General features: G+C 47.1%; 12 protein-coding genes across 19 annotated transcripts; 3 read left to right on the top strand and 9 right to left on the bottom strand.

Moving 5' to 3' along the window:
* Positions 1-8,799: 8,799 nt before the first annotated feature.
* zfp36l1b (zinc finger protein 36, C3H type-like 1b) lies at positions 8,800-13,271 on the bottom strand. The gene is made up of 2 exons (XM_067242056.1): positions 13,111-13,271; positions 8,800-11,968 (listed from the first exon to the last, which is right to left on the bottom strand). Exons 1-2 carry the CDS (start codon positions 13,162-13,164, stop codon positions 10,958-10,960), a joined length of 1,065 nt encoding a protein of 354 aa, XP_067098157.1. The 5' UTR covers positions 13,165-13,271; the 3' UTR covers positions 8,800-10,957.
* Positions 13,272-29,081: 15,810 nt separating this feature from the next.
* LOC136947526 (nidogen-2-like) lies at positions 29,082-36,587 on the bottom strand. Its single transcript, XM_067241626.1, has 18 exons — positions 36,504-36,587; positions 36,095-36,315; positions 35,320-35,963; positions 34,848-35,093; positions 34,552-34,752; positions 34,183-34,410; positions 33,809-33,955; positions 32,471-32,599; positions 32,234-32,356; positions 31,903-32,058; positions 31,182-31,424; positions 30,574-30,743; positions 30,283-30,412; positions 29,999-30,170; positions 29,661-29,818; positions 29,421-29,547; positions 29,216-29,328; positions 29,082-29,129 (listed from the first exon to the last, which is right to left on the bottom strand). Exons 1-18 carry the CDS (start codon positions 36,585-36,587, stop codon positions 29,119-29,121), a joined length of 3,303 nt encoding a protein of 1,100 aa, XP_067097727.1. The 3' UTR covers positions 29,082-29,118.
* Positions 36,588-37,777: 1,190 nt separating this feature from the next.
* Positions 37,778-39,883, top strand: LOC136947874 (prostaglandin E2 receptor EP2 subtype-like; the record flags this gene model as incomplete). The annotated part of the gene is made up of 2 exons (XM_067242103.1): positions 37,778-38,575; positions 38,720-39,883. Coding segments are annotated over 2 exons (1,104 nt in total), but the record flags the coding sequence as incomplete, so codon positions are not given.
* Positions 39,884-43,274: 3,391 nt separating this feature from the next.
* Positions 43,275-70,604, bottom strand: LOC136947525 (dynein axonemal heavy chain 8-like). The gene is made up of 92 exons (XM_067241624.1): positions 70,452-70,604; positions 70,219-70,353; positions 70,040-70,124; positions 69,771-69,922; positions 69,474-69,663; positions 69,192-69,355; positions 68,893-69,069; positions 68,685-68,798; positions 68,495-68,602; positions 68,303-68,404; positions 68,047-68,193; positions 67,757-67,954; positions 67,326-67,402; positions 67,108-67,207; positions 66,892-67,011; positions 66,660-66,795; positions 65,790-65,977; positions 65,577-65,657; positions 65,343-65,459; positions 65,122-65,241; positions 64,888-65,029; positions 64,681-64,784; positions 64,502-64,608; positions 64,309-64,387; positions 64,025-64,209; positions 63,768-63,984; positions 63,522-63,648; positions 63,189-63,424; positions 62,997-63,101; positions 62,807-62,920; positions 62,558-62,620; positions 62,365-62,465; positions 62,110-62,247; positions 61,781-62,021; positions 61,475-61,674; positions 61,162-61,315; positions 60,887-61,050; positions 60,627-60,729; positions 60,442-60,546; positions 60,178-60,339; positions 59,816-60,040; positions 59,550-59,722; positions 59,284-59,462; positions 58,804-58,991; positions 58,435-58,521; positions 58,244-58,351; positions 57,977-58,111; positions 57,730-57,891; positions 57,372-57,618; positions 56,995-57,236; positions 56,763-56,903; positions 56,399-56,630; positions 56,140-56,282; positions 55,921-56,055; positions 55,709-55,831; positions 55,398-55,611; positions 54,486-54,595; positions 54,214-54,377; positions 53,931-54,123; positions 53,368-53,490; positions 53,149-53,279; positions 52,678-52,831; positions 52,429-52,593; positions 51,879-52,105; positions 51,643-51,761; positions 51,414-51,517; positions 51,165-51,341; positions 50,840-51,007; positions 50,523-50,738; positions 50,277-50,414; positions 50,073-50,200; positions 49,431-49,602; positions 49,162-49,317; positions 48,855-49,010; positions 48,602-48,784; positions 48,402-48,507; positions 47,848-48,100; positions 47,540-47,730; positions 47,351-47,472; positions 47,136-47,254; positions 46,523-46,725; positions 46,360-46,433; positions 46,126-46,278; positions 45,857-46,012; positions 45,646-45,762; positions 45,462-45,563; positions 45,161-45,321; positions 44,921-45,077; positions 44,662-44,814; positions 44,384-44,573; positions 43,776-43,897; positions 43,275-43,562 (listed from the first exon to the last, which is right to left on the bottom strand). The coding sequence occupies exons 1-92, from the start codon at positions 70,602-70,604 to the stop codon at positions 43,275-43,277; spliced, it is 13,896 nt and encodes a 4,631-aa protein (XP_067097725.1).
* Positions 70,605-71,533: 929 nt separating this feature from the next.
* On the top strand, positions 71,534-75,572 carry bpnt1 (bisphosphate nucleotidase 1). 3 transcript variants are annotated; one of them, XM_067240989.1, is made up of 9 exons: positions 71,534-71,624; positions 72,130-72,259; positions 72,359-72,463; positions 72,554-72,661; positions 72,759-72,807; positions 73,845-73,936; positions 74,015-74,212; positions 74,301-74,406; positions 74,517-75,572. In XM_067240989.1, exons 2-9 carry the CDS (start codon positions 72,140-72,142, stop codon positions 74,666-74,668), a joined length of 930 nt encoding a protein of 309 aa, XP_067097090.1. In that variant the 5' UTR covers positions 71,534-71,624; positions 72,130-72,139; the 3' UTR covers positions 74,669-75,572. The 3 variants fall into 3 exon arrangements, with proteins under 3 accessions (XP_067097090.1, XP_067097091.1, XP_067097092.1); XM_067240990.1 differs by lacking the exon at positions 71,534-71,624 and adding an exon at positions 71,932-72,053; XM_067240991.1 differs by lacking the exon at positions 71,534-71,624 and adding an exon at positions 71,938-71,946.
* LOC136947131 (serine/threonine-protein phosphatase PP1-beta catalytic subunit-like) lies at positions 74,886-80,610 on the bottom strand. Its single transcript, XM_067240987.1, has 9 exons — positions 80,559-80,610; positions 78,378-78,509; positions 77,608-77,838; positions 77,324-77,428; positions 77,158-77,229; positions 76,929-77,080; positions 76,651-76,785; positions 76,464-76,564; positions 74,886-75,323 (listed from the first exon to the last, which is right to left on the bottom strand). Exons 1-9 carry the CDS (start codon positions 80,608-80,610, stop codon positions 75,320-75,322), a joined length of 984 nt encoding a protein of 327 aa, XP_067097088.1. The 3' UTR covers positions 74,886-75,319.
* Positions 80,611-80,871: 261 nt separating this feature from the next.
* LOC136947130 (phospholipase B1, membrane-associated-like) lies at positions 80,872-91,360 on the bottom strand. Its single transcript, XM_067240986.1, has 39 exons — positions 91,329-91,360; positions 90,573-90,657; positions 90,435-90,483; positions 90,266-90,343; positions 90,017-90,082; positions 89,834-89,904; positions 89,655-89,730; positions 89,466-89,573; positions 89,251-89,322; positions 89,062-89,133; positions 88,748-88,825; positions 88,559-88,619; positions 88,309-88,367; positions 88,083-88,156; positions 87,928-87,971; positions 87,667-87,775; positions 87,505-87,556; positions 87,305-87,385; positions 87,141-87,206; positions 86,784-86,884; positions 86,591-86,672; positions 86,377-86,481; positions 85,982-86,077; positions 85,806-85,877; positions 85,619-85,696; positions 85,293-85,353; positions 84,834-84,892; positions 84,470-84,537; positions 84,249-84,292; positions 83,998-84,097; positions 83,858-83,909; positions 83,672-83,752; positions 83,497-83,562; positions 82,932-83,026; positions 82,668-82,749; positions 82,226-82,330; positions 82,022-82,117; positions 81,634-81,708; positions 80,872-81,476 (listed from the first exon to the last, which is right to left on the bottom strand). The coding sequence occupies exons 2-39, from the start codon at positions 90,650-90,652 to the stop codon at positions 81,192-81,194; spliced, it is 3,099 nt and encodes a 1,032-aa protein (XP_067097087.1). The 5' UTR covers positions 90,653-90,657; positions 91,329-91,360; the 3' UTR covers positions 80,872-81,191.
* Positions 91,361-94,498: 3,138 nt separating this feature from the next.
* On the top strand, positions 94,499-96,282 carry LOC136947465 (protein yippee-like 5). Of its 3 annotated transcripts, XM_067241559.1 has the most exons (4): positions 94,671-94,841; positions 95,055-95,214; positions 95,384-95,680; positions 96,100-96,282. In XM_067241559.1, exons 1-3 carry the CDS (start codon positions 94,771-94,773, stop codon positions 95,645-95,647), a joined length of 495 nt encoding a protein of 164 aa, XP_067097660.1. In that variant the 5' UTR covers positions 94,671-94,770; the 3' UTR covers positions 95,648-95,680; positions 96,100-96,282. The 3 variants fall into 3 exon arrangements, with proteins under 3 accessions (XP_067097661.1, XP_067097660.1, XP_067097658.1); XM_067241560.1 differs by lacking the exon at positions 94,671-94,841 and adding an exon at positions 94,499-94,638 and having other exon boundaries at positions 95,384-96,282; XM_067241557.1 differs by having other exon boundaries at positions 94,674-94,841; positions 95,384-96,282.
* A 79-nt stretch (positions 96,283-96,361) lies between these two features.
* Positions 96,362-103,509, bottom strand: LOC136947464 (AN1-type zinc finger protein 3-like). Of its 2 annotated transcripts, none has more exons than XM_067241555.1 (8): positions 103,442-103,509; positions 102,969-103,342; positions 100,801-100,841; positions 99,856-100,044; positions 98,825-98,890; positions 98,573-98,743; positions 97,442-98,149; positions 96,362-97,224 (listed from the first exon to the last, which is right to left on the bottom strand). In XM_067241555.1, the coding sequence occupies exons 2-7, from the start codon at positions 103,037-103,039 to the stop codon at positions 97,995-97,997; spliced, it is 693 nt and encodes a 230-aa protein (XP_067097656.1). In that variant the 5' UTR covers positions 103,040-103,342; positions 103,442-103,509; the 3' UTR covers positions 96,362-97,224; positions 97,442-97,994. The 2 variants fall into 2 exon arrangements, with proteins under 2 accessions (XP_067097656.1, XP_067097657.1); XM_067241556.1 differs by having other exon boundaries at positions 98,573-98,737.
* A 359-nt stretch (positions 103,510-103,868) lies between these two features.
* Positions 103,869-110,611, bottom strand: LOC136947239 (BTB/POZ domain-containing protein 9-like). The gene is made up of 11 exons (XM_067241176.1): positions 110,426-110,611; positions 109,295-109,503; positions 108,549-108,912; positions 108,099-108,366; positions 107,759-107,978; positions 107,425-107,544; positions 106,985-107,094; positions 106,594-106,783; positions 106,365-106,472; positions 106,103-106,181; positions 103,869-105,709 (listed from the first exon to the last, which is right to left on the bottom strand). The coding sequence occupies exons 2-11, from the start codon at positions 109,477-109,479 to the stop codon at positions 105,506-105,508; spliced, it is 1,848 nt and encodes a 615-aa protein (XP_067097277.1). The 5' UTR covers positions 109,480-109,503; positions 110,426-110,611; the 3' UTR covers positions 103,869-105,505.
* An 83-nt stretch (positions 110,612-110,694) lies between these two features.
* On the bottom strand, positions 110,695-112,699 carry LOC136947241 (lactoylglutathione lyase-like). Its single transcript, XM_067241181.1, has 6 exons — positions 112,522-112,699; positions 112,125-112,207; positions 111,872-112,012; positions 111,293-111,360; positions 111,093-111,182; positions 110,695-111,006 (listed from the first exon to the last, which is right to left on the bottom strand). The coding sequence occupies exons 1-6, from the start codon at positions 112,588-112,590 to the stop codon at positions 110,915-110,917; spliced, it is 543 nt and encodes a 180-aa protein (XP_067097282.1). The 5' UTR covers positions 112,591-112,699; the 3' UTR covers positions 110,695-110,914.
* Positions 112,700-114,406: 1,707 nt separating this feature from the next.
* LOC136947240 (cholesterol 24-hydroxylase-like) lies at positions 114,407-121,459 on the bottom strand. Of its 3 annotated transcripts, XM_067241178.1 has the most exons (15): positions 121,218-121,459; positions 119,860-119,937; positions 119,655-119,736; positions 119,399-119,472; positions 119,014-119,100; positions 118,774-118,912; positions 118,407-118,520; positions 117,901-118,063; positions 117,720-117,785; positions 117,532-117,604; positions 117,300-117,384; positions 117,061-117,171; positions 116,696-116,784; positions 116,528-116,594; positions 114,407-116,151 (listed from the first exon to the last, which is right to left on the bottom strand). In XM_067241178.1, exons 1-15 carry the CDS (start codon positions 121,364-121,366, stop codon positions 115,999-116,001), a joined length of 1,530 nt encoding a protein of 509 aa, XP_067097279.1. In that variant the 5' UTR covers positions 121,367-121,459; the 3' UTR covers positions 114,407-115,998. The 3 variants fall into 3 exon arrangements, with proteins under 3 accessions (XP_067097279.1, XP_067097280.1, XP_067097281.1); XM_067241179.1 differs by lacking the exon at positions 116,696-116,784; XM_067241180.1 differs by lacking the exon at positions 121,218-121,459 and having other exon boundaries at positions 119,655-119,728; positions 119,860-119,878.
* Between the last annotated feature and the right edge of the window lie 15,687 nt (positions 121,460-137,146).

Raw genomic sequence — 137,146 nt, 5'->3', positions numbered from 1 at the left:
CTCTGTGAAGATGACTCAGTCCTGGCTGCAAGCCTGACTGTCGGGGCCCAAAACAACATAAGTAAGGAACACTGTCTCCCATCCAATAAGAGGTTAAAGCAGACCCATGGAATGAGTGTTGTGACCCCTCTTGGCCTCTCTCTCTCTCTCTCTCTCTCTCTCTCTCTCTCTCTCTCTGTCTCTCTCTCTCTGTATCTCTCTGTCTCTCTCTCTCTGTCTCTCTCTCGCTCTCTTTCTCTCTGTCGCTATCTCTTTTTCTCTCTGTTGGAATGATAAATTGAGGACTGAGATTTTTGTAAGTTCAGGAGCGAGTGTCTTTGCACAAACTCACTCACAGGCAAACTGTCAAACAAAACTATATTGGTGATCTCTTCAGTGGCTTACATAAGCTGGGGGGGGGGGGAGGGTCTGGGGTCACAGGGGGTGGGTTACACAACCACTTTTGTTCTCTCCATATTTAGGCACAGTGTTAGGGCTGAGGAAATAGAGCATTTATGAATCAACCTAGTGTCGTTCCGGCTTCATCAGATGGACTCTAATTTGGATCAGATGTGCCCAGATACATCCAGACTCCCCCTGTCTTCATCGGCTTGGGAAGACAAGCTCATCAGCTCATCTCTGTTCCCCCAGCAACCTCGTGACCATACACCTCCCATCCAGGTCGCCTCGGTGTGTGTGTGCAGTGTGTGTGGGGGGTGTGTGTGCAGTGTGTGTGTGGGGTGGGTGTGGGGGGTTGTTTGGGGGGGTGTGGGGGGGGTGTGGGGGGTTGTGTGTGTGGGGGGGCGGGGGGCGGGTGTGGGGGGGGGGTCTGGGGGGGTGTGTGGGGGGGGGTGTGGGGGAGTGTGTGGGGGGGGGTGTGGGGGAGAGCAGTGGCTTGTTAGTATGCCAGACAGCAGGAGCACAGTCACACAGTTCTCCTGCTCTCGGTGTGTGTAACGGCTCCCTATTGAAAGCGCACAGATAAACATGAAACAAAAGGCCTTGGCTGACTCACTGTTTCCAGCCGGGCTGGGGTTCGAGAGTGGGCGGGGGGCGGGGGGGGCAGGGGGGCAGGAGGGGGGGGAGAAGCAGAAGAGAACATTGCAGGCCCGGAGTCGACCAGCCAAGTCTCTGGGATACCAGTGTACTCTGAGTCATTATTAGCAATCAGAGGCCTGGATCTGGAAGCCTTTAGCTGGCCTAGCCGGAGATCCACACGTCCAGGCTCCCATGACTGTGGAGCCGGGAAGCTGAACTGCGTGCAGAGTGGTAATAGCCCTCTGTAATTTGGCAGTTTGATTTGATTATTGGTGAGGTTTGTGTTGGGCTCGGGCCTGTGAGAGAAGGGGCTAATTAGGACCATTATGCAAGACTTCAAACACAGCCACGCTAGGCTTGGGTTGCTGCTGGTGTTTTTCTCTCTCTCTGTGCTAGAACGCCCTCTTCTCTCTCTCTCTCTCTCTGTGCTAGAAAGACCTCTTCTCTCTCTCTCTGTGTGCTAGAAATCCCTCTTCTCTGTCTCTCTCACCAGCTCAAGGTTCCAAGACCTCTTTTGTTTGATAAGCTTCCCTTGACCCGAGAGGGTAGGTGGGTAGGTAGGTATGTAGGCTGAAGGTAGGTAATTATGTAGGTCGGTATATGTGACCTCTTGTGCCCAGGTCCAGATGTTGACCAGATCAGTGACTGTCTTTTGGTTATACCTGGGAAGGGCAGATATATGATACTGTAGGTATGCATTTAGGTCGGTAGTGAAGCATTGTTACAGGTATGTAGATAGGCAGGTAGCTAGGTAGGTATGTATCTGGGTAACTGTAGTTATTTAAGGTGGGCTGCAGCCTGTGGGCTTGGCTTTTCTCCAGCCAGAGAGGGCCCCTGGTGTCATTCTATCCAGGGGCAGGTTTCATCAAGGTGTTCATTTCAAGACGGCCTTTATCTCCTTCTCAATCCCTGCTGTCTCCGTTTGAGGGGCGGAAATCAAAGTCAGGCAGGGCGCTCCCCCGATACAGGAGCCCCTCAGAGCCCCTGGCTCCTGTTGCCAGTCCCACTATCGCTGACATGGACCCCTGCTCACACTCACTATCTCTCATCTCCAAGCCCCTTCACTGCTCCAGCACACACACACACACACACGCTCACACACACCCCCACACACACATACCCACACAGACACACGTAGAGACACAGCCATCCACATTCTCTCATGTCAGCACCATGAATGTGTCTCTCTCCACTCCTGATGCCGCATGTCTGCCTCCTCTCAGGGCCCTGTCTGGGGGAAGAGAGGGTTCGTCTCCCTCCATCACGCTCCCACGGCCTCCGCCGGGAAACTCACTCAGCTAGCTTTGTTTTGCTTTTTAGGGAAGTGAGTCAGTCCACAGTCAGTAATGAGGCAAATCCACATGCCGTGAGCAAATCATAGCTGTAGTATTGACTGATCCCTAGCAAGTTTGGTTCAAGTAAGGTTCTGTAAAAACTGTGACAGTATGTCTCTGGCTATGTGGTGTAATAACAAGCCTTGCAGCCCACAGAGGCAATGAAAAGGAACATTAATTTCCCATGTAGCCCACTGCTGGAGAGCATGCTGCTGCTGCCTGGGCTCCAGGCCTGCTGGGGCCTGGGCTCCAGGCCTGCTGGGGCCTGGGCTCCAGGGCTGCTGGGGCCTGGAAGGTCAAGGGTCCAAATTCTGGTGACTTAAAGAAGGATCAGGCTGCGACGATGTCATGGAAACTCCAAGTTGTTTGACCAGGAAAGACTCTCCTCTTCACTTCCCTCTCATCCCTCCTCCTCCTCCTTCCCCTCCTTCCCCTTCCCTTCCTCCACTTCCTCCACCTCCTCCTCCACTTCCTCCACCTCCTTCCCCTCCTTCTTTGTTCCTCTGGGACCGCTTGTCTTCCTCTCCCCTGACTTGAGGCCTGGGGCGAGGGAGAGGAGGGCCATTCAGCCTCCTGCAGATAGGGGGCACTCATCCAGGACACATAGGGAACCACACCCCATCTAATGGACCTTACATAGCTCATCTGTAAACACATGGCATCTGAAAGCCTGAATAGTGAGGTGTGTGATTCAGTGTTTCTGTGGACGTGATGGAAACAGGTGGGGAGCGTCTCGGCTACGTCCAGGGCTCCTGCTCTCCTGGGCTTCTCATTGTACTGCTTCCCTTTAGACTTGAATAAACCCAATGGGCTTTTGTTCTGAAGACAATCGCATGTGATTTCTGCCCTACTCTGAAGGGAGATGTTCTTTGAGATAAAGAGGACAGTTTTATTGTTATCAAAAAACAAATGTGGGCCACGATAATCAGGCTCCTTTGTGGAGCCGTGCCTGTAACAACTTCTTCAAGAAATGGCAACTTAATCAGTGTGCAAGAATCTATGTCGTTTCACTGGTTTTAGAGTCAAAAAGTTCTTCTTTTGTTGTTGACAAAAACACAACTTCACTATTATTCAACAATAATATCACAAATATACAAGAACATAGTTCTTTTGAAAGCCCTTGGGGACATTATGGCCATTGTTGTGTTGATCATTGTCTGAATGGCATACAGTGACTCACTTGGTCAGTCCTTCACTCCGTCATGCAGACGCACGGCTGTGGGATCGCTACCTGTTACTGGGAGCTTCTCTACCTTCGAGGAAAGGTTACAGGTTATTGATTATGGCAAAACAAACAGCTGTTACAAAAATACCGCCGCAGACGTCACTAGGTATGGAAGTAATCCATCCCATATTTTTCCTTTTCAGGTTTTGCTCTGTGAAGTATGTTATGGGACAAACATTTCTGCTCGTGTTTACTTCAAACATGAGCCCACATAGGAAAGTACACAGATGGTAACTTCTGGAAACAAACCATTGGCGAGCAACTTCCTCCTGAACCAGGTGGAATAAGTGGATGGGTGTCTGTTTGTCACCTGGAATAAAACTCATAGTTGGAAAAGACTGATAGAAGTCAGTAAACATGATAACTGTTGTGCTGCTGCAAGGAGCCAGTTAAACATTCAAAAGCCTTTTTTGTTGTGATTTGTTTTCCAGGAAATAGAATCCAGGAAACAATGTATCAGACCACAGGCCAATCAGAGCCTTGATGGGACTCAGTTCACTCTTGAAACTGGCTAGCAGCTGCTTTGACTTTGGGAACTGTGTGTGTGTGTGTGTGTGTGTGTGAGTGCATGCAGAGAAGGATTTACTTCATTCTCATGTAAAGTGGGTCAACAGTCCCACTGTTGTCACTGTAAACAAAAATGTATCCCAATCAAATGTTTATGATGAGGATGAACCAGAATGGAGCAACAGAGTAAGCGACATCCCAGACAGACGGGCGTGTTGTATTAACCCCTTATCAGTTCCTGCGTGGGCAGCAGGTCTGTGATAGCTGCCCTGTTCCTCCGCTGCGGTCTGGGCTGTCACTGGGAGGTGAAGGACGGCGAAGCTGCCCAGTTCAGTGTGGGAGGCACTGATAGCAACACCAAGGCTTAAGAAGGTAACTTACTCAACGTCTGTTAAAAGCCCACACAAAGGAGCCCTCTTACACATACCCCTACTGGGTTTCACCTGCTGGGTGCAGGACACGTATGATGCAAGCAGATCTGTACAGGGCATACTGTACTGTTCTGCCCACATCAGTCCTCTCAGGTTTCCCACACAACTGCCAAGCCTGTATGTATGTACAGAGCTCTTCCCCAGTTGTGGCATGTGCAGCGTGGCGCTGCTGTGACCCGCTCTGTGGGTCTGGTATGTGCGGCTTCATGTTGTAGCGCCAGGTAAGGGAGGGAGTGCTGGAGTTAAACATTTCTGAGGTGTTTACATTTACATTTAGTCATTTAGCAGACGCTCTTATCCAGAGCGACTTACAGTAAGTACAGGGACATTCCCCCAAGGCAAGTAGGGTGAAGTGCCTTGCCCAAGGACACAACGTCAGTTTGCACGACCGGGAATCGAACTGGCAACCTTCGGATTACTAGCCCGACTACCTCACCGCTCAGCCACCTGACTCAGGTGTTGTGTGGCTCAGCAGGTTACAGACCTCAGGGTACTGGGAGAGAAGAGCTTGCTGGACAGGTTTCACACACACACACACACACACACACACACACACACCACACACACACACACACACACACACACACACACACACACACACACACAGTAGAGCAAAGTGAAGCAGAGCAGAGTGATCGTAGTGAAAGATTACCTAGAAGAATTTACAGGACAGACAGAAAAATGCAGACCTCGGTCAGCTACTGATTGACAAGAGGACTCATCAATATCAGCTGACACAAAATGGAACCTGACAGGCCGTTACCATGACTCCTGTTCCCATGACTTCTACAACTTCCCAAGGCTTCAGTGCCTGAAGGGAAGTTTGGCTGATTAGCTGAACAATGAGGTTATTTCGGGTGGTTCCTCCTTTTTCAGTAGTTTTTTACTCACTCACACAGACACATGATCAAGTCTACCAACATAACAGTAGAGGTAGCCCCTTGACCAGAGATGGAAAGTAACAAAGTACAAATACTTTGTCACTACACTTAAGTAGATTTTGTTTTAAAAAAGGATTAAAATAAAACTCATTTTGTGTCAATATAGTTCTTGGTCCTTTGAGGAAACTGGAATTAAGCCCCGACAGAAGACAATACTGGTGGAGCCGTTTCATGTTTGTGTTTTGTGTGTGTAAGGCCAGTGAGGAAAATTAATAGATATTCATAAGGATCTAAAGCTTGGGTGTTTGTCTTTCTGGTCACATGCAGTTTGTTCCATATCTGTTGGCACAGTCCCTCTAGTAGTGATCCTGCTGTTACAAACTGAGTGAACTCAACTCTTCACAGTACATGAGTTACCCCAGGACACATTTATGTAGTGCAAGTCTTTCCTCCGGAAAAATAACAGTCAATAAAGACACTACAGTGACACACATTCACAGACTGAAACACACTCACACACACTCACACAAACACACTCACACAAACACTCACACAAACACACTCAAACAAACACACTCACAGGCTGATACACACACACACACATCTTAGTGTCTCCTACAGTGTGCTTCACTAGTCCACCTCAGAAGTGCTGTTGCGAGGTGTGTGTGTGTGGGTTTGCATATTTGCGTAAACGTTATGGCGTGTGTGTGTGTGTGTGTGAGTACAGTGGGCCTCAGTGACAGATCCCCAGAAACTCAGCCTCTGGGCCAGTCACAGCTCTCCCTCAGGCAGCGTCAGATCCCCAGTAGCTCAGCCTCTGGGCCAGTCACAGCTCTCCCTCAGGCAGCGTCAGATCCCCAGTAGCTCAGCCTCTGGGCCAGTCACAGCTCTCCCTCAGGCAGCATCAGATCCCCAGTAGCTCAGCCTCTGGGCCAGTCACAGCTCTCCCTCAGGCAGCGTCAGATCCCCAGTAGCTCAGCCTCTGGGCCAGTCACAGCTCTCCCTCAGGCAGCATCAGATCCCCAGTAGCTCAGCCTCTGGGCCAGTCACAGCTCTCCCTCAGGCAGCATCAGATCCCCAGTAGCTCAGCCTCTGGGCCAGTCACAGCTCTCCCTCAGGCAGCGTCAGATCCCCAGTAGCTCAGCCTCTGGGCCAGTCACAGCTCTCCCTCAGACAGCGTCAGATCCCCAGTTTCTCCTGGCAGCCTGATGTTTGGAGAACAGGCCTGTTTACACAGGTGGCCTGGACTACCTGAAGCAGGAGCTCAGCACACTAACTCACCCCCTGGCTCTCACCTGCACCTGCTCTCTGTCCCATCCCAGCCAGTACAGAGTCAGGATGGATCTGCTGCTGGTGAACAGAGCCAGCTACAGACCAGGGACCTGGAAACAGTGTGCAGTAATGAGTGAGGAATTGGATCAGCGTGGCGGGGGGCCTTGTGTTGGATCAGCGTGGAGGGGGGCCTTGTGTTGGATCAGCATGGAGGGGGGCCTTGTGTTGGAGGAGGGAACCCTGTCCTCACATCTGTAGCACGCTCCGTCAGCCAGGATCAGCTTAGCTCTGTCGCTATGGAGACACACACACACACCACTACACACACACACAGATCAGTCTGTGAAGCGAACCAAGCTAACTGTCAAGCTATTATTTGTACACGTTTTTGTCAGTGTAGTTCTTTGTTGGCTGTGTGTTCCTTTTGAGGTGAGGAACATTCAAATACTGTCTCTGTCTCAGCACAATTATATTCTGCATCCGATCTGTCAATGATCAACAGATCATTGTTTCAACTCTGGAAGTTGTCTCACTAGAGTCCCAATCAGAAAAGTGGTTACCTTAGAGTCTTAACGTTTCATGCCTTTACCCCCTCCCTCTATCCTCACAGGATCTAACAACCTCTCCGTACTGTCTCCCATGGTGCTCGCCACAATTTGAAACATGGAAACAACTCTACTTTGTGTCCCTAATGGCTCTGAGGCCAGATGGGTCCGCTGGATGAACTCAGGGCTAGGGACTTCAGTCTGGGTGTGCTGCGTCTTCTCTAAACACAGGAACACAGGGGGAAAGCAGCTGATAGAGGACTTGTAAAGTCTGCAGAAGGAGCATTGCTCAACTACAGTGCTGGCTTCTTCCTCGTAACTGCCCTTAAAGGCACAGTGACCCACGCCTTCACTCGGCAAAGAGAAATCACTGATGCGTGTGAAAACAAGAGTTTCAGAACATTTTACACCCTGCCCCCCAGCATCACCCACCCGTTGCAACAAGTACTTCTCTCTACTCAGTCAGGTTTCACTGCCTGTTTTCTTTCATCCTAGTCACTCAAAGCAGGTGTGGGGTTCTCCTTTCGTAAAAGGGTGAAGGTTATGTGGGAGTGTAGAAAACTGAACTAACAAGGTGCTTAGCAGGATCATGGTAAGAGGGGGAAACGGGGCAGGTTCTTTTGTCTGAGTACAAAAATGAGAAGCTAAAAGTACAAGTTCCTTTCAGCTAGTATTTACTTAGCAGCAGCTCCATTTGTCTGCATCTCCGCAAGGAAATCAGAGATGTGTGAGGCTGAGAGAGACCAGGGGCCGCTTGGGTGGAATAATAAATGAACTGAACCTGCAATTCATCAGCAGCAGGCCAAACAGAGAATTTGGCCAAAATGACTCAAGCGTCAACACTATAAAGGCTCATGTCTCTGCCCTTACAGTAACCATGGTGACAGCCTGTGAAAGTGCCAGCGTGAGAGGAGGTGGGAGGGGGACTTAGGAGCCGTGACTCTCCCTGCCTGCGGTGGGAGGGGGACTTAGGAGCCGTGACTCTCCCTGCCTGCGGTGGGAGGGGGACTTAGGAGCCGTGACTCTCCCTGCCTGCGGTGGGAGGGGGACTTAGGAGCCGTGACTCTCCCTGCCTGCGGTGGGAGGGGGACTTAGGAGCCGTGACTCTCCCTGCCTGCGGTGGGAGGGGGACTTAGGAGCCGTGACTCTCCCTGCCTGCGGTGGGAGGGGGACTTAGGAGCCGTGACTCTCCCTGCCTGCGGTGGGAGGGGGACTTAGGAGCCGTGACTCTCCCTGCCTGCGGTGGGAGGGGGACTTAGGAGCCGTGACTCTCCCTGCCTGCGGTGGGCAACACATGACAGAAGACCAGGAACTTCCAACACAGAGAGAACAAGTTGGATTTCCTGTCTTGAAAACGTTGGCTCGAAGACAAATTATTACCCTCTGTTGAGAATACGGCTGAAGTTGCTCAACTTTGAGATAAATATGCAATCAACTGCAGTAGGATGACATATTTCATAACTACTTAATTGCTTTGTCCTACTTGTGAGCCAAAAGATGACAACTTCCTTGTGTTCAACATAGAAAAATGTTGTTTGTTCTCATTGGGAGTCCTGGTGTGAAGTCATCTTAAATAATAACTGCAGCTTTTCAAAAGAAGTTTGGGTTTATTGGTTTTAAACTGCAATCTGTCATTTACAAAAGGTACATGAACAAATAAATGCCTGTAGTAAACAGCACTGGCTGCTGAAAGAGAATACATTCAACAGTTGCTTTCATGTGTCAATCCTGTTAACCTTAATTCTCAGCTACAACACATTTTAGGCTTTCATCTGATCTGCTATATAAAAATATGATGGCACAACATTTTGGATACCTGGAATGTATTGATAGGCACTTCAAGGGAACAAGTGGTCCAACAACATCGAAACAAAAACTAACACAAATCACCTAATTTGGTAACTAAAAGTGCTAGTACATGTGTGCACATTATTGCGGATTAGGGAAACTTCCATGGTTCATTCAAATAAGAGCTTAAAATCTTTCAATTTTTCAATTTCAGCAAGGAGCTGATTCTAGTGACTTCTAAAATGAATGTTCATCCTGGTAAAGACACTGTCAGAACATGAACAGGACTGACACCCTACATTCTAGACGGTGAGAGTGGCTGCAGCCACAACTGGAAAAGGGATTAAGACAAAGAAAACCTTAAACCACAGTCCAACATCAGGTAGGAGGAAAACAATAAGAAATAAAAAGAATAAATAAAATGCAAAACCCTTTTTGCATTTTTTGTTTTAAATTAGGATTCACTTTCAAAATAAATCAAAGTGTAGTTACAAAAAATGTCATTGCAGTATAATATATTAACTGTGGAAAAAAAATAACAAAACAGGTCTTCACAATCTTGCGATTAATACGGAAGATCATAATTTAACATAAAAGAAAATATATTCTATTGTTTCATTATCCAGATAAATAAAAAATAAAAAAAATGCTTAAGATCAGCAATAAATACATTTTGATAAGTTAAATAAGCAGTGACAAGCAAAACCCTCCATACGAAGGTTCTTTAAAACAAACTAAACAATAATAATAATAATAATAATAATAATATATTGAACAAGGTGGAACCTACACAGGAGCACATTTTGCTCAGTTGATTTTCAGGCAGTGAACTGTGGGGTCATCTCAAAGAACTGAACTGGTCAGGCGGGGTTGAAAAAGGCCAAACTGAAGAAGTAAGTTTCTAAATCAAGGAGGACTGCACCTGCCACCTCCAAACACAACCAATGACAAACACAGCCAGCAGATCGCTCGACTTAGGTCAGCACAGGTTTGTGGAGGTGGTCGTCATAGACACAGAGGGTGCATAGCACCAAAGAAAATTTATTTCTTTCCAGTCTAATAAACTATAAACAAAACCTCCATCTGTGTCACCCTTATTAACATAACAAAAAACATTATTCCAAATAGAGAAGGAGCAGAAATTTAGACCATTATCAAACATGGAAATAACAATTACGGTCCACATATTCTTGGGCACACAAGGCATTAGAGCTTAACTTACTGTATAATGTTTTTGCTTATTGAATTTGAAAGGAAAACCCTTCGATGAGGCACTGATTACTCTAAAAGAGAGCCCTCTCGGAGCTAGGCCTGGGAGGGTGAAGGCACGGGAAGGCCACCTGAAGGTGCAGCACTGCTACACACCAGCCGACTGGGAGGGAGGGAGTCCAGGCAGCACTGCTACACACCAGCCGACTGGGAGGGAGGGAGTCCAGGCAGCACTGCTACACACCAGCCGACTGGGAGGGAGTGAGTCCAGGCCTCCAGACATGATCCCACCACCACATCCCCTCCATTACCAGGTTATACCACGGCACAACTCCCATTCTCATTTGTTAATTGCTCAAAGTGATTTAGGGAGAACACATTTGGGGAAACAAAGCACACTGCTGTCTGCTGCCTGATCAGATTCAACCCGGGTGGGGCGACAGGGTGGGGGGGGGGGGGGGGGGGGGGTGGTTCAGTGAGGACAGCTGGTGGGAAAGAGGGGAGGGTGGGTTGCTACGCTTCCTCTGCAGAGAGAAGGCACTCCCCTTTCTGATGTTACTCAGTGGCTACAACACTGCACAAAAACTGTCCACTCCTCTGTTGTAAACAAGGCCCAGAGTGGGGTGGGGGGGTGATGGGGTGAGAGGGCAGGCGGGGAAGCATTCACTCACTCATTCAGTCATTCATTCAGTCATTCACTCACTCAGGCTCAACTCTCCATCCCAGGACAGTGGGCGGGTGCAGCCTCCTAATCATCAGAGATGGACAGCCTGCTGAAGATTGGGAGGCGGCGAGAGGCCTCCAGACTGGGAGACTCACATCCACTCTGGCTCCCCAAGCTGCTCTGGTAGCCCTCCTGGTCAGACAGAGAGTCCAGGGGGGAAGGGGGCGACATGGGCCGAAAGAAGTAGGGGGTTGTGGGTGAGGGAGAGGGTTGGCCCATAGGCTCAGAGACAGGGGGCCCCCCGAGGCTGGGGCCGAAGGGGTTGGCAAGCTCCTGGCTGGAGTAGGTGAAGGGGTTGGTCTGCCACTCCCTCAGGTCCTCTGTGGAGAACATGGGTGGAGGGGTGACGGAGGTGGGGCTGTCCTGCAGACCTCCGGAGCTGGGGAAGCCAGCAAAGCTCAGGCTGTGCTGCAGCCGAGGACGCTCCAGCTTGTTGAAGCTGGACAGCGGAGGGGGGCCGCGGCGCTCCTCCGCGTTGTGGATGAAGTGGCAGCGGGGGCCGTAGGGGCAGAAGCCGATGGTGTGGAAGGTGCGGCAGAGCTCCGTCTTGTACTTGGGGTGTCGGCTCAGGCTGCGCAGCTCATGGATGCCGTGGGCGAACTGACACTTGTCTCCGTACTTGCAGGTGCCGTTCTCCTCGAAGGGCCGACACAGCTCTGTCTTGTAGCGGCTGGAGTTCACCTGACCGACTCCGCCGCCGAGGCACAAGGAGCCACCCGACTTCAGTCTCTCTCCCGTCTCCGAGAAGGAACGGTCCCGGAAGCGGTTCTCCTTGTTGTTGCCGCTGCCCATCAGGACCGACGGGTCCGTCTTGAGGCTGTTGATGAACTGGTTCTGATTGAATTTGGCGTTGGGGATGGTGACGGAATGGCGGCGCTGGAACAGCCCTCCTCCAGAGGGAACCCCCACCACCTTCCTGTCCAGCAGGGACCCAGTGGGGGTACAGGAGGAGGGGTTGGCACTAGGGCAGGGGCCAGTGGTTGAGTGGGACCCACCGAGAAGACTGTTGTTGTTGAAGTTCAACATTTTGTTATGCTGCAATAAAATAAAATAGGAAAGCCCATGGTAAGGTTAGGGTAACAAATAAATAAGCAACTCTTAACTGTAGGTATTCGCATGAACTTTACCCTTTTCAGTTATTATTATTCGTCACATTCTTACGAGTGTGCCATGAAAGGCATGCATCAGTGCATGTGTTAGCTAGACTACTAGACTGTTAGATTTGTTTCACTACACTGTCTCTGAAGAATTAAGTTCTAACTTTAGAGGTATAACTTTGTTTAAAGACATTGCTGATTAGTTGCTGAGTTTAGTATTACATTTCATCAGACTGTTAGATTGCGTTTGGTTTTTTATTCCATTTGCCGCATCTAATAGTACCATCGAAACAACCGTGTACTTGCCTAACAACAGCGGATCGACATGCTAGATAGATTATAGCCGCTTCTAGCCAGCGAAGTCAAGCCCGACATGGCTGACACTGCTACGGCGTGAACTCTACAGTTGTTTTGCTACTTGGGTACTTTGCAAGTTGCAACTTGCATGCAACATTCAAAGCGAGCGTATGCAGACCGCTGGCTAGTTTAATTAATAACTCAACGAAATTAAATAGCTTATTGGCGTTGCTTGATTACTTACTGACTATATGGTTAGCTATAGTCTACCTTTTAGCAGGTTAGCTAGCTAAGAAGCTAAACAGTTAGTCGATACAGACAGCTAGTGCTATCTTACTGGTAGTACCAAGCTAAGACAACAAAAACATGTGACAACTTGATAAATTGTATGTGGTTTAGCAAATCGTTAGTTGGTACTGAGTAGCTAACACACAGCAAGAGCTACCAATCTAACTTTCTAGTCCAACTTCTTCATCAACACCCACATCACGTTTGACTACGATCGTTGTCTTGCCACTTTTTAATTCTACTTTTGCCACGTTTCAAGTCAACGTAATGCTAGGTAAAAAACTTGTTATATCCATGATAAAGTTAAAGAGATGTTAGATCATTCGTTTATCTGGGGGGATAAAGAGAGCTAGGCAAACGTTAAGCAGTCTAGCAAGCAGCTCAGAAAGTTACATTGCACCTGTAGCGCTAGCTAATGTGTGTAAGCTAACTAACTAGAACTATACGTCGTGCACAGCTAGTCTAGATATCAAACTACTAAACAAGTTTGGTTACCTTGTTCGTCACTTCACTGTAATCGAAGAAAGAAGAAACGATGGTGGCTGTCATTGTTGCTGATAATATTGAGAAGAAATGGATCTTATTTACAGGGCTGGTGGTTAATAGTCCAGATTGAAAGGTTGTTTGTGCCCTGTAGAGCCCCAGTCCTCCTGCAACAGTTGTGTGCAGCGTTACTGCCTTTATAAAAACCACACATGCATGGTTATGCAAAACAGGAGGGGCCTGGATTTGATTGACGTGTGATGTAGCGGTTCTCTGTCTTCTTCTTCGGTGCAGAATATAAAACAGAAGCCGCAGAGTTCGCTGCTTTTGACTGCCTCTCCACCGCCGCTGTTTAGTTTGATGGGCAGTTGCTGAAATCAATCGAAATGTCTATTTTACCTCTAAGAAACATCTGAATGGGTTAGAAATAATTATTATAGCGTTATACATTTAGTATCATGTCACTCATGTAGCGGTCCCACCATTCCCTAAAATGAAATTTGTGGTTATAAGTAATGTTTCTCCAATGCTTTAAAACAAGTGTGTACTGTGAAATAACACGCACGCATGCACGCACACACGCGCGCGCGCACACACAGACACACAAAATAGAGAAAATGAGTAAGAAAGAGGTTTTCATATTGCATTGCTTTTCTTTGTTGTCTTTGAATTTGAATAGTTTCTAGTCGCTAATTTTTGGCCTCAGTTTTTGGGTGTTGTTGGTTGTGTCCCCATGAGAGGGCCATGTATGCTTCCATTTTCTCCCAAACTCCCTTTGACAAGCTGTAAAGTAACCATAACATTGTTTCCTCAGAATCACTGAAATATTTCACCCTATGTTTACCTCTGGGGAGGGGGAGCGCTTTTATTATGTCGAGAAATGGTAGATAATCTACCAGCAATGTCTGACTGAGTAGTTTTGAGGTGATCAGAAAGAAAGTAAAGTGGATGAAAAAAAACTGACAAAACAGAGGGATGTTTACATGCCCGACTCATGGAGGAAGCTGCGCATGGTGGTTTTCTTGGGGCCTGAGGAAATATCTCATGTAATATGCAACTTCCTTTTCCAGCGCCACTTCAATATCTCACCTGAGTCAGTCTGGAGTGAGAGGGCAGAGCACGGTGACTGGGGGCAGGGTCGAAAGACCAGAAGGAGAGGGATTCTCACACAGGTGATCCTTCCCTTCAAACACCTCGGATGTTAGGCTTAGCCTGAAGTGTCCTCTTGGAAGGTCAAGATCAGTTCAAATGAAATGGAAGGTGTGTTAAAAAAAAATCTGTCTTGCCACTGAAACAAAAATGGATCAGGATAGGGTGGGGGAAAATAAGTAATTAACTGATTTAGTTAATGATCAAGTTCAAGTGATGGCTGTTTGCTAAGTGGATGTTCAGTTCACTTGGTATGTCAATGTACCATTATAGGTCTGGTTTGACCAGTGAACAAGTCTAGGCGTAATAATAGGCTAAATAGGCAAGTAAGGAGAACTATTATGGTGTGTTAGTGTGTCAGTCTGTATGATTGATTAGCCAAATTATATTATTACATTAGAAGCACTCTAGAACTTTCCATCGTGAGAAGGGCTAGACTCTAGAAGCTTTACTGCATGCCATGGGGATTGGCCTTATCGTCCAAAAAAGTTAAATGCTGTAAAGAGGTAGAAAGAGATATGAGGTAGAACGTTTACACAACAGTGTCTGACCGCGCATCATCCATGTTTAGTTTCTTGAGAGACACATGACATGTACCTGCTTGGTCTTGGTTTTCAGTGTATAAACTAAAGACATGTATAGTGAAATACCCCTGATAAAAAACACCAACCTCTCTTTCCCCTCTCTCTCCCCCCCTTCTCTCTCTCCCCACTCCCCCCCCTCTCCCCCTCTCTCTCTCCCCTCCCCCCCCCTCCCCCTCTCTCTCCCCCTCTCTCTCCCCTCTCCCTCTATCTCTCTCTCCCCTCTCCCCCCCCTCTCCCCCCCCTCTCCCCCTCTCTCTCCCCTCTCTCCCCCCTCTCCCTCTATCTCTCTCTCCCCCTCTCCCCCCCCCTCTCCCCCCCCTCTCTCTCCCCCTCTCCCTCTATCTCTCTCTCCCCCTCTCCCCCCCCCCTCTCCCCCCTCTCTCTCCCCCTCTCCCTCTATCTCTCTCCCCCCCTCCCCCCCTCCTCTCCCCCCCCCTCTCCCCCTCCTCTCTCCCCCGCTCCCTCTATCTCTCTCCCCCTCCCCCCCCTCTCCCCTCTCTCTCCCCCTCTCTCTCTCTCCCTCCCTCCCTCCCTCCCCCTATCCTCCTCCTCTAACAGTCACCAATCTCCCATGGCAATCAATCCCACCAGCATGTTTTCTCCAGCATAACCTAGAAACCTTGGCGTGTTCGATTGCTAAACTCTGTGACATGGGGGTGTTTTGCAATACAAAGTGGACTGTGGTTTATATAAAAAAAAGTGCTTGCCTTGCTTGCTGCAACTCAAAAGATTCACCCCTCTTTAAATGTTATTGTTAAGGTGGATTTAAGTGTGTGCTTTTGATTTGAGAGAGAGAAAGAGAAGGAGATACAGGAAGTGGAGGGGAGGGGTGGGATGTGTGTTTGAAGAGCACATCTACAGTATTATTTATTGGAGTTCATACAGTGTGGTATGCTATTTCACAAGAGTAAGATAAGACCTCCCCATTCTAATACATGATTGATCGAGGCGTGGGGCTATGTTAACTGGATCGTGGTGCAGAGCATTAACTGGTCTCAGACAGTAAATAGCAACTTGTACAATCTGCATGCAGGGTATTTTCATTTCCCCACAACTTGAGTTGGGATGATTGAAAGGCCGGAAAGAGCCTGTTAAGTTATTATGCTCGGAAGTTTTTCTTGGTGTCAAGTCTTAATAAGGGGCTTGATTTCTCAAACGTCAGGCAATTGACATTGAATGCCGTACAAAAGCCGTGTTTTCACAGAGAGAGGCCCAACCACAGCTGGCTGGTCTGACAGCCCTCAGACGAACGGACACATCTGGAGATGTGTGGTCCGTCACTGCTGGTTGTGTTTGCTTAAGCCTAGACCCGCTCGACCCAAAAAAGCTTTCCTCAGAACAACAAGCGAGCAACACATTTTCTAAATAGAACTGATTGTATTTTCCTCCAGCTTAGTTCAGTTGGAGCGACACACATGTAGCATGTCTCTCATTGTAGCCCTCAGTCTAACTCTCATACTTCATCATACTCACACACACACAGAGTCCCCAGAGCTGGTGTGTGTGTAAGAGGCCAGAGCTAGTGTGTGTGTAAGAGGCCAGAGCTGGTGTGTGTGTAAGAGGCCAGAGCTGAGTGTGTGTGTGTAAGAGGCCAGAGCTGGTGTGTGTGTAAGAGGCCAGAGCTGGTGTGTGTGTAAGAGGCCAGAGCTGGTGTGTGTGTAAGAGGCCAGAGCTGGTGTGTGTGTAAGAGGCCAGAGCTGGTGTGTGTGTAAGAGGCCAGAGCTGGTGTGTGTGTAGAGGCCAGAGCTGGTGTGTGTGTAAGTCTAGAAGTGAAAGAACCTCCTGAAAGGAAAATAAAGAGAGGAGAAAGTGAAAGAGCGTTAAGCTCACGGAGGGAGAGGGAGGGAGAGGGAGAGAGACATAGAGAAACGATGAGATGAGTGGGGAGAAATTGCTCTGTCATGTCTCAGGAATGTTGCGGGGGTGCTTGTTGGTGTGACTAAACCATTTTTCACAGCTGTAATCTGAGGGAGCCGTCCCCGTGCTGGCTGTGTGCTGGCTGTACAGGGAAGAGGCAGAGGACGGAGGAAGGGGAAGGCGAGGAAGGGGAAGGCGAGGAAGGGTCACACGTACTGCAGACTCTAGTTCTTCATTGTCTCCCAGAAAGCAGCAGTAAACAAGCAGCCAGAGCGGCTGTGAGGATTTACTGAGCTGATGAAACTCTGACACGACCTCTGCATTCCACACAGCACTGCATTCTGGGAGACTGACTGGACTGTGGCTCCTTCTCTCCGCCTGAAACCCCTCCCTCTGCCTCAGTGTTCCCTCTGCCTCCCTCTGCCTCCCTCTGCCTCTGTGTTCCCTCTCCCTCCCTCTGCCTCGTGTTCCCTCTGCCTCCCTCTGCCTCCTCTGCCTCCCTCTGCCTCTGTGTTCCCTCTCCCTCCCTTTGCCCTCCGTGTTCCCTCTGCCTCCCTCTGCCTCTTTCTGCCTCCCTCTGCCTCCTTCTGCCTCTGTGTTCCGTGTCCCTCTCTCTGCTTCCTCTGCCTCTGTGTTCCGTGTCCCTCCATCTGCTCTCCCTCTGCCTCTGTGTTCCCCTCTGCCTCCCTCTGCCTTTGTGTTCCCTCTGCCTCCCTCAGCAGGTCGGGTTCAGGTCCACCTCCTCAGAGAGGTTAGCTTCTGTCCGTGGAAGCGAGACCACTTGCTCACCTGCAGGATGACGATTGTTGTTCATGATGGATCACCTCGACTCTGCGACCACATGGTAGGGCTGGGGTCAGGAGGTTTATATGAACCACACTATGATCTGTGTCTGAGCCAATACCTGCAACTTTCAGATCATCCTCTAACTGTGCATCTGGAAATGATAATTACCCAATATGATTACCACAAATGGGTTTACATAATAATTCATTCCTTTGCATACATACGTTTTATTTACAAAAACAGCCAAATGTATACCAGCTGATTGTTGAATTCCTGTTGTAAATATTTGTCTTTTGCTGTCTCAGGGTTTTGCTCGAATACTTTGAACTTCGTTCTTGCACATAGACTACTGTATGTTCAAACAAAGGATCATTATTGTGTGTTCATGCCATGTTGTAACCTTAGTAGTCAAACATTACAATCTGCAGCTGACGCAAGACAAACGTCCAAAACACACATGAGAAGAATATGAGAACGACAAAACAGGACCAAGTCCTCAGACTTCATGTGGAGGTTTGTTCTAATAAACGTCTATCAGCTCTTGGGAGGGGGACATGTCCAATAACCAGAAATAGCCTGCGGTTCATGCAGCCTTTCCCTCCCTCTCTGTTTCTTTCTCCTCCCTCCCTCTCTTTTCACTCTCTCCCTCTCTTTTCTCTCGTCCCTCTCTTTTCTCTCTCCCTCTCTTTTCTCTCTCCCTGCCTCATGTCTTAGTTCAGGAGGCCAAAGATTTCCATGAGTGACGTTCATGTAAAAAGTAGAACTTGCTTGTGTCCTACCAGACATCATGTTTATAGAACTGTTGAAAGGTGAATATTGCTGAGGGTCCTTTGCTAATGATTTCACACTGAAATTCAGCTCTGTGATGTGATTCCTGCAAAGTACTAACATTTAGGGTGTTTGAAGAGGTTTGGGACCTTGTGGTCTGTGATGTCAGTCTTGGCGCAGTTACTGGTTTCCTGACTTGAATGTTTATGTGATTGCAATTTTCTGATATGGGGGTTTTTGTTCCTATTTTACAGATGTTTTACTGTGACTTCGCTCCAGGTCCCTTACGGCGCAGTTAGAATTGTATACTTTTATGGGGGCAGATCGTGTCTCATGACGACCGGAAGTTTACCCTTCAAACAGTTTACGGCGATGCAGTGCCTCCTCTGACATTAGCTCAGGTCTTTTATAAAGTAGGGTCTCGTCAAACACTACAGACTGAGATGTCTCATCCTGCCCTCCAAGAACTCAAGGTCCCTGGTCCCTCATCGATGGACGCTGGACGGAAAGGTACCAGTCTGTGGAACCACAGCCTGAAGCTGGTACTCTCATCAAATGTAAGAAGTCACTTGTCTCGCCTGTTTATTTTAGTCTTTCACATCACACAAAGGAATGAGAAACCTATAGATCTCTAGTTACTCTTTTAGAGTATCCAGAGTCACTGAGATTGAAAAGTGGAAAGTGGAAGCACAGTATTCCACTTCCTGCATGTCGTCTCTGTTTTGTTCTGGGAAAGGAGACTTTTCTGTAAACCGGATTGTTTCCAAACAGTCCTAAGAAAGAAGGCCGATTTGTTCTCTTTGTAATGGGGCAGCCTGATTGGTGTAGAAACAGACCATCATTCATCCAGACAATTGAGACAGGGTTAGTATTCTCTCCGACTGGAGAAACACCAGGGATTTTCCCTACATGGACTCTCTCTCTCTCTCTCTCTCTCTCTCTCTCTCTCTCTCTCTCGCCACTTGTCTGTCTTCCTCTCTTGAGCCAGACAGTGGACTTTGCACTGTGGCCAGGGCTTGCCAAACTAAACTAAACACAGATTTCACAATACATGCCCTTTTACTTCAACTTGATAAACACATCAGGATTCCAATAGTCGTATCTGCAAACCTTCCAGGATGTGGGGTTAAAACAAAGCACCCCAGATGAACTATGACAAGCTTGTCTTCAGCTCTGCCTCTGTACTGGAGATGACAGAATGGTTGAGTTAGCTTTGGCCAGTCTTTCTTCAGTGTCTCATGACTTCTCACCCTTCAGACCTTGAAGTAGCAAAACTTGAGTCAACACTGCTACACACACACACACACACATTTTTCTGTCCTCTCAGCCAAGAGAGAGGTCATCAAAGTCACATCATAGTTATTGGGGCCGATGAGACCTGAGGTGTCAAATGAGTCTAAATTGAAGAGTGAAGACGAAAACAACCCTACTACTTTATTTTCTTCAACTGTAGCTGGACCCTGTTATCTCCGGAGATCGTGAGAACGCTGAAGCACCAAATCCTGTTTCAGACCATTTCATCTGTAGAACATTGAGACATATTTTTTTTCCATATGGACGATGACATGATTCCCACACACATGGTCCAACAGTAAATCATGGATTTCCTCATTTACAGTGATGAGAGAAATGTAATGCATTTTTTTCAGATGGTGTGCATGTGTGCACATGCGCGTGTGTGTGCTTGTGTAGCAACAGGAATGGGTGCGTATCTCCCTGCCCTATATCTGTGTCATCTGCTTTTACACACTTACACACACACACTGTACCTACCCACAAAGCTAAACTGGAAAACACACAGTGTCACATCATTGTATGGGGTCACACCACCCATGGTTCACAAGGTCACACAAGTGTCTGGAGATCGAGGGCTTGAAACCAACAATGGGAATATTTCCGATCCATCACCATGTCACCATACCTATGACAGCAGGCAGATTACAGAGAGCTGGAAATGATGGCAGGAGAGTCAGTCCCAAAGAGCAGGGCTGCTGTCAGACGGGTGTACCAGGCCTGTTGTTCCTCTCCTCCAGCCTGCCATGCTCCAATTAACCTCCTTACCTGCCTCACAAACACAGACGACCTCCATGAATCATTGACATGCTTTATGTCTCACCAAGATCAGGTTAAAGAAAAGAAGTATGATGTAGCCATAAAGATTTACTGCTGTGTAGAAGAAAACTTGCTTCAGAGATGCTGTGACATCCTTGTTGCTTTAGTCATTTCTTGTCCCGAGTATTTAAATATACCATGTACTAAATACTAGTGTTAGGGTTAAAAACTCTAAAAGTTAGGGTTAGGGTTAGGGGTTAAAAACTCTAAAAGTTAGGGTTAGGGTTAGGGTTAAAAACTCTAAAAGTTAGGGTTAGGGTTAAAAACTCTAAAAGTAAAAAACAAACTTCTTTCTGACTTTTTTTACCCGGAGAACTAAACTGCCCTAACCCTAACCCTAACCCTAACCCACAGGGTGTTTCCTCGTTATTACTGCCACACCTAACCCTAACCCTAACCCTAACTAAGTGACAACATCCTGTATGTATTCCTGTAGTTATTTCGATTCTTCCTGTTCATGCCATTTGACGTCAAGGAATACAATAGGTATTTTATATTAAATATTTGTCTATTTGTAAAATGTAATGGAGGAAATCCTATTGAGGATGTTTTGTGGATGTAAATGTGTACAGTGTATGTGTGTGTGTGTGTGTATGTGAAGGGGACGGCCAGAAAAGGGACCATTATTACTTGTGTATTATGCAAAATACACAACTCCACGTATGACCGAATAATGATTGTGTGAAGTTGTGTAGAAAGAGGCAAGGAAATCAGCCCAAACTGTGAGCCTGTATCTGTGACTGCTGAATAAGATTCCTGTGGATTTATGACCTGGTTCAGGATATTTCTCACTTCCTGAGAAAGGAGTTGCAGCCCACCACATGTAAGCCTGTCCCAAATACACCACTTTCTCCCTCCATCAGGCTACAGCTGGCAGAGACAGGAAGGACAAGGTTACGAGGGAGAAGAACAATATGTCCCATACAAACATGACACGAGACAACACAGTGTTCCTTCCCCAAACACGTCAACTTCAAGCCTGCCCTGCAACACAATTATATACAAATTGTCATTATTGGTCAGAATTCTTGAAGCAGGATTAGGCTTGCCCACCACTTTCTGTCTCAAAGGAATAGTTCTGCCTGTGTTTGTAACGTGTACACACACAAAAGGCCCAGTTTCTGAAGTGTGGGAGACCAGCGATGAGAAACCCCTGCATGCAAGCTGACGCTCTGGTCCTCTGGCTGTTTGTTAATCATAAACTTTTTGACGGTGCGGTTCCAGGAATCAGCTGTCGTTCCCAATCACCTAGTTTTAGTGGAGAGCAGGAATGGGGGGGGGGGGGGGGGGGGGGGGGTTCCTGTAAGAGTGGCCCCTTCAGTGAGCCTGTTGAGACAGCTTAGACCTGGAGATGGTGTGTGCAGTGCTGTGCACCCACCCACACACACACACGTACACACACAGATACACAGACACACACTCACATACACATACATATACACACCCACACACACAAAGACATTCAGTGCCAAAATACAAAAAAAACACACATTCACATCCTTATTCTCTCACACACCCTCACTGAACCAAGCTTGACACGCACACACGGCTGTTCCTCCTCAGACGGAGCACACACTGACGCCCTCGTTCCAACCTGGCTGAAGATGAACATGAGGTTCTGGCTCAGTGTAGGGAGCTGTGTGTCCCATCTGTCCAACCCTTCAGCCTCACAGCCCCACAGCCTCACAGCCCCACAGCCTCACAGCCTCACAGCCCCACAGCCTCACAGCCTCCAGGCTCCAGCCCCACAGCCTCACAGCCTCCAGGCTCCAGCCTCCAGCCCCACAGCCTCACAGCCCCACAGCCTCATAGCCTCACAGCCTCACAGCCCCACAGCCTCACAGCCTCTAGCCTCACAGCCTCATAGCCTCTGCCCTCCAGCCCCACAGCCTCCAGGCTCCAGGCCCAGGATGGCTTCCACATGTAGGGAGTATCCCAGGCAGAGTGGGGGGGCAGAGTGAGAGGCATGCCAGAGATCACATGTAACAACAGCAGGTTCATCATCTTGGTAAAGCCTGGCTGGCTTCTTCTCCAGCACGGTAACGTTTTGACAAACAGGTCACATTCACTGGGGATTCAGAACCGATGATCCCTGCAGTGAGTCAGAGCTGGGAGCAGGGCCAGTACAGACAGCACACTGGGGCTGGGGGGGTTGATGCAGTCCAAACTATACAAATCCAACACTCTTTCCATTTCTCTCACATGTTCAGTATGTTAATACAGAGTGAGATACACCCTCATTTCCTGTCGTACTCTTTCAGTCCTCATGTTACTGAACATGACTGGCACACAGGAAGTCATCACAGGAATGAATCAAAACTTAATTTCAAAACAATCCTATGACAAGACTATGTCAAGGACAGGATTCAATGATTAATTTCTTCATTGGATTTCTGGTCCCACCCAGGCCACACCCCCTGAAGCTGTCACATGACTGAGGAACTGACAAGATGTGCTGTTGTTAGTTGAGTGGGACATGGAGTGTGACAAGTTCATGTTTGGATGACCACATGTCTTACGGTCACAGGGTTTAGCAAACATCTTTAACCTTTGAAATCACCAGCCTCTCTCTCATTGTTTACTGTGGATTCCATGAGAAGCCATGACACTTTGACCTTTAGGAAGTGACATGTGACCACTGCTTCAACATAGTTAACAGTGAGGCCAGAGGATACATTGGAAAATAGAAAAAGAGCATGGACAACTGCTCATTAGTGAACACCTTTGCTAAATGTCTAATTACATTTTGATGGAGCTGATCAGGCGTCTATATAAAGGGTCTTGACACTACAGCAATGCAAGTTGGGTCCTTGTCTGGGTTAGCATTTCCACACTGGATTCTCTAACGGTTGTTCCCTTTCCTTCCTTCAGCCCCACTGTAACCAGCCAGGCCCACTGTAACCAGGCCCAGCCAGGACCCACTACTGGAGGGAATGGAGGATGTTAGGAGTGGAACTGTGGTCGGACCGAGGATAGATGGTTTGGAGGTTTGTGACGGTGAATGGGCTTGACAATGGTTGGTTTTCATCACAGAGAGAGAGAGAGAGGGGGGGGGGACAGATGGAGAGAGGAAGAGAGAGGGAGGGGAAGAGAGAGAAAGAGAGGGAGAGAAAGAGAGGGAGAGACAGAGAGGGAGAGAGAGTAGGCTGTGGTGGTGAAGAGATAAAGACCTGGGGGTCTAAGTGGGAGCCCTCTCATTTTCAGCGGTGGAGCAGAAACCAAGAGGGGGAGGGTGGTGATGGAGGGGGGTCTCTTAGCCATGTGAGCTCTCTCTCTCTCTCTCTCTCTCTCTCTCTCTCTCTCTCTCTCTCTCTCTCTGTGACAGTCTCTCTTATGTGGCTTCCTGACACAGAGATGCCTGGAGAGAGACACTGCAGGCCACAGGGTTTGGTTGCCTGGCTTTGTTGTTCTGAGGTGGAGGCTGGCTGAGGGGGTGGAGGCTGGCTGAGGGGATGGAGGCTGGCTGAGGGGGTGGAGGCTGGGGGGTCAGAGAGGGAGGTTTGGGGGTCTTGTGGAGAGTCTCAGAGGATAGGGGCTCCGTGGACAGATCATTTCCCCCAGCAGATAGCCAAAGCCTGGTTCCAATAAAAGAACTAAGGACAGAGATTCTGTTCCCACAATGTCTCCCACACACAACCTAGTCCCAACTTTAGAGTTGTTGTTAAGTGTGTCTGTAGAGTGGGATTGGCTCTGGATGTGGATAAGCAGACATGCGACAATCATTAGCACACTACTCTTATTAACAACTCATAGACTCCTAGAACTCTGTTCAACTTTAAGTCATTTCCTAAGAGTTTTATAAGCCCCATCTTAAATAATAAACACTCCCAGAGCCCTCGTAGTACTGGGGCAAAGTACACCACACAGGGTAGATGAATGCAAAAGAGCCGATGAACCCCATGCTGTAGTTTACAGTGTGTGATCAAAGGCTGCCGTAATCTGGGGATGAAAGTAAGGGAGAGGGAAAATACATCACCTCACCATTAAGATCTTTGTTGTTATGATCAGTGACCTATGCACTTTGTAAAGCTCTCTCTTGGAAGTCGCTTTGGATAAAAGCGTCTACTAAATGAATAAATGTAAATGTAAGATCCAGATTTACAGTAACACAGTGTCAACACAAGTAAATCAGTTGTCAGACACTGGGGAATGTACCAACTGCTGGAAGGAAGGTCGATCTGCACTATGCTTCTGTGACAGTGTGCAGGTGGGCTCTCTACGATGACATCATCACAACAGAATCTGTGCAGCCAGAGTGGAGTGGTGTAGGAGGGCCCTCTTAAGGATGCCTCCATCCCTCCTGGACATCTAATGAACCACGCAGAACAGGATCCCACCCCGTCTCTCCCACATGAGCCCAATCACTGATCCTGTCCAAAGTTCCCATACTGGAGAAGACTGATAATGCTGGTCTGATTACACAGATGAGAGTTTGGACTCAAACAAAATAGATTTGTGCCGGGTAATTCAGAGAACCAATAGAGTACTTATCTAGAACGTCACAGAGGTGTCTTCAACCCAGCCAGAGCAAACACATGATGAGGGACTGATAAACTACAGTGAGTTTACAAACCCTAGTATCGACTCTACAGGTTTCACAGAAGAGGCTGGTCAGTTCAGCTGTCAGTTTAAGCACTATCGGTGTACCTATCAGCGTAGGTGAGCACATCACCAGTAGACCTGGTGAGGCAGGTGGGCTGTTTCTTGATGGATTAACCCGTTGGCCTAATGTTCTTGAAAACCCATTACTCTTGCAAATGGTGTCCGATTCCCCTCCACACCTCTGTGTTTCGTAAGCTTGGCTCTCTGAGGAAGGGACCAAGACTGAACCCTGAGGGTGATCCAACATGGCCTCTTACAGAACGCAGCCGTCAGCCCTGACAGGAAGAAAGATACAGACCAGAGGGTTGTCTGTGGTGGGAGACTCCCTTCATTCTCTATAAATCTTCCAGCTTTTCACATATCAGCCAAACCCCATTAGTTCACTCACACCACTTCATCATAAAATACTGGCCTGACTTTGCATGGCAATGAGTGCGTGTGTGTGTGTGTGCGTGTGAGAGAGAGAGAGAGAGAGAGAGAGAGAGAGAGAGAGAGAGAGAGAGAGAGAGAGAGCAAAAGAGTCAGTGTGTGTGATTATGTCTGTGTTTGTGTTAAAGAGAGTCTGTGTGGGTGTGCCTGCAAGTTTTCTTTGTGGCCTGGCTGATTGCAGTAAATAATCCAGTTAATAAAAATATGTATCCAACATTATTTCAAAGATACACACCCACCCACCCACACTCACTCTCTCTCTCTCTCTGAGTACAGTTAGTAACTCCATGGCTGGAAAGAGTATTATGGTTTCACTTTAGGCAGTGAGCCAATATCTCACCCAGGTAAAAGTGGAATAAATCAAGGATGCCATTCATCCCCCGATGTTCTATTCTTCTTTCTCCTCCTTCCATTTCACTGCGTCTGCTGTAATGAACAGAAAGAGACAGGGTGGCTGGGGGGTGGCTGGGGGTGGCTGGGGGGGGCTGGGGGTGGCTGGGGGGTGGCTGGGGGGTGGCTGGGGGGTGGCTGGGGGGTGGCTGGGGGGGGCTGGGGGGTAGGGGGTGGCTGGGGGGTAGGGGGTGGCTGGGGGGTGGCTGGGGGTGGCTGGGGGGGGCTGGGGGGTAGGGGGTGGCTGGGGGGTAGGGGGTGGGCTGGGGGGTGGCTGGGGGGTGGCTGGGGGGTAGGGGGTGGCTGGGGGGTAGGGGGTGGCTGGGGGGTAGGGGGTGGCTGGGGGGTAGGGGGTGGCTGGGGGGTGGCTGGGGGGTGGCTGACCTAAAGAGGTAATGTTTTGTGGTTGTGAATACAGAGACTAGAAAAGGAGTGAGGGATACAGAGAGGGGAGAGAAACACCAGGGAGGGGATGTGGGGATGAAAGGAGGGAGGTGTGGGGAGAAGAGAGGACTGGAGGGTAGGAGGTGTAGTTGTGTTGAGAAGGGACTCCTGCTTTTCAAAACGGTGGCTCTGCTGTCCTGCACTGTGTTCTGGGTGACATGTGACATGTGACAGGTGACATGTGAGTCTTGTGGCTGCAGGGCCACAGGGAGGTGTCCTCTCTGACAGCCCTCCCTTCTTGACTCCGTCATGTCTCCATGGGGACGCTTGACTCCGTCATGTCTCCATGGGGACGCGCTTGTATTCCCTGCCGTCAGCACGCTCCGTCCTCTCACGCTTCCAGACGAGGGCTGTGGTCGCAGCTCCCGTTCACTCCAACGGAGCACAAGTGTTCGTTAACACACAAAAGACGTCTTTGTTTCAAACTTCCCCTGTGACAGAGCCCTTGAGCTTTGAAGCTTTGAGCTTAACAAACCCTTTACAGTAGCTACAGTAGTAGGATAGCCTTTATTTTCTAAACAAACACCCGTTCCCGTAACAGATCACGTTGCCTCTGTCCTGGTCTCCAGGATAAGAGTGGACCTGTGAGGCCAGAGGCAGAGGGTCAAAGGTCATCCATGTGAAGGGCCAGGGGTCAACCTCCTGTTGTCTTAGTAACTCGACACAACCCTGTTTCCTCATTACACAAAGGACTGTCTTAGTCATCTCCAGCTTCAGCAGTGGCACCAGGACGGTGTTCCACCCTCCTTCAGGTCGCTCCGACGAGGGAGCGCAAAACCAGAACCCATCTGAGCCCCCGTAAGGTCATCGTGACCAGTAAGTGTTGTGGTCCCTGAGGGTCCTATCGCCTCGGTAACCAGACCAGGGTTCAGGCCCGGCCCTGAGAATGACCGCTGTTGAGCAACGCTGGCCGAACTCCCTGAACTGCGGTCAGAAGGGGAGTTCTCCTCTATCGCTGTGGTGACAGCTCCAGATCAGCCAGGGCAGCAGGCGTATGCTCTCCCTCTCTGTGTCCCGGGGGAGGTCTCCTCCATCGCTGTGGTGACAGCTCCAGATCAGCCAGGGCAGCAGGCGTATGCTCTCCCTCTCTGTGTCCCGGGGGAGGTCTCCTCCATCGCTGTGGTGACAGCTCCAGATCAGCCAGGGGTGCTGGCCAATGCTTGGGCCCAGGGGAACAAGAGGGTGGGGAGGAAGGAGAGAGAGGTTGGGAGGTCTGGTCTCCTCTTGGTCAGAGGCTGGACCTGGCGGAGTCTTGGCAGTCATTGAGTCTTCAGAGAAGCCAATGTGTTTGTTTTAGGATATCAAGCTCCTGATTTACAGGAACAGAGCCTGTGGTCTGACTGCATCCCTCAAGCTCCAAACAACTGCGTGACACCAGCTAGTTCAACTGCCACTGAATACTTAAGAGTATACACAAATGAGGTTCTGTGCTGTGATTATAGCACTGTCAAATTTTCTTTATATCAGTGATGGTCATGAGGATAAATACAGACATTCTTCTCAAGGACAGTATAGTCTTACATGAGAAAGTAAACAGATATGAGAGTAATTGAACACTACCGTATTTCCACTCCGTGATGTGTTTACCGGTTGCCAGAAAACATGAGAAGTCTTGTTTTGTTTGAGTCTTATCCATTAAACATTGAAGATACTCCAGCCTACATAGAAAAGTGTCATACACAGATGTGGAGCCAATCCGTGTGGAAACTCATAGTTGAGGACATAGTATGTAAATTCAAGTTCGCCTGTGGCCTGAAAAAGCCCTAGTTTCCATTCACAGACTGGGCTTGCGGGCTATTCTCTACCCTATTTAGCATAGCACAGCGTAATTACATAACCACATGTAATTACTGAGATGGAACAACATGCCTATCCGCAATGCTGGAGACCGTTGCCTTGAACTAGCAAAGTACTACAGGAGGGGTCATTTTGGGTGTCTCTTTATCGTGGACATTATTATTGTGATATCAGTAGAGCATATACAAATATGTGTTATTAATTCAGTTTTTTTTGTTTCTTTATGGGTGATATCTTATCCTCTCGTTGAACAACTGATGTTTGGGTCCAAACTCTGAGTGCGGTTTATGTGAATATGGAATACTCCATGTTTTGTTTCATGGTTCTTAGATGATCCATGTTATTTCATGAATTCACATGAAGGTGCTGCCTGCCCAGCCTTTCACGACCCTGCTAATGGGGACTGATATGGAGCATCGGGTCACAGAGAAGGCCTTGTACTGGGATTACCCATAATAATGGGAGAACTGGTGAGAATGGGAGAGAGCCAGAGATAGAGTCAGATAGAGAGACACAGGGAGAGAGAGAGAGAGACATATAGAGAGAGCCAGATAGAGAGACACAGGGAGAGAGAGACAGATAGAGAGACACAGGGAGAGAGAGAGACATATAGAGAGAGCCAGATAGAGAGACACAGGGAGAGAGAGACAGATAGAGAGACACAGGGAGAGAGAGAGAGACAGATAGAGAGACACAGGGAGAGAGAGACAGATAGAGAGACACAGGGAGAGAGAGAGAGACAGATAGAGAGACACAGGGAGAGAGAGAGAGATAGAGACAGACAGATAGAGAGCCAGATAGAGAGAGAGAGACTGATAGAGAGAGCCAGACAAATTTCCATCCTTTCCACCTCCCTCTCCTTAACTGTCACCCCCCCCCCTTTCTTACGCAGAAGACAAAAACAAAATTGTGAGTTTGCCCATCACCTGGCCTACAGTGCCCTCTGTTGGAAACACTATGGAAGCACAGTCAAGTTATCCAAACTCTAGTAAACCATCATTTTTATTTAAAAAAGAGATATATCAGAGGATAATTAACTTTAGCAGTAGGCATCTCTCAGGACATCCCTGCAGCACTCCAAACACACTCCACAGTGGACTCCTCAAAGTTTCCCTGCATGACAGATCACACTGGGTCAAAGCTATCCACAGCTATCCTAGGACTACAACAACCACATAACATGTAAGGTGTACCTTTACCTGATGGACACTGAGATGTGACGACTGTGATTCCATACAGGTGAGATCTACGCAGGGGTAGATACTGGTCTGTCTGGTTGCTCTCCCCTTTGTCTACCATGACAACCCCGTCCCTGAAAGAGAGACCACATCAAACCAGGGCAGAGGTATAAAGAGCTCTATGCACAGAGATGTTGTTAAGATCATCCCTTCCCTGTCAGGTCACCTCTCCCAGTCTGTGTAGTAAAGGGTGTCGCCATGAAGAACAATACTGAACGGGTAGTCATCTTGACATCTGTAGATCTCTCTCCTCTCTGAACCATCGGGGGCTATGCACTCCACTTTCATGGAACCTCACGATGAAAAATAGAATATAAACGTATTTATTCGTATAGTATACTGTATGATTTCTTCAGTTTGGGTCAGTATTGCAGCAGATAGAAAAGCACGTCTGGGAGATCCGTACCTGCGTCCGCCCAGCACACCTGCTTCGTCTTGAGGTCAAGGGTCAGTCCAGTTAGTAGTGTGATCCCCTGTTGGACCAGCAGCCGTCGGTTCTGACCCGACACAGAGCAGCTCTCAATCCTCGGACCATCGCGGTTCCAGTCAGTCCAGAACAGGGTTCTGAAGTCAAGCACGACATGTTTTAAGTTACCACTCCCCTACCTCAAACAAAACACTTTTTTCAAAGAACTTTTGACACAACTGATGATGCTGTGATATACGTTTTAAAAGTATACGTAGTACAAAGTGCCAGCACACACACACACACACACACACATACACACGCACACACACACATACCCACTGGTAGAGTCCACAACGATGGCTCTGGGGTTGCTGAGGTCAGAGTTGACCAGGACGGCTCTGTCTCCACCAGCCAGAGAGGCCGCCTCTATCCTGAGAGAGCCACTGTCCACCCAGAACAGCCTTCTGGACCGCACACACACAGCCAAGCCCTCTGGACGGGTCACACCTGGACAGCAGGCAGGGCTCAGTGTTACCGTCTGTGTGTGTGTCTGTGTGTGTGTGTCTGTGTGTGTGTCTGTGTGTGTGTGTGAGTGAGTGTGTGTGTCCTGTTAGATGACCTGAGTGGATGATGCTCTCTGTCTCTGCTCCAGCCTCCAGTGTGACTCTGCTAATCGTCTGACTGGCCACATCTGACCAGTACAGCTGGTTTTCCTTGCAGTCATAGTCCATCCCGACCACAATGGCATCCTACCAGGTGCACAACAACAACAACAACCCATGGTCTCACCTCTGATCCTGGCTGATACAAACCTATATCGCCTCATAATTCATGTTAATTGAAACTGATTGCCGTTCAGGGGTAAATATATTTTCAGATTTGTGCCTTCCTGCAGTGGAGCTGAGCACACCTTCAGAGTCAGCAGCAGCGAAGCCTTCCTGCAGACTGCCTGCTGTCCATCCAGAGGAAGAGCTGTGATCTGGTGTCCCTGAGAGAACACCACTGCCGGCCTTGGGGGCTGGGACACCACACCTGGATGGACCAATGGCTGAGGGGCTTGCGAGGGCACGGTTGGCAGGCCTACCAATAAGAGAAGAAACGTATAAACACCAGAAGGGGCGGATTTGAAAGGCTGAAAAAAATATTTTCTACAAAATGTTTCTAAAAAAAGTTCTCAACCCTTCCCTGTCAGTCAGGGATGAGGTCACCCCCCCCCCCCCCCCTAAAAAAAAGGTAAGGTAAAGGTAAAAATACTGGGAGAGGTGACCTCATCCCTGACTGACAGGGAATGGTTGATCTTAACGACATCTCTGTGCATAGAGCTCTTTATACCTCTGCCCTGGTTTGGTGTGGTCGCTCTTTCAGGACTTGAGATAAAAGTTTCCAAAAAACTACAAACTTTTTTGTGTCGTTTTTTTTTTGTCTCCCCTAGCGACTCACAGGAGGGGTCTCCCCTAGCGACTCACAGGAGGGGTCTCCCCTAGCGACTCACAGGAGGGGTCTCCCCTAGCGACTCACAGGCAGGCTTGACAACGTGTCGCGAGCGTGTTCCCAGAACCTCTCTTCCATCTCGGTCAACACACCAGCAGAAGGTGCTGTCACCGTAGCACTGGGCAGGCAGGAAGTGTCCCTGAGGGGTACACTGGGGGATGTAGTCCTGAGGAGACGCCTGGCCTCCATACTGCTCCTCCAGATCGTGCCTCCAGCGCTCACACATGCTGTCTGCAACGTTCCCCAGGGGAGGGACGGGGGGGGGCAGGGCTGTGGGGGGAGGGACAGGGTGGGGGGGGACAGGGTGGGGGGGGACACCTGGGACATGTGATTATGGGGTGATTACATGTCCGATAGTGATGTCATCATAACACATTTGTAGTTAGGATCGGAAGAACTGTAAATATTCCCAAACGATCGTAATCATACACAACGTAGTAGTAGTTTGTTTGAACTGAGTATTTCCTCATCTCTTTGAGCCTCTGGATCTGCAAGCGAAAAAGGTGTTTTGTGGGTTACAGCGGAGAAAGCCATTGGAGTGACTGATTACAACTGTGCTTTCAGACTACGTAATTATCTTAAATTTAGAGATGGTGTGGTTTCCCTCAGCGCATGCCGTACCGAGTTGAAAAAAGGGATTTAAAACCATGCAGCCACTGGCAACAACATCTTGATTTAAAAACAGTTAAATCAAGAATAAGCAGTGATTAATACTAGTGACTTAATATCTTAAGCCCATTCATGCCACGGCACTGCAGGGGGAGGTACTGGCCGTCCTGGTCACACTGGGGCAGGGAGGCCTCCTCCGGGGGCAGGCCTCCCTGCCCCAGGCACCCCCCCTCCAGGCTGGCTCTGTGCTGCTCACACAGGCTCGGAGAGCGGCTCTCAGACTCCGTCACCAGAGCTAGGCGGAGCGATGAGTGTCAAAAAATAAGGAAGCTATCAGGAAGGTTATATAATGTTTTTGAATTATTATCTCAGTGTACCCTTTAGCCGTCATCCTGTGCATATGTCATATGTCTGTCATCGATAAGCGTATTTGACCAAGATAAGTTATATAGGTGTAAGATCATCCATACCTGATTGGCCACACACCAGTCCATCTCCATGGTACCCGGGCCAGCACTGGCAGTGGAAGGAGCCCTCAGAGTTGGAGCAGGAGGCAAACGGGTGGCACTGCTTCAGATAGCACTCATCAATGTCTGGCCCGGGGACAGAGACCGACACAGTAAAAGGTTGGAGCAGTCACAACGTTGGCCCTGAAACTCATCCTTGAATTTGCTCGACATCAACCCACCACAGTGGTCTGCTCTCACCCACACAGGATCGCCAATCAGGGTCGAACTCAAAGCCGGCGTTGCAGACACAGTGGTGGCTCCCTGGCATGTTGACACACTGGGAGTGAAGCCCACAGCTGTCCAAACCCTCAGAACACTCGTCCACATCTGCCCACCACAGACACACACAGACACACACAGACACACACAGACACACACAGACACACACAGACACACACAGACACACAGAGAACATCACAGACACACACAGACACACACAGACACACACAGACACACACAGACACACAGAGAACATCACAGACACACACAGACACACACAGACACACACAGACACACACAGACACACACAGACACACAGACACACACAGACACACACAGACACACACAGACACACACAGACACACACAGACACACAGAGAACATCACAGACACACACAGACACACACAGACACACACAGACACACACAGACACACAGAGACACACAGAGAACATCACAGACACACACAGACACACACAGACACACACAGACACACACAGACACACACAGACACACAGAGAACATCACAGACACACACAGACACACACAGACACACACAGACACACACAGACACACAGAGAACATCACAGACACACACAGACACACACAGACACACAGAGAACATCACAGACACACACAGACACACACAGACACACACAGACACACACAGACACAGACACACACAGACACACACAGACACACACAGACACACACAGACACACACAGAGAACATCACAGACACACACAGACACACACAGACACACACAGACACACACAGACACACACAGACACACAGAGAACATCACAGACACACACAGACACACACAGACACACACAGACACACACAGACACACACAGACACACAGAGAACATCACAGACACACACAGACACACACAGACACACACAGACACACACAGACACACACAGACACACAGAGAACATCACAGACACACACAGACACACACAGACACACACAGACACACACAGACACACACAGACACACAGAGAACATCACAGACACACACAGACACACACAGACACACACAGACACACACAGACACACACAGACACACAGAGAACATCACAGACACACACAGACACACACAGACACACACAGACACACAGAGAACATCACAGACACACACAGACACACACAGACACACACAGACACACAGAGAACATCACAGACACACACAGACACACACAGACACACAGAGAACATCACAGACACACACAGACACACACAGAACATCACAGAATGAATACAAACACATCTGCTCTGCCAGATCTTGCTCTCAAGATGTGAGTGAACGTCACCATAACAACTGCGTCCATCTCCTCTGTATCCAGACGCACACTGGCAGTAGTAGTCAGTTCCAGTCGCAGACACACAGATGGACATGGGGTCACAGTAGTGTGCCCCAGCAGAACATGGGTTCACCCAGTCTGGGTCTGGTAGCCCCCCTGACAACACACAACCACAGATACATCACTACAGACTGGCATCTTTGTTACAGTAAAACTCCCCCTCTTGCAAGTCAAGTAAAAACATAAATATATAATAAACTCTAATCCTGTACTGTACTATCTGTAGCATATGGTAGTATCATTCAAATGTAATGACAAATTAACTACTGTGATGTGTTTGTTAGGTTGGTAAAACCATATAATTTGCATGGTTGAAAGTTTACCTCCAACAGGACCAACAGTGTTGGAGATGGAATACATCAAACTTTGTGTTTCCTTGTTGTACATGACCAAGAGACGCTCAGTGTTGAGCTGCTGGAACTGGGTGTCAGGAAACGATCTGTGTGCGCAGCCCTTATATGTCACATCCTGATGCAGGAAGTAGGACAGCTTCTCAAACCCTCGGTTGTCAGACACCACTGAGAAGTCTCGCAGCGATGAAGAGGTCGCCACTGCCAGAACAGGACCATCCATCACTAACACACCAATTAATTATATTCTGAACTGTCTGCAATTGATAGCTTGATTTCAGTGCTGCTTACAGTGACATTCAGTTCAAGATACAAAGCAGTGCCTTGGGATTTCAGGTTTACCTGAGTGGTTGTATTGGTAGGTCTCCTTGTATGGCTCCAGCTGAAGCGTGGCACCAGCTGGGATGAGGGGCAGCTCTCCCTGGAGGAGGGTCTCCACCCAGGCAGGGTGGAGGGAGCCCAGACCCTGAGCTTTCTGGGTAACGGTCAGATTCTGTTTCCCGGGGTGGAACGTCACTCTTGCCTGATGTGTACACTCGCCACCTTGAAAACACAACACACCAAAACCTTCTCGTCGCAGAACAGTTCAGTTGAAAGGTTATAAGCCACAAACTGAAAGCTGACAGGCTTTGACATACCTGTGAGATGGAAGCCATTTTTGTAGTCCTGGAGCTCTTGGGCAAACAGCCAGCCGAACAGGCCAATGAGAGGGCTGACCGTCATTAGAGCCCAGCCCACCTTTTCTGGGACGGGGCTCACTGAGACATGGACCCGACCATCGGCCACCACAGCGTAACCATGGAGATCCACCCCCTTCAGCAAAACCTCAGTCCCGTCCAAAGTCAGCTTCCCGCTCACCTTGCCGTTCAGTCGCTGGGGGACACCTGTTAAGACACAGGTCTCTCACACTGTGTTCCTAACGCACACTTCAGTGACTCAGTGACACTTTGGTGACTCTAAAAAGAGCCGCGGGCGCCGTTAACGAATCACAAAAGCAAGTGGGGGGGGGGGGTCAGATGGCTGAGCTCTGGATAAGAGCGTCTGCTAAATGATTAAATGTAAACAAGTGCTTATCACCAGCCAACCACAGACAGAGACCGAACGACTCACCCTGGGGCAAGCACCGTCTCCCGTTGCCGTAGTAACCAGATCGGCAGCGGCAGCAGGGGCCTGTGGGGTGGTCTGCGCAGTAGCCGTCCTGGGAGCAGAGGTGCAGGATGCGGCCACATGCGCTTAAAGGCCCAGGAGGCACAGGGGGCCTTGTGGGGGGGGACGAGGAGCTCAGGGTGGGGGACGAGGGGCTCATGGTGGGGGGGGAGGGGCTCAGGGTGGGGGGGGAGGGGCTCAGGGTGAGGGGGGAGGAGCTCATGGTGTGGGTGGAGGGGCTCATGGTGGGGGGGGAGGGGCTCATGGTGGGGGTTCCCTGGAGGGGGGTTCCCTGGAGGGGGGGTCCCTGGAGGGGGGGTCCCTGGAGGGGGGGTCCCTGGAGGGGGGTGGGAGAGAGTTTGGGGGGCAGGACTGGAGGAGGTGGTTTGGTTGAAGGGGCATTACTGTCGGACAGGACGTAGAAATCGTCCACTAGATCTGCCACAACTGAGGCGACAGTGTCGGCTGCTGGTTCTCTGTGTCCGGCCCTGGCCCAGGGCTGAGCCGGGGGGAGGGAGGGACCTGGCCCGGGGCTGAGGATGTCCTCGAAGGCAGACCTGCTACCGATCTGGAACAGCCACAGCCCTCTCACACCCGCATTCCCCTCCCTGAACAGGGGAACAGAGAGATAATCGTCACAACATCATCAACAACAGTGAAAAATGTCATACAGCATTTGGTTCACGACGCGCAGAGAACACGGTTCTCCCATGTCTGTGCGCTGACTGTGCACACTGACTGGTCCAGGCTCCGGACACTCGGCACTGGGAGAGGGTAGCTCCGCTCTTCTGAGGTGGAGCTCTGCCAGCCACTGAAGCCTGCTCTGGCCAGGAGCTCCACACCCGGGTTGTGGAAGGTCTTGGCCATGGTCCCCAGGAACTGCAGCCCCTCGGCGGGGTACAAGAGCAGGGCATAGGAGTCCTGGGAGTCAGAGGCCAGCACAGCTTGAAAGGTGTTCATCTGAGGGACACAGAACAGCACCTGTGTCAAAACACAACCAGCAGCTAACTGGGCTTTTTTTCTGACGTTTTGGAGCCACCCTCACACATTCTAAATGTCACCGCATCTATAATGTAAGGCATGATCCTGACCAATCAGGGAATCCCGTGTTAGTATAAATCGGCCTTTAGACATGTCTGATGTGTCACCTTATCTGAGGACTCCAGCGAGAAGGGGAACTCCAGGTGGCTGCCGACCTTGTCCCAGGTTGTGATCACAGCCTGTTTTGGCATGAAATGAACGTTGGGAAAACTCCTCAGGATGAGCCCAGCCACGTGGTTAAGTATGTCCACCGACTCCTCCGTCCGGTAATACACAGACCCCCTCCCCCCGCTGGTGTCTATGTCCGCCAGAAAAGGTGCGATGGCAGGAAACCCCAGGGGAAATGCCCTATCAACATATACACTCTCTCTAGGGGGAGGCTGCAGGAAAATGATCCCATTGGTCGCTATCTGAGGAGAAAAAATATATAGATAGAAGCAGTCTTGTTAAAATCTGGTTAATAGGTATTTTCTTTAGTAGCTCAAGGCGCTGCTGTGTTTGCTGAATTAAATAAACGGACTAGTGCGCTAACGTGATTACCATGAGTAGCCTGATAACAAAAAAGCAGAATCTAACCAATATTTCAACATGCAGCCTACACCAACTAATAACATAACCGAATTATCTCTATTGTATATATATCGTTTAAATTATATTTCAGTCACAATGTTTGTCATCTGACATTCCCTACTTACGTAAAGATCGTAGTACTGAGCGTCATAGAAAAACAAAGGCTCTTTCAAGCGCAGAACTTCTGACACTTCATCATCGCCGTTGCCCAAAATGGAATCACCAACCCGCTCTCCATAAGGTAAAATAATTGCCTCACTTTGAAAGATTGTGAAAGCATAGTTCCAAAAAATTATCGCAAACGTTCGAGAGCTCTTCATCGTGCGTTTGCTCAAGTGAATGTGGATGATAGTAATTTACTGACAGTAAAGAGGAGGCGTTGGAATAAGGCGGTAATTTCACGGATCCAAACCGCTACCCACAGCCTGAGAGCCTGGGACACAGAAAGTGGAAGATAAATGGTGATCTTGATGTCTGATCACGTTTAGTTAAAGAAAGACAAGTCAAGGTGTAAAGCATTTTAACCTTTGACCTGAAGTGGCCTTGTGCAGCAGTGTTGTAGCCTGCTGTACTTTGCGTTGTCAAAATGCGTAAAATAAAGATTTCCACTGGGAGTCACTATTTTCATGCAGTTGCCTGTTGAATCTTCTTTTCTGAAACGCGCTGTGTTTAGTTGAGTGACGAAGACAATCCTCCGTTGACGAAAGGCTTCACATCCTTAAGGCGTGGGTGGGGCAATGTGAACACATCTCCTACCGAATGTGTTTGCAGCATCTGAATGTTTCCTTGCTGTCATTTGAATTAAGTCTAAATGGGGCCAGACGATCGAATATGTAATCACTCTCTCGCTGTAACACAACACGTGTTGTCCGGGAATCCCACCACATCCGCGGTTATGTTTGCCACCGGAGTTATAGGCAACTTGTCAGCTTTGGTGTTCTTGGCGATGCGGTGTAACAAGCAAAGTCTGTCTCTGTTCTACGTACTGGTAACAGCGCTTCTCATGAAGGATTTACTGGGGACCCTGGCAGTCAGTCCTCTCGTGTTGACTTCTTATGCAACGAATACGACGTTGACGGGAATGAAGAATGGCAAAGAACTGTGCAAATATTTCGGATTCAGTATGACATTTTTGAGCCTTGCTACTTTGGCCACGGTGTGCGCCATGGCGCAGGAGCGATACCTCGCCATTGGTCATCCCTACTTTCACGAGCGGCATTTAAACAACCGCTGTGGGTACATCACCATTCCTGTTATATATCTGGGCTGCATTATTTTTTGCGTGACACCTTTCGTGGGCTTTGGTTCCTACGTACAGTATTGTCCGGGGACGTGGTGCTTCCTTGACATGAACCCAAAAGATCTTAGGGGTAAACTTTACGCTGGCCTTTACGCCACTTTTACCCTCGTTATGATTTCGGGCACTGTACTTTGTAATATAAGTGTCATTTGCCACCTCGTTAAGATGCGCCAGAGGCGCAGAGCGCGGGGGCAGAGATCCAGACAGAAGAGCTACCAGCGGTCGCTGTCTCTGACAGAGGAAGTGGAACATCTGCTGCTGTTGAGTTTCATCACTGTGGTTTTTTGCATATGCTCATTCCCTTTAGTGGTAAGAGGGTTTTTGATACTTTTCGTATCTCTTCCTCACATGTTAAGTCATTTTCAAACTTCAAAGTCATCATAATGAATAGAGAGCAGCCCTATATACTCCCTGTATCCCGCTAACGCGTTTTGTGTTTGTGTACCACTGTAGCTCAGAGTGTATTTCAACTTAACCAGAGCGGAGGAGAAACACTACTCTGATCTAGCTGCTCTACGTATGCTGTCATTCAACTCCATCATCGATCCTTGGGTCTTCATCATATTTAATCCTTCAGTGCTGCGGTTCTTCTGGAGGAAACTACGAAGACCCAGAACCCCTCAGGTCTCCACGATAAAGGCTCGCCCCATTCAGCCCAAGCTGGTCGACTCGAGCTTCTCAACCACGGAGACAGCAAGCATGAACACGGACCGGTGTCATGACCCTCGAGCAGGATTATCAGTGGGGTCCTCTGACTAGCTAGCTGACAAACCAAACAGGAAGTCATCCACCTTAGTTCTCGAATAGCAGTCAAAAAGGGAATTGTATAGAGGAAGTAACCCTTTACATGATGTAAGATAAGCTTGCAATCATGAACTGACAATGTAAAATATATTTAAAAAACGGGTGTAGCTTTTGGAGCTGTTGACCAACTGATATCATCTTAAAATTCTTTAGTTTTCTAATTAATTGAGCATGTGCTTTTCTCCCAGATCCCAAAGTTGACATTCAAAAATGGTTCCCAAATCAAAATAATTGTTTACTCAAGCTACCATGGCTGTTAGCAGATAAATCTGTGAGAATTGTTACTGTCTAAAATTGTTTAAGAGCTCTGGTTTCCCAAAAGCCCCAACTTGTGGCTTGAAGGTCATTTCTCCAATGTCTTTATTCCGCTCAAATGGCATTAGACCTTTATGTAGTGTTTTGTTACTTCCAGTCTGACAAATGAATACCAGACGTTGAGTTTGCCATATCCTTCTTGCATTGTCCTGCCATCTTGGCATGTTTAACTTTGAATAGGTTAGGAAACAGCTGTTATTGTAAAAGGTCTTTATAGGACTGTTTTTTGTATTACTCGGAAACCTCTGACCCACTGGGAAAGAGATCTTAAACAGTTATTTATCAAGATGGAACCGCCAGTAGCCCGACAGCAGTTCACACAGGTTCCCCTGGAGCATCAAAAGCATACACGTCTGTGTCGTGTGAACAGCTCACATGCTAACATGCAGTATGTCCCAACTGGAAATAATTCACAGCCATTACACTTGTTAGTGTCTTGTGCTGCCCAACATTAACAAACATTAACGAGGATTAATAAAAAAAACAGTGGACTGTGAACAGGACAGCGTGTGTGCATGCATGAGCAAGCTGGGGCTGTTTGGGAAACAGTCAGTCCTTGAACACGGACACCTCTGGTGGTGCTGGCCTGACCAGTCACACATCTCTTAGACTGGGTTACAACAGCTGATTTAATATGGAATTCATATAAGTATATAATTTTAGCAAAGCACTATGTACATACATATTAGCACATAGATTTGAGTAGTAATAAGGATTATGTAGTGGTTAAAATAGAACAGCAATACTTGTTGTCTTAGCACTGATGGCTCTGTTCAAAAGGAAGTCTGTTGCCTCAGTCGTTATTGGAGGGCCTTTCATAGACATGGGGGGGGGGGGGGGGGGGCAGCATAGCAACAGCAGCACTAAAATCAGCATCATCTGACATTGCGTGTGCAGGTTTCTCAGAGCTGGGTTGGGCTAAATTTGCGGTTTGACACATTCATATCGCACCACCTCCCTTCAAAGCCACTGCAGGGGCAGAGTGTACGGAGTCCAATTAGGGTCAATAATATTTTGCATCCGCAGAAAAAGATATAGATTTCTGCGGATGCAAATCTTTTTCTGAGGATGCAAATCTTTTTCTGCGGATGCAAAATATTATTGACCCTAATTTGACTCCATAAGAGTGCGCGCAGTTAGGTTGGTACAGACAGGTAGCCCGTCCAATTATTAGTCAGGGTATACGACTTTAATACATTACTGATCATTAGCCAACTGATCAGTATAGTTGGTGGGGCTGCTTTCAAGTAAGGCATATCAAAACCGCCTAAAAACTGATCACTCTGTCATGGCGACGTTACATAGTTGGCATTTTTTGCTTTCAATCCATCTTGTGAGACTATAGCCTTCTTTACCAGCACACTGGATACAATGGATACAATCCCATAGATCAGAAAGGCTTGCTATAAGTGTACAGTAGGCCTACTTAAACCCCCATAGGACCATACTCATTCTGTTTTCTGTTCCAGATACTCCTGTCCCACTCTTTGGGAAGTGCCCCTCCTGCAAAGGGAAACAAATGTTTATGGTTTAGGCCTGGTAGTCACAGACAACCCCCCTGAGACAAGCTTCCACTCACTGCTGTGGGTAGCAGAGAGCCACTCACTGCTGTGGGTAGCAGAGAGCCACTCACTGCTGTGGGTAGCAGAGAGCCACTCACTGCTGTGGGTAGCAGAGAGCCACTCACTGCTGTGGGTAGCAGAGAGCCACTCACTGCTGTGGGTAGCAGAGAGCCACTCACTGCTGTGGGTAGCAGAGAGCCACTCACTGCTGTGGGTAGCAGAGAGCCACTCACTGCTGTGGGTAGCAGAGAGCCACTCACTGCTGTGGGTAGCAGAGAGCCACTCACTGCTGTGGGTAGCAGAGAGCCACTCACTGCTGTGGGTAGCAGAGAGCCACTCACTGCTGTGGGTAGCAGAGAGCCACTCACTGCTGTGGGTAGCAGAGAGCCACTCACTGCTGTGGGTAGCAGAGAGCCACTCACTGCTGTGGGTAGCAGAGAGCCACTCACTGCTGTGGGTAGCAGAGAGCCACTCACTGCTGTGGGTAGCAGAGAGCCACTCACTGCTGTGGGTAGCAGAGAGCCACTCACTGCTGTGGGTAGCAGAGAGCCACTCACTGCTGTGGGTAGCAGAGAGCCACTCACTGCTGTGGGTAGCAGAGAGCCACTCACTGCTGTGGGTAGCAGAGAGCCACTCACTGCTGTGGGTAGCAGAGAGCCACTCACTGCTGTGGGTAGCAGAGAGCCACTCACTGCTGTGGGTAGCAGAGAGCCACTCACTGCTGTGGGTAGCAGAGAGCCACTCACTGCTGTGGGTAGCAGAGAGCCACTCACTGCTGTGGGTAGCAGAGAGCCACTCACTGCTGTGGGTAGCAGAGAGCCACTCACTGCTGTGGGTAGCAGAGAGCCACTCACTGCTGTGGGTAGCAGAGAGCCACTCACTGCTGTGGGTAGCAGAGAGCCACTCACTGCTGTGGGTAGCAGAGAGCCACTCACTGCTGTGGGTAGCAGAGAGCCACTCACTGCTGTGGGTAGCAGAGAGCCACTCACTGCTGTGGGTAGCAGAGAGCCACTCACTGCTGTGGGTAGCAGAGAGCCACTCACTGCTGTGGGTAGCAGAGAGCCACTCACTGCTGTGGGTAGCAGAGAGCCACTCACTGCTGTGGGTAGCAGAGAGCCACTCACTGCTGTGGGTAGCAGAGAGCCACTCACTGCTGTGGGTAGCAGAGAGCCACTCACTGCTGTGGGTAGCAGAGAGCCACTCACTGCTGTGGGTAGCAGAGAGGGCATATTAGTTGGGGTGGCCATGCTAAGGAAGACAGTTGATGAGAACCAGGCTTGAAATGACTATTTTACCTCCTGACTTTCTCCACGCCATCAAGTGTTTACGTTACATGATGAGTCAGAACGGTTGACTGGATTCAGTTCACATGCGTTTGATTAGGGCAGCAATGGCAGCTATCCAAACCACCAGGCTTGTGGATCTGCTATTTAGTATGTTCATGTTTCTGGCCCTCTTCCTAAGAAGTGGTGGGAAGGTTTACAAAACAAGTTAGTTCAATTACACTTGAGGTCTCAGAAGTTATACTAACCAAAAAATGCAACACAAGTGTTTGAATAACTGACTTTATCTCCCATCTTTGGCTGTTGTAAACAGACGATGCAGAACATCAGACAGATCCAAGTGTCTTGTTCCTAGTCTAAACACCTGCCAGGACACAATCCATGAAGGGAATGTTGGTAGGGTTAGTAATCTAATAAAAACGTATGGACATTTGAGCTTTTCTGAAGCTCCTTAAACTCAAGCATTTCCCAACAACAGGAGATTTTCACCTGTGCTGGGCCAACAGGATAGTTGGACAGATGGCTAGTTGAGCCCTAGTCCCAGGCTCCTGCCCCTCCTCTAGGTCCTCCAGCTAAGCTGCTGCCCTCCCACGCTGCAGCTTCATGGGGGTTCCCCAAACATCTAAGAGGTTCTGGGACCTACTGTTGGGATTCAACGACATACATATCAAGTTGTTTTCTTTAGCTGTGTTTTAAAATGTTTAGAGTAAAGTAGTTGAGTTGTTTAGAGTAGTAAAGTATAGAATAAATCCTGTGACCTTAAAAAATATACTGTTGCCATGTTACTTGTTATTATGTCTCGATGTAAAATATTGTAATCCTAATGAATGACCATTTCGTATTCATAATGAAATCCTATATGTAGGCTCAGGCTGTACTGACTTAATACTGTCCAGGATTTTTTTCTCCACATTTTTATTTGAAATAACATCAAAAAGGTAACACTTTGAAGTCATATGTTCATAAGACATGCATTGTTCTTAATGGATAAACAGTTAGTAGGTCACTGAAATATGTAAGCAGAAGGACAGAGCAGGTGTCCCATCATTTGATGTCACAAAGCAAGGCCACCCCACGCAGGATCCAGTGGTCTGGTGACTGGACTGTCTTTATCACCACCCCTGTGATGTAGGTGAGGTCTGTGCGTCGGGGCTTCTTGTAGACGGGGCAGATGTACAGCTTGGGGTCCTTGGGGGCCGTGGAGTTGATGGCAAACATGTGGATGACGGGCAGTGGTGTGAACAGGACCTTTGGCGTGGACTCGATCAGACGGCTGTTTCTCCTGTCCCAGCCTGCCCCGTCCAGGTACAGGCCGTACACAAACACCCCCTCCTGAGGAGCAGAGGGGCACAACATCAATCAGTTCCAGGATATCCAATCATTTTGTTCTGGTGCATGTCCAGAGTTCAAGCTGAAAGCTGAGCACGGATGAAGCACCCATATGTGTTTTCTTTCTCGAGACAAAACGACAGAGGGTTACAATAAGACAGCTTCTGAAGCAGCAGTGTTTGTTTCTGTATTTGCTGGTGAAGACAGTGACCGTACAGCGGGGGCGGCAGTGATCTCCTCTCTGCTCTGCTTCAGCACCTCGTTGTGCAGGGTGACCATGTCCAGAGCCCAGCCCTTATGGGCCCGGGTCACCTCCTGTCTCATAGCGGTCAAGAATCCTGATATCATAGAAAGGAAAAACATGGATTCACGTGAAGTCTGGTCCATTACCTTTATTTTGACATTACTTTAATTAAATGGATTATCATAAAACTGATATTATAGAGCAAAGAACATGCTAAGATAACCAATGGCATTATGTTAAGTCAATACAATTCCATGTTACCCCATCGCCTGGGAACCAGACCAATCTGTCAGCTCATGTTTATTTGATCTGGCAGATTGGTCTGGACACCTACCCTTGAAACAGATTCCCCTCCGGCATGGAAAGTGCCCTGCCAATCACAACCCTTTATCTGACACAGGGTTTCATACGGTGACTGAACAGAGGACAGACGTTGAGGCTTTTTCATAAACAACCAGGATCATGTTTCATTGCTCTGGTTGGTCGTATCTATCCATTTGTGTCCGGCATTTTGATCTGAGTCCATTGATAACAACCCCTGTAAATGTAACCTGCAGAACTGAGAGGTTCAGTCACCCACCCTGTGGGTTGAAGAACCCAGTCATCCAGAAGGTTTTGGGTCTTCCATCGAACACCCAGCTGTAGAACTGGGAGTTTCTCTCTAGCAGCTCAGTGAACCAGAAACCAATTGTGGAGGATTCCCAGGAGATTTTCTTCCACAAGTTAGGAACACGGGCGTCAAACATGTTGTCCAGAGCATCACGGAGGTTCTGAACTTAAAAAAACACTCAAGGTCACAATAATCACTTAAATCTACTCATCAGTTCTATGATAAAGGCCGAAAATCTTGCTGCTGACCTCGCTCATGATGATGGTGCCTTCAATGGCGAGCTTGAGGTCGACCAGGCTGGTGCGCACCGCGCCAATGATCCTCTGCATCCGGTCCACTTCCTGCCGGAGGAAAATGTTCATGGAGCTCAGGGCTCCCATCTTCAGCAGTCTGGCTTTCACCTGCACCACACAACAACAACACAGCATGGATTAGGTGAATGCACACCTTGTGGTTGGACCTGGACCAACCATCTGAGCATGTACGGTGGAGGCGTGGTTATCGGACCTCGTGAGGGACGTAGTTAGGAGGAAGCTTCTGCAGCATCTCATCGGCCAGCCTGTACACGATGGACTCTCTGGTCTCCCCGGCTCCTCCTCCGCTCTCCTTGGGCTGGATGTTGGTGATGGTCTCCAGCACGTTGGCCGAGGTGTTGGTCTGGTACCTGACACACACCCACAGAGCCTGGTCACTATGCCAACCACACACCACGTTAAGGACCATGGCTGGAAGTGTCCTGGGACTCACGTGATGTCAGCATTGGGGTGCAGGCCGAACACCTGCGGTGAGTCTGTTGCAGGCAGGGTCTGGATGTACTCCATGTACTGCTCTACGGTCTTACACACGGGGACTTTATACCCGGAGTAGAAGCAGAATGTTGGCTCAAAGATCTTGTCATGGAACCACACCTGTAGGGAACAGTTTTCACCCAGTAGAGACCTGTAAGCATTACCTGAGGTTTCCATCTACTGCACATCATACACCCAATTCAGGAATTTATACACATTTAGGTACACATTTATTTATCACATTAGGTCGATGACATTACCCGCGAGAAGCAATTGAGCAGTCGTTTGTCATAGTCATCAGTAACCCTTCCTCCATACTGCACCTCTCCTAGCATGTAACGCACTGTCACCCACGACACACCCTACATGAGAGGATATGTCATATTAATGGATCAGTGAGGGAAAACAAATGCCTCATAACCTCAGACCATTTAGAATACGCACCTTCTTGGGGGTGCATTCGTCTAAGTGGTTCTGAACAAACTGGACACTGGCAGTGAAGTCAGAAGAGTTGAACTCGTATGGAATGTTCCACCCCAGCGGCCCAAACTTCCTCCGTTCCTGAAAGGGTGAATGAAAGCTAGATCACATGACCTGTGGGACCCATTCCCAGCAGGTGTGGGTGCTGATCACATGACCTGTGTGGGAGCAGCACCTGTACGACGGTGTGCAGGAAGGCCACGTTGTACAGCATGGGCTTCCACATGCGCAGGCTGCTGATGTCCAGCTGATCCTGAGAGATCCCAGCAAACGTGCGCTTCAGGCCAGCTCGCACGCCCTGCGGCGGATCGTTGGTGAACTTGATGGAAGACTGGAAACAAGCAGAGAGAGTCAGCAAATCTGACAGAAGCACAGCCGCATCAGGATGGAGAAGCTTCTGGGACTAACCTGTAGCAGCATGATGGAGAAGCTTCTGGGACTAACCTGTAGCAGTGTGATGGAGAAGCGATCTTGGGGCTCGGTGGTGATCCACACTCTGAAGCTTTCGTTCATGGTCTCCGTCACCGTGATGGTCTCAAGCAGCTCTTCCATGAAATCCAGACCCAAATGGCAATTCTGAAGCAGGACCCAGCCACCCTGTGTACAGGATAGAAACAGGTCAACATTACCTGCTTCTAACTGTATGCCTGCAGTCAGATGGTGGCTGGGGGCTCTTACCTGGGCTATTGACATCTGGATGAGCTTCCTGGCGTGCACCTCCTGCCCTTGTCCCATGGATATAGCTCTGCACTCTGAAACACACAGGCAGGAGATCACACAGTTCAGGATCTGGATCCTGCGTGTGACAGGATGTGAGGAGGTGAATGGGAGCAGGGCTCACCCAGTCTGAGCTTCTTGGCCAGAGCGTCGATCTGGTTGGTGGGATCTGAGCCCATGGACAGGAAGCAGATGAGAGGGGTGCGTGTGTCACTCTCCTCCCAGGTGTGCTCCAGATTGAGGATGACAGGATCAGCAAACCTCATGCCCATCGAGTCTCCTACGTACTTCCTGGCCTGGGAGATGGTGCGGTCCGGGCACCAGGATCTGTGGAGAGAGAACCTGCTCTGTAAGACCGCTAATCCGGGTGCCGCACCCTTGACCACAACACTGCAACACTGACATATGACGTGGCGCGGTTGGCGCACACTGCTGGTAGTGCGGGAGGGTTAATTAATGGATGCACTTGGGAAAATGCCGCCCCCCTCTTCCCTGCCCTAGGCGGCTGCCTATGTCGCCTACAGGAAGGACCGGCACTGGTAAGATGACTGAGTGGACATGGAGCACTGTCCACCTGATGGTGAAAGGTCACCTGATCAGCAGCAGCTGGTGAAAGGTCACCTGATCAGCAGCAGCTGGTGAAAGGTCACCTGATCAGCAGCAGCTGGTGAAAGGTCACCTGATCAGCAGCAGCTTGTGAAAGGTCACCTGATCAGCAGCAGCTTGTGAAAGGTCACCTGATCAGCAACAGCTTGTGAAAGACGTCCAGAGAGTCGTTGTATCCGTCGGGGATCACACCCTCCTCTGGGGAGTCCATGTCAAACCACATCTTCCAACACTTCTCATTGCGAGAAACCTGTAGAATCAATATGGTGACAAGGATGCCATGTGTCCTCAAAGGAGGTTATTAGGATGACATAGTGAAACCTAATTTAGATTTTTTTATACAGACCTGGTTCATGATCTCAGTGAACTGGGGTAGTTTGCTGAGTTCCACCAAGTTCAGCCAGGTCAGATCCAGGATCCAGCGGAACGGCTTGGAGGGAGAAGACTTCAGATTTAAGGCAGCCCCCCCTGAAAACACAAAGTAAAGTATACTTTCAGTATTGCAAAAACACTGACTGACAAATTTGGATTGTACCTTTAATGAGGATTTGGAACTCGTTGTGCTTGACGTTGCCCTTTTGTAAGTCAATCTTGAGAGCCAGCAGGAGCGTGAAGATGAACTGGTGGGGTTCATACAAGCCTCGGACTGAGTACTTGAACACCTGGTAGGTCAAGTATTCAATGATGTTGCCAATGCGCTTCTGAGTCAGGGGAGACTTCTCTGACCTGAACACCCAACAAAACACATCAAAAAAAGGGATTTAAAAAAGGAGAGAATAGGAAAGTATTTTACTCACAGAACGAACAAATCTGCTGACGAGCTGGGTGAGGTGAGTGTCGTACTTGGCCATGGACAGATCGAAGATCTTGAGGAACTGAGCCAGGGAGGTCTGGTACATGACGTTGACCATGCTCATCTCTGTGATGAGGAAGTAGAGGGTGCTGCCTCGCGAGGCGGCGGGGCGGTACTCCTCTGAAGCCAGGGTGATCTTCACCTCCGTCTCTGCTGCCACGTGCAGCTTCTCACTCACCTCCGCAGCCGTCAGCTTGGTCACGCTCAGGATCCCGATCATAGACTCATCGTCAACCAGCGAACCTTCAAGTGCGCACACACACACACACACACATGGGTAAATCACTGACACTACGTTACTACAGTGTTTCAGAGCTACGAAGCACACTGTATGTCTTCATCAGGGTGATCCTGGCAGCCCAAGGTGAGTGCACCACGTAGGCTGAGACTGAACCGCAGAGGCCCAGGGTCCCTCCAGCCCCGGCCAATCACTGCATGTCTTCCCCTCTCTCCATCCTGCCATTCCTGTCTCTCACTAGCTAACTGTCCCCCATCCAATCCAGCGGAAAAGAACCAGAAACACATGTTTAAAAACAGTTCCCACCCTTGGTGGAGCTGAGCTTGTACAGCAGGTTATCCTCCAGCTCCTTCATCTTCCTCTTGTTGGCTGTGACGTCCTCCATCAGCTTCACTCTCTCTGCCTCCAGCTCCTTTAACATGGACACATACATTAGGCTGGCACCAGGCTGGTTTCAACAAGTCTTCTTGGTGGGTGTGACAGTGTTGCTCGGAGATGAGACTGACGTATTTCTCGGTGAGGATGACCCTGCCCAGCAGCTGGTTCTCCAGACCCTTCATGGTGACGGTGAAGTCGATGATGGAGGTCTTGGCGCTGACCTCTGGTGTGTATGCAGGGTTAGGAAGCTTGGTGGTGATGTACAGCCGGAAGCCCTTCATCACATCCGTCTCTTTGTCTCCCACTTTCACCTAAAACCACAACTGGCTGGAACAGGATCCTTGTTTCCACAACTAGACAAGCTAGGTGAGGAGTGTGTACCTTGTAGGTGGAACCAGACTTGATGAAATTCTTCTCCAGCACGTTGTCCAGAGCAGGGTCCAGCTCCTCGCGGATGTCCTCTATGAGCAGGGGCCGTCCCTGAGACAAGCTGTCCTCCAGATGGGTACGGAACATCTTGTGGTTCAGGGATGTGACCTGGAAACACACACGGCTCATGACTGACTGACGACACTCAATAACTTTGTGTGTTATGTTTAGTTAGCAAACTTACAGTACCAGTCAAAAGTTTGGACACACTTTTGACTGGTACTGTATGTCCCAGCTGGGTGTAACACAAGAGGCCTGCCTGCAGATTGTTGGCTTTTTCTTTTTGCTTGATCCAAGCCTTGCCCTGGGTCTGAGGGTCCATGAGCAGGGGGAATCTGGTGGCTTTGGTGACTATGATGCCATTCTGCACCGATAAATCATCTCCAGGCAATCCTTGCAGGTTCCATTCGCTTATCTGACAACAACAAGTACTTGAGAATGTTGATCTACCATGATAAGCTATGGTTGTGTGAAATCCCAGGGAGCAGCACAGTAAATCAAACAGGTAGCACTTGTGCTGGCTCTTACAGTGGGAGGGTCGACCAGCATGGAGATGACATTGAGATTTTCTGAAAAAGGGATCTGCCGCTTGCGGAGCTCTGACTCCCACACCTCCTTTAACAGCATGTTGCGGAAGTTCTGGTTGAAGGGTCCGCAGTAAGACAGGAAGCCGGTCAGCTGGAGGACATCCCCCACAAGTCTGAGCAGAGACCACAAGTCAGGCCACAATGTGAACAACTCTCAGAGGAGAGGACCATGTCTCATGACAAAACATCCTGTATTTATACAAAACTATTACATGATACTGACTGCAGTATAAACTTTATACTGCATAAATGGGAGTCAGTTGGCTGAGCGGTGAGGGAGTCGGGCTAGTATTCCTAAGGTTGCTAGTTCGATTCCCGGTCATGCCAACTGACGTTGTGTCCTTGAGCAAGGCACTTCACCCTACTTGCCTCGGGGGAATGTCCCTGTACTTACTGTAAGTCGCTCTGGATAAGAGCGTCTGCTAAATGACTAAATGTAAATGTAAAAATAAATTGTTACATGCGCTACTTAAGGGCATTTCCTGAGAAAGGTGTCATGTTCCAGAATATATCAATAATTTTTGATTGACTTTTAAACCATATTACGTTTTTCTTTGTGAAATGCTGTTTATCTGTGACCTGCCTGTTGATCTGGGATTTAAACTCTTTGCTCTGCTGAGTCCAGCGGACCTTCTCTCCACTCAGCCCATCAATGAGAGTGGAGGCCGCCTGCATCTTTCTCCTGCACGATTCAGCATCGTCCAGCAAGTCCTGAAAAGCACCCGCTTCCCAGTAGCACGCACAGCACTTGAATAACATCACTTCCTTTCAGCAAAGGAAACCTCACCTGTTTTTCTTTCATGGCAGCGTCAAACTTGGCCTGCACCAGGTCCAGCTCGGCCTGCTTGTCGTCCAGCTGAGACTGAGCCGTGGCCAGCTCAGCATTGGCCAGCGTCAGCCTGCCCTCCTGGATGATCAGGTTAGCCTGGTCGCACACACACAAACTGTGTTTCACTAACCTTTTATAATATCACCAACGCATGCAATGTCATCTTCTTATTCTATACTGAGGAGGAACCGGTAGGCCCTTCACCTTGAGTGGAAGTACTTCCTTGTTGATGCCAAAGAAAGTGCCCATAGCCTTAGTCCAGGACAGCAGGCCGGCCACATTACCACACACTTTCTTGGCATTTTCAAAGGTGTAGTCCTCCATGCGGAAGTAGGGCTGCAGAAGCTCCACCATCTCCTCGTTGATGTTGTCCTTGGGGAACTGCTGCAGGGAGGCCATGAAGCCGCTGGCACCCATAAGCTGAACCACACACACAGAACATCAAGCTGAGGAAGCAGCGTGGTATTCAAACAGGGTGAACAGGAGCTAACTAACGGGGGGGAGTGCTGTGACTGTCTTGCCTTGAGAGCCTCTGACCACGAGGGCCTGTGACAAGGCCTCTCTGGGTCCATAGTTATGGTGTCCAACCTCTTCTGGAACAGCAGGAGGCCACAATCCATAATCCTCATGATTAGATGGGGCGGTTTGGCCAACTTCCTCACAGTGGCAATGTCAGCAGCCTTGATGGTCTGTAGAGATAGGGAACACGCGTGTCAGAACGTGAACAGATTCTAAGGATGATGTTTTGCTAAGGCTTCGTGACCAGTGTGTGTGTGTGTGCACTTGAAGGTTCCCTGGTTGACAATGTGTCTATGATGGGGATCCTGAGTCTGATGATAGACTCACATTCAAAGCAGCCTCTGCCTCTGCTAGAGCTGGTTTAGCAGCCTGGAGTTTGACCTCTGCGTAGGCCTTCTCCGATTCAATTCCTTCCACAATTTTGAGGGCTCTATCTTTCACAATCTGGACCTCGTTCTTCACAATGGAGGCTGCCGCGGCACTCACTGTCACCTCTGCCAGCACCTGTGTTTAGAGAACAGTTCAGGAGTGGTCCTGGCAGAGTTTGAATGTGATGCCTGAGCTCAGACTGTTTACCTTGTCTGCTTTGATTGAGGCGAGAGCCAGCTCTTTCTCCTTCAGCACCAGGTCTTTGGACAGTTGTGCTACAGACTCACTGGCCTCCATCAACTTAGACAAACCTGCAATCCCACATGGACTCAGAACACTGACATCTAGCAAGAATAATCTTATTCCTAATGTTCCTCACAGAGTTTCTGGTCTTGTCCAGTGAAGCGTGGCTGGTAATGTTCCTGGATATCCTTACCTATGTTCATGCGCTCTGCCAGGTTGTCAATGTAGTTGTGCTTCTCTGAGTAAACTGTTTTGTATCCATTAATAAAGGACAAGTATGATTTAGGAGTGACGTGAGTTCTTCTTCTGAACCTGGAGGAAACAAAGGAAAACAAGGCTTAAGGTTAACTAGTGTCCGTCATAGACACAATATCACACACATTTTCACAAGTGCAAGGATGCATAATTGGATGCCTTTCTCCTCCATACCTCTCAAAGTAGCTGTCGCAGGCTTGGGACACCTTGTCATGGTACACCCCCATGGTCTGGACCACGCCAGCCTTGACCTCTGCAGAGCACACCATGTGGAACCCAGACAGGAAGTAGTTGGACACGGCCACCAGGGCCTCACTAGGCCAGGGAGTGAACCAGTCCATGGTGCAGCCGGATATCAGCCCTGGGAACTTCAGAGAGCGCGAGCGGAATTTCTCCCCAACCTGCCGAGGAGGAGAGGGGAGGAAATGAGCCGACACTGTGCAAAGGAGTTCCCACTGTGTTGCATGGAAAGACAGTTTGACCATATGTCACAGTCAGCAAGGTATAGAGAGAGACAGGGTGCAAAAGTAACTTTTTGGCTTAGCAGCCAAGGTGTCCAGTAGAATAAAAGATTTACCAGCCTGATCGATTTTTTTGCATCCAAAAAATACATCGCATTTTACTATTGCAATTTGCTATCAGTAGTATTTAGCATGTCATCTTGCGATACTCAATCAATATTATAGGAGCGTGGTAGTAATGGTAGTCAACACACAAGTCATACCGGCGAGAAGCACAGCACCACGTGCAGGTTCTTCCTGGCCCGGGAGATGAAGTAGTCGTACAAGTTGTCGAAGGTTGGCGGTATGCGAGGCTGCTCCTTCTTCATCACATTGATCAGGCTTTGGGTGATCTCATCCAGCTCATCCCGAGCAAATAGGTTAGACACCTGCATTCAAACCACAGTGGAAAAAGAAAGTTGAAACCGGCCTTCTTTCATGTATTGTGTTAGATGGGTCCTGAGCGCCCTCACCTCCCCAGATGACAGCACGTTGTTGAGGTACTCAAGGAAGGCCTCATCCTTGATTTCATTGTCTGTGAATACGAAGGTGATGCCTTTCCCATCAGCTCCAGCTGTTCTGTACAGCAGCTTCAGGTCATCCATCAGGTTGCTGATATTATATGTTCTAGACAAGTAAACACCCAACAGACACACCCCTGTTGATCATTCTGTCCACCTATTATGAGCCTCAATGAAGATAACTGTAAATTAAGTCCAGCCCAAATAGGGAGTCAGGTGGCTGAGCGGTGAGGGAGTCGGACTAGTAATCCGAAGGTTGCCAGTTTGATTCCCGGTCATGCCAACTGACGTTGTGTCCTTGGGCAAGGCACTTCACCCTACTTTCCTCGGGGGAATGTCCCTGTACTTACTGTAAGTCGCTCTGGATAAGAGCGTCTGCTAAATGACTAAATGTAAATGTAAATCCTATTTCATGTTGTTTACCTGGTCAGAGTGATTTGAAATATGCTGTATCCCGCAATGAAGGAAGCCAGCCGGGTGAGACTCTGTTTCCCTGACCCTCCCACCCCCACCAGCAGAGCATTCCCACAGTCTGTCCGGATGATGCGCGAGATCTGTGTGGGAAAAGCAACACACAAGAATAGAATTCACCGTGTGTCCAGACCCAGACGGAGGTGCTGGAGGTGTGGCAGGAGCCCAGACCTTGATGAGGTGGGTCATGGCGTCGGTGAAGAACACCAGGTCTAAGCTGGCCCCTCGGACTGCTTCGTTGTACTGGGTCTGGTACGTCATGAGCTTGTCACTAAGGAAGTCAAAGCCGGGGATCTGTGAGAGGACATCAGGGGAAAGAACACGGTGGGGTTATGATGCTGAATGAGAGAACACGGTGGGGTTATGATGCTGAATGAGAGAACACGGTGGGGTTATGATGCTGAATGAGAGAACACGGTGGGGTTATGATGCTGAATGAGAGAACACGGTGGGGTTATGATGCTGAATGAGAGAACACGGTGGGGTTATGATGCTGAATGAGAGAACACGGTGGGGTTATGATGCTGAATGAGAGAACACGGTGGGGTTATGATGCTGAATGAGAGAACACGGTGGGGTTATGATGCTCAATGAGAGAACACGGTGGGGTTATGATGCTGAATGAGAGAACACGGTGGGGTTATGATGCTGAATGAGAGAACACGGTGGGGTTATGATGCTGAATGAGTGGTTAAAGACACAACGCGAGATTTCTGACTACAACTTGTGTTCACCAGCTCGTAAATTTTGGGAGCATCAAAGTTGGAGTCCTCGTTTTCCTCCCCCGTGGGCTCCGGGGCCTCTCTCAGGAAGTCCACAAAGTAAGGATCCGAGTGTAGCTCTGCCACCAGGCTGGGGTCCACATGCTCCTGGATCACCTTGCTGATTCCCTTCTCAAACCAGTTCTTATCCTCAGAGCACACAAACCTGCAACACAAAGAAACCTACAGCTGAAAAACTGGTATACTTTTAATAAGAGTATGAACTACTACTTAATGACTGATGTGATTCAGGTACCTATCTGCGATCACCCTGGTGCATTCACTCTTGAACAGAGCCAGAAGCGTGTGGACATCCTCACACTCCTCTGCTCTCATGTTGAGCATGCCCTGCCAGATTCTAGACAAGTCTCTCAAGTTAAACACGTAGTGGAACTTGGATGGTGTGGGCAGCATTTTCACCTGGGAGTTCACAAGTTAGAAAATGATTTGAGATTTAGTGCCATGAACTGTACATGATAACTGAATATTTTCTAAAGGATCATAAATGTGATCATGGAAAGTACGTACCTTGGTCCACTGCCACAGAATCCTGCCAGCAGACACAAGATACTTCACCATCTCAGAAACCTCAGGCTTGAATTCTCTGCATTCATGGAAATACCCACCGCCCATTACGCCTGTAGGAACGAGTATTAATCATATTTTTCAGTAAGATACTTCAATATACTCATCATAAAGCTGGGGTTATTTGCAACACTTTTTAAGTAATCTATACAGTCGTAGGGGCTCAAATCAATGTCTGAATTTCAATGTGAATTAACTATAGAATACACAATGTTCTTGCTTGTTTCATGGTGGGGCTAACCCAATTATTGGTGTGGCTGTAGTGAAAGTTTCAAAAGGTTTAAAAAATGATTTGAAAACGATGCCACGTGGGCCGTCCAGTGGCAGGGTTAGTGCACCCACCCCCACCCACCAGCCTATGCCCCTTTAGTGCACCCACCCCCACCCACCAGCCTATGCCCCTTAAAGCTCCCTCCATGCCCTACACTCACCTCACCAGTGACCCCTAACTCAACATTAAAATACACCCCAATCACCAAACCCTATTTGTGGCACAGTGAGGGGCCACCCAACCCACCAACCCAAGTTTTGAAAGGTGATTAAAAAAAATCACGTTTTGAAAACCCTGAAAAAGGATTGAAAATCTAAAAAAGTTTTGAAAGGTTGAACAAATATTTGCGATTTCTTTTCAAAAATAGGTTTGCATCATTGATGAGTACTTGATGAGGACTCTACTAAACTCTACTGTACTCTATTGCAGGGCTTGCAACTAACCTTTTCCCCTAACAGCAAAATTAACCGTCCCAAACTGAACTTACATTTTTTTCACTTGTCCCGGACAAAACGGACAAGCCTTAATGTCGATCACTGTAAAGTATTTAAAACTGGTAGTATGCATGTTATATGGAAACGTACCAAAGATCTTGTCGATGGATGTGTTGGAGGGCAGAGTGCAGTTGAAGACAGAAAACTGTCTCTTTAGTCTCTGGGGGATATCATTCCTCCCACCCCCGGGGTGAATCATGGCTGCCAGCATCTGCAGGTCCACTATGGTGGTGAAGTCCCCAGGTTTGTCTAGACTGTACATACCCGTCATCTCCATCATCTGACGGACTATTTCATTGGTGATCTGTGCATCGTACAACATTGTCAGTTAGAATACTCCATTTAGCATTCCTGCTCCTGTTAAGTGGCTAGAAGGCCAGATATGCTAGTGGCTCCTATACCTGGTCTCCCCACGCGTTCACCACAGGCATGTTGATGTCATCTATGAAGATGGTCATCCTGCGCCCTCCTGGAGGGCCGTAAGTACTGCCCATTCTCTTCTCAATGTAGCTCTCCACTGTGCGCTGGGACAACATATTGACAACAACGCTCATCACAACTCAACAGAGGCAGTAGAGAGACGATGCCCAGACCTCACGTAACCCTCTCATACCTGGAACATGGTAGGCTCAGTCGCGGATGAGAAGTTAAGTGACTTGGAGAGGTCTGTTTCAGGGTCATATTTCTTTGTGTAGCCTTTTATCATCACTGTTTTTGCAGTTCCTTGTTCGCCGATGAGCAGCACAGCCTGTTCATATCCATACAGACGTCACTGAAGAGTCACAAGAACCATTTATTAAAGTAGACTTGACTTGTTAAGAACAAAGGGTACCTTGCGTTGTTTTGCGATCGTCTCCAACAGGAAACTGGTTCTGGTGTTATCCACGTTAGGCACAAGGATGGAGGCATAGTCTGGCACACAGTCAGTAGGATAGATGTACTCTACCACATAGTTATCCCAATGGTCCCATTCACCTGAAATAGAAAAGTCAGTTTTATAAACAGAGCCAAGCCAGCCAGCAGGACGGCTCAGTATCCGTGTCCTACTGTGAAAAGATAAGCATGGAAAAGTTAAAGGTATTAGCAGTTACCCTGTGGGTTGACCATGTACTCAAAGATGGTCTGTCCCTCCAGTGTTTTGGGCAGGCTGACGTGGCTCTTGTGAGCCCTGAGGAAGAACTCCAGCTTCTCCCGGTCCTCCAGCTCCAGCAGAGCCCCCAGGCTCCACATCAGGGAGAAGACGAACAGGCGCTCCAGCTGCATGGGGCTCAGCAGACCCCCGGCCTCCTTGGTGGGGATCAGACCCTCCAGCAGGTTCACCGACTACCACAACACACAGGAGGAAGGAGGCTGGCAGGAGGGACTTCACACTGTCAGCTGGTGTGCTTGTGCGTGCGTGTGTTTGTGTGTGCGTGTGTGTGTGTGGGGGGATTGAGATGTGAGTCTCAAACATGCCTGCATGATGTAATTGCACTCTAAAAAGTCCATTTTAGGTTTTAGACTTTGATTCAAAAACACGTAAGCATCCTCAAATATCTTGTCGTACAAAGTCATGATGCCGTCGGCTTCCTGAGTGCTGCGTTTGTTAGCCCATCCCTATTAAACCAAGCAGGAAAAATGCGTTAAAAAAAAATGTGTACACTGTATTGATTCACAGACCATGTATAGACCAGAGCAGCTTGACTACCTGAAGGATGGGCCTCCAGCTGAGAGCAGAGGAGCTCATGAACACCATGCCCACTCTGGACACCGTGGCTGGGGAGGCATTGTCCATGTTGTGCACCTCGAACACCAGCTTACACACGGGAGACATGACGATCCGGTCCCCGTTAGCCAGGGTCAGAGTCTTATTGTCATCTAACACAGAGTTGAGGTTTTCGATCCAGATGGCATCTACAGGCCCGTCGAGCACTATCCAAATGAACTCCCCTGAAAAGACAAAACACAGGTCAGTTGCAATGTAGAGGTCAATTACCTAGGTCCTTATGGACAGCTCAATTAGATGAACATCTGTCAATGGAGCTGTTCTCCACCCAGTTAAACATATGGGTATTCATGACGTACCCTTCTTAGCTTTCAGGGTCTTCCTCCACAGAGTGGAGAATATGCCGTCGGTCCAGTCATTAGTGGCTGCGTCAAGGCGACCGAACATCTGCGGGGCAGTGATGGCCTTCGGGTTCATACGCATCTCCCTGTGAGGAAGTCCACACTCTGTCAGAGCACGCATCAGGATGTTGATGACCACGGTCTTCCCTGCGCCGCTGGGTCCTAGTGTCATCAGGCCGTGGCGCACACGTGACGACTCATACAGCTGGAAACAGATGCATACAAAATATATCAATACTACTGCTTAAACTTAAAGGTAAAGGTCTACGAACAGATCAAATACTAAAGAGGGGTGAGTGGTGAGTCAAAGAAGCACCTGGACGAGCTTAAGGTTCCAGGGTGGGTGGTTGACGATGCCAGCCAGCTGCACCTGGTTCTCCACAGCCACCTGCAGGTCTGCATAGGTGCTGCCGTCCAGCTGGATCCCAGGGAACAGGTCACTGATCAGACTCAGGAACAGAGGCTCGTCCTCGTCCACCTGGAACACAGAGAGCCCACAAGCTGCCGGGGGTGCTTGACCCAGCAGGCATGTCCACACTAGATATGGAGTCCTCTTGTCCTACCAGTTTGGAGAGGTTCATGTCCCGGAGCACTCTCATGACGGTGCTGGACTCGGAGTCGGCGGGACGCGCTCTTTTATTAGCACCCAGAGTTCTCAGAACTGACAGGATGTTCCTCAGACCAAAATCATAATGGACCTGGCGCAAGAACGAGCAACAGTCAACAAGTCTCAATATGATGGTGAATGGCTGTTCTGCTGAGGTTAGTGAGGTGGTGAGGGCAGGGAGGCTAGTGAGTTTAGTGAGAGCAACAGCAGCACAACTGCTCACCTGTTTAGTCAGTTGCTCCTCACACAGTTTGTAGAGGACAAAAAACTTCTGAGCCAGGACGACGTTCTCAATAAAACCACAGCTGGCCAGTTTGACTCTCATGATGATCTGAGAGAAGATGGTGGACACAGTGCTGACCCAGAGTGCTGAAGGAGTGGCTTCATTCAGATGGAGAGTGTGTGGGAGCCTACCTGTCGGTCAGGCACCATCATGGACACAGTCCTGAACTGGACCTTCAGGTTCTCTGGGAGCTCCTGCCGACCAGCGTAGCCAGGATTCTAAACAAGGGAGGTTAGTCGGCCCCTTAAGAGTGTCGTCTGTGTTACACAGCTTATGGGAGTCAGATGGCTGAGTGGTTAGGGAATCGGTCTAGTAATCAGAAGGTTGCTAGTTCGATTCCCGGCTATGCCAACCAAATGACGTTGTGTCCTTGGGCAAGGCACTTCACCCTACTTGCCTCGGGGAGAATGTCCCTGTACTTACTATAAGTCGCTCTGGATAAGAGCGTCTGCTAAAATGACTAAATGTTTATAGCATACGTTCTGTGGTCTCCCTCTCACCATGGTAATGAAGAGCCCAAACTCTGGGTTGAGGTCCACAAGGTCCCCATCAGTGAAGATGAAGTTCCGTTTTTGCTCCTTGCGGGATGACAAGACGACGTAGATCTGCTGAGCAGCTACAGACAGCACAGGCAGGTCAATCCTGTTGAACTCATCAAAGCAACCCCACGACCCTGACTGGGCAAGCCCTGAAAGGAACACACAACATTCATATTCAGAGTGTATGCAGGAATCCTGAAGTTAAATTCAATACCTTTTCAATATATTTTAAGAGCTCAACATCATTTTGAGTAGTTTTTTTTTGCGATGACTTCTATGGACCAGTGTATCAATCCAACAGAACTGAAACTGGCTGCGAGGGACTTGAGATAAAGGGAATAAAACTAACCCACAGGCAAGGTTTCTCAAGTAAAGAACAACTGGAAAATAAAGACCTCTAACATCCATCTGCATTAAACTGGAGCTGAGTTCGTTAGCAACCTTTATAAATCCTGCCCAGTCCTCTGAAGTCCATCTGGTCGGAGCAGTTGAAGACCACCACGTACTTCCCCAGGCAGCGGCCCATGTCCTTGGTGGTCTCGGTCTTCCCCGTCCCTGCAGGCCCTGCTGGGGCCCCGCCCATGCTCATGCCCAGGGCCTGGGACAGCGTGATGTAGCACCTGGCCAGCATGGAGCACACAGGTGCAGCGTCTGAAGCCTGCTTCAAACTACGCTCATCTGCCTCTCCCCTCGCCTGCTCCCCTTACCTGTCAGTGAGAGGGGTGATGACCAAACGATCTGTGCAGCCCAGGAACTCGTTCTGATATACAAAGTCGACATCAGTAATGGACACAAGGACGTGATCCACATCCTCCTTGAAGTAAAACCTGCTCTGCTTCAGCCACTCAAAGTCAGTGGTGGATCTGACGTGCATCTTTACCTGAGGAGCAATCAATCATTTGAGCACAAATCCAAAAATATGAGTTGAGAACTACATGACTCAAAATGTTTGTCTGGTTTTTCAATGACTCACCAAGTCGTCAAAGATGTCCCTCTGATGCACATGGATGGTGACCAGAGTCTCAAACTTGACACGGTCAAACTTGGTCAGGTCATGTGTGGTCTGTGAAATGAGCATGTTGAGCAGATCAAGGAACTTCTGGTTCATGAGAGGCATGATCTTCTTGTCATCTTTGGCGTTGCGCAGCGCCTCTTCTGAGTCTCGTGTCCACAGCATCTGGATCCCCAGGAGGCCCACCTGACCACACAAACACAGCACGCGCACTCTGACACTCACAGACAGTTCTCCTACTATGGACTATTCAACCTATCTTAACTCCCAAACCGTATTTGGTTTGAGTGGTACTATGAGGCCCTTTGAGCCGCTACCCCCACCTGTGCTTGGAACTGGTTGAGGAAGGTGAGGAGCTGGAAGCCGGTGTCATTGATCTGGATGTCGGCTGCTTTGATGACAGAGTGCAGGGAAGACTGCTGAAGCTGCTGCAGCTCCCCCAGCCACAACTCCACCGGGCCCCTGGCCATCACAGGGTGGTCCAGCTGCACACACACACACACACACGCACACACACACACATACAGGCAGTCTAAGGATAGTTGGGGATGCTGCTATGTTAGTCAAATAAAAAGGATGTTACATACCGGCACTTTTTCTCCCTCTTGAGAAACTACAGCTATTATCTTGTCGTAGTCTTTGGCATGGAATTCAACTTCGTTGACATTGTCAAACACTCCCAGGAGGTGAGGCTGAAATGTTTCACTTATCAATATGTTTTTACATTATTATCATAAAGATAAACATTGAGGATGTAAGGGGTCATTCATACCTGAATGGTGTGTGAATCACTGGCTTGTCCAAGGATCTCCAGAAGAGAGGGATCAGACACGAAGAAGAATCTGGGGAACTGAAGCCTCTTTTTCTCCAAGTACCTGTTGATAAACAATGTTGTGGTTATCAGGAAAAATAGCCTTGCCATTTGTGTTTATAAGATGGCGTATGCAGCTTAATACTGTTTGGTTTAGATTGACTGGCTTTCTAAGTTGCCATGGTACTGAATGAAGAGTGAGTGTGTTAGTGAGGACTGACCCTGTGAGAGACTTCTGACAGAGCTCCAGCTGTTCCTGGAGGTAAGGCAGGAGCTGGCCCATGGTTTCATCGCCCACACAGCACTGCACTACATTGGGGATCTCATGAGCTCGCTGCATGATCTTGATCCAGGCTTTGTCAATGTTCTGAAAGCGCTTTGCTTCCTAAAGAGAAATCGTAATAGAGTATATCTCAAGAGATGAGTGCATATTTATCCTAATGAACACTGTAGTGACTGTTTATATATTACAAATGTAGAAAGACTGATGCTGTACTTGTGGTAGCTGTTTGGCAATGTCTCCTCCAACAAACACAGCCTCCAGATAGACCCACAAGTTCTGGACAATGAGCCACAGCTCAATGATGTCAGAGGAGGTGGAGAGCTTAAAGACCCAGTTCTGGATGTCCTTCTTGAAGGGGGCATTATATCTGGGTAAAAGTGCGATGACATCAACTATTTTTACTACTGCTGTTTAAATCAGTTTGAAACCAGTTTGGATCCCAGTCAGTGGCATTCTTGCTTCTGTAGGTGGGGGCAGGTTTGACACCCAGCCTTCCAGTAGTGAGTAGGTGAGTGTGTGTTGTTACCTGTTGCTGAGCAGTGAGCCCAGCAGCATCAGGCTGTCCTCCATGGCGGTAACGATCTCAGCCGTGTCGGTGCCTCGCAGCATCAGCTCTCCTCGGCCCTTGAAGTTCATGAAGCTGAGAGACAGGCTGGACCAGACGTCCACCACCTGAGACAGCTTGGCTTCGATGTCCTTCTCCTTCACAGCTGAGATACAGATATCCTGAAACACAAACAGCGCTTCAACGAGGGAACTAGGGACAGAGTAACACAACCACTGAAGTGTTATTAGCAACGTGAAAACGTTTCCAGTGTGAGACGTTACTCACCTCAATGTCCTCCTTGTACTTCAACAGGGGTGCTTCCATAATGTTCTGCAGAGAGAAGGTGTCTGAATCCACCTCAAACTTGTGTCCCGTCAGACCAGTGATGCGGTCCCAGTGCCTCTGCTTCATGGCCTTGTTGGCCATCATCTCCAGCAGGGGGCAGGACTCGCTGAAGTCATCAATCCTCTTCTTTAGATCCTGGAAGGCCTTCCAGTCCTTCAGACCCTTGGGCAACTTGCGGCACCTAAAGGTTAAACATGTGCCTTAAATCTCAACGGGAGAGGAAACAGAGTAAGGTCTCCGTACGCAGCAGGAACACAGAGCCACATTACCTGTTCTGAAATTCTAACAGCTCTGCATTAATCTTCTCAATGTCCACCTCTGTCCACAGGATGTCGTAGTACCCACTGATGTTGTTCATCACTGTGTCATAAAGGCCATAAAGCTTCTGCAGAAGGCCCAGCTCTTTCCTGTGAAGATGAGTCAGATCAGCATCATTTTGTTTTTAAAGCCCATCCGGTAATAGATGGCTGTACAAACAAAGTCAGTGGATGAGTCACCAAATATTTACTAGTATGACCTCTTACTTAGTTTGCTGCAAAGTTTCGTAATCTGTGACTGGCAAGCCAAACAGCTGCTCTCCAGAGGAATATGTGATGAACTTCCTGTACAGGTCATCAAATCTGGCCTGGGGATAAAAACAGAAAAACAAGTGACCCACGCTGATAAGGTCTGTTCAATTACCTAAATAACATGACAATGTGCCTCAACAGGCTCTACCTGAGAGATCTGAAGCCTCGCGCTGGCCTCTTTAGGAGCAATCCCTGGTACCATTGGACCTTCCTACAAGGGGTAATGACTCATTTACATGTATTTATTCAGCAGACACTTATCTACAGTGACTTACAGCAGGGGCCTTGGGACTTGCAATCTCTTGATCTGCAGTTAAATACTCATGTACCACTGTACCCATCTCCCTAAATGACATATGTTTATTATGGAAACATGATTTTGAATCGCCCTCTTTACCTTTTCATACTGGTCTGAAAATGTTGTAACATCCTTTTGGAAGACAATGACTGATTCCAACATATTTTGCTTGAACTTGGGTTGAACACGAACTAGCTCATCTTGCACTGATCTCTGGAGAGTACATTTTTAATTAATTGATATCAGTCATATGTGTACAGCACACCAAAGGATCCTATAATCAACTGACCGCCTTGGACTGCAGTTTAATGAAGGAGTATCTGAGAGTGTCCACTCCTTCTGCCTCCTCTTTAGTCACCTCCACCTCAAACCTATTCAGGATGCCATAGGCCTCCTGAGAAGACATACACATACAGACCAATGTGACAGCATGTCCAAATCTGGGAGCACCATGATATACACGTATGGGTAATGCTCATACCTCGATGGGCCCCAAAGTCATGTCTATCTTTATCTCCGAGTCCCTGATGTCAGACAGAGCTTCCATGGCGAAGCGGACATCCTCCAGGTCAGCGATGGGTCTGGAGAGCTTTTTGAGGTGCTCTGTAGTGAACGTTGAGATCTCCATCATCTTGGTCTTGTATTCCTCGTTCAGGTATCTGCACAGCAGCTTCTTCCAGGCCTTCGCCTCCACGGTCAGGGACATTTTTAGCGGAGCTACAAGGGAATCAAAATGAAATGATTAAATGTTCATTACATTCCTTAGAAATCAACAGCTACAACACTAGTGTAGTAACAAACACAGTTTGCCTACCTGTTGACAATTCAATACATCCCAGAATAATTGTCCCCTTGATATCCTCAATCTCTTGTTCAAAGGACAAATAGTGCAGAATCTCAGACTTGATCTGAGTCAGGTATGGGCCACTGTCCATAAATTCCTATTCAATTACCAGAATTAAGAATTGTATGAGTTATAAAAACCACATGATGGAAGAACAGACACTACAACAACATCTCGGAAATAACAAGTGTGTATAAGTAAGACCCTCCGACCCACCTTGACTTTGGCTTGTCTGTCCTCCGCCCAGATCACCTTGAACGGGAGGAACAGCTTCAGGACATCACTGGCTGGTTTCCTCAGAGAGTTGACCGATGACGTCAGGAGGGCCACCAGCTTGCACACGTCTTTGTGCTCAGCCACACTCTGGTAGAAGTTCTTCAGCTTGGCTACGCCCACAAAGATACAAAATATGTTTTCAGTGCCAAACAAATCTCCTTATAGCTGTTCCTGGATCTGTGCTCGTCTAGGTAGCATTGTTCTGTGCAGGTGGGTCGTGGTGTTTGCATGCTGAGCTTTGAGCGGCCTCACATTTGGCACAGGGCTTGTCATCAACGCAGCGTTCCTGCCCCCAGCGTGCCACTCCTCGACTGACCTCCAGGATCAGGTGCACCAGCCGGATGATGGCCTGCTGGATGTCATCCAGACTGGGCACCATAACCTGGAACCAGATCCAATAAGATTCTGAGAAAGTGATAGAAGCAAGTATACCTAAAACCTTCATCCCCTTAAAAAAGCTTGTGTTGGAAAATGACATTACCACATTAGGTATGGCAAGGTGTACTTCAGACTGGATGAAATTGACCAGCTCATCTGACTTCGAGGTGAATCTGCCTTTTCTTGCAGACAGCCTAACGGATATTTAAACAAATATGAGTACTTCATAGCACTAAGGTTAAGTAAACATTTACCTGATATAAAGACCACTCAATAAGAGTTGCATTCATATTTACGTTGTAACAAAAATCCTTCTCTTCAAAGTGTCCAGAGACAATCTTGTTGCTTTGACCAATGCATCCAGTAGCTTGGAGCTGAAGCACGTGTACATCTCTTTGCACTCCTGAAATGATAAAAGGAGTTATTGATCCAACCTCTTCTGTCAGCATTCCATGTACTTTGCTTCAGGACGTGCCTTCTCAAAGTCATCATCTTTGTCAGCTTCCTGGGAGTCTGAATTCAGCCCATCCTCGTCAGCTGGAGCCTCCACTTCCTCTGAGAATGCAACACGTTTCTTTTCTGTAATGCAGAATTACAGGGGAGGTCAACATAAACACAAATGTAACATGGAGTGTTGTGCAATTAATACCTTTGGCTTCTTTTGACTATTTTTAAAAAGTACCTGTAACAATTGGCTCCTCTCCAGTTTTTTTGTTTTTCTTGGACTCATAGATCAGTTTGAACGTCCAAATCAGCTCCTTCACAGCCTCCTCAACCTGCACGCTCCTGCGCTCTAAAGTATTGGCCCACTCTGCACACTTATTCTAAAAAACATGGACACAAACATTTTCTGACACTACATTGACTTTTTTTCAGGTGGTAAAACAGTAAACCCTTGTGTGATGTGATCTCCTACCTCATTGATGCTGACGAGGGCTTTCAGCGAGGAGGACCTGTCCTCTGGGAGCTCCACCAGAACAGTCTCTGAGATGTCTTGAAGGGCAGCATCAACGTGCATGTCACAGATGTCACGCACCTAGTCACAAACAGGCCAGGGCACACGCTCTACTGGAGAACCATCTGACATAGGGTTTATTTTGCATTCCAACATTTCTCTCACCCATGTTTATTTTTTACCTTTTGGAGCACCTGGGTCAGATCCGCCATAGCAACATCAACATTTTTGAAGAAGTTGTCTAGGATGAGAGATGACCAGTTTAACAGAACCAAACCATGACGAAGCACGCACTCCACCTAAACCAAATATAAACATAAGTCATGATAAGCAGAAATACTAGAACTACAGTCAAATGACAGGGTTATAATATTATGTTTCAACAGCTTCACATTAAAAAAAAATTACAATCTCACATTTTTGATTTTGGATGCCATCATATTGTAGAAGAAAGCAGGTATCTTATCACAAGTTTCCTCAAAATGGGCAAGAATAGTCTAGAAGGAAAGAAGTCAAATATATTGGACGGTTGTCTCTGCGTACTATTCCTGAACATGTAATAATGTGAGTAACATGACCTCTAGGCGGAGGCACTATTCCTGAACATGTAATAATGTGAGTAATATGACCTCTAGGCGGAGGCGGTTGGCCTTTATGGTGCGTTCCGTCTTGACCATTCTCAAGGCCTGATCAGGAACCTCCAGGCCCATCTTCAGCATACACTTGGTCTCTCGGATGATCTCAGTGATTTTAGGATCAAAGTTAACAAGTAGTTTTCCAGTGCTTGGGTGGCGAACTAACAACGTAGCTTGTAGAGCTGTAATGTAAGAAAGTAAAAGGTTGCTGCTATATGACATTTTAAAAATGTATTCAACTTTTCCCTCTTGCTTGAAGGGCAGCAACATAGAATCCTATGTACATACAGTTGATTGTAATTTTGGGAAGACACCCAAATTCCTTGTAAAAAAACTGCATTTTGTGCAAGAGAACTTATGTAACTGCCAGCTACTGGAAGATGTTGACTTGGTTTACGCAATATGAGGAAGTGATGTGTGCCTAGTGAATTGAAGTGGGCGTATGCAAGTTGGAAATCAGTTGGTCTTTTGTCAACGTGCCAAGCGTAACTATTGGCGTTTCGGTCACAATGAATTAAAGGCAAAATGTCATTTCAAAATGAGTAAGAATTTTAGTTTTCATTGGTTTGGCGGGCCACCTTTATTAGCCTAGCAGACCACTAGTTTGGGAATCGCTGATCTAAAGGTTGACGCAAAACATGACGTCATCACGTAATATAGAGACTTTACAGAGTGACTTCTGGTGATATTTTTTTCCCAATAGGATGTAAAAAATAAAAGGATAGTAGTGGATGTAGTGTGAGTTAGGGGGTCTATGATAATAATATATATGTCAGATAATAGTAGTGTGGCTTGCAGAGAGTAACCACACATAATAATTGGTTTGGAGTATGTCTAAAATATATTTCTTCACAGATGACTTACCATATTGGAGTTGTGTGACCTCCCTAATCCAGGCTCTGTAGTAAAGAAGCTCAAACTCGACAAACACTGCCGCAGTGCGGTTAAACATCTTGACCACCTCCTTTCCCTCCGTGGTGGACAGGATGTTTGAGTTTTTCTATGGATAACATGATTACACCTCAAGTTAACCCACAGAGTGAATGTGTGAGCATACATGTTAAGGTTTGAAAGATGATTCGGCTCATAGTCCTACCTGTATGTAGTCTATGGGTTCCTCTATTCTCCTGTACAGCTGTTTGACCCAAACAATCCTACCAGCTACTGGAGGCATGTTCCTGGCTAAAGGAGGGTCCTCTCTGTGTGTCTGGTAGAGCTATGGGTGCCAAAGCAATGTTTTAGATCCACAGTTATACAGAGGTTAAACACATGCAACTCTGCAACTTTAATTGCAAAATGTTAGTTAACAGACCTTCTTCACATACTCCAGCTCTGAGACATAGTGCTGAAAGATAAGGCCCACTGTGTTGGATATTTCTGCTTGTAAACAGGGCATGTTCAGCTTCTGAAATCTGTGGATATTAGAACTATTAATATGCCTGAAATCACAGAGCATTGGACTGACCGTTCAATAATGAGCCACTTAAATCTTAATTAACATTTTAAATGGTTGCAGCTGGTGATCCACACCTCTGAAGGAGACCAAGGGCTTGCTGAGAAGATAGGATTTTGGAGAAACAGGAATTCATGAAAATCTGTAGCTGGTTCTAATGGAGAGAATGTAAATCATGATCAGTAATAAGCTTTAAATTTAAGTCACACACCAATTCAAACGTATTTTAACCCTTATGTTATCTTCGGGTCATTCTGACCCATCAGTCATTGTGACCCACCTTCGTATTGCGACAAATTTACCTCATACAAAAACAAAGTGAAGCATTTTCTTTTAACTGTCGGGCTGTCTCGGACCCCCCACATTGGAATGGTTAAAAGAAAATTATTTTTATTTGTTTTTGTATTGGGTAAAATTGGGTAAACACAACGATGGTTCGTTATGAACCTTTGGGTCATGTGACCCGAAGGCAGCACGAGGGTTAATGAGTAGTCTCTGAAAAACCAACCTCAAGGTTATTCATCTGAGTCATGAATTCAGCAAAGTCCACCTCAAACTCGGCTTTCCTCGGAGCCAAGATATCGTACTGCTTCTTCTTCATGGTTAAGTACATGTTCTGGAACTTCCCAGCCAGTGTATCGATTCCTTCGATGGTTGATACTCCAAGAACAGAGAAAGTCTTCACTGCTGTAATCATTTGGGTTATCTAGACAAAAAAAAAGTGAGTAAAAGCCCCTCAGGATCAAGGAGGGTGATGGAATTCACAATGCTGAAAGATAGCACAAGAGCAATACACACCTTTTCCAATCTTTTGCAAAACCCTTCAAACTTGCCAAATATGTACATCTCCGACACTTCGAAAGGCTTTTCCCCAGGCCTCCCCATGGTCTGTTTCCTCGTCTCATGGAAGCAGGACTGATACTCCCGATACAAGCTGATACAGTCCTATAAACACGACACAAAAGAGGGAATATCAGTTCAAATCACTGGATGATTGTTATGTTCTGCTTTCCTGTTGTGTGATCAACATGTGTGGTAATGGGACGGCAGTCACCTGTATTTTCTTAATGATGTCCTGTGTGCCCTGGTCCCACACTCGGCAAGACCCGTTGTCAGTAATATAGGCTCTGCATGCTGTGACCATCTGATTTGTAACCTGGCACATTTTACATCCACATTTTATAAACACTTCCCGTTAATTAAAACTCAGTCCCCAAGTTGTCGATAGCCTCACAGGAAAACATACTTTGATGAAGAGTGAAGTCATTCTCTCAGATGTATTGTAATATTGTGAAACACTGTGAATCATTCGAATGGCATTGATAAGGTTCGGAATGCTCTTGGCCATGGTGACCTGAAAAAGCACATGCACGCATTACACACAAACAAATCAATGCTCAAATTCATGTACAACCAGAATTCATTTTAAAATATACCGGATCACAGTTGTAGAGAGGTTGGCAGACTTTTTCCAGGGTATACAGGAATTTCACGTTATCTTTGGCCTCGTTTGCACAATTCGTTATCCTGACATCCAGCTCCTTCCATGTCTGCATTATGGTAGAAACATTTGCCAATAAAAGTTGTTTTTTTGTTATCTTAGACATTCATTATATCGCTTAATAATGGCTTTACAGCAGTCACCTTCAGCATTTTGGAGCGGTTGATATTGAGCACGTTCACCACTGCCTTGCACTCCGGGCCCTTGATATGCTCGATGATTGAGTTGAACTTGGCTGACATCCTCTTCCAGTGCTCTAACTCAGTCAGCGGTCCAGAAGCATCAGCCTCTTTCCTCATCTGATCGCTTTCTGTGAGGACCTGGAGATCACAGAAAAGGCTCTCTTACAAGGTAGAACACAATCATAGAATATATTAGGCTTTTGTATAGAAGTGTGTTTCAAATATATCAATGCAAGCATACAACACACTCCAATATTTACCTGTTCAATCTGTTTGTACCACATCATCAACACTCCTTCAAGTTGATGCACCGTGTCATTGTCTGCAGCTGCTGTCTTAATGTCTTCGAAGGACACCAGCCTGGAGAAGTCGACACCTTCAGCTGGCTTCAGCTCAACAGTACCTTCGATGCTTACTTGGATTCCTGAAGTGTATCATAGCAGTAAAACGTTTACATCACATATCCACTGTAATTATATTAATCTAACCTAATGACAATACTGTAAATAGGCCTATGATGACAATTTAGACTTCTGTCTTACCATCAAGGAAACTAACATAGCGGGTGATGGTGTCTTTGAAGTTCTCTTTAACTTTTTCTCCATGTTTAGACTGATTTAATGCTCCCCAGTTTTCTGTTGCATTGACAGCTGGCAATAAAATCTTTGAGTACAGATTCATGGTGCCTTTTAGAAGACCATCAGTGGCATCAAGCATTGAAAAGAATACCTCCTGTAAAGCAATGGATTATGACTTTTCTGGTTGTCTTTTCCACATCTCTCACATACTTAATACAAACTGCTACTTCAATGAGAAATGTCCATTTAACAGAATCTCACCTCATGTATGCTCTTTGGGTTGACAGGCGTCTCCACTTTAGTTCGCACAAAAAAAAGGCACAACCCTTTAAGACATACTTCTGACAAATTGGCTACAAACAGTCTCATTAACTTGGCTCCTTTTGCAGTTCCAGGGAAAGTGCGTCCACATTCTGAAATGTAATTCATTCACAAATGTCAATTTAGGTAGATGATAAAGAGGTAACGTTTGGGCAATGAGTGATATTAATTAAGTTAAAAGTCATGATAGTGAGTAATGATTAATTCACCTATTCCTGGGACTTCAGTCTCCTGGTACACAAATGCAATAGTCTTACTTCCACCTTTGGCAAAGAACTCATCAAATTGGGCAAACTGTCAAGAAATCAACGTCAGTTTTTGAACCACCACTTCGTTAAAATAAAATATATTATTTGGATAAAGGATGGGAGCTGATGAAACAACTCACAGATGGAGCATCTAACATAAAGTCCTCCACTGCAGATAGCTCAAGGGAAAGCCTGTCAGACAGAACCTCAAAGATGTACTTGTGCCCAACGGTAATCTGTTTCCTCCTAATCTCTCTCGCCTCCTTGTACCTGGCCTAAAAGGCGAGACAGTCAGTGTCTTTCTGGATCTTCTCACCAAATGTGTTGATAAAGCATTGGCGAGCCAATGAATGACAATCTAGACAGTAGTGACCTGCTTCTCCTTCATTGTCTCCTGCACAGCCTGAACGTTGCTGCCGGACCGACGGAACTTGCTTGCCCTTCGACCAACTGCTCCTCGAAATTCAGCTTCCTCATTGGTGTCCGCCATACGGCTGGAGTCAGCTGTGCTTTCTGGATTATTCATTGTTACCTGAATATAGTACCCAGTAGTTTATTGATAATAGCTAATACAGTAATATTAGTAATAAAGATGTCGGTTGTTAGCTTTGGTTGTCTACTAATCTGGCAAATATTCATTGTACCGTGTTAGGCTACTTACGCTAACAGTTTTTGAGTTAACTGCTAACCGATTTAGCTATTTAGTTAGGCTACTGTATGTATAGGCAGTTCGTTAGAACAGTACTGTAAACTACTATATATTTGTTAGCTAGCGAGAAAGCTCGGCTACTGTAGAGTAGATTTAGCACCATGAAGAGCGAGTACTAAACGGCGATCGGTTACACCACCTAGCTAGCTAGCTCCAGCGACAGTAAACACAGTACTAGCTAGGCAGGTAGCTACAGTAAACTAGCTAACTCTTACCTACAGTAGCTCTAGCTTGATAGATTAAATGTTCCTTTTCATTCAGAGTTTACGGTTGGTGTTCCATTTGGCGACATAGCTCATATTTATTTCTCTCGTTTGTAATAGTTTTTTTTAATTATTAATCTCACTTTTTGATCATTTTCTCGTCAGCTATATGCTTACAGAAATGAAGATAATTTAGTGACTACCTTTCAAACGGTTTACTAATTTAAATTCTAACCGCCGCTTAGCACACATACATAGTGCTCGAGACGGCATTTCCATCTAGTAGCAGAGACCGGCGACTGGATTTATTAGTCTTACTATACTCAAATGCTTGGAGGCATCTAGATAGCATCCGGCTAAACCGAATATGGGCATTTTTGAGGTGAACATACATTTCAAAGACAAGAATTACCCACGTATATCTGGGGTTTTGTGTCCACTGTCCACGCCATCCAAAAAGCTAAATTAGAAGCTAAACGCATCAACCCCATTAATCCGTCAGGCATTTGGACCCAACGGCCAAATAAGTGTAGAACGGCACTGTTTCCGTCTGTTCTGTAGTGGGCTGTTTTGGATTCATCCTGGTTTGGCTATCTAGACGAAGTTCCTACAAATTGTCTTGACTCATAAACCTGTGAGTCATGTAATTGTATGCACAAGACAAGAGGGAGGTTGTTTTGGTATAAAATAATTACATTGTATAACTACAATTACTTAATTCGGCTAGCTACCATGAAAGTAGCCAAGCAGTAGCTAGCTCCACTAGGACTGGTAAACTACTAGTGGCACTAGTAGTGGTCACGAAACATCACGGAATGTTACAAAAAATGTAATTTATGTAATATAAGTTAAATGCTGGATTTTGTCTGGTGATAGGCTATCTAATCCACCAGAAAAATATAACCTAATACATGACTGAGGTACAGTACAGATTTGGGATTATGTAAAACACACAGGTAACGTTAATACTTTGCTTAAGGCACAAAGGCACACCGTTTTAAGATGCCTTAGCTCAGAGTGACGCAGCATATACCGCTGGCCTTTGCCCCAGTACCTGAACAAGGTGTGTGGTTAATCAAACATGTTAGAGGAGACCTGACTAGGAAGAGGCACTGAGAAACAACTGTGCTTTACTTCAGTCGACCAGCCATGTCGGGAAACCCAGCTGTAGTGATGCGTCTCATGGCCTCAGCATACGCTGTAGCCGAGAAGGCAGGGGCAATCACAAGGAGGGTCCTTCAAAGTGGAGACCTTGGCATTGTGGAAAAGGTAGGCTGAGATTCACTGGAATTTCAATCCGTCAGCAGTGAAATGCATGCATTGTCTCTCTTATTGAAGCGTTATTGCTGTGGTACTCCTGTGTTCCAGACAGGAGCCAATGACTTGCAGACACTGGCAGACAGGCTGGTCCAGCAGAGCATCTGTGCTTCTCTGTCTAAACACTTTCCCCAAATCACCATCATTGGAGAGGAGGTAGGAGTGTGCAAGAAGACTCAGGCTACGAAATTAAATTAGGATCCACAATAACTCATAAAATAAGTCTGATCATCACCCGTTTGAAAGGATCTGCCAGAAGAGGAAGTGAAGGAAGATTTGATTGAGAGCGGGCAGTTTGAAGAGATCCTGCAGAAGGCCTGTCCAGTTGAATACAACACCTTGAAAGAGGAGGAGGTAAGAGGGGTATATATACAGACAGGTGTAGTTCTGCCTTACAGTATATGCCATACATGTCAGAAATGAATTGCGTATGTTGTGTTTCTCATCTTAGTTGGTGGTCTGGGTTGACCCCCTCGATGGGACTAAAGAATATACTGAAGGTAAACTTATTCAAGAGTCTTAACAGTGTTTTTTGTTACTGTAACTTCCCTTCTCTATCTCTCTGGAGCCTGTGTGTTTTAGCCTTCATGTCTCCACACCCTGACGACAAAAATGATGGAGTTCCTCCTTCCTTGCATGACTTCATAGATGGGAGGGTTTTGATTGACTTAGTTGTCCACCGCAGACAGTTACTCCGTCAATGTAGGTTGTCACAGCGACACCTCATGACCATGCAGTGGAAAAGTGCCTTCAGGATTGCTCCTGTTCTTTCACTCTCACCTCTCTCTCCCCCTACCCTCTCTCTCTCTCTCCCCCTCCCCCCTCTCTCTCCCCCTCCCTCTCTCTACCCCTCCCCCCTCTCTCTCCCCCCTCTCTCTCCCCCTCCCCCCTCTCTCTCACCCTCTCTCTCCCCCTCCCCCCTCTCTTTCCCCCTCCCTCTCTCTACCCCTCCCCCCTCTCTCTCCCCCCTCTCTCTCTCTCCCCTCTCTCCCCCTCCCCCCTCTCTCTCCCCTCCCCACCCTCTCTCTCTCTCCCCCTCCCTCTCCCTCTCTCTCCCCCTCTCTCTCCCCCTCCCCCCTCTCTCTCCCCTCCCCACCCCCTCTCTCTCCCCCTCTCTCTCCCCCTCCCCCCTCTCTCTCCCCTCCCCTCCCCCTCTCTCTCCCCCTCCCTCTCTCTCCCTCTCTCTCCCCCTCCCCCCCTCTCCTGTGCGTCCTGTGCTGCTGACCAGCGGCGCGGTGTCTCTACCTCCCAGACCAGGCCGAGGTGTCCCACACCAGGCTGGATGCTTCTGAGCGTCGATGCACGGCGCTCCGTATGGTGACAGGAAGAGGGGCGTGGGACATGGAGGGACATGTGCTGGATACTGGGGTGGCTTTAGTGAGGAAGGGGAAATAGCCAGTAGAGGGTTGTGGGCTTTTGTTTTTCATTCCAGCTTTATGTAGTTGACTGTTCCTGGAACATTGGAACATTCTGGATGTGTCAGTGCTGTGTTCTGGTTCAGCTCAACTCAACTCACTGTTATGTCATCTGATCTTAGGGCTTTTGGATCATGTGACTGTGCTCATTGGAATCGCACATGGAGGAAAGGCTATTGCTGGGGTCATAAACCAGCCATTTTACAATTATGAGGTACCAAGATATTGAAATGCAATATGTTATCCTGTCTGACTGACCAAGTCCTTTATGAGCAGCGTGTGTGACTGGTAGCTTGGGGCAGGTGCAGAGCTGGGCAGGACCCTGTGGGGAGTGCTCGGACTGGGAGCCTTTGGGTTCCAACTACAGGAAGTCCCAGACGGGAAGCGCATCGTCACTACCACCCGTTCCCATAGCAACAAGCTAGTCACGGACTGTGTCCAGGCCATGGAGCCTGACGAGGTGATCAAAGTGGGCGGAGCTGGAAATAAGGTAAACATAGGTGAAAAATACATGTAAGATAGTGTGTTTGCTATGAATGTGATATTGAGTTGCCCTCCTTGATTCTTCCCCCTTGTAGATTATCCAGCTTGTGGAAGGGAAGGCCTCTGCATATGTGTTTGCCAGTCTGGGGTGCAAGAAGTGGGACACATGTGCCCCTGAAGCCATCCTGCATGCAGTGGGAGGTAAAGCTCATCCTCATCCTCTCTGACATGCTGAGTGACGCTCTGTTTCAACCTCTAATGAACACCAGACAGAAATCTCTCCTTTGTGTAACATTTCTCTCTCTCTGCAGGCAAACTGACAGACATGCATGGCAATGCCTATCGTTATGACGCCAATGTGAAGCATATGAACTCAACAGGAGTGCTGGCCACTCTACGCAACCACCAGTACTATGCCAGTAGGGTGCCACAGTCTGTTCTCCAGGCCCTGAAGACCGACTGAGACCATTCTTGTCATCAGGTTGACAAGAATGGTCCTGTACTATAAGTGGCAGGGATAAAGTGGGATATAGATATTATTGTTAGAAGATACAGTTATCTTCTTAATCACAATCATGTACCTTATGTTCTTGTAAGTGAATCAGAATGCATGTTGTTTTTGATATCTGTTGTGTAATAAAAACACTTGTGACTGAACAGTAATATTTACATGACAAGTGTGGCCGAACATCAACATCACTCTTCTGTTTATTTCATTCAAAGGATCTGAAACACTTGTACAAATCTTTAGACACTTACAGTTTCCAACTTGAATAGACCAACAGATTAACAAAGAAAAAGGCAAGATTTTAATCAAAATCTACATTTGTTTTTAAATCATTAGAATATTCCTGTAAATGTTCATTAGTTGGATGAAAATGACACTGATGCGCAGTGTCATCTTATATGAGTGTACAGCTAGCATGAACACCCATGTTTACATTTGATATTTGGATCTGTCACTTGTCCATTCTTCCTCAACCTCTTGGTCGTTCTTACAAACATGTACCAGTAGGTGGCGCACTGTTAAACGCCAGTGCCATCTCTGCCTTCCACTGCGCTTGGTGAGCGTGTGCACAACCTCGCTATGATGATGTCATCTGCTATGTTTACATCAACTGAAAGTACAAAAAAGTAGCAGGATTTTACAAATGGTAACAACACATTTGTGCCTTTCATCTCTAAAGTGTGCTACTGCACTTATCAAGATCAATGCATTCCTACAGGCAGGCACAGCGGAACATCTATTTCCATAACAAACAGTCCTTAGTAATGGAAGCAGGATCAGAGAAGTTGCTGGTATGCTTGATTTAAACAAACAGGCATGATGTCACACACCTGATGTGCAGGGCCAGGGTTAGGACCCAGACACTGTAAGGTTGCTTATCTGCCAACAGAATTTCATACACAGATATGTAGTAGAATGTTAACTTGCAATGTGTCCGCTTTTATACCATGGACCATTTGTTTAATATACATTTTAATCGCGTCCTGTTAAAACATTTTCATCTCCATGAGGAGAAAACATTCTGGAGTCCAACGGGTTGGTATGACACCATACTATTCATTACCATACCGAATCAGTGTTAGTAGAAGGCCGAGATGTCTAGTACCATGAGTACGTCAACAAGGTGTTCGTGCCTGTGAGGGGTGGGTCTGACTGGTGTGTACTGGTGGGGGCGCTCCACAAAGCATGCTTCTCAAATCAGCCAACCAGGTTTGAACGTTACAGCTCTTGAAATTAGCAAAAAAATATACTTTAATGAGTTACCAAGAGCGTCAATTATTTAGACAATTCAAAAGATAAATAAAGCACACAATGTTTTTAAAAGTATTTTGTAACATCTGTCTGGCCGACTAACAATTCTGGCTTTCTGGAACACCCCCGAAGTCTGGAAGAACCTGGAGCGGGAAGCCCATCACGCAACTCTAACACGCACACACACACACACCAATCAAATTCCCCTTTTGTTGATCTGAAGGCAGAAAAGTGTCCTTTCCAAGAGACGAGCCCCTTACACTAAAGGTTAGGTTCATATTGCTGCACTTTGGAATAGCGAGGGCAGAGCAACACGTCGTTGAAAAAACACCATCATAAAAATACCAACAAACAAGCCAAAACAAAAACATTATTCACAGCAAAATGTATGTTAACACTTATATGAAAGAGCTGATAGGGAGAAAGGGTGGTGGAGAGCTCCCCATTGGCTAAGGAGGGGGCTTGGCAAGGGGGGGCAGGGAGTGGGCCAATCATTCACCTCTTCTTGGGGGCTTGGGCAGTACGGGGTGGAGTGACCGGGCGTCCAGAGTTCACCCCTCCGTACTGGTACTTTGCCTTTTTCTCTGACGGCTTCAAGATCTGAGAGGGACAAAGGCAGAGCTGAGCAGCAGACTGGCATCGTCTCATCCACAGGACGGCGGTTTGACTGTGTTTGCGTTTCTTACCTGAAAGGAGCACATGAGCGATTCGTCCACACTCATCATGCCTCCAGCGTTGTCGAACTCCCCACAGTAGTTGGGGGCGGAGAACAATGTCACCAGTTGTCTTTTGGCAAAGAACTCATACCCGTCCTCAACCACCTGTATCATAGCAGAGGGCAGGTTGGAATCTCTCAACAACATTCCCTCCTGAACAAGGACCTTGACACGCAAATCAACGAAACTCCTCCACTGACCACAGCGGTAGGACTGCTACGGAACAGACGGCAGAATGGGAGCTGTACCTGGTGGGCTCTGCAGATGAGGTCCAGGTCGTGCCGGTTGAGGAACTTGCTGACGACGTCGGCCCCAAACGTGAAAGACACCCCGCGGTCGTTCTCGCCCCAGCCCTGGACGTCCTTGTCGGGGTCGGACCACAGCAGGTCGCACAGCAGGCCTGACGGGGGAGGACAACGGTTACATCACAACTCAGACAACACGATCATCCTCCACCAGCATGTGGCGATGACACACCTGTGTCAGGAACATCAGTAGGTCTCATGATCCGGCGGATCTGCTCCATGGACTGTAGGTCAGGGGACAGACCTGCAGGATGGGAGAAGAGCATGACGGACAAGGACAGGAAGAAACACGTCACACTACATGTGTGAGGGAAGTAACTGAGGAACAGCAAGCACACCTCCGTGACAGCAGAAGATCTTCTCGTCGATGATGGCAGCGATGGGCAGACAGTTGAAGCAGTCCGTGAAGGTCTTCCACAGCTTGATGTTGAACCTGCGCTTGCCTGGGAAACACAAACATGTCAGTCAGACAGCATCACAGGCACTAGGAAACACAAACACACGTCAGTCAGACAGCATCACAGGCACTAGGAAGTCACATGGGCACACACAGAACGCATCCTCAAACACTAGACCACTTAAAGTAACGCGTCAGGAGGTGGGTGGAGGTTCCCCGTCTCACACTCATCGTAGAAGCCGTAGATGCGATTGATGGAGGCACACTCGTGGTTCCCCCTCAGCAGGAAGAAGTTCTCGGGGTACTTGATCTTGTAGGCCAGCAGGAGACAGATGGTCTCCAGGGACTGCTTCCCTCGGTCCACGTAGTCCCCCAGGAACAGGTAGTTAGCCTCGGGGGGGAAGCCTCCGTACTCAAACAGCCTCAGCAGGTCTGTGTACTGGCCGTGGATGTCACCTGGTGGGGGTTTTGGGGTGGTGGTGGGGGGCAGAGAGACAAGAGATGGGTGTGAGAGGAGAGACTGGAAGCGGTGAGGAGGAGAGAAGGGTGGGAGTCTGAGCTATGACTGTACCTGCCTGAAGGGAGACTGAACTGTCTTTCTCTTGCTCTCGCTTCACTGCAAGACACACTCAGGGGAGTCCCCCTTATAGTTCTCCCTGCTCTACTTATAAAGCACCAGCTCTGCTGCTGTATGGAACCCTAACTACCAACTCCAGCCTACGTCCAGCCAACGTGTGTGTGTGTGTGTGTGTGTGTGTGTGTGTGTGTGTGTGTGTGTGTGTGTGTGTGTGTGTGTGTAGAGGAGGCCATTTAGGTCTCTTCATAGACAGAAGGTTGACAATAAGATCTGTTGACCTCTGGGAGGGGAAGTAGGGACCCTGTGGTACTGCCCACAGGGCTGCTGTTAGTGTACTGACCACAGGGCTGCTGTTAGTGTACTGACCACAGGGCTGCTGTTAGTGTACTGACCACAGGGCTGCTGTTAGTGTACTGACCACAGATCTTCAGAGGAGCCTCCAGTTCCAGCAGGATGGGCTGGCTGAGGAAGATCTCCCGAGACTTGATACACAGCCCCCTCACCTCCGCCTCCGTCATCTGAACGATCTTCCCCGGACGACATCCCCGCACTGCATAGGAAGGGTCACCACCATCCTCATTAAAATGACACATATGCTCGGCTTTGCATATCGACAGATTAGACCGTTTTCATTATCCCCTTGTCTTAATGGCAACATAAGGCCCAAACAGAAGCAGATATCCAGTGCACCACTAAGGTGAAATATTTACAACAAATAATAATCTGTCACAAGTACTTTTTGTCAACTACATGTGACCAATACCAAGAGTAATGGCAAATGACAAATAAAAAAGTAAGATCTGTAAAATGGGGAAGTCAGGTGGCTGAGCGGTGAGGGAGTCGGACTGGTAATCCGAAGGTTGCCAGTTCGATTCCCGGTCATGCAAACTGACGTTGGGTCCTTGGGCAAGGCACTTCACCCTACTTGCCTCGGGGGAATGTCCCTGTACTTACTGTAAGTCGCTCTGGATAAGAGCGTCTGCTAAATGACTAAATGTAAATGTAATGTAAATGTAAAATCCCCTCCATTAAAATGATGAATGGTGTGGGAAGAATTAAGAACCTCTGAACACTTTAGCAAGGTTTTTAAATAGTATTTCAGTCAACAGAGTATGATGATGTAGGTGTGACCCAGAGCGCTCGGGGTGCTTAGTGATTAGCTACTGGAGTGAGAGGCTGCGGGAAATGTTCCAAGTGGGGCAGGCCGAGTGCATGGAACCAAATACCACACACAACACGGCTCAATGTTGGCCTATTTACATTTAGTCATTTAGCAGACGCTCTTATCCAGAGCGACTTACAGAAAGTACAGGGACATTCTCCCCGAGGCAAGTAGGGTGAAGTGCCTTTCCCAAGGACACAACGTCATTATGCACAGCCTGGAATCGAACCGGCGACCTTCTGATTACTATCCCGATTCTCTAACCGCTCAGCCACCTGACTCCCAATTTATTTAAATGATATTGACTCGGTAACTGTGGATATTGGTCTCCGTTTAGGATATTTATTATCTGCCAAGCTGAACTAATTAACCTTCCTCTTGTCTTGAAAAAATACCAACACGTTACACTTAGTTTACTTTGACCCAGGGTCCAATTTCTTTCATAATAACTCAACTTAGCTTTGGATACAAATGTGACATTTGGCACAGACTACAGTTATAAGTTTCGAATTCAACCAAATAGTCCTAAACAACATCAGCAGTTTTGTTAACTCTCAACCCCCCCCCCAAAAGGTAAAACTTTAAACATATGAAAGCCAGTGTACTTAAATTCAATGTTTTATATAATTTTCTTAGATTTGAATAAGATTTAAGGTCATTGTGACCCCAGGGCAACAAGAGGGTTAAGTGAGTGGAGGCCAGTGGACGAAATGTTAATAACCAGCCGTTGCGTTAGTATATTGTAGCGTGACCTTCGCAGCCACATCCAAAAATACGGGCTGCAATGACAAATATCGCTATTCTACGTACACACGGTTCTACGGTTACAAAACAGCCTAACAGCAAAATACCTTAACTTACGTCATCAAAACATCAACCACTGGCACAGTTTTGGCTGACCAGAAATACTGATTTATGATGGGTGTAAAGCTGTACCAACGTTATGCTCGAGCTACATATAGACGGCGATGACTGGGGAGGGGGGTGTGTTCCGCTATGTTGCTAGCTAGCTAGCATACCGAGGAAGCTGACAAACTGTTTACGGTTTTTTAACTAGCAGCTACAGCTAGAAGAAAAGCTACTTAGCTAGCTAGACAACCCCTTAACATAGCAGACAGACGAATGTTGATTCACGTTAGTGAGCGACTGAAATACAATATAGAGAAGTCGGTCGCTGTTTCCACCCAACTACTAGACAGCTACTGTAGCGTTTCACCGCCAACCCTTTTTACTTGGCAGACTGCCGCCCTGGGCGAAAACGGACGACACACGAGCTAACTAGTGCTAGCAACATTAGCTAGCCAGCAAAACATTAGATTACATACAGTAACTGTAGTTCTTCATGACCTGGCCATGATCAGTAACAGTAAAAAAATATTGAAATGACTAAGGTACCCACCACACAGTGATAAAAGCTGTACAGAATAGCATAGTTACCTTCAAGCAATCGAGAGATGATGCTGTCTACGTTCAGCTCGCTTTCCGCCATGTTTTCTAATAATCTCAGTAAAAGAATAATATGAAACCCGCCGCCAGGTGACGTCAAAACAGTCCAATAATCAATGAGCCCGACTGATTTTTAGAGACTCAGAAGGCAATGACTTTCCAGCCTCCACATACTGAAAATGATTATGCAGTAATGCGTAATGAATGGCTCGATCATCATTCAATATCTCCAACTTGGCCCAAACATCAACAAAACTAGAATATTACACATTCTCTGATCAATTAAAACTAAAAGCATAATTTTGGCATCACCTTTTATTGTTTAAAAAAACAATTATTTAATAATTGCATACATTCTTAATGGTAATTGGGAACATAAAACGTTTGTACTGTTTATACAATAAAATAAAATAGGGGAAATATAAATAATCTACAGTTATATTTACAGAATGCTTGGTAGAACATGCAAAACCCGTATTGTGTGATTATGTGTGCGTGTGTGAATGTTTGTGTATGTGTGTCTGAATGAGAGAGAAAAATAAAGAGAGAGAAAGAATGAAAGAAAAACTGTGCAGAAGTGGAAACAGTAGGCCAGTATCATCAACATCATTATTTCACAGCGCCTTAAAAAACAGTTCCTTTCATCTCTACCACTTTCTCCTCCTTCTTCCTTTGGTTCTGACGCAGTCTGTAAGACATGAGCAGCCAGGTGACCCCCCAACCAATAAGTAAACCGACCACAGCAAGAACAGCAGTCACCCACACAGGCACAGAAGAATCACACTGGATGATGGGGGCCGTGGGGCCTGGACTCAGGCTGGTGGTTGCCACTGGAGGGTGGACAGTGGTGCTGGGCTTTACAGGTGAGCTTGAGAGACTGTTGATCTTGGTAAAGATGAACGGATGATCCTAAAGGGGGAGAACAAACTAAGTTGCAAACAGGCAAATAGACGTAAATGACACGTGCGTCACACAAACTCATCTCAGATAAGTTGAACACTTGTTTCACCAGTAGACCGAGCTGCCACACTGTGTGTGAAGGGATTATTATGTGACGGTTACATACCTCAGAGGGGCACTTGATTTTGGAGCGATCATGTGTGAAGTTGTTGTACATGTGTTTCCTGCCCACCGGCTCCATCTGTGAAACACCACCAATGTTACTACGTTTACATTTAGTCATTTAGCACACGCTCTTATCCAGAGCGACTTACAGTAAGTACAGGGACATTCCCCCTGAGGCGTGAAGTGCCTTGCCCAAGGACACAACGTCATTTGGCACAGCCAGGAATCGAACCAACAATCTTATGATTAATAGGCTGCCTCCCTAACCGCTCAGCCATCTGACAGCCTAATGACTAACTAAGCTATGATCCTGGAAACCCAGAGCACAGAGTTTGAGCTCAACCACTTGTGCTTATGGTTTGATCCTCCATGTCTACCCTCTCGCTCACCATGTTGTTCCAGAGAGCGATGGCCATCTCCGCATGGCCTCGTTCGCTGATGTGGAAACAGTCCGCAGAGAAGAAACTCATGTCAGCTACTCCCACCTGTGAAAACAGACGGTTAGTATGTGTGTACATGTATGTGTGTGTATGTGTGGTCATTTATGTGTGTGTATGTGTGTGTGTTTGTGCTCAACATGCAGGCGTTCTAACCCCAACGTAAGGGACAAAGGAGCTGTGTAGGTAAGGTTGGAGGACAACAGTGAAATCCTCCCGCCCATCATAACGTTCTCCTGAGATCAGAAGCTCGCTCTCAATCTGTTCAAAATAAATATGAATAGAAGGAGATTAAATCTGTGCGTTTGAGCAAGATGGATTCATCTGTCATTTATTCCTGTTAAATCTTCAGACAGAGAATATCAAACATTTACATTTAGCTGACGCTCTTATCCAGAGCGACTTACAGTAAGTACAGGGACATTTCCCCCGAGGCAAGTAGGGTGAAATTCCTTGCCCAAGGACACAACGTCAATTGACACGGCCAGGAATCGAACCTGCAACCTTCTGATTACTAGTCCGATTCCCTACCCGCTCAGCCACCTGACTCCCCAAACAAATGTGACTTTATTATTAGTTGTGGCCTCTTCTCCCCTACCTGGTACTCTTTGTTGATACGTTTGATCTCTTCCAGTTCTGGAGAGTTATCATCTGGACTCATAAGGCAGGGACACTTATTCCTGTCCAGAGATGGCAGAAGTACACATATACGTAACCATAAATATTTCAACCATAAGTGGATATGTGGGCCATAAGAATGTCCCCCTTTTTTGAAAGCAGGTTTTGATTTACTTTTGAAAAATACTTTTTCAACCTTTACAAACAAAATAATTTTAGAAAACATCTAAAAATATATTTTTACCTCTGAAACAGGGAGCACAACGTGTTCTGCTGCTGCACCGTCCGAAGAGGCTCAAGCTGCAGTACCTCAGTGACACTGACCATTACTCTTGGTACCTGCAGAGAGAGAAACAGAGAGAGAGAGAGAGAGAGACAGAGAGAGAGAGAGAGAGAGAGAGAGAGAGAGAGAGAGAGAGAAAGAGAGAGAGAGAGACAGAGAGAGAGAGAGACAGAGAGAGTGAGAGTGAGAGACAGACAGAGGGAGATCATGACGATAGGTCGTGAGAATGTACATTTGTTTTTAGTTCAGAAAATGATTCTCATTTAGAAAGATACATTTAGAGTATCTACCAGGGGCGTAGCAGATACGTCCCTGGTAGATACTCTAAACGGCCCAATTTGTTCTAAGGCCTACCCAAAAACGAAAATATCTCAGAAAAATGATGTACCGGGTGCACATCGCAAAGTAAATAAGTTAAAAAAACTGAAAAGATGACTATCCATATTTTTCTAGGCCTACCCAAAAAGATTATTCTGGCTACGCCCCTGGTATCTACTGATCCACAAGAATGTTTCTCCTCACTGACCTGTTGGTACAGCATGTCCAGGCTCAACATCAGATTGTGGCTGTAGTTCTTTGGAGTCAGGTTGTTCTGAGGGAGGCATGGCAACACTTTGTTATGTATCCACACTCTGTAAAAACACTACTGGTGTGTCACCGTTCTGTCAGTCTGTTGTGTATCGCTTGGAGAGTACACATACCTGGTCTATGCAGAAATGACAAAGATCACTGCCCCCGACAAAGATGGTCACTAGCTTCCAATCATTTTCAAAATCCACTTGCTTTGGGTCGAACAGACAGAGGAAGACATGGAGGACAGGAGCACTTGTCAGATGATCCAAGCTTAACTTACTTTACTGAGTGTATCCAGTGAGTAAAATTGTTACCTTGTTTTCTTTCATGGCCTTGATCAACTGTTGGATCTGAGCTGGGATCTCACTAGGAAACAGCAAACATGGGTATAAGTGGGACTGACAGGAGAGGAGGAGAGAGACACGTCGGGCTGTGAGAGTCTGGCTGTACTTACAGGGTCATGGCCCCAGCCACGGCCATGTTGAAACCCTTCTGCCTTGAACCTTGACCTTTAGAGAAGCCCTGGAGGGAGGGGTTGAACTTCTTCAGAATGTCTAGAAGAAACAAACAGTTGTAGAGACAGCATGGACTACCGTCTTTAAGGGGTTAAGACGTGTACAGTGCCACTATCTGTACGTCAATAAGTTGTCCACTGTATTCAGAGAGTGATATCTAGTGGTCACATATGAGCATTGCAACACTCACTTGGCAGTGTAGTGACAGTCTCCAAGCTCTGGTCACCTCCAATACTGCAGGAACACAGACAGACACGCAAGAACATTTGTTTGGTAAATGTCACTTTTATAGAGACTAAGAGGCAGAGCCTCAGACCAAGCTCTCCAACAATGACCATGCATGGCCAGGCAGGCCTGGTGTACGCTGAAGGGTGTTTACATGTAGGAGTGTATGATTAGGCAGTGCTGTACCTCCATGAAACTCCTTTGTACTCTCGGTTGAGTTCAAAAATGTTCTTCGACTTGGCTGCAACCCCAGCCTGTGAAGAAAGAACATGCCGATGATGTACAAGGAAACAGATGTCAAATAAACAATTCTCTGACTAGATAGGAAACCAGAAATGATGATATAGATGTTATATAATGCTGTTGTCTGCATAAAAGATATTGAACATCAAAGGGATGTCACAATAGTTGAACTAGTTACCGATAACAAATGATAAGAGAGGTTCATAGATCATGGAAACTATAGACGGTTTGCTTAATCACTCACCCCCCCCCCCCCCCGACACACACACACACACACACACCACTCAGTCTTCTTGTATTTTCTTACAGTGATTGAGTCTCCCAGTGCTGCCACCACCTTGATGTCTGCTGGGCGCAGTTTGTGAACTGGGAAGAGGAGAACACATCAGTTTGTACTGCACCAAGTCCCTGTCATCTCCATCGCCCTGTCAGGGAGCCAGTGAGGTGAGCCCTGAGTCTCAGTCTAACCTGAGGAAGGCACAGATCTCACTTGAGGTAGGCACAGATCTCAGTCTCACCTGAGGTAGGCACATATTTCACCTGAGGTAGGCACAGATCTGACCTGAGGTAGGCACAGATCTAACCTGAGGTAGGCACATATCTCACCTGAGGTAGGCACAGATCTAACCTGAGGTAGGCACAGATCTGACCTGAGGTAGGCACATATCTCACCTGAGGTAGGCACAGATCTAACCTGAGGTAGGCACAGATCTGACCTGAGGTAGGCACAGATCTCACCTGAGGTAGGCACAGATCTCAGTCTCACCTGAGGTAGGCACAGCTGTGGATGGAGCCACGGATGAACAGGAGAGATCGCTCCCCCAGTTCTAGTGATAAAGAGAGAGAGAGAGAGAGAGAGAGAGAGGGAGAGAGAGAGAGGGAGAGAGGGAGGGAGAGAGGGAGAGAGGGAGAAAGGGAGAGAGGGAGAGAGGGAGAGAGAGAGATAGGACACAGAAGCAGAACAGAGTGAGTCCATCATCTTTAAGCATGTTTCATTAATCTCACAGTCCTTTCTTGATAAGTGACTCACAGCTGACAGTTTGGTCACCTCTGTATCCAAAGAGGATGTTTGAGCCGTTTGTAGGGACCTACCGTGATTGGTGGAGGTTTTGGGGCGGGGCCTTTATATGTGTAATTGCTGTTCTGGTAGGTCTGCAAAAACGGAGAGTCCTAAATGGAAGAAATACACTTTTTTTTATTTTTTGAAAAAAACTTTATATTAATTTTTCTGAAACTGAAATACTTTCAAAGGTAGAAAACGTGTGTCAGAGATATTAACCTTAGATGGGCACTTCAGGGGAATTTCACTGGAGAATGCCTGCACAGCAGTCTTGTTTCCAAGAGGCTCCAACTATGGACAAACCCAATGAAAAGGAATGATGAACTTCTAAAGGCAAAAGCATGTTGCGGCTCCTCTCTAGGTTCATTGTATGACATCTGCGTCTCGAGTCTGACCATGTTGTTCCAGAGGGAGCGAGCCATCAGAGTCTGGGACTTCTGGCTGAGATGGAAGCAGTCAGCGCTGAAGTACGAACGGTCTGGCCTTCCGTCCTGGAACACAACGGAACACAGTGGAACACAGCGGAACACAGCGGAACACAGCGGAACACAGCGGAACACAGCGGAACACAGTGCAACATTAGGATTAGTTTGGGTCTAAAACTAAATCTAGAGAGAATGTCGCATTGCCTATGTGGTGGAATTCAGTCGCACAGGCAACGCTACCCTCATGCGCTCACACACACATGCGATCGCAAGTCTATAAGCATCATTTTCACTGTGACCCCAAACTGGGTTAAGAGTCTTAAGAGTCTCAAGTCTCCGTCCACCATCCTGCAGACATGACTTACCTCCAGCAGAGGAACGATCACGTCTCTGAGGAGAGGCTGAATGACCACGGTGAAGTTAGGGTGGGTGTCATACCGGCCAGACTCCACCAGCACGTTCAACGACCACTGAAATGATCGAAGGCAAGGGATTAGAATGCATCACACAATAAATACATGACTGATAGTTCTGCTTTTACAAAAGAATGATTGCGCATCCATGTGACGTTTGTCATACCTGATAATCTCTGATCAGTTCATTCATCTGCTTTAACGCTAGAGATCCTTCTTTGGGCAGGATAACACAGGGACACAGGATGCTGTGGAGAGGACAAACAGACACTCTACATGTCTAAACCCACTCTGATCTAGGCCTTGTGATGCACGATAACCAGATGTAGAACTGTTGTGGGCAGAGCAGGGACACGTACTTGACCAGCCAGGTGGGGCACTTGACAGAGGGGTCCTGGTGGGCTTTCCTCAGGGAGGTGATGTCTATGGGCTCCACCAGGTTCACGATGGCCCGGGGCACCTGGCATTAGGACAAAGAGACAGAGAAACACAGGACCAGACACAAACATTGTATTAAGTTATATTCTTCTCTTCCTGAAAGACTTAGTCTGATTAATCAAATCAAATGTATTTGTATAGCCCTTTTTACACGCAAGCATGTCACAGAGGGCTTCACATACGCCCATAGAACTGCCCCTCAACCAACCTAAACCCTCAAGGATTAAGTAAAAGATAAACCAAAATGGAGTGAAAGGGGACTTGTCCACAGTCCTAACCTCTTTGTGAAGGTAATCCAGTGCCTCTTGAATGTGACGTAAAAAGTTCTCCACAGAGTAAAACAGCTGTGGGGAAAAAGGGGGGAGAGACAGTTGACTTTTAAAGAACAAAAATCCCAAGAGGCGAAAACAGGTATTACAGAAGACGCGATATTAGTACTCACTGAGTTCTGGCAGTAGCTACACAGGTCATTGCCTCCGATAAACATAGTGATTATCTTCCAGTCAGATTGGAAATTGATGCGCTGCAACACAGAAGGCACCATGAAAATATGCATGTCAACCAAGGAGTGTTGTTAGGAAGCTGTCCATAAACTCTAGGAAATACTTCTTATCACTGAATAAGACATCTGAGCCGTCTTACTGAGTCATTCTTCATCATGGCCACAAGGGTTCGCACTTGCTTTGGCATATCCCTGAAAACACACAAGAAGACACCTGATGAACCTGATCACATGGAGACCAGGGAGGAGGAGTGTTTGCATGGATGCAGGTGTTTAGAGAGCGGTCTGGTGGGACTCCTCACTTGGCTTTCCCTCCTGCCACTGCCTGGTTGAGGAAGGCCTGGGGGGTGTCCTGTTTGCCCATGCCCGTAGAGTAGCCAGTCACGAGAGGGTTAAAGTGCTTCAGGATATCTAAACAGCAGCAAAAGACACTGGGATGAAGCTAAGGGAGCGTAATACACTCATGAGTCCACAGAGTGGGTGAGGCACAGCACTGGAGGCCGGTGTCCTGTCATTAGCTTTAGCTGATTATGTGAATCACAAAGACAAGGAGAAGGACTCACTGGGAAGTGTTGTGACGGTGGTAAGGTTCTCGTCTCCCCCGATACTAATTTGCCAAACAGAGACAGAAACTGCATGAGTCAGGGTTTACTGATACATGTAGCTAACACTCAGACAGGTGATAGATAGTGGTAATGGCTGCACTGTGGTGACCCACCTAAAGGAGAGCCCTCTGTACTGTCGCAAGACATCCAGTACGTTGGTAGGTTTGGAATCAATACCGTTGCCTGCCTGTTGATCAGAAACACAGGTGAGAATTGGATGACTGTCAGAAAGCAGTTGGGTAAGTGGGCTCACCACTCAGCAGGTGGGCTCACCACTCAGCAGGTGGGCTCACCACTTAGGTACAGGTGAAAGAAGAAACCACCAAATGCCTGACTCACTGTCAGAGAGTCTCCCACGGCAGCCACCACCTTGATGTCACCTGGCCGGAGAGCGTGAACTAGGAGGAGAACACAAGGTCAGGGCGGACATAGCAACACACACACCACAACATATTTAACTTATCAGTTATAAACTTATCATTTCACCTTTGGGTGAAATGTTACTTTGCACAATACTGCAGGTGAACAGTGTTCAAGGTCACAGTGGAGGGTTTGACTTGTACATGTAACATGTGTAAGTTGTTCTTACCAGAGTCTGGAGGGTGACTGGAGGGGCTGAGGTCCTCACAGGGCAGCTCAGTGCCCATGATCTGACAAGACACACAGAGCACGTCCACAATCAGCAGCATGAACAGTGTGTGGACTGTGAGGAGCTCCATGTGGTTGTGACTGAGACAGTCTGCACTGGCCCTGGTCAACATGGCAAGGAACCACTCACTGGATCAAAACGAAGACTTGGCTCACTGTGGTGGGAGGCTGCTGGAGAGTTCCTCTGTGTCCTGAGGAAGGGCCGTTTCTGAGAGAGAGATATATGGGGAGGGAGAGAGAGAAAGGGAGAGAGAGAGAGAGAGAGAGAGAGAAAAGGGAGAGAGAGAAAGGGAAAGAGAGAGAGAGGGAGAGAGAGAGGGAGGGGAAAGATAGATTTATCTCAGTAACATTTTGTTTGAATTATGTGTTGTTTTGTTCTGCGATAAACTACTTGCGTAGTTGATAGTCATGCACAGTTTGTGCGTGAGAGCGAGTGTTTCCTACCTCAGTGGGGCATGGGACAGATAAGATCATGTCATTGTCCCCCATGTTCTGCCGACCACTGGTAGACTGCAGCTAAAAGACAAATGACCCCATTATTACAATGTTCATCGTGGCCTGGAAAGTGAGCGTGGACAATGGCTGTGTGTTGGCCTCAGAGACACTGCCTCTGTAGCAGGCCGGAGGACTGACCAGGTTTGCCCACATCTGCAGCATCAGCTCGTCTGTGTGACGTGACTCTTGCATGGCGGTAGGCCTCCCACTCTGTTGGGGAGGCACAAAAGAACAGTTGTGTGTGAACATACAGCACAGCGCCTATGCTGCTGGGCCTCACTGGTGACTGAGAAGAGTGTGTTTGTGTGCTTCATGTCGGAAGGTGCTGGTGGCTTCAACTGTTGGTCACTCACGTCGACTGAAGCGCTGTTTGTGATGAAAGGAGAGTCCTGCAGGAGGACGGCAAAGTCACGCCTGCTGCTGTACCACAGCTTCTCCTCCAGGTGGCGACCAAGGGACTCCTGGTGGGTTTCATTGAAACACTTGTTAGGAACTACAAGTCCATGAAGATACTAAATGAGAGATGAGAAGACTTGTTTTACCTGCATGGCTTGAGTAAGTATGGTCTTCAGTAGTCTCTGTTCACCTTCGCTGTTTCTCTCCATACATGGGCACATCCTGCCAACACAAAACCCAAACATCTCCCATGACAACCAACCAAAACGATCAAATCCTGGAAACGTGTAACTCTAAAACTCAGTTTGTTCATTAAAAGCCGCACCTGTTTTGGTGGGCTGGACCAGTGTCATAGTCGCCGTTCCACACCGCGACGCTCACAATGGTCCGCTTCAACTGTAAGTACGTAGAAAGCAATCATAAACTCCTGCTCAATAACTTCAGTTAATCCCCAGAAGAAGTCTAACGTGTAGTGGAAAGATGTGCCAGCGGCCGTATATTATCAGACCTGCGAGTGAAGCGCTCGTAGAGCAAGATCTAGTTGTTGCACAGTTGCTTCCACGGCTGAGGTGACCTGCCGACACGCAAACACCATGTTTGTGTTGACATGTTTGTGTTGACATGTTTGTGTTGACATGTTTGTCTTGACATGTTTGTCTTGACATGTTTGTGTTGACATGTTTGTGTTGTCATGGGCACGACTAGACCATAACAAGGCTGAAATGTAGAAGGATTTTTTTTGTCTTTGACCTCTGACCTTGTCCTGACATGCGCAGATGTCGTCAACCTGGATGAACAGCAGCACCAGCTTCCAGTCTCTATCTGTGTCTACTTCCTGTCGGAGGAAGGAGAGATGAGTCCCTGATGGGTCAAATTAACCTTTGCAATACACTAGGTTGTGGTTATTGGGAAAAGGTAGTTTTTACCTGATTATTGCTAAAGGAGAGAGACAGTTCCCTGGCCTGCTCCACGAGACTTGTGAAAAATTGTAAAGGGTTGAAAATGAGACACACACAGGCACATGTACAGGTGTATATTTCTTTCTTGGGAGTGTTTTGACTAACCTGGGCTGTGAGATGTCGGAGGAATATGGGTTGATTTGATCAGGTAGTTGACTGGTCAGGGATGGGTTGAATAAAGTCATGACATCTTGAAGGAACGGGAGGAAATTCAGACGTTTTGTTACTTTACGAGGCCTTCGGGGAATAACTACAGAAATCTATGTGCAGTAAAGGTGACACCGAGGTCATGATCGTGGGGTTGGCCTCCTGCTATCTACCTCTATCAGTCTTTTCTTCTTCTGTGGTTGGATACTAGTAATGTTCTTTTGTCATATGCTTTTTTATCAGTGAAATGGATAGCAATAAATACTGACTTGAACTTGCTGTCAACTAGCTCTATCAAGGTACAACTATCAGAGCAGTAAAGATATCATACAGTAGTATGAAGTCCATTCATATGTGTTCTTTACACTCGATTTTGATATGTATTCAATGCAGTTATATTATACCCCACATTGAATTTTGATTGTGTCAAAAGACCGATTGGTGGATCGATTACAGAAAGATAATGCCCTAATGACGTTCAGTAGATAGATGTTTTTTAGAATGTATATTGTTGCAAACGTAATATTTTCTTCATCCACGGACATTTCCTCCCTTAGGAGTCACTTAAAATACTCACTCAGATTTGTTTATGAAACTGTAACATTTCAGAACTAATTTGAAATAGGTAAGCCCAAGATACGGACCTAGATACCCTGTCAGAGCCCATTTAGATTAAACCATAAAACACAGCTAAACATTTCAATATAGGCTTACCGTGAAACTTTGAAAGGACAGTGGACAGCTTACTGCTGCAGGCAGAAAGACGGACTTATGTTTGATTATCATAAACATTTGAATGCTTCCACATGTTTCCTTATGATCCAGAATGCTGGTTATCCCATATCCCAGAATGCACCGCAGTGTTTCTCACCTGTGTGTCTGGATGTTTCCGATAGCAGCGACCACGGCTACGTCTGAGGGCCTGAGGCTGTGAACTGGAAAGAGAGGTGGAGTCAACGTCTTTACACTGGGTTTCAAATGGAACATTTAAATTAACCACAGTAACACTTTAGACACAGGTGCTTGTAATCAGCATTATAGATTATAAGGCCACCATGAGATACTTATTAGCATTAATACGTGTTAATATGTATGTATAAGTGTTAACAATATTGGTAAGGGTTGGGGTCAGGGGTCAAAGCTAGGTTTTCTGCTTAAAGTCATATTTCAGGACATCACATCACCACGATTCAAATTGATTCTAGGCGGTCTTCTTCTGGGATGCCGTATGTACTGAACTGAGTGAGATACTAGCTGTGTAGAGCTGAGGGTCCAGAGCCGGACCAATCAGTTCTGTCACCACTCAGAAACACACATGGACACTCACCTGACTACAGGATAATCAATGCTAGGAGATCAAACTCACCTGAGGTAGGAGGGGGCTGGGAGGGGGGGGGGATCACAGGGCAAAGTTGTGCATCGGCTTTGGGATGAAGATGACAACAAAAAGGAATCAGATACTTTGGTTACAAGTGCTGTAATCAAGTAATGAATTCTCACACATAGATTTATAACAGGAATACATATCGAGTCCATAGACAACCATGCACAGCTAAAACGAAAACATACTCAAACTGCAATTACAGAGTTTGTGTTTCCATATTTGGTAACATTCATTTCATGCATACTTGAAGTGTTTTTAGAATATGAGAATGCTGACCTGATGCCATGGAGAGCACCAGCAGTACGACCGTCAGCAGAGACATCCTTCGTCTGTGTGTGCCAGTGATGCAGCTCCTAAACCACCCGTCCTGCTGTGTGCCAGTGATGCAGCTCCTAAACCACGTGTCCTGCTGTGTGCCAGTGATGCAGCTCCTAAACCACGTGTCCTGCTGTGTGCCAGTGATGCAGCTCCTAAACCACCCGTCCTGCTGTCAGTCTGTCTGTCTGACAGGTAGATAACAAGGTGCTCAGTATCTCCAGGTCCACTACACTTCTGCTCAGAGCAATCAACAAATATACCTGCTGACACATCATGAATATGCAGAGGGGGTGGGGCCAAACACTTATTCAATGGCATGGCCATGACACTGTCGTCACAACAACTCCAGTACCTGCCAGTCAGCGAAAACAGAAGGTAGGTTGAAAGAGACAATGACAGAAAAAGAGCAAACAAGGAGAGAGAGCAAATGAGAGACAGACAGAAAGAGTGAAAGAATGAAAGAGAGAGATTTTAAAGAATCCTACAGGATGAACAGAACATGTAATGTACAGAGAAATTGTGTAAGGGTACATTAAGATTAGTAGAAGGTCATTTGAACTGCATGGAGAGGCCAATTCTGCATTTTATCTTAATAAGTAGTTTGTTCTTCAGTTGTAAGAGACAAGATAATAGTTAAATAAATGCTCTTATCTTTCAGTTTTTCATACTGTGCAACCACACTTTTCACTGAAATCACAAAATGTCAACACAAGGCCTTAACTATTGGCCAAATGAATAAACATATGAGGTTGAAAGTTTTGCAACTCTTATATTCTTCAGTACTTGTGTCAGCAAGGTCATGGATTCTGAGATACTTTCTTGTTGTAACTCAGACTATCTGTTTTCAGCGAAAGGTAACATTGTGTGAAAACTCAGTAAGTAAGTGAAAAGAGATAAGAATGTGCTTCTCGTACACTCAGGTCACAGGCCACACCACTTGATAAAACATGTAGAACAAGGACTGCAGAACAAACAGATACCTCAAGAAAATGACAAATCCACAATCATTATTCACAAAAAATGAACAAAGCAAAAGAGGTTTGAACGGCTGTATTTGTGTATTTGTGTATTTGTCCTTGTGTTTGTGAAGTGGATTTGCACCCCTACATACATGCACCCCTACACATCAACGGATCCGAAGTGGAGAAGGTCAGCTGCGTCAGGTTCCTCGGGGTGAACATCAGCAACGACCTCACCTGGTCTGCTCACACAGACAAGGTGGTCAAAGCGGCCCGGAAACGTCTCTTCTTCTTGAGGAGACTGAAGAAGTTCAGCATGGACTCAGTCATCCTCATTAACTGCTACAGATGCACTATAGAGAGCATTCTGACTGGTTGCATCACAGTGTGGTATGGGAGCTGCACAGAGAGGGAGCGCAAGGCCCTACGTAGTGTGGTCCGTTGTGCTGAGTTCATCATCGGCAGGAAGCTCCCAGCCCTATACTGTATGGTATGGGAAATGAGTTGATCAGTGTTAAATACTTATATTATCCCCTTGAATCAAATGAGCTTCCAATCCGTCAGATAAGAGTGGATTTATTGCTGATCATAATCAATTTTTAATCCTGTTAACAGAGATTGTCTTTGCATAAGAGTTTATTATCTCCCTCTCAAGGACAAGGACAAGGGTGTTCTCGCTAACTCTGTAAGGGTTTAGGGTTGAGATTGGGGGTCCATCAGCGACACAGTAAACACACATTGTAAAGAGAGGTAACCTGCGTGAATTATGCGAGTTTCTTATTTTATTTTATGATTTTTTTAATATTACGAATGCCATAATTTATGTAAAATATGGTAATTAAATTCCATAAAGATCTTGAATAAAAAAATGGGTCGTATGCAAATTAAGGCGGAAGTGTCAGTTGGTCATAACGTGTAAATATTTTTATATTTATTCATTTTTCATACTTTAGTTTTCATTGGTTTGGCGGCCCACCTGTATTAGCCGGTCACAGGTTGTGAATCTCTGCTGTAGTAGGATTCTCCTCACTGTTTTCCGCCAACACACAAGCTTCGGATGACAGATAAGTATACTGTCAAAGACGCTTTTGTTTTTTATATGTTTTGAAGGACCCTCGTCTTTTACTAGTTTGACCGCCCCCTTGTGGTTAAACTATAAAGTACCATAATGTTAGGGGCGGGGCTAACGTCGCCGGATGTGTTGCTCCAGCGGAACAGCTGTGGACGAAACACGACGTTTGTTTGAGTAGGGTGTCTGCGCACCGAGTTCAGCTAAAGGAAAACGCACAACGTTGAAGAGAACACAAAATAAAACGAAGCGTAGAAATACCGTCTGTATATAAACCGAAAGCATCTACCTACGGTGAGAAAGTTCCTTCCATATGTTGTTGTGTTACTATCGTTTTTTCCAAACTGGATGAAGTACTAATGTTCCATGATAAGACAACGATGGAGCTATATCCATGGATTCAATTCACGTGTAATGGATTAAATTATGGGATGTGTTGATACCTTTAAATGGGAAACGTTTTTTCAACTAAGGAAAGCTGCCAGTTCAGAATTGATGTAAGACATCATCATGCTATCGCATAGCAGCAGACTTGCTTGTGGTTGGTTGTGCATTTTTCTGGTCTGCTAAGTTAATGACAATAATACCACACATCAGCCCACCATCTTTGATCTAGTCGCAGTTTCATTCCCTCTCTAGCTGTGTCTCAACACTGTGTGAATGAGTGTGAGAACGTGTCTGATAGGAGTTCTGTCTGTTTTGATGGTCAGCCTGGCAGACAGCAGCAGAATGGGCCGCATCTTCCTGGATCACATCGGTGGCACCCGGCTCTTCTCCTGTGCCAGCTGTGACACCATCCTGACCAACCGCACGGAGCTCATCTCCACCCGCTTCACCGGCGCTACAGGAAGAGCCTTCCTCTTCAACAAGGTGAGCCCAGTCACTGCAGCCAGGACAGCACACCACTGGCAACATGCTCCTATGAGTCAACAACTGCATAGTTCTGTTGTCCACCTCCCTACGTAGGTCCCGACACAGATATGTTTGCATGATCCGGTGTTGCCCCCGGGCTTGTTACTGATGTTCAGCCTTCCACCAGGTGGTGAACCTGCAGTACAGGGAGGTGCAGGACAGACTGATGCTGACAGGCAGGCACGTGGTGAGAGACATCAGCTGTAAGAACTGCAACAGCAAGCTGGGCTGGATCTACGAGTACGCCACGGAGGACAGCCAGCGCTACAAGGAGGGCCGTGTGATCTTGGAGCGGGCGCTGGTGAGGGAGAGCGAGGGGTTTGAGGAGCACGCTCCCTCAGGGATCTCCTTACAGCCCAGCACCCCAGATAACTGCTCTCTGGTGGGCTAGCAGCTACATCTGCAAAGAATCCTGTTGAGAATTGTGCGCATCTTCTCACTTAGTGTTAGTCTTAGAGGTGCCCACCCAGGTGGGCGTATTGCAGACGTGCACAGCAGATAAACCACACCATCGGTTCACAGTGGGTTGGTGACTGCAGGTCACTGGTCAGTCTGTGTATGGAGGTGTGGTTGAAGAGCTTTGAGCTAAGCTTAGACAGGTGCTTTCTCACCTCCCAATGTCACAGTATCCCAGCGGCCAACTAACTACTGCCATTAGTTGAGGCAGTTGGTTGGTTTTGTTCAGAGCTAAATGGTGGAATTCCAAACGAGTTATCGGTGTATATCCAATTGCATACCTTTCACTTTACATTTCAACAAGTTAGCTTATATTTGGATGTTTGTATTGAGTTTGAATTCAATCCTGTGTTGTACTTATTTGACCATGCTTCTCCCTCTATACAGACTGTAGTTCTCAAGCTGCTTGTCCTATTCTAGATCAGACTGGACTCCATATTCTATTTACCGTTGAAACCAATGGCTTTTTTATTTTTATTTTTTATTATTGACCCAGTCCAGGTACCCTTTTCTATTTCCTTGACATCACTTTAAGACTTTAATAAAGTGACAAATCTGAATCAACATGAATCAGACTCAAGTTTCATATCCTTCGACCTCTGTAGGAAGTCATGATGTTTTAATGATCAAATGAAGAGGAAACAGTTCACATCCTCTAATCCACTTTATTCTTCCTCAGTGAAAATGAAACTTAATAAAATAAGAGAAAATGGAACAGAATTATGTTCTTTTTATACATTTAACTAAATATGCAGCTCTATGCTAGTGTGTAAGTAAATCAAAACAATATATGGTTAAATAAAATTTCTTTTAAGATACAGAAAGATACTCATTGTTTCCCCATTTCTCATAAGCACTCAAGAGAACAGGTCTCACATGATAAACTAGGTCTTAAACTACCAGCCACGTCATCTCTCCTCACCGCTGCTCTCTTCATCCTTCAATCTCCTCTCAGGATTGAGGTGGTTGGTGAGCCAGAAACAAAGAAGAAGAGAGAGTGACTGAGGATCAACTAAGCTGCGTGACTTGCAGGGAGGAAGAAGAGAGGCTGAAACAGAAATGATTGGAGCACAAACTCCCAAGAGAGATTTTGTACGTGGGTAAAGAAAGAGAAAAGAGAGGGCTGGGCTATTACAAGAAGACAGAAACCACTCATTCAAAGGGAAGGCAGAGATGGAAAAGGGCTCTGCTCCGGAGTTTCTGTGTGACCCGAGTCCATTTGTTCAGTGTCTGATCCAGCTGAACACGGGAGGGGTGCACCATCTTTCAGGGCTCGGCGGTCCGCAAGTTAAACAAAGCTGACGACAGTTCATAGAAACAAACATGGCCACACGAGAACTGAGTCAGAGGGGACATCCTTACTCTACACGTACGTACACATACACACGCGCGCACACACACACACACACACACACACACACTGAGGTTCAATCCAATGCCATGCAGGAGCCAAACCATTGGTTGATTGGGCAGGAGGGAGGAGGGTGAGGGATGGAGGCGGGGGGTGATAACCTGAAGAGAGGCCACAGGACAGGGTGATAACCTGAAGAGAGGCCACAGGACAGGGTGATAACCTGAAGAGAGGCCACAGGACAGGGTGATAACCTGAAGAGAGGCCACAGGACAGGGTGATAACCTGAAGAGAGGCCACAGGACAGGGTGATAACCTGAAGAGAGGCCACAGGACAGGGTGATAACCTGAAGAGAGGCCACAGGACAGGGTGATAACCTGAAGAGAGGCCACAGGACAGGGTTATGTTCCCCCATGACAGAGTACTGGAAACCTGCTGACGACTAAGGGCCCAGTAAATTCAGACGGGTCAGTTTAATCATGTTCTGGAGCGGTCTTCTCTTTCAACTAAATCATAAAGCAATGGAGGTGCAGAGGAGCCTTGGTTGAGATGCGGGGAAGGGGGGCAGTGTGATCAAACTGACCGATCGTTCTTTACAGGAAACCCCCCTGAAGACTGGCTGAGTTAAGGCTGTGTGAAGATGCCAGACTGAGTTAGGCCCCACAGCTTGCCACGGGGGCCCTGGGACCAAGATGGCGCAGTCCAGAGTACGGTCCAGCAGGTGTCCCATGTAGGGATCAAGACTTTACAGGACTGTGTTCAAGCTCACAACCAGAATTGGGGGGGCAGGTCCGAGCTAAAGCGACCATGCTATTTCCCTCCTCAACCCCCCACCCCCTCCCCTTGCCCCTCCCTCCCCACCCCACCCCCCACCCCCCCACCCTCTCTCTCTAAGTGCCTCCTCTCTGATTGGCTGGGCCGTGTGGGTGCTCAGGAGCACTCCTCCCCGATGCGCTGGCAGGAGCGGCCCACCTTGCGCTCCAGCTTCACCATCTTGAGGACAGCCTCCTCGCGCCCGCGGCCCAGGTGGTCGAACAGACAGTCGTGCTGCTCTGGGAGCCTGTGCAGCATGCAGAACACGTAGCCTGGGGGAGGAGGGAGGGAGAGAGAGAGAGAGAGAGACAGAGAGAGGGACGGAGCGGGAAAGAGACAGAGGGAGGGAGAGGGAAGAGATCAGGAGAGGGAAACAGACCGACATCATGGAAGGTGAGTATGTGAAAAGCTAAGCCCGTGGGTTAGGCTGTGACTGGAGGGTTCTGGCGGTTAGGGTTAGCCTGTGACTGGAGGGTTCTGGCGGTTAGGGTTAGCCTGTGACTGGAGGGTTCAGGTGGTTAGGGTTAGCCTGTGACTGGAGGGTTCTGGCGGTTAGGGTTAGCCTGTGACTGGAGGGTTCTGGCGGTTAGGGTTAGCCTGTGACTGGAGGGTTCTGGCGGTTAGGGTTAGCCTGTGACTGGAGGGTTCTGGCGGTTAGGGTTAGCCTGTGACTGGAGGGTTCTGGCAGTACTGACCACAGCGACATGAGCCCAGTTCCTGCTGCACCAGCTCTAGTTTGGTTTGGCAGCGAAAGCAGCGCCGGCGGTTCTTCTGCTTGGGCCCCCTGCAAGGCTCCTCGCTCCCCCCCGCCTCCTCGTCCGTCCGGGCCCGCTTCTCCGGTGACGCCTCGCTCTCAGACCCTGAAGCTGGACACAACCAATAACGTCACACCAAGCCCACGCAGGACGGCTGTTAGCTGGGTGCAGGAGGGGACGGCAGGGCTGTACCTGAGTCGTAAGGACGTTTGGTGGGAGTGCACAGCGTGCCCTGGGCCGTCTCTGTGCACGACACACCTGTGAGAGGAGAAAACAAAATGTTCTTCAGAGCAGGCGACAGCAATGACGTAACTGACAGGTGTGACCCCCTGGGGCCCAGGGTGTGACCCCCTGGGGCCCAGGGTGTGACCCCCTGGGGCCCAGGGTGTGACCCCCTGGGGCCCAGGGTGTGACCCCCTGGGGCCCGGGTGTGACCCCCTGGGGCCCGGGTGTGACCCCCTGGGGCCCGGGTGTGACCCCCTGGGGCCCAGGGTGTGACCCCCTGGGGCCCAGGTGTGACCCCCTGGGCCCAGGTGTGACCCCCTGGGGCCCAGGTGTGACCCCCTGGGGCCCAGGTGTGACCCCCTGGGGCCCAGGTGTGACACCCTGAAGCCCAGCCTGACAGTGATGGGAAAACCACCTCAGGATAGGCAGGCCTGTTAATAGAACACTGTGTCTGTTAAAAACAGACAGAGTTGTGAAACTTAAACAGCAGGTTCTGTCCTGATTACAGATCAGTATGCCTCTCCCTTTAACAATGCATAATTTACATTTCTTTGGTGATGAAAAAACAACAACACTAAAACGTATACAATTTATACTAAAATACAATACAGTATGGAATATGAAAGGAGATGGCGTGTGGACGTGTTGACAGATGGTCGGAGCGTCCGTCGTTCCTATGTAGGCCAGGCAGCGAGATGCCAGCACCAGAGCCACCGCACCAGCCCTCCGGCACGCATAGCAGCCGGCCGTCACCGTCACCGCGGCCGTGACGGCGGGCGTCACCGCGGCCGTCCAGCAGTGGGAAGCCTGCAGCCTGGCTGCTGCAAGCCATGCCTCACGGAGCCTGCATGTGAACAGGCTCTTTACCTCCACACTACACGACCAGCGACATACTTCAGCGCTCCAGAGACGTCTAGGTCCTAGTGCGAGTGACGCCAGCTATGGTAGCTTCTCAGTGGGGTTCAAACCAGTGGGTTTCTCCCAGATTACCAACTTACCCTCCTGTGTGCCAGAGAACACAGGGAGAGGATCATCACTTGGCGGTTGGTCGGAGCCACTGGGCTGAGACGATAGGGACTGGCTACTGATGCTGCTACTCTCGCTACTGAAGACGGCTGATTGGCTACTCCCAGAGGCCGGGGCGGGCTTAGGGGCACAGTCCTCATCTGGCTGCTTTTTCTGGATATCTGTAGAAGAAAGAAGAGGGGGAATGAGAAGGAAAGGAACAATCAAAATGTTGGTTGACACGGTAATGAGTGGCGCATGGCTCTGCATACAATGGCATGTCATCAGCACTGACAATCAAATGACATGCATGTGAGGGGCTAACGTCCACCAGACCCAGAGATGTGGACATGGAAGAGAGCGATAACCTCATATTCACCCTTCCCTTCTCTGTGTAACTCTCTGCAAGGTTCGGCAGAACTCGGACCAACAGTCAGGGCTTTTTCTTGAAGCGAGAACGGTTAAGCACGGCTGGTGAGCTCCTGTGTGCTGATCAGAGCGTAGCTGCTTCCTGTGACGCCAGACTGAGAACGGACCTCAGGTCTCTCCCCGCTTCTCTCCCTGGTTACCATGGACACCGCCAGAGTTCCAGCACACACTCTACCAGGCCTCCCAGGAGCCAGCCACAGAAACTTCAGACATTATCTCCATTTTAGATCCTCGATACCCCAGCAGCTTCCTGACGAGCAACGGTCCTGGCTTCATGCTTTCCTTGTCTGGAACTCAACTGGGCCCCTAAATCCTGCTCTGCGCCTGGCTGTGTTTTAGCCTACGGTGTTTGTGATTGGTGAGCTGTGAAGCAGCCACACGACGGCCATCTGTGGCCCTGAACTCTTCCCACCTGGTCTCAGGTACACAGACGGGCCTGAAACAGTCAGCCACTGTCCAGACATATAGAAGTGTGATGTACTGACTGCAAAGCCCACCAGAATACTCACCAGCAAAGCACTTGGAGCAGAGGTTCATAGTTTTACTTGACCTGGAAAGACAGAAAAGCAGGTTAAAAACAGACTGTCTAAATGGCTGCCTTCATTCAAATGGGTAGTAATGCTCCTGATACACAATTCCTTCGTCTGAGCTCATTTCTTCTCATTTGCCACAACATGACAGACAGGGCCAATCTGACTCCTGTTCAGCTCCACTCTGGAGCTTCCATCCTGACCCATTTCTGTTGCCAGACAGTCAGACCTAGGAGGTTTCCATGACTACATGGAGTGAGTGATAAACGGATGGTCGTGTGACAAATGACAGAAAGTCATATTAGGGAAGGAGGGAGGAGCCCTGAAGGCTGAAGTGACAGGGTAGGGGAAGTGTCAACTGTTAAACAGGAAATAGTATCAGGTAGCTATAAAGCATATATTTGGCAAAGAATGAGTAACCGGCAAACACTGCAGTCTTTTGATGTTATCTGTAACTGTGGAACAAGTTCACGAAGGAGGGAGGTGACCAAACGTGCAAGAGCCTATCCTACAAAGGAGTCATGGGACAACAGCACCACAGGCTTCTAACACATGACGCTACATTCACAACTTCAGCAGTCTAGTCGTCAATTATGGGAAAAATTAAGAATGAAAAAATAAACAAGATGAGTATGTGGACTGAAAAGTAAATCTCAGGTCAGGTTCCACAGGTCGTGTTATATTTCCTGTTTGGTCATTGATGAAACAGTAATACTCCCTGTCATACACGGTTCACAATATAATAAAAATATATATTTGCTCAGCATCTATGGTCTACATTTCCTCACACCTAACACACGTTTTCCTCCAACATTTCATAAACTCCATCCCTGTATGACATCATGTTTCAGAGGGATGTTCTCCTTCTGGACCTCTCCAACACCCTCTTTTAAAAAAACAAAAAAACAATGTCCTTTACTGGGACAGTTCAGTCAGCTGTGTCCTGTCAACATGGGACAGGCTGAAACTGCAGAGGGGGTTCAGCCATTGTGCCTGCAGGAGGGAATGTGACCAATGCAGGGTCACAAATGACCTGGGTTACATTTTAGACTCCCAACCCTGAACGCCTGTTGGGGTTTGTAACCGGGACACTTGTCACTCACATGAACACATGCAGATGATACCTGAGGCCAGAAACCCTGCACACCCTAAAAAAAAGGTTTTATTTTTATGTATATACCTTCAGCCATATTGATATCCTCTGCGTTAATTTTACCAGCAATGAAATGGCCCAAAATAGGAGTGCAGCATATTCATCCTAGATACCCATGAACTAGCACAATGATGATGTGGTGGGGGGCAGTCCAAATATTTACTCAAATTCCTGTTACAACACGGCAAGTCAACGCCACAAAAACAGTGTCAGTAATTAAAACGACTTACACAAAAATCAGTTTCTGGTTTCTATCTAAAAGGAGGCTTGCGAGGAGTTTTAAGTGACAAGCTTTTGACACAAAAAAAAGCAGGTGTTGTCTTTGGGCATGTGTAATAAACATGTCAACTGCATCACCTGACATTGACAGGTGTGAGGGGTCCTTAGATTGACTTGAGAGCAACCAGGGGGTAACACCCCAAAATCCTCTGTGTGTATGTGTGTGTGTGTGTCAGTCATAGTATGATATAATCCACCCCCACCACACGTCCTATTCTTTAAATAGTGTTCTAATTAAATTAAATTAAAAAATCTATTATTTTTTAGGCTACTCAACGAGTCGTAATACAGCTAAATGCTTACAAAGACTGAAAATAAAACTAGATAACTGTATTAAATCCGAAACATTCCACAACTAGACAATATCGAATGAAGGGAAAATGTTGCCAGTACTGTGAAGTATCAGCTGTAGCCTACTGATAGAGTAACCGATCCAACTAGACTTCAGGCTTTGGGAAACCTCGGGAAAATTTCTTATGTTATAATACATTTCATTGACAACAAATGTGAGCAGGTGTGACAGAAAATACTAGGGTGGTCACACAAGGAAAATACAATACGATAGAAATGAATAGGTTTCCAGATCTCAACTTCTCCCAACCCCCACCCGGCCTGCACAACAGAACAACAATGGGTTTATGCTAACATTTACTTCCTCACCCATTATATCGCTTAATACAACCAAGATTCTGGAAAATAAAATGCAACGTCTTACCCCCAAAATCCACATGGACACCGAGGTGGTAAACTTGGTGGTTTTCTACGTTCGCTACCAGTATCCCCCATGACTTAAAATTAGAAGTGTACGCGAGGCTGGGGATGAGACAAGGGCCTACTCGTTATGAGAATCTTCGGTAAACTAAAAGTTGAAAATATCCTCTTCTAGAAATAATCCCCAGTCGAACTGGACCGGGAGTTGGAATGGCTTTGCCGACACGAGCGGCCACAGAAAACCAAACGTTCCGAACTACTCCGTTTGGATTGATTGATCATCCAAGTGTCCTCACGGGACTCAAAGCAATCAGCTGGGTCTCGACTACGACTGAACAGCCAGGGAGGGGTGTCGAATCGCTTTGTCCAACCTGTAACCTAAAACAAACAAAAAACACATATGACTTCCATGTAACATCGATAAGCAAATGTTGCAAGCGCTGTATCAACACGCCTTTTCGAAATAATCCTTCTTACCATTCGCTCTTTTCCTCTCAACACAAGGTGCTACGTCCCTCTCTATGGGACCACCCAGTCTATGCCGTCCGATGGGGGCAAAGCCAAACTGTATACAAAGTAAGCAGGTCACGGCGTTTTAACTCATCATGGCCCTCAAAACCGTGTCATACTATAATGTAGGTTATCACACAGGCCAAGCCTACAGCTTCTGAATTGTTCCTTTTGTGAAACCTGTAAGTAGAAAATTAATTATTTAGTAGCACTATGATCTCATCTTAACAGCTACATCGAGCATACTGTACATTGTGTGCCTATGTACACCCAAAAACGTGTACATTTTATACCTTTAGATTTAAGATACTGTATATTCTTGATTTATTTATTCAAACGTTTTGAGAATGTTGCATATATAACACACAGGACAGCCACGTCCCACAACGTTGAATACAGAATCATTCAGATGTTTATTGCTGCTGGTATGGGATGGTATAAAATTCAGTTCAGAGGCTGACCAAACATTGATTATTAATCAACAAAGTTAAAGCAATTCATTTGGTCTTTAGTCTACTGATTTCTAGGGCATTTGAAGCCACACACGACACAATTTATCATTGGAGATCCGTAAATTACATTAGATCACAAACCATTGTTAGAAGTGAGACAATTACAAAACTTTGTTATATGCATTAAGAAAGGGACCCTGTTTGAAAACAGATATAACTGTAAGTTAATGGCAGTGATATAGAAAAATCAAATAAATAACCCCCTCAACAATGATGGTAATTACTATCACACACTACAGAAACACAACAAACAGAACGCACTTAAATCTATTCAAGGGAGACAAATAAAATACAAAGATGGGGAATCTTTTTTTTTTTTTTTACCTAATCTAGCCTAAGTCCAGCCTTGGATCCGTGTCATGCTAACAGCTGGGAGTCCAAACATCACACAGCTTGTTGCCAGTTGACGGCACACCGAAGGAAGTTCATGGATTTGCCAACAGGAATCAGATTAAGTGCAACCAAAAACGAAGCAAAGAAAATGACTGGTAAAATATATAATGTATTAATAAACAGAGAAATATTAACTGTTATGATAAATCAGAACAAATTAACACCAAATCATGGTCAACAATAGACTTGAACAATTAGTCCAATACAGCACAAACAGAAATATGACCAGCACTCTTTAAGGTCAGATAAACCCAGAAAATGTCAAAGTAATAATATACCGTATGTGTTAAAACAGCAATAACAGGGAGCACTCAGCCAAACTGGGCCACTAGATTGTATGTACATATTCCTACAGTAAATACAGAGACTTAAAGTGCCAAATATCAGCTGCTCTTAGTAAAGAGTCTTCAAATATATGTTCTCAGCTCCAGTGCATAATCTGGTTCACACTTCTCTCCAATCCAATAACAGTGCGAATTACTTCATTACCTTTTGAAGCAAAACATTCAAGTGCTTTGCCACATTTAGTCAATACAGGTTGGGTTAAGCCTTTGACCAACACACTCAAGGTGTGACTTCCTCGGCAACACTTTGATTCTAACAAGTGCCAATAAATTACTTAATATCATAGGTTTCACAAAAAGTATAAACAAAGAGTTGAACTATTTGTAAATGCTAATCGTTACAGTTACAGTTTATTTACAGACTCAGGAAAAAAGATTAGGTAGCATTATTGCCAACATCACTATTGTGATACTAGTTACTTTTTGGACAGTTAGACTTCCTGGCTGTAATAGTACCAGGCCAGTACAGGCACTGAGAAGTGCCTAGTAGTGCTCTTGCACTGGCCTCAAATGTGAGCAAGTATCTTCACAGTAAAGTATGAATTCATTGTATTCTATAAACATCTTTCTCTTCATTCTGTGTCAAATCAGACAGGACTGGAGCCCCCTGGAGTCTAAAAACTGCCGCAATCAATGTACATTTCTTGTTAACATTTTTCGAGATAGCTATCGACTTGTGTTATTATCAAAATATTTGCCTTTAGCAGCATGTTCTGGCTGGTAAAAGCCTGTGCAAAAATGACGTCTTGCATTTTCCTCCAAGAGAATAGTGAGGATTTGTCCTAGTGCTGTGGCTGTGAGGAGGAGGAGGAGGGAGAGGAGGGGGAGGAGGAGGAGGCCTGGGAGGGGAGCAGGCTGTGGGAGCGTGAGGGCCGGGGAGGTCGAGGCTGCGTGGAGCCGGACTCTGGAGCCTCCTGTCCTGGACTTCCCTCTTTAACATCCGTGTCCAACTGGGCTGGACACTCAAAGTGGACACAGTGAAATACCTGCAAAGCAAGCAAGAGGTAGTAAATAAAAAGAGAGTGGAACATGCTAGGGTGAGAGGACCTCATGAAAGAGAGTGGAACATGCTAGGGTGAGAGGACCTCATGAAAGAGAGTGGAACATGCTAGGGTGAGAGGACCTCGTGAAAGAGAGTGGAACATGCTAGGGTGAGAGGACCTCGTGAAAGAGAGTGGAACATGCTAGGGTGAGAGGACCTCATGAAAGAGAGTGGAACATGCTAGGGTGAGAGGACCTCATGAAAGAGAGTGGAACATGCTAGGGTGAGAGGACCTCATGAAAGAGAGTGGAACATGCTAGGGTGAGAGGACCTCATGAAAGAGAGTGGAACATGCTAGGGTGAGAGGACCTCAGGAGGGGTGGATGTGCAGCCTAACCTCGTTGGCTGTGTTATGAGTTCCCACAATGCGGATAAAGGAGGCAGGCTGCTGGTCGAACTTGAGAGTCTGCCAAGATCTGACAGAAAGACATCATGGTGTAAAGTGACAATCAATGGAGAAGGGTTGGTGGAATGCTATTTTAATTCATTCATTCGTTTATTTATTTTTTACATCCGAACAGCATGAGTTTGTAAGTCACAGAGTGACAGAATGACAGTGTGTGTCAGAGCCAGATATATTGTCAAAAGACAAGACTCACCGACATGCCACCTTGGTGCGATCCACCACCTTTGTCCACTGCTGCTGGTTGGTGGAAACCTCGATGTAGTAACTATAGGAACGCTCATCACAGTCCCACAGTAGCAGCCTACCCAGAGAGATGTAGAGCACATCTTACTGAATTATGTGTACTGTTGTATGTGCAGACACAGTGTACATGCATCCGCTTGACCACAGACAGACAGACACACACACACACACACACACACCTCAAAGAGCCTACAGTGTAGGGCTGGGCCAGCTGGATGACTACAGCCCCAGAGCCCAGCTGGTGGCAGGTGTAACCTGAGTCCCAGTCATAGTTGCGTGTGTCTCCGTTGAGCAGGGCATTTCTGCTGCGGCTCACGCCCTCCACCACGCTAGAGCAGGCTGCAATGGTGGCCACGTTCTCACTGGGCACTACAAGCAGGAGGGGGGGGGGGATGAGATGCAGGAAAGCAGGAAAGAATATCATTGGTTGGTACGGGTACAAAGGGATGTAGATGATTAGAAGGAATGGTTATCATTTAAAGAGATGAGAATAGAGACTATGACTTGGTGTGGGCAAATGATCTTTGTTAGAAATAACATTTGGATAACAGTTGGCTATTCATGGCTTACCTAGAAGACCCTTTTCAAGGGTAAAGGGACGGTTGGTGAACATGCATTCAAAAGCCACTAGATGGAAGACCTTGTTGACAGTGTTGTGGGTCCCCACGATGCGCACATACCTGGGATACAAAGAGACACTGCTCTGAAACTGTAACACTAACCCCCAGCCTGCCCCCTTACCAGCCACGGCCCCCCAGCCTGTCCCCTAACCAGCCACGGCCCCCCAGCCTGCCCCCTTACCAGCCACGGCCCCCCAGCCTGCCCCCTAACCAGCCACGGCCCCCCAGCCTGCCCCCTAACCAGCCACGGCCCCCCAGCCTGCCCCCTAACCAGCCACGGCCCCCCAGCCTGCCCCCTAACCAGCCACGGCCCCCCAGCCTGCCCCCTAACCAGCTACGGCCCCCAGCCTGCTCCTGCCAGACCAAGGAGGTTTGGGTGTTCATGTTTACCTGCACACACGAGGAGTAAAGAAGAGGTTCTGCCAAGAGCGACACAGGTACTTGGAGTGATCCACCACGCGCACCCAGTCCAGCTCGTCCATAGACACTTCAATGTAGTAGGAGTACGACCTGCACACAAAGAGAAACAGAATAAGAACGTAAGGTGAAAATCTCATACAGAGATGTTTAACATAAATCACTGTGTACACCGGTTTAGTAAACACTAACTCTGATAAAGATATTGATCAAATGTGTTCCGTAATCTGGGGAAAAAAAACCCTATTAAAAAGTACATCCCAGACAACACATTGAAATGAGCGTGTGTTAGGGGGAGGAGCCTCACCTGCTGTCTCGGTCCCACAGCAGGATGCGGATGTGGTTGATGATGGAGGGCTGCCCTAGCTTCACCTGGATCCCAGCTCGGCCGTCCTCCTCGATGGGGTGCCTGGAGAAGCCGTGGTCCAGGTCGTAGTTCTGGGTGTCCCCGTCCAGCAGGGCAGACTTCAGTTCCCCCTTCACTACTTGGGCACCGTACTTCATGGTGGCAATGTTCTCCTCCGGGGCTGGGAGACAAGCAACAGCACATGACGGAATCAGGAAACAACAAGCAGTCTGGTTCTGTTGAAGATCACAGACCGCCCACAGGTGAGCTGACTGTGTGGATAACACCCAGCGGAACTCACTGAGCATGCCGCGGTAGTTGAGGTCCATGTCCCGGCTCTCTGAGCGGATCTTGATGGCGTCCAGAATGTCGTCGGGGCTGAGCAGGCCGGAGGGGCGCACCACGTTCAGCATCTCCGTCAGGCTCATGAGAGGCAGCCGCACGGCTGACATCACTTCCTGGGTGGCGGCCCCCTCTCCGTTGTGGCGACACCAGCGACACAGCGCCTGGAAGATCTCCTTCTCACTGGCGGCAAAAGAGTCCCTCCGCACCACGGTCAAAACAGCTGTCTACTCAAGGACAACAACAACAAGAAATTCAAGGGGATAAATATTAAACGTTGTGGCGTTTATGGAACTACATGTTTTTATGGTGCAGCTTTTAGTCCAGGGCGGGGTTTAATAGAAGACATACCGTAGGTGTGTCTCGGTTCATGTTTATGCCATTTCTAAAGTCTTATCTCCCTGGTTACCTTGGAGAGCGTGAGGAAGGCATCTGACGCCAGGACTTCGGGGGCGTGCCGGTCTATATACCCACAGCAGGCAGCACTGAGCGTGCTCAGAGAGTACAGACTGGCCACATCAAAGACCAGGCACACGTTGTGCGTGTGCAGGATGGTGCGCAGGAACTCGGAGGTGGAGTCCTCTAGTGGCTGGAGGCCGTAGCGGTGCGCCAGGCCCAGGAAGTCCAGCAGTACGTCCTCGCGGGCGGAGCTGAGGCTGGCTCGGCCTGTGTACAGGTAGTGCAGCAGCATGGAGAAGGCCTCAGCCCGGGTCTCCTCCAGACACACCTCTGCCAGCGCCTGGGACTCCTTCATCCCACCATACAGAAGAGCCCTGGAGGTCAAGCATAGCAGTCTGTCATCGTCTCATACTTAACTGGATTACCTTGTGCTTTGTAATTAACAAGCTGATGGGGGGGGGGGGGGGGGGGGCAAGCTGGGGCTAGTTGTACTGTTCGAGGGGCCAGTTACATTAAAAAGTATAATTTGCCATTTATTTTCCTTCACTGCATTGCAGGCATTAACAGGAAAAAGACCATGTTTATAATTATTCAGACTTTACATATAGGGGGGCAACAACAGGTCCAAGCTTGTTGTCACAGAGGCACTGCCCCCCCCCCCCTTCCCCTCTACAACCGCCCCTGTAGTCTAGAAACCAAAGTCAGATGCACAACAAAACGAGAACCCTCTGAATAATCCCAGAGCAAGCTACCAACCTGAAGTAGTGGCAGCGCGCGGCCAGGATCACGCGGTGGGCTGGGAACCGTTTCTCTTCCACAATGAACGTGACATCACTGTATTCTTCACCTGGCACCAGCGCCCCAAGCTGCTCTGACAGCAGGTGGATGTGATCGATCTCCGAAACGGAGGCCAGTGGACGCAACGGGTGACTATTACTCATTATAATAGTATTCCACAATCACATCTGCAACAAGGGCGTTATTTTGTCATGGTTAATGTTAGTAAATGTGTGGTATGAATAGATATTCAGATACTATCTGATATGGACGTTTTAAAACTAGAAAAGGTAACCCAAGGTTTTACTTTATTTTACTAGTGCCAGTAGCCTATTATCTTGCGATATGTCTTAAGTAGGAGCTTTCAACAATGGAGTCATACCTCTAATCCATCATCCAATCATTATGGCGTTTTATATGTCACAATGGGAGGGCTGGTAAAGAGTAATGTAGCCTAATTGGAATGTAGAAAGTGCAACCGTCCCCGCTGTCGCTACACTAGCTTACATGTCAGCTATAGTACAGGACGCTACAGTTGCGATTGCGTTAATTAAAAGTGGTTAGCTAGCCTCATTTATCTAGCTACATAACTAGCTAACGCCTAGCTACATACTGACAGTCCAGGAAACTGGAAAACACGTCCTGGAAGACCAGTTAGTCAGTCTAGCTAGCGTGCCTACAGTAGCTCTAATTAATGGGCTGTTCCGAGTACACAATGTTAATATTACATAGTTAGCTTGACAAGCTAGACACGTAAACCGTTCTGATCACGACACAAGCGTTACAGTGTAGTTATTGTAGCGCTTGGCTCTAGCTACAGTACGTCCTGACTGAGACAACATTTCGTTATAGCAACTTCATCTACAGTCAGTAGCCTAGGCTACCGAGCACCAGAACCAACAATTCCATCAATCCATGCTCTGCTACCTGTCCCATATAGTAATATATACTTAAGCTGGTAATAGCAAAACACATCTTTTTATTGAAATTCAGTTATTTCTGATTTGGACTCAGCTGTTTGTCTGACGAACGAAACTCACTAGCTACACAATGTTGTTAGCACTACTAGCTAACCGAAACCGCAGTTTGGGTTTCAGGCGCGTGACGTACCAGGCAACTCAATCGACGAGTCCTCCTTCTTCGTTCGACTTACTTTTGTCTATAGACAATGTTTATTTCCAAAATATTTAGTCCAAATGTATTATATATATTTCACAGGTTCGTTGTTATACTAAATAAGATGTCAAATTCAGCATCTGCACCTCCACCACCACAACAACACGAAAAGGTCATAACCCGGATGTGATTCAGGACAGTTTCATTCACAGAAAAAAGGTGCCCTCTGCAGACTGAAAACTGAAACCAGTCAAACACAAACGGACATAAAAATAAATGTGTTTATTTGGCCTACAAAATAAATGTAAACAGTTCAAAACCAAATGTGTTTGCATTTATGGCAGTTCTAATACGTCAAAATTCTGTACAGTGGTGCTTGTAAAATTTCCCTGTGACCTAAAATGTATCATTTTGCAGTACTTTCATAGGCCTGCATATCAGAATCATAGATGCAATTAAGTCAAATCCCACAAAATGTAAGGTTTATGAAGTTAATGGGACCATGTTGTTTGGACTTAAAATCTCAATCCAGTATCCGTCAGGGTCCTGTATGAAAGCCAGTCCCTTCATTTTACCTGTATGGGAAGGAACATGGCACTGGTATCAACTAAAGAAGACATCCCAACTGTGATTTATTGTGTTAAGTTTGTGAGAAACATACCCTGATCTGGTTTCTTGACAAATGTTACTCCTTGTTCTTCAAATATTTTACAGGCTGCATAGACATCAGGTACAGCAATACCGATGTGACCTGCATATACATTTATTATCGTAGGAAGAGGGATGGGACAAAGAATGATCGAATATTGATATCTTCAGTATGTACAGAATAACATTTGATAATCCTGTGCATTTCCTCACCAAAGCCCCGAGGTTCGGAATTTCCGTTGTGGTATGAAATGCTGTCATCCAACTCCGAGCCCCAGTTGCTTATAGATGATGCAAAGGAAAAATTTTAATGTATTGACTCTGAAAGCTAATAAACCATGAAAGATAGGAAACTACTGAGTCTTAGGCATGAAACTACATTTACATTTAGTCATTTAGCAGACACTCTTATCCAGAGCGACTTACAGTAAGTACAGGGACATTCCCCCCGAGGCAAGTAGGGTGAAGTGCCTTGCCCAAGGACACAACGTCATTTGGCACGAACCAACAACCTTCTGATTAATAGCCCGATTCCCTAACCGCTCAGCCGTCTGACTCCCTACTACTGAGTCTTAGACAGTAAACTACTGAGTCTTAAACAGGAAACTACTGAGTCTTAGACAGGAAACTACTGAGTCTTAGACAGTAAACTACTGAGTCTTAGACAGTAAACTACTGAGTCTTAGACAGTAAACTACTGAGTCTTAGACAGGAAACTACTGAGTCTTAGACAGGAAACTACTGAGTCTTAGACAGGAAACTACTGAGTCTTAGACAGGAAAAAGCACCTACTGTGTGAGCTCAAGAGTGGCTCTGCGAGAAAATGTCCACGCTGTCCTCTCTTTCACATTCACTGGGATGTCTGTCTTCTCCTCGTACCCCAGGGAGTAGAGAGTAAACGACATGGGTGTGAAGTCTATTTTCTGAAGCAAACTGGAGGGACCACCAATTACAATCAGGACATTGTTGCATTTTGGGGAAATATAGGACACAAAGGTTAATGCAGGCTTTGGGGTACTTCCATAGACAAGCTACTGACACTCACGTCATGCCCATGATGCGGGTGTAAAAGTCTATGGATTTCGCAGGGTCTTTCACCCTGAGATTAGTTTGCTGCATCATGAAGTCCTAAGAGAAACAAGAGAGAGAGAGAGAGAGAGAGAGAGAGGAGTGGGGGCAAGTTGTTACTTGCCAAAACATGGTCTTATAGTCTTTTAACTGCATTCCCAGAAAAACACAACTACATAGCTAAAGTCAAGGCCATTTACATATTGTAATTAAAAAAAGAATACAAAACATTCATACGAGTGGCTGTTTTACCGTGGTAACAAATTCTGTATCGCCCTTTCCCAGGGAGGGTTGGGTTAAACAGGTTTGGTTACCTATATATCACCCATATACCACGAAAAAAAAAAATATATTCGCATTCATATTTAACAAACCTTGGTGATGGGGTCCCCTTCCTTGCACGCTGATACAACGGCCTCATCGGTCAATGTTTTACATGACATTTTAAGGTGGGAGACAGTTGGCGTGTGAAAGCAGTTAGAAACTACAGACTAAGTAGCACCGCCCAGGTAAGCTATGTGCCAAAGGTAGGTACGTTCGACATCGACTGCGGCTGCATGAAGTCGAATACACCTATCATGTCGAAACAGTTGACATTTGACAGCATGACACGGGTGTAAAGTAGGAGGAGTTACAAGTCTCAGAAATATTCAGGATGATCGTACGATTAATGTAAGCCAAACCGTCGAAAATAATAAAATCAGTTTTTAGGAGTTAATGAAAAAGAATGGAGACATTATTATTCAAAACTATTCTCAAATGCATGAACCCTAATGATGGGGGAAACAAAGTTTTCCAAAGCAAAAAGCCATTTGGAAAAATTGGGTTGAACAAGTCTCGCTTTTTTTCAAGTGTTTGATACAAGTATGAATTTAATTAAAAATGTACTCTTCTTTTTCCCTTTTTGTTTATTGAACAGTGAGAAAGGTACATTAAAAAACACAAATGGCCTGATACAATAACAGAAATGTAGGACAGCCAACATACGCAAGGCAAGTTTATTTATATAGCACAATTCATACACCGTGGTAATTCAATGTGCTTCACATAAATACACAACAATGTGCTTCACATACATAAATACACAATGGCAATACAATGTGTAAAAAATACATTAAAAATAAATAAATAAAGCAAAAGGTGATCATCAAAACATGATTATAACAACAGTAAATTATAGGAAATAAAAGCATGAGAACATTAAGGCATAACAAATAAATAAAATTAAAAAACAGTAAAAGATAGGAAATAAAAGCCTAACAAATAATAATAAAAATCACTATACTACAGTAAGCAATAATGGTTCAAAGGAACTGTTCATAGCCAGTTAGCAGAAGGCATCTGAGAAAAGTTTAGTCTTTAGTCTAGATTTAAAACTGAAAATAGTTGGAGCGTTTTTAATGTTTTCTGGAAGTTGGTTCCAGAGGTGAACCGCATAGTGGCTGAGTGCTGCTTCACCCTGTTCAGTTTGAATAGTGGGTTTTACCAATAGAAATGTATACTGCGATCTGAGAGATCTGAGTGGTACGTACTGCTGAAACATGTCAGATAGATACTTTGGCCATATCCCATTCAGTGACTTGAAAACAAGCAGCAGTGCTTTAAAGTCAATCCTGTAAATTACTGGGAGCCAGTGCAGGTATTTCTAGTATAGGGGTTATGTGGTCAGTTCTTTTTGTTTTTGTAACCACTCTGGCTGCTGCATTTTGTATCATTTGAAGTTGTTTAAGTTTTTTTTTTGGAAAGGCCTGCCCATTGCAGTAATCAACCCTAATGTAGATAAAGGCATGAATTTGTTTTCCCAAGTCATCTTTTGACGTAAAACCCCTAAGTTTGGCAATGTTTTTGAGATGGTAGAACGCAGATTTAGTAATTGCTTTCATGTGGCTGTTAAAATTTTGATTACTGTCTAAAAGGACACCAAGATTTCTGACAGTATCCTTTGCTTTAAGTCCTTTTTTGTTAAGAAGGGTGGCAATCTTACATGTTTCCTCCTTTTTACCAAAAATTATTACTTAAGTTTTGTCTTTGTTTAGCTGGAGAAAGTTCTGAGACATCCAGTGGTTAATTTGCTCAATACAATCACAAAACATAGAGTGAGGAATGATGTGGTCCGGGTTCTTGGGAATACACGACCCGACCTATAATTATAGACTTATATACAGTAGACACAACGAGCCTTCCCTTTAAAGATGGCTTCCCCATTCTTTTTTCTTATTGCTTGAAAAAGCACAAAGTATAGAGATAATCACACTGGGGTACAAAGAACAGTATACAAATGGCGTCCCCATTAATTTCTATGAAAAGTGCTCAGTGGCGTAGTGAGACAAGTGAGAGCGCGAAATGGACTGCGCCATCTTTCCAGTTCCGGCTCGTCCGGTCTTGCGCAGAACAATGGCTCGCCTTGCTCCTTTATTTTATTTGTATTTTTTATTAACAGAAAAATTATTACATATCTTCGTATAAACATATTACAAAGATATAACAACAATCGTACACTAGGGGGTGCTTGATGTATAATAAAATTAAAATATTGAACAGTTTACAGGTCTTCAATGTCTTCACCGCTTTTTGCTTCATTGAGAATCTTATTGAAACAAAATAATGTTCAAGTTCTTTCTTGAAAGAAATAAAACAGGGATTTTTCACATGAAAACTTACATTTGTGAATGTAGAACTTTTCCATTGGTATAATAAAATGTATTAAATATACCTGATTACGATTGTCTCTACAGTCCTCTAAAAGACCGAATACCAAGTACTTCCACAACAACAGAGATTGGTCATCAATATTTACTGTAATAAAATCAAAAACATTCTGCCAAAATGGTTTCACAAACGGGCAGTGCCAAAACAAATGAACCACAGTTTCAGGGTGACTGTCACAAAAGGTACAACTATAATCAATATCAATTTTAAATTTAAGAAAATGTTTCACTGGGTAAATCCTGTGTATAATTTTATATACGTCTTTAACTTTGTTCGTAACTAAATATTGATTCTTTAACTTTGTTCGTAACTAAATATTGATGAGGTATATGCCAAACCTTTTTCCAAATAATATTGTCTGTTAAACGATTCCAATATGAATAAATATAAGGCAGATACAAAGTCCATTTGAAATAACTCTCTTATGGATTTATTACGCGAGTTAAAAGAGAAACAAATATTACCTACATAAGAGTTGACTATAGTAGGTGGGAACCAGTGTTGAATGTCTATTTTTATCCCCTGTCTAAACAGCATACACACTTTCGGAGATATTACACCAAAAGCTGTAGCATAGTCCCCTGGTGTTACAGGAATCTTATAATGTGCCAGAAACTCTTCATAAGCGTAAAGTAAACCATCATCATTAAATAACTGCTCTACCAATACCATGCCATTATCAAACCAATGTTTCAGAAAAAAAGATTTGCATTTATATATTATGTCCTAATTGTTCCATATATAATACTTGAGGTGAAAAGTAATGTTAGTAAATCATATACCACGACAAAAAGGATTGGCAATGAAATTCAGACAGTTTCAGTGGTATTTTTCCAATACTATAATTACAACTGAGAAAAAAATTGTATATAGACCCACGTATTACGAAAATGAAACGCTGTACATGATGAGCCATGAAACGAAGCAGTTATCTGACAAGATATTTCTGACCCAAGGTTGTTTTCCTTGAGGCTTTAGATTGGTTCAAGATGCAAATGTATGGGCATCTGTGAAGCCCTCTTTGACTTAAAAGGGCTACACAAATCAACATGTTTGATTTGATGTGAACGTTGTAATTTTCAACGTCTGCATCCAGCACAGGTCCAACACAATTAAAGGTTATGAAAGGTGTTATAAAGACTTCAGGAGGAGTTTGTTTGTCTGTGTTTGATGGTGCAAATCACTCCACTCTTAGGCCTCAGTGTGCCTGTGTCGGCGATGTCAAAGGACTGTCCAGGCAGCAGGCTGAAGTCAAACCTCTGGAGCAGTTTGGCCATCACAACCTTGGCCTCCATCTACACGCACAAACACACATTCACTTTAACCCTTGTGTTATCTTCGGGTCATTCTGACCCATCAGTCATTGTGACCCACCGTTGTTATGTGACAACTTTACCGCATACAAAAACAAAGTGAAGCATTTTCTTTTAACCGTTGGGCTGTCTCAGACCCCCTACATCGCGAAGGTTAAAAGAAAATGCTTTTTATTTGTTTTTGTATTGGGTAAAATTATCGCAACACAACGATGGTTCGTTGTGAACCTTTGGGTCATGTGACCCGAAGGCAGCACAAGGTTAAGAGATCAAGAGACCGTGTGTGTGTGTGTGTGAGAGAGAGAGAGGGAAACAGAGAGAGAGAGAGGGAGAGAGAGAGAGGTGTGTGTGTCCACACCTGTGCAAAGTTTTGTCCCAGGCAAGATCGTGGTCCTAGGGCAAAAGGATAGTAGCAGTAGTAGGGCCTAGGAGAAAAATTAAACATCAAAACATTGTTACTTCCTTGTTAGCGGCATTGCAGTCACCTCACATGCTGGATATGGAATGTTCCAGATGGGCCACCTACTTGGCAGCATCAGGGTGAAACCTATCGGGGTCAAAAGTCAGTGGGTCCTTAAACAATGTATCCAGTCTTCCAGCTACATAGGAACTGAACTGCAACAAGGAAAGACATGTTCACATCAGCCACAAGGGGATCAATTTGGCTGAGATTTAAGTAAAAGTTGTAAGTTTATTTAACATATATAATAAGTGCAGGTACGTTGGAATTATTTGATCCTTTCCTAGTTGTATTATAAATGTTGGCATGCATGTCTGCTTATGACAAGGTAAATACAGTAAAATTACCCCAAGATTTCCAGTTTATTCCCATATATTCCCGTGGAAATTTTTCAACTTTGAATATTCCCGGAATTTTGAAACCATACTTACAAAGCAGGCGACTCCTCCTGGTATCCGGACACCGCTGATGACCGTGTCGTCCGCCAGCCAGCGAGACGTACCTGGAGCCGTGGGGTACAACCTCAGGGTCTCCTTCAACACCTGAGAGATCACCACACAAACAAGTAGAGTCACTAGAAAACCAAACTGATTTGAACAGATTGAACCTGAATTGAACTGTTTGCACAACAAGAACTTTGTCCCCTTTTAAAGGCGTTTGATAATCGTACCTGTGAAAGGTAACCCATTTTCCCCAGATCATCGTAGCTGATCTCCTGGTTCATCCCAAGAACCTCATCCACCTCTCTCGTCACCCTGGAGAACATAAACATGTATAATGAATATAAGATGAATACAATTAGGATATATAGAAATGTACAGATGTTTGTAGATTTAGGGGATGTACACATGTAGTCCATATGCAGTGTCACATGTTCAGTCTATCTGCGGTGTTTTGCTCACTTTGCTAATATATCTGGTAGTCGTGCCAGTTCCATAATAGCAAAAGCAAGTTGATTTGCTGTTGTTTCTTGTCCTATAAAGAGGAAAAAGACATACATGCAGCACCAGTACAACTTACAAATTATAATTCAGAAACTAAAACATCAGTCTATAAACTGTGTAGAAGGGTTTCCTATAAAGTCTCCCACCTGCGATGAAAAACGTCACAAAGTTGTCCAACATCTGTTCCTCATCCTGTTTATCCATGAGTTCCTCTAAAGTGATCAATATCAATATATCACAATAAATCCTTTGCACATAAACACACATTTTCAAATCTTTTTGGGAGAAAATGGTATTGTTAGTTTCATGTCAACTGGTTTGTGGAACCTTTGTTGGCTGTTTTGATGATCTGAGTGAGGATGTCTTTAGGAACATCTTCTCCTCTCTGGATCGCCTCCCTCCTCTCGTTAATCCACTCAGCACCTGTGTTCCTCAGCAGCAGAGCTGCCTCCTTCACTTCACGGATGAACTTCTGGTTCTTCGGCATGTACTGGAAAAGTTGGAAGTGTAACCGAGGTGAATTGGTTAAACTCAGTCCTCAGTATAGTGACAAGCAGTGTGACCACTAGTACACCTGTTACATAGGCACTTGTTAGTGTTTAGCATGATGATCTGCATAAAAGCTTCAGATTAATACAAATTTAAACGTTTTTGGGGAAAGAAGTTTAGAAAGGTTGAAAAACTTAATTAGGCTACATGTCAGTCTTTGATTATAAACACGAGCATCTGTACTTTTACTCAAGTGAAGGATGAGTACTTTTGGCAACTCTGCCTGTTAGAAGTTAGCATGATAATCTGAATCATGGTTGGATCTCAGGGTCAGTTAGTTTTACCTGGAAGGTGTGATCCCTCAAATAATACACCATCCCTTTCAGACACAACAGTATGGCGTTAGGGAAAGGGGAGTCCTTCTGCTTCAGCAAGTCTAGATCCACTCCAAATGCCACCTGCAATTGACAACATAAGTTATGGGGTTAATTGTGATTGGTCGAATGCGCTGGGCTGAAAGCCCTTGACTGGCTAACAGTAGTACCGTACAAATCTTGAATTCATTCCTTTTGATGTTTGTTCCATTATAATTCTTAAGTGACAAGAATGTTGAACCCAGCTCAATTCTACGTTGAATCTAAGATCAATAAAGGAAGGACACATCAGTTGATGACTTTTATCTGATAGTGACCTGCCCTAACTCAACCTAACCTTAGCGATGACATCCAGAGTGACACAGTTGACCAGTTGGTGCATGTTGGCATCTGTGTTGCTGTCTGCCAGCTCTCCAAGTTTGTCCATCAGTCGCTCTGCCCTCTCGTTGAACTGACCCATGAGGCCCCTCAGGTACCTGACAGAGACAAGGAGCGAATATGTCATAGGCTTGAAATGTACACATGAGGACCTCCATTTTTGTAGTTTTTTTCTGTGTCAGCTGGAGGTGAAGCTTACAAGCTGCTGAAAGCAGGGTCCATGATACGGCGTTGCTTGTACCACTGTTCATGACTCTGGGCCGTGACTAAGCCGTTTCCTAGGAACCTGGATGGGAGTAAAGAGAGGAAACAAAAGATGACAAAGAATTTGATTTTTTGTCCTCAGAGTAATTGAGAGGTGTAGGTGTGTTTTCAAATGTGAGTGGGACAGACTTTTTCTATTTATAACTGAGGATGTGGTCATTAAATATAATATATATTATAGAATAATATGTTTAAAGGAAATCAAAACAACCATGACAACCCCAACCACCAGTGTTCATAATGTATAATAAATAACTGGCTCAGTAGAAAGATTACATATTACATGTCAAACAGTGCAGCTTTATTTAGGAGGCTCTCACCTTTGTCCAAACAAGCTAAATAGACGTTTGTAGACCATATCATCTTTGGGGTACTTAGAAGACATCAGGATATCCTGTGAAGACAATACAAATTGTGTGTTTAAATTACAGTAGAATACAGTGGACATAAGAAGAAAAAATTGGTGGGCCGACTGGTTTTATCAGTTTTTTTCAGCCACGGTTCTTGCAGGAGAACGTTTGCTCTACTTATTACACAACAAGAATGTGAAGTTCTCTGGGCACGCCTATATTTTACTTTTGTGGCTTCTGGGCAAGATACGCAAAGGAAAACAGCATGCAGGCCATATATCCGGTACACAGGTCCATATTCTTCAGCCCTGTTGGAAACAGCATTGTCAGTTAGCTCGGGGCTAACACATAGAGATCAAGAGAGTAGCGTATGCGGTAATCTTAGGAGAAACTTAAAGAAGATCACAGCACCATGTGACCACGCATCTCACCATTGGAGAAACAAATCGTGTACAACTCGATCCTCACGCATCACCTTCAGGAAATGGGATGTGTGTCCAAATAGAAAACTGGAGGAAAAAATACAAAGTTGTTGTGCTGAACCTGTGTGCGACAATACACCTCTACGAATAATAACATCCATGGTATCAACCCCTCCAGGAAATTTGCCTCCTGACATTTTCAAAGCAGTATGATATTATCCACTGCCTATTAGGCCTACACACTGCATGGCAATTTCATTTTCCGACCGCCATCTTGGGATCATGTGACCGGATATCAGCGCTACAGTAGGGAAAATCCAGAACCATAGAAAAAAAGATAAGATGATACTACCCTGGCCTGTACCTGTGGCGTTCCGTCTCTTCACAGTTCAGCTAGCTATCTCTCAGAACGACCAACAGAATGACCAACTGAACTAGGGGGGTCAGATGGCTGAGCGGTTAGGGAATCTGACTATTTATCAGAAGGTTTCCGGTTCAATTCCCGTCCGTGAAAAAATGACGTTGTGTCCTTGGGCACTTCGCCCTACTTGCCTCGGGGGGATGTCCCTTTTCTTGAAGGTGGAGAGACAGTCAGTGTCTCTGATGGAGGTGGGGAGTTGATTCCACCACTGGGGGGCCAGACAGGAGAAGAGCTTGTGTTGGGACCGGGCGGTCTTGAGCGGTGGGACCACCAGACGGTTGTCTGAAGAAGACCGTAGGTGACGGGTGGGGGTGTAAGGCTGCAGGAGAGACTTGATGTAGACGGGTGCAGTCCCGTTCACTGCTCGGAAGGTCAGTACCAGGGTCTTGAATCTGATACGGGCCATGATAGGTAGCCAGTGGAGAGAGATGAGGAGCGGGGTAACATGGGAGCGTCTGGGTAGATTGTAGACCAGGCGGGCCGCTGCGTTCTGAATCCTCTGAAGAGGGCGGGTTGCACATGCTGGGAGACCAGCGAGCAGCGAGTTGCAATAGTCCAACTTCCGGATGTTGTAGAGGGTGAATCTACACGACCGGGAGACTGCAGTACTTGGTTGTGTCTTGCCAAAGGCAAGTAGGTTTAAAAAATGTGGCTTAATTTCATGTCTTGACATGATGAGTTTGTGTGTGGACAGGTCAAACTTTGTGGTTGAGTCATTATAACAGAATTAAAGATTGAATAGCCTTGCAGTCATAACAAATGGCGTAATGCCAAAAAACTATAATGCTGTTGGTCATAGTTTAATTGCAGGCAACTGTAGCACATAACCTAAGAATTAATTGAAAAAAATTATAGTCTCAGGTTAAATAGAAACGTCTGAGATTAGATAAAAACGTCTGAGATTAGATATTTTACTTAGTCATTGAGGCCAAAATTCAGGACTCACCTCGTTCGTGGCGGCCCAGGTATATGATCGTACTTCCAGTGTATGTATTTAATATACAAACAGTAACCGGTAAATGCGACACAGCATAAAACAAAGATTAATGCAAGAACGTAAAAGGAGCAACCTGCAATCGAACTGAAGAATGCCATGTTCTCGATAGTGAACTATATCGCTCTTCGTCGAAAATAATTATTGGATTGATGTGTTTCGGGTCAACTTGTCTGTAATCTTCTCCAGATCGCAATGCAACTTCCAGGATGTAGTCTGTAGGCTAGGTCAGAGAAACCAACAACAAGAAAGCATTTTTCTGCGCATGCCACAGTTGCTCGTTAAGTGGTCAGAGTACAATCATTGGGTAGGGATTGTTCTTCGGTAGGCTACCGCAAGGATTTCTGTGTCGTACTGAAAAGTTTGTTTCGAGATGTTGCCTACACATCTTTAATCTGCGTTTGCATCCAGTTTTACACATGCCACTCATTTTGATCGATTTTTTTTTCCAGGTTCTAAACTTTTTTTAGACCTTTCAATTTATGTTTCGAATCATGGAATGATATTCGTCCCATAATCTTCTAGTAACATAATAGGAAGTTTGTTGCCTACAGACCATGTAGAGACGGAAATGACATGCCGTCGTTAGGACGGCATATCAAACAGAAGTGTTTCCCCTACCATTATATTAAGGGGGCGCCCCGCCCCCCAACGGCACCCCCCGTCCACCCTGGAAGGTAAAGTTAATAATAATAATTATAAAAAATATATATATATATTTTATATATATATAGCGCCAGATCACAAAATAAGTCATTTAAGGTTACCTTTTCTATAACACAGGTCTATAGCTTGCTCTTTTATTAAACAAACTAAATGGCCTTATGTTATGTTATTTATCTTATTTACACGACGGCATGTCATTTCTGTCTCTACATGGTCAGGTGACGACCCCCCCCCCCCCCTCCCCTCTCCCCACATTATATACATGTTCTCCAGGGTGACGAGAGAGGTGGATGAGGTTCTTGGGATGAACCAGGAGATCAGCTACGATGATCTGGGGAAAATGGGTTACCTTTCACAGGTACGATTATTAAACGCCTGGTAAGAAGAAGGGGACAAAGTTCCTGTTGTGCAAACAGTTCAATTCAGGTTCAATCAGTTCAAATCAGTTTGTTTTCTAGTGAGACCTCTGCTGGTCATTGTGAGTTAACTCCAGAGATGCTCAGAAGCTATCTTGATAACTTCTGATATCTTCATCGTTATTCTGTCAATTCTTAGTTGGTGGTTTTGTAAGGGGTGTGGGCTTGTTTTTAACTGTCGGTGTAACAGCTTTTTTAATAATAGGGAGTCAGATGGCTGAGCGGTTAGGGAGTTGGGCTATTAATCAGAAGGTTGTTGGGTCGATTCCTGGCCGTGCAAAATGACTTGTATCCTTGGGCAGGGCACTTCACCCTACTTGCCTCGGGGAGAATGTCCCTGTACTTACTGTAAGTCGCTCTGGATAAGAGCGTCTGCTAAATGACTAAATGTAAATGTAAATAACGGAAAATGCACCTGCTAAATATAATGTTCTTAATAACAACTGTATGCGTGTGTAATTTTATAGTAATATATAAGTAATATTCGGTCAGTTTCTAAACCGATTTCTATCTGTTTTTTGTGTGTGGTGATCTCTCAGGTGTTGAAGGAGACCCTGAGGTTGTACCCCACGGCTCCTTCCACGTCTCGCTGGCTGGCGGACGACACGGTCATCAGCGGTGTCCGGATACCAGGAGGAGTCTCCTGCTTTGTAAGCTACATCCACATCTACATAACACTGCAGCCATATCTAGACAAGGCTGGCTTGAATCATGTCCACTAAACAGACAGGCCTAGGTTATACTTGGTTGTTGTTCTTAGTAGTAATTTATTGTTAGTTCTTAAGTGAGTTATGAAGTATTATTCAATTATTTATATTATATACAGTGTATTGTCGATAACAATATAGGAGTATGACTTAGTTATCGAAGGCTTCGATAGGCCCTACTACTGTATATATTGTCTCCATGAAGCTTATATTGGATGAAGACTTATTTATTTATGATAGGCTCTCTCTCTCTCTCTCTCTCTCTCTCTCTCTCTCTCTTTCACTCACTCACTCACTCACTCACTCACACACACACACACACACACACACACAGAGCTCTCTCTCTCTATCTCACATACACACACACACTGATAAGGTCTCTTGATCTCTTAAAGTGAATGTGTGTTTGTGCGTGTAGATGGAGGCCAAGGTTGTGATGGCCAAACTGCTCCAGAGGTTTGACTTCAGCCTGCTGCCTGGACAGTCCTTTGACATCGCCGACACAGGCACACTGAGGCCTAAGAGTGGAGTGATTTGCACCATCAAACACAGACAAACAAACTCCTCCTGAAGTCTTTATAACACCTTTCATAACCTTTAATTGTGTTGGACCTGTGCTGGATGCAGACGTTGAAAATTACAACGTTCACATCAAATCAAACATGTTGATTTGTGTAGCTCTTTTAAGTCAAAGAGGGCTTCACAGATTCCCATACGTTGGCATCTTGAACCAAGAGATTGAGATGTGCTGAAGACCTGCTATGTGATTGAGATGTGGTGGGGGGTGCTGTTGAAACATCTTGCTTAGGGCGGGGAAGGTGCTTGCGCCGGCCCTGCCTCAAGGAAAACAACCTTGGGTCAGCAATATCTTATCAGATAACTGCTTCGTTTCATGGCTCATCAAGAACAGCGTTTAATTTTCATAATATGCGGGTCTAAATGTGTGGAAACGTCTAAACCAATGATAATCAATTTAAATGTTCAACGTCATACGGACGCCCCAAGATTCTTCTGCGTCATATCCGTATTTTCTGTCCGGTCCCAGGTTTTTGTCCCATGAACCCGGACAACATCATTCCTCACTAGGTTGGCTGTCCTAAATTTCTATTAACGTACTAGGCCATTTATGTTTGCAGTGTACCTTTCTCACAGTTCAATAAAGTAAAAAAGTAGAAGAGTGAAAAAAACGTTCTTTCTCATTCATGTATTTACATTCAAATATTTATAGTATATTTGTTATTCTAATTGATTTGAGCATCTCCGTATCTCTTTTGGACCATCCTCTCGGGAATGCAGTCCACGGGCAGCGCAGTCGTTCCTTTCCCAGTACACGTTGCTATGTGATACCGGAGCCCTCCCACCACCGACGCCATAGGAGTCCCTTCCTGTGGAATTCCTTGTTCCAAACAACGGAGAACGCGCTGATTTACTTGCACAAACATTGATCTCTTCTTCGGGATAAACCACAAAGTAAGAAACATTTCCACATTGTGATATCAGAATGTTTTACAATGCTCTAAAGTTACCCCCATATAATGATAAAATAAATAGACTATCTAGAAAGTGTGTTATCTTGTAGTCTGTTTGTAATATTAGCATGTGCAGCCAGTGGACAACATTCGCTGGTCAAACAGAACATGTGTAGCCACAGTGTTAGTTTAACTAGAAATCTGTCCTCAACGGGCTCCTATGATCTAGATGGAAACATTCGGGTCTGTTTCAAAAGGCTGCAAAGACAATCAAGCAAGTATGAGCCAACAGTATCACAAACGGAAAAGCGCCCTAGTTAGCTTGTTTAGCTAGCCCACATAGTATACCGACTTCAGAACGTTGCTCGTCATGATGTCGATGGTCATGGATGGTCGTTCACCGTGCCTCAGTCTGGGACTAGCTGGCTTCGTGTGCCCGGTGTGTTTGGAAACGGTCCAGATGTTCAGTTCTTTTCAACAGCTGACCACAGCAAACGCATTGCAGTGTCATAGTAGTTTTTGTCAGGTACTGTACGAGTAATATCTTCACCCCCATAAACGTTGTTCAAATATCCGTTTTATGGGTCCTGGTCAGATGGCTGAGCGGTTAGGGAATCGGGCTGTGAATCAGAAGGTTGCCGGTTGATTCCCGGCCGTGCAAAATGACGTTGTGTCCTTGGGCAAGGCACTTCACCCTACTTGCCTCGGGGGAATGTCCCTGTACTTACTGTAAGTCGCTCTGGATAAGAGCATCTGCTAAATGACTAAATGTAAATGTCCAGTTATCACCAGCGGTTCATAAAGGACTGGGCTGGTGATTGATACGTCAGTGGGAACTATTTGGTGATAGTAATGTTGACATAAAATTCTGCTCAAGTTGCTTGCGTACTCTCAGGAAACAAGTAATTTCAAGTTTCATCTGGCGTAACTTAAGTGTCCTTTCAAGATCCAAGGCTGATGGAAGCTGTTATTCTTGTCCGCCCATGCAGTTTCTCATTAAGTAGATAGTATGTTTGTGTGTGTGATTAGCAAGGGTGTTAATTTAACCAGATGTTCTTTGATGAGTGGGACAGGAAAAGATGAGAGTTGGGATGGTTGGGCTAGCCAGAGCCTTGTCCAGCAGCAGCATGACAAACAGGAGTGATCAATAGTGAGGGCTTTGGCCTGTGGGGTTAGTGGGCTCTGGTATTTCTGCTGGTGCTTAGCTTCCAGTGTAAACACAGCTTGTCATTGTTAATTGCAGGTCAGTGCTACGAGGGAGCCTGTACTGGTGTTGTTGTTGAAAGTGTTCCTTTCTGGTATTAACCTAACTCTCTAATCCACATCTTACTTACTTAGCATCATGTAACCGCGACAAACAGTGAGCTAGCTAAGTGTTTTAATTAGTGGGTGGAAGAAGCATCTACAGGTAGAAATCCCCTACTATCAGCTCAGTGGTTAGAGTATCCGACTGCAGATCAAGAAGTTGCAGGTCCGAATCTCCCCTCCCCGCCTCCCCTTGTAAATTGCTTTGGATGAAAGCGCCTGCCAAATAAACGCTGTACATTTTTGTTTCCGATCATGCTTGATAAACTAGGCTCCTCTAGAGAGCGATTACACATTTCTGTCTGAACATTATGAGGAGATGGGGAAGAAATATTGTTGGAGTGGAACAAGTCTAATGATAAAATACAGGGCTCAGCACCTGGGTTACCCTTTTGAACTTGTTTCATTTGGTTTCAAACAATTGAGAGTACAGATGATCCTCTCCTATTCATATCATCCAGACTTGCTCTATGCACCAATTTATGGTAAATAAACCATATATTCACAGTCTTAGAAACACTGTCTTCTAGAATAGTCCGTGATCAGAAATACTCCTTGTCAAGGTCATGTTTTTTAATCAGATATTCTGGAAGCCAATGGAATGAGATCATTTAGGCCTAAAATATCTGAGATTAGGCTACATTCTGCCATGGTCTGAGAAAATTCACTGTAAGTAGCCTACCTATTAAGTATTTTACTCCACCTATCCCCCTTATTATCTTCCTCCTTCACCTCCTCCTCCCCTTCCTCCTTCACCTCCTCCTTTTCCTCCTCCTCCTCTGTCTTGCATGTAGAACATCCAGGATAGTCGTGATCTCTTAGAACTCACACAGTCGATGGTGATTGTGTGTTTTATACATGGATGCTACACGTGGATTATATACACCATAGCCTACTTCTTACAGTTGATGGAGTTTAGCGGTCTCAATGCTGGATGCAGTTCTGTGTGTGTCCAGAAGGTGGTGGTCAAATTCTTACTTTGTCCTAAAATCCAAAGATTTCATATTTCATTTAGAAAGAGAAAAAACTGGACTTTTCTTGAGCTATTTTTGGCAAAGGAAACCTCAAGCAATAAATGTTTTTTTCTGATTTGTTCCTCATGAACACTAAGTTATCTGAACCAACAAGATAAAAATAAACATAGAAAAACAGATGTGTCCAGCCACAAGTTTATAGAGAGAAGGGGGATGCAAAAAGAATCTGCAGTTCGGATCAACGTAGAGATATTTACTCCAGACTGTTCAGTGTTGGGACTAGGGCTACTTTTTTAAGCAAGAGTGGCAGCCTGATGGCTTGGTGGAGCTTCACAATGTTTCAGAGTGAAGCAGTTCCTCTGAGAACTCCTCACAGGAATATTCCAGGAGTGCCCAGGTGTTCAAACCCAAGAGGATGGAGGACACCTTTTCCTATAATGTCTTTGTAAACATTTAGTATTTGTATTTATTTATTTGACTTTGAACAGGTTCGATTAAAGGTACAGCCGAATTTACTTAGTTCCGGACATTGAACCAGTGCTAGCATAGTGTGCGTTCTATATGACATATTTTACATACATTTAACTGAAAATCTCTTGGCTGTAGCTGTCAGTGCTGTCACTAGTTCAGGAGACCTGCTATGTGATTGAGATGTGCTGAAGACCTGCTATGTGATTGAGATGTGCTGAAGACCAGTCTTGGTTAAAGGGAGACGTTGTAGCACACAGCTGCTGTCTTTGTGGACTGTGGCCTTGACTGTAAATTCCTCTTGTGAGTTTAACAGGCCTGAGTGACTGAGGCCCAACACACTGAGACTGTCTAACTCTCTCTATTTCTCTCTCTCTCTCACTAACTCCTTCTCTCGCTCTTTCTCTCTCTGACTCTCGGTGTCTCTCTAACTAAGCCTAATCTGAAGCTTGAAACTGGCAAAACGAAGAATAGGTTACAGGCAGATTCTTTTTATTTTATATATATTTTTTTTGTTTGTTTGTTGCTGCTGCCAGTTACATTACATTTATACATACATTTAGTCATTTAGCAGACGCTCTTATCCAGAGCGACTTACAGTAAGTACAGGGACATTTCCCCCAAGGCAAGTAGGGTGAAGTGCTTTGCCCAAGGACACAACGTCATTTTGCACGGCCGGGAATCGAACTGGCAACCTTCAGATTACTAGCCCGATTCCCTAACCGCTCAGCCACCTGACTCCCGCCAGTTTTAACAGCAGCGTCCTCCTCAGTGGATCATTTGGAGGACGAGTGTCTTCAGCTTCTCTGACATCCTCTGCATCCAGATAATTGAATCCCTCAATCAAATCTGGCCCGAGGTTTATGACCCCCCCCCCCATCACACACACACACCCACAACCCACACACACACCCCAGACAGGCCTAATTATTTCAGAAAGTGGCGTCTTTCAAACGTCCCCTGACAGGGGCGTTATCTTGTGTGAATCACTCTCTCGAAGATCTCTATGGTGAAAGCTTTGTTTAAACTTCACCTTGTATCTGGTCTGGGTGTACTTGCTCCTGTTCTGTGTACTACCCTAGCTTGTGTATGACCCGTGTACTAGCTTAAATTAATCTGAGCTTAAAGGCCTGGACCCGGGGCCCCTGTTTCCTGTTTCCTGTCTGTGTGCAGCTCTATCCTTGAGACATGTCCTGTCTGGGCCTGGCTATTCCCTAGCCTGCCTTAGCTGGGTTTGTCTCGTGCCATCTCTCAATCCCTCCATCCTCCCCCAATCCTATCAGTAGATTGTTGGGTTCTGTAATTAAAGCCAGGCTCCCCCACCCAGTGCACCCTCCACCCCTCCCCCAGGATCTGGAGCCTGAGATGGGAGTAATCGATAGTGCATGGTGCTCCTCACAAGTCATATGTGAAATATTACAGGCTTCAACATTACACTCTGCTCTCAGCTATTTGACCTGGGCTTGTCAGACCAGGCCAGAGGAACAGTGTGTGTCTGTCTTTCACCCGGGCCGGGCCAGGCCAGGCCAGGCCTGGCCCGGCCAGCCTATCTCCGTCGCTGCTGCAGCTGTCACTGTTAGTGTAGTTGATATACTGGGGGGGGCTGAGGAGAAACAGGTGTTGTGTATTAGTTCCACTGGTTTATTCCACCCCCTGCCCCAAAAAAGAAAAGAAAAGTGGACTGGAGTCAATAGAGATGTCAGGGAACTTTATTGTAATATATGGCAATCTGACTTTTAAATTGACCATTGCTACAAAGAATCACCCTTCATGGTTTTTTCTGGGAAAGAGAGGGAGAGAAGGAGGGAGAGAGAGAGATGGAGACAGAAAGGGGGGGTAATGTGGTTCAGGTGAACCAACCTCTAAGACAGACCTGACAGATGGGAAATGTCTTTGAACCTCTGCAGGTTTTCGTTTACGTGAAATACGTCCAGCACATGAGTCTTATCTCCAGTTATTTCCTTGAAGGTCCGCTTCTCTGGAGACGACGTCCTGGACTGGGAGGATTGTGAGGCATGTGTTTCAGCCACACTATCCTCCCAGATCATCACGACTGTAATACACACTCTTCTTCCTGGTCAGTGAGTCAGTAGTTTTATTGGATAAGTGCCCAACATTAAATTTTTACTGCTTTTATGCTTAAATATCTCCATGAATATGACAGAGGAAGAACCAGTCACACAGTCCAAACAGGGACCCTGCTTTTTGTGGAAGAAATTGGGATTTCCTGTGTGCTTACATTATTCACTAATCAATAGAACTAGTCAATGGATACTAGTTAGTATGTTCTCATGTAAGCTTGCTATTAATAAGAGTATATTGTGTCAGGGTTAATAGATATTCGGGGTCAGGAGAAAGTACTGGCTAAACGTTCCTTGTCATGACTACAAGGAGAGCTCCAACTATGAACTCTCTAGTCTGAGAGTTGTCATGTGTTGGGAGCAGTGAATCTCTTTCTCTGAGACTGTTGTAACGTCATTACTGCCTGACTGTCACTATCTATGTTTACATTCTTGTGCCCTATAAAATATGGTCCTCCAGCTTTCAGAGCTGAGAGAGACATGATTGAGACCTAAGCCTGGTGTCGTGTTGTCATTTTATTGTCAGGGGTCTGGTTTTCTCTCCCAATCTGCAGATTGATAATACTTATTAAAATCCAGAACTCAACTGAACTTTGTCACTCCGTTTATGAAGAGAAGGACGGTTTCTCTGCAGCACCTCATCACGATCAGGTGAAGTGAAGTCCTCTAACCTGGAGCAGGTGAAGTCTTTAACCTGGAGCAGGTGAAGTCCTCTAACCTGAAGCAGGTGAAGTCCTCTAACCTGAAGCAGGTGAAGTCCTCTAACCTGAAGCAGGTGAAGTCCTCTAACCTGGAGCAGGTGAAGTCCTCTAACCTGAAGCAGGTGAAGTCCTCTAACCTGAAGCAGGTGAAGTCCTCTAACCTGGAGCAGGTGAAGTCCTCTAACCTGAAGCAGGTGAAGTCCTCTAACCTGAAGCAGGTGAAGTCCTCTAACCTGAAGCAGGTGAAGTCCTCTAACCTGAAGCAGGTGAAGTCCTCTAACCTGAAGCAGGTGAAGTCCTCTAACCTGAAGCAGGTGAAGTCCTCTAACCTGGAGCAGGTGAAGTCCTCTAACCTGGAGCAGGTGAAGTCCTCTAACCTGAAGCAGGTGAAGTCCTCTAACCTGAAGCAGGTGAAGTCCTCTAACCTGAAGCAGGTGAAGTCCTCTAACCTGAAGCAGGTGAAGTCCTCTAACCTGAAGCAGGTGAAGTCCTCTAACCTGGAGCAGGTGAAGTCCTCTAACCTGGAGCAGGTGAAGTCCTCTAACCTGGAGCAGGTGAAGTCCTCTAACCTGAAGCAGGTGAAGTCCTCTAACCTGAAGCAGGTGAAGTCCTCTAACCTGGAGCAGGTGAAGTCCTCTAACCTGGAGCAGGTGAAGTCCTCTAATCTGGAGCAGGGCTGGAGCAGTACATCGTGGTACAACATACCGCAATGCAAAATGTCTCCCTCTAGTATTTCCTTCTCTCTTACTCTCTGTCCCTCCTGACTCCTTCTCCTTTGCTCGCCCCTTCTACCATTGCTTCTCTTCCTCTCTCTGCTTCTACTCGTTCATCTCCCTCTCCTTTCAGACAGTGTAATGTGGAAATGTTTCTCTGTGGTGCTGTTCCCCCGCAGCCCATTAGTGGAGGCCCGGGGGAGGCCCATGGGAGGCCTTGGAGAGACCCGGGGGGAGGCCCGTGGGAGGCCCGGGGGAGGCCCGTGGAGAGGCCCGGGGGGAGGCCCGGGGAGAGGCCCGGGGAGAGGCCCGGGGGGAGGCCCGTGGGAGGCCCGTGGGGAGGCCCGGGGAGAGGCCCGTGGGGAGGCCCGTGGGGAGGCCCGTGGGAGGCCCGTGGGGAGGCCCGGGGAGAGGCCCGTGGGGAGGCCCGGGGAGAGGCCCGTGGGGAGGCCCGGGGAGAGGCCCGGGGGGAGGCCCGGGGGAGGCCCGGGGGGGAGGCCGGGCCCCCTCAGGCCTCCCTGTTAGTCCATGTTGAGTAACGATCCACACATGGACAATGTAACTCTGGAGCTGTCAACAACCGGCTTCTCAGTTTCAGGGCCGTCGGGCCGTTTGTAGCTTTTGGGAGTTTACAAGAGCCACCACACAGAAATCCTCTTTGTATTTGTATATTACCTGCTTGGGTTTGATTTTGAGAGGAAATAATGTCATTTTACCGCCTCCATCATTTTTGGTGAGAAGGTTTATATGGTCTCAGGTGTACTGGCCCTCCTCATCTCCACCTTCTAGAACAATCTGAGGCTTCAACCTCACAAGCTGCCTGGTACCCCCCCTCCTCCTCACCCCCTCCTCCTCACTCCCCCCCCCCCCCCCCCCCCCCCCACACACAGGGCAGCTGCAGTATGTCATTAACAGGTGCTCAGTAACAGAGTCAAGGTCAGATTTTCTGCATATCATCCCTGGCGTCCCCTCCACACACAGCCAGGCCTTTCTCTGGTCCGCCTCTGGTCTCTCCCTGGCCTTTCTGGTCTCTCTCTGGTCTCTCTCTGGTCTCTCCCTGGTCTCTCCCTGGTCTCTCTCTGGTCTCTGGTCTCTCTCTGGTCTCTCTCTGGTCTCTCTCTGGTCTCTGGTCTCTCTCTGGTCTCTCCCTGGTCTCTCTCTGGTCTCTCCCTGGTCTCTCCCTGGTCTCTCTCTGGTCTCTCTCTGGTCTCTCTCTGGTCTCTCCCTGGTCTCTCTCTGGGCTCTCTCTGGTCTCTCCCTGGTCTCTCCCTGGTCTCTCTCTGGTCTCTCTTCTCAACTTCACACGCTCTCTATTTGTCCCCCTTTTTTCTGGTTCTTTTCTTCTTTCTTTTCCTTTGTCCCATCCTCTCTTTTTTCCCCTCTCTCTCTTATTCCCTCCCTCGCTCCCTCTCCAGTTGCTGACCTCTATGAAACTGCTCTTTCCTTCTCTCTCTTTCTCTCTCTCTCTCTCTTTCTCTCTCTCTCTCGCTCCCCTCATCCCTCACTCTGCAGACGAGGCCGTGAAGGAGGAAGGCCAGCCCTCCTGTCCCCCACAGTTCCACTGAAAGGCGTCCAAGAGTCTGTACTTTAATTCAATAAGAGAGAAATTGAAAAAATGTGGAAATGCCTTATTCGCTCTCTGGCTGAAGGTTGAGGAGTAGGTCCCCCCCCATGTGTGTAAATCTTCCCAGAGTTCCTTCTGCATGGCTCGGCATGGCTAAGAAACTGTTCATTAGACTGACACAAACCAGAAAGGGACACGGAGAGAGGGAGAGAGGGAGAGAGAGAGAGGGAGGGAGAGAGAGAGGGATTTGGAAAGAGTCCAATGGCCAGACCCCTGTGGGTCTTCTGATTGGGTCACCATACTGCAGAGGGAGGTGGGGTGGGGCGGGGGTGGGGCCATCTAATCCAGTACTTCTGTTTCGGTGAAGACCTTTGTGAAGTCTGAGTCCATCTATAAATTGGTCTCAGAGGCTGCAGAGACCTGCCAAGCAATCGCTTTAACATCCTTCCTCTCATCCTCCTCCCTCCCTCCCTCCCTCCCTCTCTCTCTCTCTCCTCCCTCCTCTCATCCTCCATCCTCCCTCCCTCTCTCTCTCCTCCCTCTCTCTCATCCTCTGTATGTCCCAGAGGGATACTGGTTTTGATAGTGTTCGCCAATGCTTTTGCTCGCCTCTAGGATTAGGTTTGGTTGTGGGTTTAAATGTTTCATTTCACTACTGTATTCACTACTATCTGAGACTTTATACGTTTTTCTTGCAAATGATGGTTAGATTCCAACCGTACATTCCTCTGAGCGGCGTTGGCTCCCTGACCGCTGTGTGGAGAGGAAGGAAGGAGTGAGGCGAACAGCGACATCAAAGCTCTCTGGTTTAAGCACAATGATAAACCAACTTGGTTCTGTTGTGGAGGAGCAGGAGAGGGGAGAGAGGAGGAGAGGAGGAGAGGAGAGGAGGAGAGGAGGAGAGGGGATGGATCAAGGATGGTTCAAGGATGGTTCAAGGATGGTTCAAGGATGGTTCAAGGATGGTTCAGGGGAGTGGCTGACCAGACGATGGCCAGGCCCAGGGCCCAGCGCTGGGCCCTGGGCCTGACCAGACGATGGCCAGGCCCAGGGCCCAGCGCTGGGCCCTGGGCCTGACCATCGTCTGGTCAGCGCTGGGCCCTGGGCCTGGCCATCGTCTGGTCAGCGCTGGGCTGGGTGTCTGTACTGAAGCAGGGGGTTTGTGGCCTGACCAGCCCCTCTGACCAGCCCCTCTGACCAGCCCCTCTGACCAGCCCCTCTGACCAGCCCCTCTGACCAGCCCCTCTGACCAGCCCCTCTGACCAGCCCCTCTGACCAGCCCCCCTGACCAGCCCCTCTGACCAGCCCCTCTGACCAGCCCCTCTGACCAGCCCCTCTGACCAGCCCCTCTGACCAGCCCCTCTGACCAGCCCCTCTGACCAGCCCCTCTGACCAGCCCCTCTGACCAGCCCCTCTGACCAGCCCCTCTGACCAGCCCCTCTGACCAGCCCCTCTGACCAGCCCCTCTGACCAGCCCCTCTGACCAGCCCCTCTGACCAGCCCCTCTGACCAGCCCCTCTGACCAGCCCCTCTGACCAGCCCCTCTGACCAGCCCCTCTGACCAGCCCCTCTGACCAGCCCCTCTGACCAGCCCCTCTGACCAGCCCCTCTGACCAGCCCCTCTGACCAGCCCCTCTGACCAGCCCCTCTGACCAGCCCCTCTGACCAGCCCCTCTGACCAGCCCCTCTGACCAGCCCCTCTGACCAGCCCCTCTGACCAGCCCCTCTGACCAGCCCCCCTGACCAGCCCCTCTGACCAGCCCCTCTGACCAGCCCCTCTGACCAGCCCCTCTGACCAGCCCCTCTGACCAGCCCCTCTGACCAGCCCCTCTGACCAGCCCCTCTGACCAGCCCCTCTGACGGGGGTTTCGACTAATGAGAGTCGGGGCTCCAGCTCATGGCTCTGCTCTGCCTGGGGCTTGATGAGGCTGAAGAGTCTGGCTTCTACCCTCCAGACCTTCTACTACCTGAGCTGTCTGTCTCCCCCTCCTCCCCTCAACATCCTGTCTCCTCCCTCTCTCTCTCTTACTCCACCCCACCCTCTCTCTCCCTCCCCCCTCTCTTTCTTCCCCACCCTCTCTCTCTCTCTCCCTCCTCCTCCAAATCCTCCAATGGGGTCAGATGGCTGAGCGGTTAAAGAAGCGGGCTATTAATCAGAAGGTTGCTGGTTCGATTCTGGCCGTGCAAAAGTGGCGTTGTGTCCTTGGGCAAGGCACTTCACCCTACTTGCCTCGAGGGGAATGTCCCTGTACTTACTGTAAGTCGCTCTGAATAAGAGTGTCTGCTAAATGACTAAATGAAATGTAAATCCCTCCCTCGTCTTGTCGTTCTCATCCTTTGTTCCTTGCCGTGTGTTTCCTGCCTCTTGAGAGACCAGTTGAGTCGTTTGATTTCTCCTTCAGAACATGAGGTCTCTCTAGCTCTGTACCCACACTGACTACACACGCTCACACACACACACACACTCACGTACTCACCCTCACACTCACAAGTGCACACCCAAATTCAGTCACACATACTCACACACACACCCTCTCACAAATGCACACGCACTCACACAAGCGCACCCACACATGTGGACACACACACACTTGGAAGTACGGCTGTAGCTTACCTCACTCTCTCCCATGATACTGTTGATCGCCCTTGCCAGAGTGGATGTGAGCTATCTCACAGAACCACCTCAAGAGTCATCCTGCAGCATGGGTGTGTGTGTGTGCGTGAGAGAGAGAGAGGTGTGTGTGTGTGCGTAAGAGAGAGGTGTGTGTGTGTGCGTAAGAGAGAGGTGTGTGTGTGTGAGAGAGGTGTGTGTGTGTGTGCGTGAGAGAGAGAGGTGTGTGTGAGAGAGAGAGAGAGAGAGGTGTGTGTGTGAGAGAGAGGTGTGTGTGTGTGTGCGTGTGAGAGAGAGGTGTGTGTGTGTGTGCGTGAGAGAGAGGTGTGTGTGTGAGAGAGAGAGAGGTGTGTGTGTGAGAGAGAGGTGTGTGTGTGTGTGCGTGTGAGAGAGAGGTGTGTGTGTGAGAGAGAGGTGTGTGTGTGTGCGTGAGAGAGAGAGGTGTGTGTGTGAGAGAGAGGTGTGTGTGTGTGTGCGTGTGAGAGAGAGGTGTGTGTGTGAGAGAGAGGTGTGTGTGTGTGCGTGAGAGAGAGAGGTGTGTGTGTGTGTGCGTGTGAGAGAGGTGTGTGTGTGTGCGTGAGAGAGAGGGGTTTGTGTGTGCGTGAGAGAGAGGGGTGTGTGTGTGCGTGAGAGAGAGGGGTGTGTGTGTGCGTGAGAGAGAGGTGTGTGTGTGAGAGAGAGGTGTGTGTGTGTGTGCGTGTGAGAGAGAGGTGTGTGTGCGTGAGAGAGAGGGGTGTGTGTGTGCGTGAGAGAGAGGGGTGTTTGTGTGTGTGAGAGAGAGGTGTGTGTGCGTAAGAGAGAGGTGTGTGTGTGTGTGTGTGCGTGAGAGAGAGGGGGGTGTGTGTGTGTGTGTGTGAGAGAGGAAGGGAGGTCATGGTGAGGGGCAGTCTCTCTGATGTCCTTGACGAGGGCTCCAGGTTATCACTGCCACGGCAACCCATCGTCATGTTGGGCCTTGGAAAGACCCCCTAGTCCTCATCACTAGTTATACAGGAGATACATAAATACATTATTATCATTCTCATATCTCTACAGATGTAGCGTGCTGTTGTTGGTTAACCAGTTTGAAGGCCTGCATGGTCAATATTTTGGTTTCATGACATTCCTGTTGTTATAGAAAATAAATGAACAAGTCTCTCTAATTCTTTAACACAAAACAATGACTGTTGTTTTGTGCCCCCCCCCTCCTTCCCCCTCAGAAACACGAGCAGCTCTGTTGGTGTAATGATCTGTTCAATCACATTTCCAAAGCTTCAAGGTCAAAGCTACTTCCCCTTCCTGGTTTGATTTAAGTGGCCCTTAGCCGTGCTACTGTAGCCAATCAGAGTGGATTTATGGGGTGCATCCTCAGTCGGGGGGCAGGAACAGGGCCTCTGTGACATCCCCCCCCCAGGTGTTTCTGGAGAAATATTAACATCAGTACGACCAGGGCAGCTGGGACTGGCTTTCTCTCTCTCCCTTACTTCCTCCCCCCCTCCTCCTCTTCCTCTTCCCCTTCCCCCCCCCCCCCCTCTCTCTCTCTCTCCTCCCCCCCTCCTCCTCTTCCCCTCCCCCCCCCTCCCCCCCCCCCTCCTCTCTCTCCAGGCGGCTTGTGTTGTCCAGAGGTGGTGTGTTTAGAGTTCTCATAATGACGTTGATCTTGAGCAGGGCTTTTACGACCTGCTGACGACCTGCTGACGCGCACTCAATCACACGTCAGAGTGGACCCTCGTTAGCGGCCCTCGTTAGCGGCCCTCGTTAGCGGCCCTTGTTAACAGGGCTGCTGGGTTCTATGTTTTGCATATTCCCAGTTCATGTCCAACCGTGCGCGCCTCTTGGGTTTTTAGTAATTGGGAATTTTCACATGACCCTGATACAGGAGAGAGGGAGGAGACAGGGAGGGAGGAGAGATGGAGGAGGAATGAGGGAATAAGCAGAAAGGGTGAAGAAAGGAATAGGAAAGGAGGGATAGAGGAGTGTTGAAGGGAAGAGGATGAGGAGAGCTTGTGAGTAAATGATATGAGGAAGGAAATATAGAAGGAGGAACACAACCAAGGATCAAGCAGTGGACCAGCCTGCAGTGTGTTTGTGCGTTTGTGTGTATGTTTATACATAAATATCAGTTTTTCCCATGCATTGAATTATTTGAGAAGGCCGCCACAATTGAAAATGAACCGCAACAAAAAAAATAAAGCGTTCTCTCTCTCGCTAAAACAGAACCTTGCAA

Source organism: Osmerus mordax, chromosome 8, assembly GCF_038355195.1.
Source record: "Osmerus mordax isolate fOsmMor3 chromosome 8, fOsmMor3.pri, whole genome shotgun sequence".
In the NCBI taxonomy this organism is placed as follows: Eukaryota; Metazoa; Chordata; class Actinopteri; order Osmeriformes; family Osmeridae; genus Osmerus; species Osmerus mordax.
Note: the sequence above shows the minus strand (reverse complement) of the source record. Positions and strands in the feature narration are given on the sequence as shown.

Bases quoted from the DNA above. Each gene is read 5' to 3' on its own strand.
- zfp36l1b (XM_067242056.1), bottom strand. From the start codon at position 13,164: ATGACAGCCACCATCGTTTCTTCTTTCTTCGATTACAGTGAAGTGACG. The intron at 11,969-13,110 runs GTAACCAAACTT...ATTTTATTGCAG, and splicing joins ACAGTGAAGTGACGAACAAG to CATAACAAAATGTTGAACTT.
- LOC136947526 (XM_067241626.1), bottom strand. From the start codon at position 36,587: ATGCCAAAACAGGCTGTGATCACAACCTGGGACAAGGTCGGCAGCCAC. The intron at 35,964-36,094 runs GTCAGTGTGCAC...TCCCCTGTTCAG, and splicing joins AGTGTCCGGAGCCTGGACCA to GGAGGGGAATGCGGGTGTGA. The intron at 34,411-34,551 runs GTAAACCTGAAA...CTGTTCTGGCAG, and splicing joins CTACCAATACAACCACTCAG to TGGCGACCTCTTCATCGCTG.
- LOC136947525 (XM_067241624.1), bottom strand. From the start codon at position 70,604: ATGAATAATCCAGAAAGCACAGCTGACTCCAGCCGTATGGCGGACACC. The intron at 67,208-67,325 runs GTGTGGATCACC...TAATATCCACAG, and splicing joins GCCCTTGGTCTCCTTCAGAG to ATTTCAGAAGCTGAACATGC. The intron at 46,726-47,135 runs GTGACCTTTCAC...CTCTCTCCACAG, and splicing joins CACAAGCTGTTGCTGATCAG to ATCCTGGTGCCCGGACCGCA.
- bpnt1 (XM_067240989.1), top strand. From the start codon at position 72,140: ATGTCGGGAAACCCAGCTGTAGTGATGCGTCTCATGGCCTCAGCATAC. The intron at 74,213-74,300 runs GTAAACATAGGT...TCCCCCTTGTAG, and splicing joins TGGGCGGAGCTGGAAATAAG to ATTATCCAGCTTGTGGAAGG. The intron at 74,407-74,516 runs GTAAAGCTCATC...CTCTCTCTGCAG, and splicing joins CATCCTGCATGCAGTGGGAG to GCAAACTGACAGACATGCAT.
- LOC136947131 (XM_067240987.1), bottom strand. From the start codon at position 80,610: ATGGCGGAAAGCGAGCTGAACGTAGACAGCATCATCTCTCGATTGCTT. The intron at 77,429-77,607 runs GTGAGACGGGGA...TGTGTTTCCCAG, and splicing joins CTACGGCTTCTACGATGAGT to GCAAGCGCAGGTTCAACATC. The intron at 77,230-77,323 runs GTGTGCTTGCTG...CCCATCCTGCAG, and splicing joins GATCTTCTGCTGTCACGGAG to GTCTGTCCCCTGACCTACAG.
- LOC136947130 (XM_067240986.1), bottom strand. From the start codon at position 90,652: ATGACTTTATTCAACCCATCCCTGACCAGTCAACTACCTGATCAAATC. The intron at 83,753-83,857 runs GTAACAATTTTA...TTCGACCCAAAG, and splicing joins AGGCCATGAAAGAAAACAAG to CAAGTGGATTTTGAAAATGA. The intron at 83,563-83,671 runs GTATGTGTACTC...TGCCTCCCTCAG, and splicing joins GTCATTTCTGCATAGACCAG to AACAACCTGACTCCAAAGAA.
- LOC136947465 (XM_067241559.1), top strand. From the start codon at position 94,771: ATGGGATGTGTTGATACCTTTAAATGGGAAACGTTTTTTCAACTAAGG. The intron at 94,842-95,054 runs GTAAGACATCAT...TTTGATGGTCAG, and splicing joins GCTGCCAGTTCAGAATTGAT to CCTGGCAGACAGCAGCAGAA. The intron at 95,215-95,383 runs GTGAGCCCAGTC...GCCTTCCACCAG, and splicing joins GAGCCTTCCTCTTCAACAAG to GTGGTGAACCTGCAGTACAG.
- LOC136947464 (XM_067241555.1), bottom strand. From the start codon at position 103,039: ATGGGGGATACTGGTAGCGAACGTAGAAAACCACCAAGTTTACCACCT. The intron at 100,045-100,800 runs GTGAGTATTCTG...TTTCTTCTACAG, and splicing joins CTGCTCCAAGTGCTTTGCTG to ATATCCAGAAAAAGCAGCCA. The intron at 98,891-99,855 runs GTAAGTTGGTAA...CTCCTCTCACAG, and splicing joins GTTCTCTGGCACACAGGAGG to GTGTGTCGTGCACAGAGACG.
- LOC136947239 (XM_067241176.1), bottom strand. From the start codon at position 109,479: ATGAGTAATAGTCACCCGTTGCGTCCACTGGCCTCCGTTTCGGAGATC. The intron at 106,182-106,364 runs GTGAGTCTTGTC...TCTTTCTGTCAG, and splicing joins CGCACCAAGGTGGCATGTCG to ATCTTGGCAGACTCTCAAGT. The intron at 105,710-106,102 runs GTTAGGCTGCAC...CTTGCTTTGCAG, and splicing joins CTCATAACACAGCCAACGAG to GTATTTCACTGTGTCCACTT.
- LOC136947241 (XM_067241181.1), bottom strand. From the start codon at position 112,590: ATGTCATGTAAAACATTGACCGATGAGGCCGTTGTATCAGCGTGCAAG. The intron at 111,183-111,292 runs GTGAGGAAATGC...ATGTATATGCAG, and splicing joins TTCCGAACCTCGGGGCTTTG to GTCACATCGGTATTGCTGTA. The intron at 111,007-111,092 runs GTATGTTTCTCA...CTTCCCATACAG, and splicing joins TGTCAAGAAACCAGATCAGG to GTAAAATGAAGGGACTGGCT.
- LOC136947240 (XM_067241178.1), bottom strand. From the start codon at position 121,366: ATGGCATTCTTCAGTTCGATTGCAGGTTGCTCCTTTTACGTTCTTGCA. The intron at 119,938-121,217 runs GTGAGTCCTGAA...TTTTTCCTCCAG, and splicing joins CCTGGGCCGCCACGAACGAG to TTTTCTATTTGGACACACAT. The intron at 116,595-116,695 runs GTAGGTGGCCCA...TTTTTCTCCTAG, and splicing joins TTTCACCCTGATGCTGCCAA to GCCCTACTACTGCTACTATC.